Below are 124,282 nucleotides of genomic sequence, written 5' to 3'. Positions count from 1 at the left end.
TTTGGTTGGGGTTTGGCAAGTAATGATAGGTAGCAATGTCTAACTGAAGCATGCGTAAGAGTGACCTCCAGATTAGCCTTTCAACTCTATTTGAACTCTCTCTGCCACTAATAGCTTATTTGTTACACTTCTTTTCCCCCTTTTGGTCAGGATGGCATTGTTGATCCCACAGTGCCAGGGCCAGACTCATCCCTGGGAGTCATCTCCCACGCCTCCAGGGAGACTTTCATCCCTGGATGTCATGTCCCACAGAGGAGGGAGGGTAATGGTTTCATTTACAGACTTGGGCTTAGAGAGAGTGTGCTGGTTTGAAAGGAAGTATGCTCCCTAAGAAAAGCCATGTTTTAATATAAATCCCATTTCATAAAGGTAGAATAATCCCTATTCAATACTGTATGTTTGAACTGTAATGAGATCATCTCCCCGATGATGTGATTTAGTCAAGAGTGGTTGTTAAACTGGATTAGGGGATGACATGTCTCCACCCATTTGAGTGGTCTTGATTGGTTTATTGGAGTCCTATAAAAGAGGAAATATTTTGGAGATTCAGAGAGAGCAACACTACAAAGCAGAGAGTCCACCAGCTAGTGACCTTTGGAGATGAAGAAGGAAGACACCTCCCAGGGAGCTTCATGAAATAGGAAGCCAGGAGAGAGAGCTAGCAGATGACACCGTGTTCGCCATGTGCCCTTCCAGCTGAGAGAGAAGCCCTGACTGTGTTCGCCATGTGCCTTCTTACTTGAAAGAGAAACCCTGAACTTCATCGGCCTTCTTGAACCAAGGTATCTTTCCCTAGATGCCTTTGATTGGACATTTCTTTAGACTTGTTTTAATTGGGACATTTTCTCGGCCTTAGAACTGTAAACTAGCAGCTCATTAAATTCCCCTTTTTAAAAGCCATTCCGTTTCTAGTATATTGCATTCCAGCAGCTAGCAAACCAGAGCAGAGAGTGAAGCCACATCTGAGCAACAAAAGAGGTCCTCCAGAAGTAAGTCTTAGCCATAACTATAAGTAGGCTAAGCTTTTCTATACCTACATAAATTTCACAAGAGTAAGCCTCAAGCTCAAAGGCTTGGCGTATTGATTTGCGTGTCCTAATGTTTGGCATAGTACCTGAGGTTTCCCCGGTGGTAAAGTTTAATAGTTCCATAATATTTTCTTCCATCCTGAACATGTACTACTTTTATAAAGAGAAAAAATAATAATAAACAATCAGTTTCTAAGGTTTATAGAGCTCCTATTGTTTGTGCAGCTCCATAAAAAACAACAGTAAAGATCTCTGACATTGGGACAGCACCTGACAGCTACAGCCTACCTTCCATGCCTCATCTTCCTTGGTTCTCACTGAAACCCCGGGAGGCAAGGAGGGTAGGCCTGAGCATCCCCATTTTACAGGCGAGACAATCAAGGCTCCAATGGGTAAATCACTCAAATCATGGAGGAAGTAAATGGTGGAGACAGGATTTGAACCGGTCCTCTTGGTCCCAAAGCCATGCTCTTTTTTTTTTTTATTTATTTATTATTTTTTTTTTATTAATTAAAAAAAATTAACTAACACAACATTAGAAATCAATCCATTCTACATATGCAATCAGTAATTCTTAATATCATCACATAGGTGTATGGTCATCATTTCTCAGTACATATGCATCGATTTAGAGAAAGAAATAGCACGACAACAGAAAAAGAAATAAAGTGATAACACAGAGAAAACACAAATAAAAATAAAAAGTACAAAAATATATAAGAGAAAGAAAAAAAAAACAAAAAAAAACTATAGATCAGATGCAGCTTCATTCAGCGTTCCAACATAATTACATTACAGTTAGGCAGTATTGTGCTGACCATTTTTTTTTTTTTTTTTTTTTTTTAGACATCATACCATTCTACATATGCAATCAGTAATTCTTAACATCATCACATAGATGCATGATCATCGTTTCTTAGTACATTTGCATCGGTTTAGAAGAACTAGCAGTATAACAGAAAAAAATATAGAATGTTAATATAGAGAAAAAAAATAAAAGTAATAATAATAAGAACAAAACAAACAAAACAAAACAAAACAAGAACCTATCGCTCGGATGCAGCTTCGTTCAGTATTTTAACATGATTACTTTACAATTAGGTATTATTTTGCTGTCCATTTTTGAGTTTTTGTATCTAGTCCTATTGCACAGTCTGTATTCCATCAGCTCCAATTACCCATTATCTTACCCTGTTTCTAACTCCTGCTGAACTCTGTTACCAATGACATATTCCAAGTTTATTCTCGAGTGTCGATTCACATCATTGGGACCATACAGTATTTGTCTTTTAGTTTTTGGCTAGACTCACTCAGCATAATGTTCTCTAGGTCCATCCATGTTATTACATGCTTCATAAGTTTATCCTGACTTAAAGCTGCATAATATTCCATCGTATGTATATACCACAGTTTGTTTAGCCACTCGTCTGTTGATGGACATTTTGGCTGTTTCCATCTCTTTGCAACTGTAAATAACGCTGCTATAAACATTGGTGTGCAAATGTCTGTTTGAGTTTTTGCCCTTAATTCCTTTGAGTAGATTCCCAGCAATGGTATTGCTGGGTCGTATGGCAATTCTATATTCAGCTTTTTGAGGAACCGCCAAACTGTTTTCCACAGTGGTTGCACCATTTGGCATTCCCACCAACAGTGGATAAGTGTGCCTCTTTCACCGCATCCTCTCCAGCACTTGTCATTTTCTGTTTTGTTGATAATGGCCATTCTGGTGGGTGTGAGATGATATCTCATTGTGGTTTTGATTTGCATTTCTCTAATGGCCAGGGACATTGAGCATCTCTTCATGTGTCTTTTGGCCATTTGTATTTCCTCCTCTGAGAGGTGTCTATTCAAGTCTTTTTCCCATTTTGTAATTAGGTTGGCTATCTTTTTGTTGTTGAGTTGAACGATCTCATTATAAATTCTGGATACTAGACCTTTATCTGATATGTCGTTTCCAAATATTGATTCCCATTGTGTAGGCTGTCTTTCTACTTTCTTTTTTTTTTTTTTTTTTTTTTTTTTTTTCTTTCTACTTTCTTGATGAAGTTCTTTGATGCACAAAAGTGTTTAATTTTGAGGAGTTCCCATTTATTTATTTCCTTCTTCAGTGCTCTTGCTTTAGGTGTAAGGTCCATAAAACCGCCTCCAATTGTAAGATTCATAAGATATCTCCTGACATTTTCCTCTAACTGTTCTATGGTCTTAGACCTAATGTTTAGATCTTTGATCCATTTTGAGTTAACTTTTGTGTAGGGTGTGAGATATGGGTCTTCTTTCATTCTTTTGCATATGGATATCCAGTTCTCTAGGCACCATTTATTGAAGAGACTGTTCTGTCCCAGGTGAGTTGGCTTGATTGCCTTATCAAAGATCAAATGTCCATAGATGAGAGGGTCTATATCTGAGCACTCTATTCGATTCCATTGGTCGATATATCTATCTTTATGCCAATACCATGCTGTTTTGACCACTGTGGCTTCATAATATGCCTTAAAGTCAGGCAGTGCAAGACCTCCAGCTTCGTTTTTTTTCCTCAAGATGTTTTTAGCAATTCGGGGCACCCTGCCCTTCCAGATAAATTTGCTTATTGGTTTTTCTATTTCTGAAAAATACGTTGTTGGGATTTTGATTGGTATTGCATTGAATCTGTAAATCAATTTAGGTAGGATTGACATCTTAACTATATCTAGTCTTCCAATCCATGAACACGGTATGCCCTTCCATCTGTTTAGGTCTTCTGTGACTTCTTTTAGCAGTTTTTTGTAGTTTTCTTTATATAGGTTTTTTGTCTCTTTAGTTAAATTTATTCCTAGGTATTTTATTCTTTTAGTTGCAATTGTAAATGGGATTCGTTTCTTGATTTCCCCCTCCGCTTGTTCATTGCTAGTGTATAGAAATGCTACAGATTTTTGAATGTTGATCTTGTAACCTGCTACTTTGCTGTACTCATTTATTAGCTCTAGTAGTTTTGTTGTGGATTTTTCCGGGTTTTCGACGTATAGTATCATATCATCTGCAAACAGTGATAGTTTTACTTCTTCCTTTCCAATTTTGATGCCTTGTATTTCTTTTTCTTGCCTAATTGCTCTGGCTAGAACCTCCAACACAATGTTGAATAATAGTGGTGATAGTGGACATCCTTGTCTTGTTCCTGATCTTAGGGGGAACGTTTTCAATTTTTCCCCATTAAGGATGATATTAGCTGTGGGGTTTTCATATATTCCCTCTATCATTTTAAGGAAGTTCCCTTGTATTCCTATCCTTTGAAGTGTTTTCAACAGGAAAGGATGTTGAATCTTGTCAAATGCCTTCTCTGCATCAATTGAGATGATCATGTGATTTTTCTGCTTTGATTTGTTGATATGGTGTATTACATTAATTGATTTTCTTATGTTGAACCATCCTTGCATACCTGGGATGAATCCTACTTGGTCATGATGAATAATTCTTTTAATGTGTTGTTGGATACGATTTGCTAGAATTTTATTGAGGATTTTTGCATCTATATTCATTAGAGAGATTGGCCTGTAGTTTTCTTTTCTTGTAATATCTTTGCCTGGTTTTGGTATGAGGGTAATGTTGGCGTCATAGAATGAATTAGGTAGTTTTCCCTCCACTTCGATTTTTTTGAAGAGTTTGAGGAGAGTTGGTACTAATTCTTTCTGGAATGTTTGATAGAATTCACATGTGAAGCCGTCTGGTCCTGGACTTTTCTTTTTAGGAAGCTTTTGAATGACTGCTTCAATTTCTTTACTTGTGATTGGTTTGTTGAGGTCATCTATGTCTTCTTGAGTCAAAGTTGGTTGTTCATGTCTTTCCAGGAACCCGTCCATTTCCTCTAAATTGTTGTATTTATTAGCGTAAAGTTGTTCATAGTATCCTGTTATTACCTCCTTTATTTCTGTGAGGTCAGTAGTTATGTCTCCTCTTCCATTTCTGATCTTATTTATTTGCATCCTCTCTCTTCTTCTTTTTGTCAATCTTGCTAAGGGCCCATCAATCTTATTGATTTTCTCATAGAACCAACGTCTGGCCTTATTGATTTTCTCTATTGTTTTCATGTTTTCAATTTCATTTATTTGTGCTCTAATCTTTGTTATTTCTTTCCTTTTGCTTGCTTTGGGGTTAGCTTGCTGTTCTTTCTCCAGTTCTTCCAAATGGATAGTTAATTCCTGAATTTTTGCCTTTTCTTCTTTTCTGATATAGGCATTTAGAGCAATAAATTTCCCTCTTAGCACTGCCTTTGCTGCGTCCCATAAGTTTTGATATGTTGTGTTTTCATTTTCATTCGCCTCGAGGTATTTGCTAATTTCTCTAGCAATTTCTTCTTTGACCCAGTCGTTGTTTAGGAGTGTGTTGTTGAGCCTCCACGTATTTGTGAATTTTCTGGCACTCTGCCTATTATTGATTTCCAACATCATTCCTTTATGGTCCGAGAAAGTGTTGTGTAAGATTTCAATCTTTTTAAATTTGTTAAGACTTGCTTTGTGACCCAGCATATGGTCTATCTTTGAGAATGATCCATGAGCACTTGAGAAAAAGGTGTATCCTGCTGTTGTGGGATGTAATGCCCTATAAATGTCTATTAAGTCTTGTTCATTTATAGTAATATTCAGATTCTCTATTTCTTTGTTGATCCTCTGTCTAGATGTTCTGTCCATTGATGAGAGTGGTGAGTTGAAGTCTCCAACTATTATGGTATATGAGTCTATTTCCCTTTTCAGTGTTTGCAGTATATTCCTCACGTATTTTGGGGCATTCTGATTCGGTGCGTAAATATTTATGATTGTTATGTCTTCTTGTTTAATTGTTCCTTTTATTAGTATATAGTGTCCTTCTTTGTCTCTTTTAACTGTTTTACATTTGAAGTCTAATTTGTTGGATATTAGTATAGCCACTCCTGCTCTTTTCTGGTTGTTATTTGCATGAAATATCTTTTCCCAACCTTTCACTTTCAACCTATGTTTATCTTTGGGTCTAAGATGTGTTTCCTGTAGACAGCATATAGAAGGATCCTGTTTTTTAATCCATTCTGCCAATCTATGTCTTTTGATTGGGGAATTCAGTCCATTGACATTTAGTGTTATTACTGTTTGGATAATATTTTCCTCTAACATTTTGCCTTTTGTATTATATATATCATATCTGATTTTCCTTCTTTCTACACTCTTTTCCATATCTCTCTCTTCTGTCTTTTTGTATCTGACTCTAGTGCTCCCTTTAGTATTTCTTGCAGAGCTGGTCTCTTGGTCACAAATTCTTTCAGTGACTTTTTGTCTGAGAATGTTTTAATTTCTCCCTCATTTTTGAAGGATAATTTTGCTGGATATAGGAGTCTTGGTTGGCAGTTTTTCTCTTTTAGTAATTTAAATATATCATCCCACTGTCTTCTAGCTTCCATGGTTTCTGCTGAGAAATCTACACAAAGTCTTATTGGGTTTCCCTTGTATGTAATGGATTGTTTTTCTCTTGCTGCTTTCAAGATCTTCTCTTTCTCTTTGACCTCTGACATTCTAACTAGTAAGTGTCTTGGAGAACGCCTATTTGGGTCTAATCTCTTTGGGGTGCGCTGCACTTCTTGGATCTGTAATTTTAGGTCTTTCATAAGAGTTGGGAAATTTTCAGTGATAATTTCTTCCATTAGTTTTTCTCCTCCTTTTCCCTTCTCTTCTCCTTCTGGGACACCCACAACACGTATATTTGTGCGGTTCATATTGTCCTTGATTTCCCTGATACCCTGTTCAAATTTTTCCATTCTTTTCCCTATAGTTTCTGTTTCTTTTTGGAATTCAGATGTTCCATCCTCCAATTCACTAATTCTATCTTCTGTCTCTTTAAATCTATCATTGTAGCTATCCATTATTTTTTCTATGTTTGCTACTTTATCCTTCACTTCCATAAGTTCTGCGATTTGTTTTTTCAGTTTTTCTATTTCTTCTTTATGTTCAGCCCATGTCCTCTTCATGTCCTCCCTCAATTTATCGATTTCATTTTTGAAGAGGTTTTCCATTTCTGTTCGTATATTCAGCATTAGTTGTCTCAGCTCTTGTGTCTCATTTGAGCTATTGGTTTGTTCCTTTGACTGAGCCATATTCTCAATCTTTTGAGCGTGGACAGTTATCTTCTGCTGCTGGCGTCTGGGCATTTATTCAGATTTCTCTTGGTGTTGGACCCAGCAAGGTTGTATTATTTTTCTGTGAAATCTCTGGGATCTGTTTTTCTTATCTTGCCCAGTATGTGGCGCACGTGGCACACGTTTGTCTCAAGTGTTTGGAATGGGTCTCCCCCAGTCACCGATCTCCGTGGCCTGGGGATTTCGGATCCAATTCTCTCCGTTGGTTCAGGGGCCGCGCGTGGTGGGGGCGTCAGCTGCCGCGGCTTGAGGGGACCCTGTGGCTGGTTGCGGGCCGCAGCAGGCCTGGGGGATTCCCCACCGGACCAGGAAGCCTCCCGTGGGGGGGGGCTACCGCTGCTTGGATAGCCCTCCTATCCGAGACTCGTATCCGCGGACTCGAAGCAGAGACTCGAAGCTGCCCGCAAAAGAGGGGTGCCGCCTGCCTTGGCTTGGGAAACTTGCTTCTCCAATACTCTCAGCCGGCCCGGAAAGGAGGGAGGGAGTAGCTCGGACCACCGCAGCTGCCGCTGATCGGGAAATCACGCGCCGCTCGGGGGTCTCACCGCAGCCGAGTCTCACAGTCAGTCTAGCCAGCCCAGACTTTGGATAGCCCTCTGATCTGAGATTCGTAGCCGCGGACTCAAAGCCGAGACTCGAAGCCGCCCGCAGAAGAAGGGCGCCGCCTCCCTCGGCTTGGGAAACTTGCTTCTCCGATACTCTCAGCCGGCCGCAGCCGAGTTTCGCAGTCAGACTAACCAGCCCAGACTGGGTTACGCTGTGTGTCCATTCCCTGCTGTAGCCCCGGGAGCTGTTCTGTACTGTTTCTGTTCACCTATTAGTTGATTTGGAGTCGGAGGAACTAAGACGCATGTACCTTACTAAGACGCCATCTTGGATCCCCCCATGCTCTTTTTTTTATTTGGAGTGGGTGGTAGTGGTGCATGGACCGGGAATCGAACCCAAGTCTACCGCATGGCAGGCAAGCAAAAGCCCACGATCTTAATTGTGTTCTTGAGCTCCAAAGGAGCCCGTCTTCTGCTGGTTTCTAGGGACCCCAAGCCCCGGCCTCAAGGAGTATACAGTCAGGCAAGTGGGAAGAGGCACACACCCCAAGAGCTATGCATGCAAAGCAGTATTTCCTACATGCCCTAATGCATCCTGGGCTCTCCTGGGTCAGTCCTTTTCCAAGAACAGCCCATACTCATCCTTACTTCTGAGCCTTTGCTTGGCTATCTCCCCTGCCTGGAAGGAGTTCGTAGCCCTCCCCAACCCACGCTGTTTTCACCAGCACTCCAGGCTCCTCCTTTGGGAAGCCTGCCATGATTTAAGGCCAAGAGCACTGAGGAAGGAACTTCTTGGTCCTAGGGCTGGGTCTGTGAAGGGTGGGTTCAGGAGGGATTCCCACAGGTCTGGAGGTCCCAGTCAGGGGGCTTTTATTGGGCCTTACATGTGGGGCGCTAAACTGGACTATTTTCTAATTATTTCTGTAATAAAGTTTTTTTATAAATGTATATGCCTATTTTATTACATTCACTTTTTTTTTTTTTTTTTGCACGGGCAGGCACTGGGAACCAAACCCGGGTCTCCGGCATGGCAGGCAAGAACTCTGCCACTGAGCCACCATCACACCACCCTATATTTACTTTTTTAAAAACAATTTTTATCGTGAAATATATCATATATGCAGGAAGGTGGTAAATTTCAAAGTATATTTTAACAAGTATAATACAGAACAAATTTCAAAGTATGGTTTGGGTTATGTTCCACAATTTCAGCTACCTGAAGATACTGGAAAATAAAAAGAAATATCAGTGTAATGATTCAATAGTCATACTCATTTGTTAAATCCTGCCTTCTCTGCTACAGCTCTTCCTTCTCCTTTGATCCTTCTTTTAATCTTTAGGGACATTTGGGCAATGACCAATCTAACTTCTTTTTTTTTTTTTTTTAACATGGGCAGGCATCGGGAATCGAACCCGGGTCCTCTGGCATGGCAGACAAGTATCCTTGCCTGCTGAGCCAACGTGGCCCGCCCTCAATCTAACTTCTTCATGTTGAAAAGGGGTGTCAATAATATGGGATAGGGGAATGCACCTGGTTGATGCTCTTGGGAGAGATGCAAAAAAAAAAAAAAGTGAATGTAATAAAACAGGCAATTTGGGGTTTCAGGGCTTATTTGGCCGAGGAACCATCTGGAAGTTTTAGGTTTCCAAAAAATAAGCTGAATGAAACTATTATAGAGTCTCAGATAGAGCCCTGGGTATTCTTAACAGTTTTCGGGACTACCACTTGTTGGGGCTTGGCATACCATGGTGTGCTGGTTTGAAACAATGTATGTCCCCTAGAAAAGCCATGTTTTAATCTAAATCCCATTTCATAAAGGCAGAATAATCTCTATTCAATAGTGTATGTTTGAAACTGTAATCAGGTCACTTGATTAAATGTGATTTAATCAAGACTTGTTGTTAAACTGGATTAGGTGACAACATATCTCCACCCATCTGGGTGGGTCTTGATAAATTTCTGGAGTCCTATAAAAAAGGAAACATTTTGGAGAAAGAGAGATTCAGAGAGAGCAGAGCAGAACGACATAGCCACGAGAAGCAGAGTCCACCAGCCAGTGACCTTTGGAGATGAAGAAGGAAAATGCCTCCCAGGGAGCTTCATGAAACAGGAAGCCAGGAGAGAAAGCTAGCAGATGCCATGTGCCTTTCCAGATGAGAGAGGAACCCTGACTGTGTTCTCCATGTGCCTTCTCACTTGACAGAGAAACCCTGAACTTCATCGGCCTTCTTGAACCGAGGTATCTTTCCCTGGATGCCTTTGATTGGACATTTCTATAGACTTGTTTTAATTGGGACATTTTCTCGGCCTTAGAACTGTTTAAAAAGCCATTCTGTTTCCAGTATATTGCATTCTGGCAGTGAGCAAACTAGAACACATGGCAATTAGCAATATCCACCTGAAGCTTGTGTAAGAGTAGGCACCAAAAGGGTGAACAATGGTGGCTCAGTGGTAGAGTTCTTTTATTTATTTATTTATTTTAATTTATAAAAAAATACCAAAAAAACCCAAACGCAAATATTTGTAACTTTTGATCATTCCGTTCTACATATATAATCTACATATGTAATTCACAAAATCATCACATAGTTGCATATTCATCATCATGATCATTTTTTGGAACATTTGCATCTATTCAGAAAAAGAAATAATAAGAAAACAGGAAAAATTTCATACAAAACATACTCCCTCCCCCTCCCCCTCACCGATCACCAGCATTTCAAACTAAATATATTTTAACATTTGTCCCCCATTATTCATCTTTATTCCATATGTTTTACTCGTCTGTTGACAAGGTAGATAAAAGGAGCATCAGACACAAGGGTTTCACAATCACACAGTCACATTGTGACAGCTATATCATTATACAATCATCTTCAAGAAACATGGCTACTGGAACACAGCTCTACATTTTCAGGCACTTCCCTCCAGCCTCTCCACCACATCTTTTCTTTTTTTTTTTTAATTTATTTTATTTTTATTTTTTTAAATACCAAAAAAACACAAAGCAAATGCAAACATTCCTATTTTGATCATTCCGTTCTACATATATAATCAGTAATTCACAATATCATCACATAATTGCATATTCATCATCATAATCATTTCTTGGAACATTTGCATCTGTTCAGAAAAAGTAATAAAATGAAAACAGAAAAAAAAATTTATACATACCATACCCCTTACCCCTCCCTTTCATTGATCACTAGCATTTCAAACTAAATTTATTTTAACATCTGTTCCCCCTATTATTTATTTTTATTCCATACATTCTACTCGTTTGTTGAAAAGGTAGATAAAAGGAGCATCAGACACAAGGTTTTCACAATCACACAGTCACACTGTGAAAGCTTTATCATTATACAATCATTTTCAAGAAACATGGCTACTGGAACACAGCTCTACATTTTCAGGCAGTTTCCTCCAGCCTCTCCATTACAACTTGAATAATAAGGTGATATCTACTTAATGCATAAAAAAAAGTCCAGGATAACCTCTGGACTGTTTGGAATCTCTCAGTCATTGACACTTTGTCTCATTTCACTCTTCCCCCTTTTAGACTAGAAGGTTTTCTCAATCCCTTGATGCTGAGTCTCAGTTTATTCTAGGATTTTTCTCAATCCCTTGATGCTGAGTCTCAGCTCATTCTAAGATTTCTGTCTCACGTTGCCAGGAAGGTTCACACCCCTGGGAGTCATGTCCTACGCAGACAGAGGGAGGGTGGTGAGTCTGCTTGCTGTGTTGGCTGGAGAGAGAGGCCACATCTGAGCAACAAAAGAGGTTCTCTTGGGGGTGACCCTTAGTCTAATTTTAAGTAGGCTTGACCTATCCTTTGTGGGGTCAAGTTTCATATGAACAAACCCCAAAATTGGGGGCTCAGCCTATAGCTTTGGTTGTTTGCACTGCTTGGAAGAATATCAAGAATTCAACTTGGAGAAGTTGAATTTTCCCCCCTTTCTCACCATTACCCAAAAGGGACTTTGCAAATGCTTTTTATTCACTGTTCAAATCACTCTGGGATTTATCAGGGCATCACTCTGGACAAACCAACAAAATCTTATGTCCTACTCAAGGTTCCATGTACTTATGGTGTTCAATTAAGCTGTCTATATAAGTTATATTAGGAAATGCACTAGTCATATTATAAATTTTGTAAGTGGTAGAGTTCTTGCCTGCCATGCTGGAGAACCAGGTTCGATTCCTGGTCCCTGCCTAGGAGAAAAAAAGAAAAAAGAGTAACCTTCAGAATAGCCTCTCAGACTCTATCTAAAGTTTCTTAGCCACTGCAACCTTATTTTGTTGCATTTCAATAATAAGAATTTTTAAAAGAAGTTCCCCTTAATTACAAAAGTATCATATGCCTGGGTTACAAAAAAAAAAAAAAAACAATATTTTTTTTTTAAAAAAAGAAAAGATAAGAGAAGTTCAAATGGACCATGAGCTCCTTCGGCCTCACCTGGTGCAGGTCGGTCCTGGGCAGGGCGGGAACCCCGTCCCCGGGAGGGCAGAGGAAAGGGCCCCCACCCAGTTGAGGATGGGGCTCAGGAATTGGAGATACCAAGCTCTAAATCCACATGGAGCCCCTTGCTGACCCCACTGGCTTTGGGCCGGTTTCCAGCTGTAAACTGGGGAGAATAACTGGAATTTCCGGCGGGCTGTTGGGAGGATGAAAGCACCCGGGTAGGCGACCAGCTCAGTGCCGCTGGCGTTATTAGACCTTCCCAGGGCAACTGGAAGCCTCCTGGGCGGCCCAAACTCCATAAGGCGTTTGGTAACTTCAAGGCTAATGGTAAGTCTCATAACAAAAGCCGCGCGGGTCTTTGCCGAGTGCCCATCCCCGCCCCCCCCCCGCCCAGGGTCTGCATCCTGCCAGGAGCAGCGCTGAGATCCTGGACGCAGCAGTGCAGTGTCCTCTGGCCCTTGCCCCTCCGAGGCCTTAAGGGAGAGGCCTTGGGGGTGCTGGGTGCTAGGGTGCTGGGAGGAGGCCAGACCCGAGCACAAATTCTCCCGCTGCAGACGCTGCATGCCGCGTCCTCCCGCAGCCAGCGCCGCACCAGGCTTCTCCATAACCTTCTTAGCTCCGCGGTGGCAGTAGATCTTCCCCGACAGGGACTGCAGAGGCTCTGCGGGCCGCAACTCCGCTCCCGAGGCCAGGGCAGGGGGCTCAGGGCCAAGCGACTGCCGTATCCTCGGACGCCCCCATCCTGGGGGAGCTGGGCTCCCCTTCATTTCACCTGGGGCCCTTCCCCACCTGCAGAATAAGGGGGCTTCGGTCTGGATCTTTTCTTCTCATTATTTTAATCTCGTAATTACTTTTTTAATTATTGGATTATTTTTTTAGTGCAGTTTTAGGTTTACAGAAGAATTGAACAGAAAGCACAGAGTTCCCACATACCTTTTATCCCCTGCACATCCTGCCTCCACTCCACAGAGTTTTCCCGTTTATGGACATCTTGCATTAGTGTGGTATACTGGTTACAACTGATGAACAAATATTTATATAATATTATTAGTGCAAGTCCACAGTTTCCATTAGGGTTTACTCTTTATGTTGTGCGGTTCTGTGCGTTTTGATAAATGCATAATATCATGCACTTACCTCTGGGTCTTTTCTAAGATTCTGGTGAGTGTCATGATCCCTAAAAAATGCTCATGCAAACACACGATTTTGCGTGAAACCTTTCCAGATGCTTCCCCCACCAGGTCCGCCAGGTAAAAAAGCTGTCTTTCAAGAGCTACTGCTATCTGCCAAAAACAATCTGCAAAACAGAATGCAGAGTGTTATCTTGAAAAAAAATTCACTTACACTAGTACATGCATAGAAAAATCTGGAGGAATACATATATAATAAATGGTCACACAGCTCATTTCCAGAGGGTCACATTTCAGGGGTTTTCACTGCATACTTCAGACCCTGTCTTAGCTGCCTTTTTTTTTTTTTTAACAAGCATGCTATTTTAGGGATTTTTTTTTCCTCCTTTAAAATAGAATCCATTAATATTATTACCAGCAATCTCAAATTCACCAGACCATTTATCCAACAGTTGAGCAAATTGAGTTGACCAGTAACTCAGAAAGGCAGTAAAGATTTCTGAAGTCTGATTGATGACAATCTTTCCATGGGATTTCACCACGACTCCACACTTAGCACTGGGCTCCTACTGGCAAGGTAATTAAGCTAGCTGAGCCTCAGTTTACCCTCCAAAGTGGGGTTACTAGTAGTTTCTGCATCTCAAAAGATTTCCTACTTTGATAAGAAGAAAAAAAAATAATAAAGTTTTTAATCTTTTGTTTGTTTGTTTTTTGGAAAGAAAAGACTTTTGAGTGAGGCAGGTTCCCAGATCTCCAGGGGAGGTGCCCAGTCTTGGAACTGCTTCCATTTGCCCCAACCAACATCTCCCCAGCTGGTGGGTCTCAGAAGAGGAAGACCCCCAGGAGGTCCCCACAGGGCTAGGACACCGGAGGACAAATGCGGGTAATGGCATCCAGCCTGGGCTCTTGTGTCTGGTACTGGTTCAGCAACTGGGACATAAAAAAACCCAGACATCACCTCATCGCTGTCTCATCACAAAAGGAGACCTTCTCCCTGCAGATCCCTGCAGAGGACAAATTCCTGCTGGATGTATTGCCTGGGAGGGAGTAGGAAGAACAGAGCAGAGGACTAGGGGTTCTCCCCCGCCCCCTGAGGGCCAGAGGGCAGCCCAGGTCATCACAGCAGCCCTGGGACCAACATCCCCAGTAACCATGGCAACCTTAGCTCCCAGGCACTGCATAGGCCCCTGACAAATATAACTCCTTCCATTCTTTCCCCAACACAGCATCTCCTTCAACAAATACATCCTGGCTTGGGGCCCCCCTGGCTTTCCCTCTTCGGACCCCTGCCCTGGAAGGTTTTGGGGCCCCTCGCCTGGCTGGGTGCTGGTCAGAACACACTGATGATACCACAGGCTTCTTGGGACTCCTCTGTGTGACCCCCCCAGCCACGATTAGGCAGACCACACTCCTCCAAACCCTTCCTTCCTTCTTTCTTTCTTTCTTTACTGTGTCTGTGTGTGTGTGTGTCTGTGTGTGTGTGTGTGTGTGTGTGTGTGTGTGTGCGGCTGTCTTTCAGGTAACTGCTCCCTGAGGGATGGCAGGCCTATAGAAGCCAGAGTGCCTGGTGTTTCAGGAGAAGCCACGACTTCAGATCTTTAGATGGGTGGCAGTGGAGAGAGGCTGACAGATGGAACGAGACCATGCTATTTTCCCTCGTCTGTGCATCGGCAGGGTCTCCTCCCAAGTTCCAATTCCCATCAGACAGCCCATCCTTCCAAGTGCCAGGCCATGGGTTCTGCTAACATCCTCTCCTCCCCAGTTTCTGCCTGGCTTTTAGACCAAACTTCTGGAAGTCTCTCCTGAACCCCCAGAGTGGACTCTGTCTCTCCAACTGATAGGGCTACTAGTATAAATCCTTTTAAAACCCTGCAGAGGGCTGAACAAGCTGGTCTGCAGGCCCCATCGGCCTGCTTGAGACTTGCCCTGCCTGACCCTCCTAAATCTCATGAGGTAGGTGGGAGAGGGAGAATCACCCCCATTTCAAAAAGAAAGAAACTGAGGCTCTCTGGCAAACCCAAGGCCACCGAGTAAGCAAGTGGCCGGTCAAGATCCCTGACTCCCAGCCCAGTGCTCTGTCTTGTTTCCCACGCAGGTTCCTAATAGACCCCTCCTGGCTTCTGTTACCCACACCCACTAATTCCCTTGCCCCCACCGGAGGGTAAGCTCCTGCCTCTGGGCTCCCCCCAAGAGTGTCACCTGGGAGAGGGAGGGGTGTCCTGGATCTCTATTATCTATGCACCCAAGGTGTCCCCATCTCCGGGCCTGCAACCAAATAAGAGTAACACATAATAGCAACAACGGCAAGGGGTAGAGCTAGGATTCCACCCTGAATCTGTCTGGCCCCAAAGACTGTGCAGGCGTCACTGCCCTGCCCTGTGCCCACATGCCCCCTGCTCTCCAGGCCCGTCCAGGCATGCTCACTGGGACCCCTTTGTCTCCCCATGCTGGGCCACCACCACGAGGGAAGACAGAGCGAGGCTCAGACCCGGCTGATTGGGGACCCTCCCCAAACTGCTGCATCCTTCCCTGGCGTCTGGCAGGGGCTCTGGACGGGAGCCAAGGCTCTGTGGCAGCAGCCCAAGAAGCAGAGCCAGGCGGGCGGCTCAGCTAACAACGGCGGAGGGAGGGGGCCCAGGTGGGGAGGATGGAGGCCTTTGGAGGCCCTGCTTCCCTGCCAGGGTATGGCAGGCACTCTGACAGCCCTGGGTGACGGGTGGCTCTGAATGACACACACTGGATTTGTCTGTGAACACACAAACCTCCTCTGAAGGACAGGTGAGCGTCTGATCATCCCACTTGCCTCTGGAGAGCACCCAGGTGGCTGGGGACAGGAGGGAGGGAAGGAGACTTTTCACTGCCAATCCTTTGGGCCTTTGGACTTTTTATTTTATTTTATTTTTTCTTGTGAAAAAATGACATATATACAAAAAAAACCCCAATAAATTCCAAAGCATACCACAATAATTAGTTGTAGAACAGATTTCACAGTTTGGTATGGGTTACAGTTCCATGATTTGAGGTTTTCCTTCCAGCTGCTCCAAGACACTGGAGACTAAATCTCAATATAATGATTTAGCAATCATATTCATTTGTTCCATCCTATCTTCTCTGTTATAACTCCACCTTCTCCTTTGGTCTTTCTGCCACTCTTTAGGGATATCTGGGCTATGCCCATTCTCTTTTTCAGGTTGGAAGAAGCTGTCAATAATAAAAGGTAGGGAGATGGAACTAGCTGATGTTCTGGAGAGGCTGGTCCCTCTGGGTTTCAGGACTTATTTGGCCTAGGAACCCATCTGGAGGTTGTAGGTTTGTGGAAAGTAGTCCTCGTACATGGAACCTTTGTAGAATATCAGATAAAGTCCTAGGTATTCTTTAGAGTTGGTGGGAATGGTTTTGGTTGAGGTTAGGCAAGCCATGGTAAATAACAATATCTAGCTGAAGCTTGCTTAAGAGTAGCCTCCAGAATAGCCTCACCACTCAATTTGAACTCTCTCAGGCACTGATACCTTATTTCTTACACTTCTTTTACCCCTTTTGGTCAAGAAGGACTTGTCCGTCCCTCAGCGCCAGGGCCAGGCTCATCCCTGGGAATCACATCCCATGTTGCCAGGGAGACTTTCCATTCCTGGGTGTCATGTCCCACCTGCGGGGAGAGGAGGGTAATGACTTCACTTGCAGAGTAGGGTTTAGAAAGGCAGACTGAGTCTTTGGACTTTTGAACCACTCATAAATAAACAAGACATTTAAAACTCTGGTTCTGCAAATCATTGCTGTGTGACCTTCAACAAGTCACTTAACCTCTCCGAGCCCCTATTTCTTTAACTATAAAATAGGGTTAATCATAGTACTTACTTCATAGGGTAAAGGTGAGACATAAATGAAAAGTATGTGTGTAAAGTGCTTAGTGTGGCAGCAGACACAGTAAGAGCCATCAAAATGGGACGGCTTTCATTATTATTATCATCAGGCACCATTCACCCGACATACCCCGGGCAAGGGAGACCACCACAGTCCTCTGCCTCCTTAGGGACCCCGTCGTTGAAATGGAAGCCAGTCCAGCAAACATCAGTTCTGTCATCACTAGCTCAGTGTGGTGGCTCGGAGCTATGTACCCCAGAAAACACATGTTCTTAAACTTAATCCATTTCTATGGGTGTGGACCCATTATAAATAAGACCTCTTCAAGATCCCACTTCAATTAAGGACCAAGGGTCGTTGGCAGTCAGCTCCAGAACACCAAAGTTTTTTTTTGGAGAAAGCATCACCTTGATGACACCATTTGCCAATAAAATTCCATTACTTAAGCCAACCCATTGCATGGCATTTTGCTTTAAAAGTCAGGAAACTACAACACTTGGTGTCCCGGGCAGATCATGTCACCTTTCTGTGCCTCAGTTTCGACTCTGTGAAATAGATATATTAGAACTTTCCTTCTCTTTCCAAGGTTATGACAACCAAACTGTAGTCTTAGATATTCCCCAGTGATCTCTGCACCAGGCATGGGTGCCAAGGGGTGCCAAGGTCAGGATGAGGGATTCACAGTTCTGTTGGGGGAACTGATAGATGCTTGCAACAAGAAGAATGAGTGCTGGATGGGGGCAAGGGGCTGGGAGGGGGCAAGGGACTGTGAGAGGCCAGTCTGAGGAGCCTAACTCAGTCTGGGGCAGGGAAGGCATCCAGGAAGGCTTCCTGGAAGAGGTATTGTCATAACTGAGCCTTGAAGGTGGAGCAGGAGTTGATCAGTCAGAGGAGAAAGTGGGTCAGGAAAGAGCACTGCAGGTAGGGGAAGTAGTAAGAACAAAGGCCAGAGGTGTGAGACCCAGAAGTTGTTCCAGAATGGGCAGGAAGAAGGCTCAGTTCTGAGGGCAGCAGGAAGCTGGGAAAGGTATTGTCCTGGACTTTAGAGGGCTGTGTGGTTTCAAACCCAAGCTCTACCACTCACAGGCTGTGTGACCTTGGGCAAATTACTTACCCTCTCTGTGCCAAATGAGGCTACAGTGCTTACCCAATAGTGTTGTGAGGATGAAAGCAAGTTAATACATGTAAGATGCTTAGAGCAGGGGATGGCACATAGTAAGCTCTTATTCTGTCTGTCCCACACAGGTCCAGGCATTTAGTAGCCGTCAAGGAGAAGCTGGTCGAGTAAATATTTGTTGGGTGGATGAACAAACGGGCAAATAGGCCATCAAGCTCTTAAACAGTCCCATGTGTTGTTGGTCTCCCAGGGTTGGGTCTGCTCTGGCCTCCTTGAGTCCTGCTCACTACTGAGCTGGGATCAAACATATCACCTGGAGGCACAGCAATGTCCCCATCCCATCTGGGAACAATCTCTGCCAGGGAAGGCCCTCTGCTAGCCCACTCCCCACTTTTGAGCTCAGGGAGGCAGGATGAGCCTCGAAGGGGAAGGAGACCCCTATTCATTCTCACCTGCTAAGGCCATGCTCAGCAGAAGAATTCATCATGCATAACACAGATCTGACTCTCCCTATTTTATGGAGACTGAAGGTCGGGGAGGAGAGGGGCTGGGCCAGGAGGCAGGGGGGAGTCAAAGCAAAGCTGTGGGGCTCTAAAGCTGGGCTTCTCCCATCCCCATTGCCCGCCCCATCCTAGCTCTCCCCTGCTTGCTTGGCCTGGTTACCAAGGTTCCCATTCAGATGCACACACAAGGCTCAACCCCAAGATTTCCCTCAGCCGGGGAAGGGGCTGGGGGGAGGACAGAAGGAGACAGGAAACATTCACACGGTGCCACTGGGAAAACTGAGCCCCACAGACGTTCCATGAGCCATTCAGGGACCCTCCATCCATTCGTGGCAAGCTGGCATGGGGTTTGTTTCTTCCTCTCATGTGCACCTGCCCTGCTGTCTACGGGGCCCAGGGGATGGGGGCAGGGGCAGAGGCCTCGGCCTGAGAACCTGACTCTCTGCAAACGTGGACCCAGAAAGGACGGGCCAAGAGGAGTGGTTTACCGGCACTTTTGCAGACGCTGGTCGGGCGGGAGCTGTAAATCTGACGCAGCCGCTGCCGGTCCTGGGCGGGGACTAGAACCCAGTGGGGGAAGCAGTGCCCCGTCCCTACCCCCTGCTGGCCACAGAGATGGGGATGCTGCGGGGACACTGCGGAGGCCCCTGCGTGCAGCTCTGCGGAAGGAGGATGGAGGTGGGGGGGAAGTGCTCTGCCGCCCCGCCCCTCCATCCGCAGTGAGAGCAGGATGCCCAGAAAGGCCCCATGGGGGCGGGGGGCGGGCCCGGTGACCTAAGCCTGCAGCTGGGCGGTGGGAGTGTGGGGGGGAGGGAGGCTGCAGTTTCCCTGCCTGGTCAGGCCTGCAGGCCAGGGGATGGGGGTGGCGGTGGGGTGGGGGCTGGGAGCCCTTCAGCAGCTCGGTGGGGGGATGGGGGGTGAAGGAGGCAGGGAGGAGCTGGGCCAGGCCCCCAGGGCTGTGTCTGAGGAGGCCCCAAGCCCTGCCCCAGGGGAGTCGATGGCCTGGGTGGGGACAGGGGAGACACGGCGCCGCCACAATTCACTGTGTGATGAGGTGGCTGAGGGCAGCGGGGGTGATGAAGGGCAGCAGATGGCTGATGATCACGATGATGTTAAGTATTCCCTGTGCCAGTCGCCAAGAACTTCAGCACAAGCCCTCGAGGCAGGCACTATTTAATCCCATTTTACAGACAAGGGCTCTGACGCCTGGAATGACGCCTGGCCAGGATGCTCCATCCCGGCCCCTAGCTGAGTAGCTTCTCCCTGGACATGGGCTCCAGGCTGCGGGGGCAGCTCTGTCCCCTGGGCAGTGTCCCACACCCCACAGTCAGGACACCCAATGGGCGAATAGGAGAAGCCAGTGCCAAGGGAGTCGGACAGAAACGTACATTCAACCCTCCCACCGTGCTCCAGGTAGAGGGACATCAGACCTCCTACCTGGCAAAGTCCATGATCTGAGCTGAGCCTCACAGGGCTCCCCGAGAGGGGTCCAAGACCTGGTCACCTCACCCTCATTTCACAGAGGAGAGAATTGAGGCTCGGGAACTGAGGCTTTGTGACTTGCTCGGGGATCCCAGCCAGCCAGCCCCTTCCCCCTCCTGACGCCATCAGCATTCTCCAGGGGAGGACTGGACTTGCTGCCAGAAACAAATAAAATCAGGGATGGCTACCAGGTGCCAGGCAGGTGGCATTTCTCTCTCTCTCTCTCTCTTATTTGCAACAGCTTTATTGAGATATAATTCACAAACCCTACAAATCACTTATTTAAACTGCATAATTCAATGATTTTTTAGTATATCCACAAAGTTATGCCTCCATCACCACAATCAATTTTAGAATATTTTCATCACCCCAAAAGAAACACCATACTCCCAAGCAGTAACTCCCCATTTCTGTCCCAACTCCCCCAGCCCTTAGGTAACCATTAATCTACTTTCTGTCTCTATAGATTTGTCTATTCTGGAAATTTCATATAAATGGAACCATATAACATGAAAGCCTTTTGAATAAGGTGCTTTTAAAAAATTTTTATAAGCTTTTAATTTTGGAATAATTTTAGATGTATAGAAAAGTTGCAAACACAAAGTTACAGTAAATCCTGCACCCAGTTTCTTTTTTTTAACTTTTTAAATTGTATAATATAACATATATACAACGCAAAGAAAGAAAAAAGCAATAGCTTTCAAAGCACTCTTCAAAAAGTAGTTACAGGATAGATCCCAGAGTTTGTCATGGGCTACCATACTGTCATCTCTGAGTTTTCCTTCTAGCTGCTCCAGAACATGGGAGGCTAGAAGGAATAAATGTATTTTTTTTTATCATCACAAGCGACTTTTTTGTGTGTGAAAAATGAAGTATATAAAAAAAGCAATAAATTTCAAAGCACATTGCAACAATTAGCTGCAGAACAGATTGCAGAGTTTGGTATGGGTTACAATTCCACAATTTTAGATTTTTACTTCTAACTGCTCTAAGATACCAGAGACTAAAAGAAATGCGAGTATAACGATTCAGCATTCATACTCATTTGTTAAACCCTACCTTCTCTGTATAACTCCACCATCACCTTTGATCTTTCTCCCACTCTTCAGGGGTATTTGGGCTATGCCCATTCTAACCTTTCAGTTGGAAGGGGCTGTCTATAACATGGGGTAGGGAGATGGGTCTAGCTGATGTTCTGAATAGACCTCCCCTCTAGGTTTCAGGACTTATCTTGTCTAGGGACCCATGTGGAGATTGTAGGTTTCTGGAAAGTTACTCTAGTGCATGGAACTAAACAAGGTGCTTTTGATACACCCATTTCCCAGATGGAAGTAGCTGAGGCTTGGAGAAATGAAATCCCGATTGAGGGCCCTCAATGAAGCAATGGTGGTATGATTCAAACCCTGGCCTGTCTAACTCCAGAGGCCCTGCCCTTAATCACCAACTCTACCAGCAGACTCTTAAAGCAACATCGCAGCCCTCCTTACCCTATCCTCCACTTTTCTGCAAATCCCAGGACCCATCCCCAACTTCCTTCATAGCACCCAGAGGTTCTGCCAGGAAAACCCCAGCCCCAGGGATACTACCCAGTCCCCTTGTGAATCCTGTTCCCAGTCATCTAGATCTCATCTCATGCCACCTTCTCTGGAAAGTACTCCCTGGTTGTCCAGCTTTCTCAGCACTCCCACTGCATTTACCCACAGAAGACCAGGCATCCTGGGCCCTTCTCTGTGTGGGTGGGAAACTAAGGCCCCAGCACGGTGTCTGGGGTTGGCTGGTGAGGCCAGGTGGAGCTCAGCCCAGGGCCAGATTTTGACTTCTACACCAGCGTTCTTTCCCCTGGCCCACTCCAAGTGGGAAGCCCCTGTGGCCCAAGGAAGAAGATGGAGCACTCTGCTGAGAGTCTGGGTACCTGGGTTTGAGTTCCCATTCCTGGGCAGCTGGCACCCACACAGCACATCCTCAAGCTGAGCTGCACCAGGCCTTCATCTCCTCCACCTTAACCCTACCCTGATAGGTGGGGGCATCAGGCCCATGGAAAAGGAGGGGAGAGCAAACAGGCTCAGCAAGGCTAGTATCTGCACAAGGTCACAGGCTGACTGCTGACTCCCCAACTTACCCCTGACCACACACTGGATTAGGGAACTCAACTTGGGGCTCCCACACCACCAGATTTGCCCCTCTAGTAGCACTTATAAGTTGACCCTTTGTTGATGTTCCTGATAAGGGGAGCCGGGACCCCACCATCTTCACCACTGTATTCCCAGTGCAGGGCGGGGTCCAGACAGGTCTCAGGAAATGTTTGTTGAATGAATGAAGGAAGGAGGGAAGAAAGGGAGGGATGGGGTATGTGGGAAGAGAGAAGGTTCAACCGCCTGCTCAGAATCACATGCTGTCATTTACTACCATCACATGGTTTTTTTTTTTCAATTGACAAAACAACATACAAACATATTCTTAACATACAAACATTCCATACATGGTGTATAATCAATAGCTCACAATATCATCACACAGTAAGTCGTATATTCATCACCATGATTTTTTAAAGAACATTTACATCACTCCAGAGTGAGAAATAAAAAGAAAAAAAACTCATACATACTACCCCTTAACCCAACGCTTTCATTGACCACTAATATTTCCATCTACCCAATATATTTTAACCTTTGTTCCCTCTATTATTTGTTTATTTTTTAAAATTCATATTTTTTACTCATCTGTCCATAACCTAGATAAAGGGAACATCAGGCACAAAGTTTTTACAATCACACAGTCACACTGTAAACACTGTATCATCATACAATCATCTTCAAGAAACAAGGCTACTGGAGAACAGCTCTACAGTTTCAGGTACTTCCCTTTAGCCACTCAAATACACCATAAACTGAAAAAGGATATCTATATAATGCCTAAGAATAACCTCCAGGATAACCTCTCAACTCTGAAATCTTCCAGCCACTGACACTTGATTTTATCTCATTGCTCTTTCCCCTTTCAGTTGAGAAGGTTTTCTCAATTCCTTGATGCTGAGTCCCAGCTCATTCGAGGATTTCTGTCCCATGTTGCCAGGTAGGATCACATGGTCTTTACCAGTTTTTCTGACTTCTATATCTTCTATATATTCTTGACTTTCTGGGGTCCTATGCCTCTTAGAGAATCACCCACACAATCCTGCACACAGTGTGGGGGCTCTTGGACCCCTGCAGCTTCCACACGGGTCCCCAGGAGTCAGTGCCTGGACTCCAGGTTGAGAACCCTGTACCATACCACAGTGCCCCATCCTGGGGACACTAGAGACTTGTATACACTGAGGTTCAGAGAAGTGTGGGGTCTTCCTAAAGGTGACTATCAAATTAGGCAGAGTGCATCATTAATGAACCCCCAAACTCCAATTTTTTAATAGCACTGGGTCCTAAGGCATATGAGGTGACCTTGCCGAGCCTCACTTGCACGAAGGAAACAAAATCTGCAGTATAGGGTCGCTGCCAGGAGTATAATGATGCATGGAATCCCCTTAGGCCAGTACCTAGCACATGGTGAGTGCTCAGTTCATAGAATATATGACTAATACTTTCAGGATTTGTTATTCCAGCTCAGCCTTTCTGGCTTCCAGCTCAAAACTTTTCTCAGTACAGAATAGTGGGTAAGACTGGGGACCACTGGGGATAATAATAACAGTACCTGTCAGGGCTGTGCTGAGTTTGAAATAATACACGTGATGGATTCAGCACAGAGCCAGGATCCTAGTAAGTGCTCAATAACTTTGAGCTACTACTGTTCCTTATTACTCCATGACTATGTCTTACAGGGCACCTTGTCCACCAAGGGGTTGGTCCCTAACCTCCAGGACCCTCCAGTTAGCTGAGGGCTAACTCAGCAAGGGAATGGACTAACAGTGCCTGAATGTCTCCATCAGCTCCAATGACCCAGCTCTTAATTCCCAAGCATTGGGAAATGCTGGATAAAACTCCGATTTTTGCAATCGCGAAGGCAAGTCCTGGAAGAGCCCCTGCAGAAACTGAGGTCTGAGGAAGGGAGGTTGCTGCCCAAGGACAGAAAGGCCAGGACACAGGCCCAGCCCTTGATGTACCGGGGTACTCGAATAGGTACCCTTCCCCAGAGCAGATCCCCTTGCCCAGCAGCCCCGCCTCCAGCCCGGGAACCCCGCCCCCACCCCCCCTTCCACGCGGCTGCGCGTAATGTCCACCCGCCATAACCCGCGACGCTTCACGCCAGCCCCTTGAGGGCCGCCGCCGTCGGGCCGGTACTCACAACGAAGAAGCGGTTGCGACTGAGGACGCCCCCACTTTTCCGCGGTCGCCGGGATCGCTTCTGATACGACGTCACGGCGACCAGGACCGCCGGAAAGTTCAAGTCCCGGGCCGAGGGTGGCGCGTCTCGCTTCTTCGAGCTCAGGCCTTCGGAGGAGCGCTCGGAAATCTTCGGAGGCTGGAGAGCGCGTTCGGGTGTTTCCGGCGCTGAGGGGCACGCCAGCCGTGACCCGCAGGGGGCGCTGTTCCCGGCGTGGCTCCTGTCCCGCAGAGTTTCCGAGGTGTAGAACCGAATTTTGTGTTCCTGAGCCCGGTTCCTCCTTTGGAAAATGGGCGTGGTTACAAATATCCGCCTCTCTTTCTTGTGAGGCTGTAGTGGCACCTCAGATAAGTTTGTGAAAGGTACCAGGAGACTCAGATTGATGGATAAGCAAGTTATTTAAACTCTCTAGCCTTAGTTTGTACCTTCCTTTCCTGAATTTGTAAGGATTGCGCACATGCAGATAAAATACTCGTAAAGGGCTTGGCATAGAATCTGTGAGGATTGCACGCATGCAGATAAAATACACGTAAGGGGCTTAGCACAGAATCTGGCACGGAAATAACTGTGCTAATGGGCAAAGCCAGAACATAATATCCAAATCTTGGTTCCTAATTAACCTCAAAGACCTCCAGACCCAGAAGGGAGGCACCTGCGAGCTGCAGCAGAAGCACTGGCTGGCAATCAGGGAGCTGCCACTGATGAATCTACCTCAGTTTCCTTATCTGTGCAATGATGGCCTCTAAGGCCCTCTGAATTTGGCTTTCATGAACTCCAGCTTGTGAAGTGCAGCCCACCAGGCTTCTACTTAGTTACAGAATATGGAGTAGGCTCTGTGGGAAGTCGTCACAGTTTGGCATTTATTCAAGCGACTCTCTGGTACCAGGCCCTGAGGCTCCAACGTTGAATAAGAGACGGTTTTTGCCCTTGTGAAATTCACGAAACCGTTTGGAATAATAAATGACCATTTAGAATACAGTGTTAGGGCTAAAATGAGGGAAAGACAGGAATCTGTGGGAGCCCAAAGGAAGCAGCTATTTAAACTTTGGGTTAGGGCAAGCTCCCTGAAGGAAGAGGTAACAGGAGGATACAAATGAGATAAAGAGGAGTTAGGTGAAGGGCAGGGGGAGTAAATGTTGGGGTGGGGGAAAGGATTCCAGAGAGGAAACTCAAGCATGCAAGAGAGAATCAGAAATTTCCTGGAGATGAGCCTGGGAGTTAGGAGGGATTTGGACAGAGAGAGGTATGGGCAGGAGAGGGCACACCATGCCTCTGTCCATCCCATTCAGCCGTCTCCCCTCCTAAGCTACCACAAGGAAACACTTGTGTCTCTTTGTGTCTTCAAGTGTTTATCTCTTCACTTTGTGCTCACCCACTGCACACGTTCTGAGCTTCCAGTGCAATGACTGCTTCCGGCTGCCACAAGCTTATGGTCTAAGAGGGGTCGGAAGGCACAGGCAGTAGTTATTTGTGCACCTGCCAGCCTAGGTCCTAGGATGTGCGCTATGAGCAGGGCACACACACAGAGGGAGGATGAGGAAGGCTTGAACTGGGAGGTGGGGTTTGAGGAAGGCATCCCAGAATCATGGCCAGTCTTGTGCAAAGACAGAGCACAAGGATAGGGTGCTGTTCCAGAGCTGAGGTTTGGAATCATGGTTCTGCGCTTGGCAGGTGATTGAACCTCCCCAACCTTCAGTTTGCTCACTTGTAAAGCTGCTGCTGCTTTTTAAAAAATGTGTTTCCCTGGCTGAGAGATTCTAAACAGAGTCGAGAGGTTATCCTGGAGGTTATTCTTATGCATTAAATAGATGTCACCTTGTTAGTCAAGATGTAATGGAGAGGGTGGAGGGAACTGCCTGAAAATGTAGAGCTGTGTTCCAGTAGCCATGTTTCTTGAAGATGATTGTATAATGATATAGCTTTCACAGTGTGACTGTGTGATTGTGAAAACCTTGGGACTGATGCTCCTTTTATCTACCTTAGCAACAGATGAGTAAAACATATGGAATAAAAATAAATAATAGGGGGAACAAATGTTATAATAAATTTAGATTGAAATGCTAGTGATCAATGAAAGGGAGGGGTAAGGGGTATAAAATGTATGATTTTTTTTCCGTTGTCTTTTTATTTCTTCTGAATTGATGCAAATGTTCTAAGAAATGATCATGATGATGAAGATGCAACTATTAGGTGACATTGTGAATTACTGATCATCTATGTAGAACAGAATGATCATAAGTTAAGAATGTTTGTTTGTTATATATTTTTTAATTTAAAAATTAATAAAAAAAGAAAAAATATGTCTCCCTACGTATATATATTTCTATATCTATACACACACACACAGAGGCAGTTATATGACATGTACATCATAGGGAATTTTGTTCTCACAAGGTAGGTGAGAATTCTACCACTGAACTACCTATTCACTATGTAAAGCTTCTTAAGAGTTGATATGCTGAAATGAGATGAAAAATAATATGTAAAAGACTTAGCAGAAGCTCAAACAGTGAGCTTGGAAGGTTGGCTGTGGCCAGATCTAGCAGCAGCTCTCCAGCTCTGGGGGACACTGGTTCAGAATGCATATGCCCAGACCCCGCCACTAGAGAGTCAACCTTGGAGGCTTTGGTGAACCTAGGAATCTGCATCAGTGACCAGCACCTAGGAGCTTATGATGCAGAATTTTAAAAAAAAATTGTTTTTAAAGAACACATTCAGTGTGTCTGAGATATACTCCCTATATCAGACCTCAAAGTCAGCTCTGCCTCCTTCTACCACCACCAACCGCAGAACCCAGAAGGGGGTCCAGGCACCTAGTGGAGTCTTAACTGGTATGTGTGATGGCTCCCCGTTCCAGAGCTGCTCTGGGCTGCTGCAGTCTCCATCTACTGCAGGGCCCCGGCTCGAGGCCAAGGCCAAGGTTTCAGAAACATTCCTGGCCCAGCTCCCTGATGCCGGCATCTGCTGCCTTTGGGTGGTGCTGGGCTGCCGCTGGTCCCTGCACATCCTCACGCAGCCTGACTGCAGAGGGGCAGGGCACGCTTCATGTCTACCATGCCCGAGGCTTGCAGAGCCTCTTTTACAGCCCAGTAGTGCCTTATTTATTGGCCAACACTGACCATCAGGAATGAACTTTTCTCCAGCTGGTAGTTCTCCTCTCAAGCCCCAATGCCCCAATTTAAACTCTTTGGCATGGATTATTTCCAAAATGTACTATGGACCTCCTTCTCCCCTAGCATAAAAAGTTGGGGTGGGTGGGCCATGGTGGCTCAGCAAGCAGAGTTCCTGCCTGCCATGCTGGTGACCCGGGTTCGATTCCCGGTGCCTCCCTGCGCAAAAAAAAAAAAAAAAAAAAAAAAAAAAAAAAATTGAGGCATCACCCAAACTTTTTTTTTCCCCTGAGACACAATGTAGAGATTGAAAAGCTCAGGGTTCCTGGATCCCCCAAGACTTAGGTATGAGCTATGGCTCATCCCTTCCTTGCTTTGTAACTTGGCTAGGCACTTCCTCTCTGACCTCTCTGTCTTACTCTGTGAACAGGATGGCCTTGCACACCTGGCAGAGTGGCTGCAGACTCTATGTAAATGGCCAGCCCGAAGCAGGCTGGTGCTGACCACACGGAGGTTTCAAAATTGTTTTCCTGATGACTCAAGATCTACACTGTGAATATCAACCATCGTCCTATGACTGCTTTCTATTTACCCATCTCCTCAGGCTGGGTCGTTTGGAAAGTTGAGTTGGCTGTCACTTTTAATTCCTGGGAAGACCACTCCCCACCTGCAACCCTGAGAAATACAAGAACCTGGAGAAAAAAAACACAGAGCCAGTTCTGGACTCTCCTTTGTTCCACCAAAGTGCCAGAAGGAACCCCCAAAGCAAAACCCCCAGTCAGTCATGATGGAACCGGTTTCCCACCCTCTCTGAGCCTCCATTTTGCAAATCATTAAGTGTGGATAGTAACAGTATCTACCTCATAGGGCTGCAGTGGTGAAAAAGACCAGGCATGAAAGCAGAGGCATCTCCTTCTCTCCCCACCCCCCACTCATTCCTAATTTCCTAATGCTACTTAGCTCCTTGCTCTGTGTAACAGCCGTGACAGCCTGAGAACACCTGCAACCCAGTCACCTGATGAAGGTCACTTAGGAACAACCAATGAGCCGCCTCACTTCCACTGTCTCGGGAACCATAGCCTAAGGATCATTCATCCATAATTGCCTACAACCACCGGAACCGGAGCCAGGAGATGACAAACCCGTGAAGCCACCCACCAGCTCCTGACCTTTGCAGCGGAACTCAGCCTCCCACTTGGTGCAGTCCCAGGGTGGCAGAAGGGTGGGCGGCAGGCCTTCCGCAGGCTTTCATCAGCTGTGGGCTGCTCCCCTGGTGGCTAAAACTGTGGGCGGACACTGGGAGGAGATGCTTACACAAAGCCACACGCAGCTCAGTTGTTGCTGTTTGCTTCAGAAAGGGAGTAGGAGTAGGGAGGCTGCCTCCCCTTTACTCTATGTCAGATTCAAGTCCTGTGAAAAATAGGGTACCTTTAATTAAAGGGAGGAGAAAGGAATAAGGAGGACAGAAGTCATTGGGGGAAAAGGAGGAGGGGCAAGATGGAGAAGAAAAGGTGAGGGGCAAGGGAAAGAAGTGGGGAAAGGAGAAGGCAAGGGAAGAAGAGATGGAGGCTGTGGGGACAATAAGCACTAGAGGGAAAGAGAAGAGGAGAGGGAGACACACTCAGCACTTTACAGACACATAAAATAATTGCTGAACTGAAAAAGGAGTGAGGTGAGCTTGCAGGCAGTGCAGTAGGCAGGGCTGGGGTCTCAGCTGGGTCTGGGAGGCTCCAGGCCTGAAGGGGAGGGGCCACAGGTTCAAGCCCATCTACTGCCCTCCTCCTCTCCACGCCCCCCCTCCCCACACCCTCCCCCTCCCCATGCCCTGCCCCCATTGTGCAGGCAGCCTTCCTCTGAGGGCTCCGCAGGCCCAGGAACTGTCCAAATATCTGGTGCTGAAATGAATGATCTGTCTCAGACAGAGCATGCAGCCATTCAAAACTACTATTAAGCATCTACCATATGCCAGCCACTGTTGCAAGCACTGATGAAGTCAGAAGTGAATAAAACAGATTTTAAAAAATCCCTTCCCTTATAAAGCTTACATTCCAGTGGGAGGAGACAAGGTAAGTAAGATACACAGTGGTATGTCAGAAAAGGTCAAGTCCTATGGAGAAAAATAAAGCAGGAGAAGGGAATGAGGAATTAAGCAAATACACCCCAAACCAGTTAAATGATGTTCCCTGCAGAGATGACACAGTGGTGCAGGAGGCCCTGGCCAGGAAGTGGGCTCCCACAGAAAGGATACTGATGCTAGGTCATGGGTCACAGGAACCCCCAACTACCCCCAGCCCAGAAAGCTGTCCATTCCCTTTCCAAGGGCCTCTCATTTCCCCACCCTTGGACCATCTGGGCCTCTATTGTTCAAGAGAAACAGAATTTCCACTCCACTGTCCAGCACCTGCTTAGGCCTGGACTAACGGGCTCACCCCTGAGTTAACCCAGGCAACCTACTTCCTCTCTTTGGCCTCAGTTTACTCACCTGTTAAATAGGGACAACTATCCTTGTCTAGTGAACAAGGTTTGAGGGTGTACTAAGGAGAAAGTGGTAGCTCTGCTGCACACATGGGAGGGATTTTCCTGTATTAGAGTCTCATTCTGCTGAGACCCCAGAGTCTAAGCCTTGGTGACTGAATGAAGTGAGTATTTACAGGGAGCTGTCTGCTTTATCCTTCCCCCTGCAGTCTCAGTCCTGGAAAGAGCCAGACTTGGGGCCCACAAGAGCCCAAAAAGCAGCCTAGGGAGAGAGCCAGAAGTCCAACTCTGAGCAGTCTGGCCTGCCCAGGGCTGTGGGTCCTCCAATAAGGGGCACTCATATTTTTTCTGGGAGATAATCAGGGGCAAGAAGGGCAAAAGTTCAAGTAAGTTTGGGAAACTCAGCACTCTACTTACATCCCCGAAATTCCCAATGGTCATTCCAATCAAGTCCAGATTCTGGGAAAAATCTGCTCAAAGAACCTGGTTTAACTCCTTTGGCCATGAAATAATTCCCTTTTCTTCTCCTGTTTTTGAAGGAATACCTATTATCCTCCTGAAGAATGTGCCTCAGGAAAATGTTGGATTTGGATTTGGAAAGGACTTAAGAATCCTGGGGAGACAATTTTGAGGATTTAGAGAGTTCTGTAACCTGCGTGTCTATCACATAGTATGTGCTCAGTAAATATTTGATAGATGAATGAATGAATGAACATGTTGTTCTATTCATTTTCCAAATGGCAAGAATCATGGAGAGGAAGGTAAAAGAGATTTGAGGCCAAGGACTCAGGGAAGACTCATTCTTAATCCCCTTGAGACTACAATTTTGGAAAACTGGTAAAATTCATTCATTCATTCATTCACTCAACTATAACATAGTGATAAGTGTAATGGTGGAAATTATCACTGGAGAACACCCAGGAAGGGATGAGTAAGGAAATGGGGTGGGTGAAGGAGAAAGTAAGCCTGAAGGTTAACGAGGGTCCTTTGGGGGAGGGGTCAAACTTTGATGCCATTTTTCTTGGTATCCACAAGTAGTGGAGAGCCACTGACTGTGGCCTCCTAGCTTCAACAGAAACTATCTTGGCCCCCTCCCCTCATTTATCCGAGCCCTTCCCACTTGTCTCCCTGTTGTCAGCCTTCTCACACCCAAAGGAAGTATCTGCATTGTGCAGACAACTGAAAAGACCCAAAGGAACAAGGCTCTAATGGCAACCTTCCAAGCAGAATGACAAGTATATGTGGGGCAATGTGAAAGCAAGGGGGCCCTGTTCAAGCCCCCCCAAATACCATTCTCAGTAGGCTCGGACAAGCCACTCACTTTCATTTTCCTACTACCACCTGAAAACCACAGCCCCTTTGCCCCCTGCAAATTGGAGCATGACTGGATCTTTACATGGGGAAAAATGCTACATCATGTTCTGCTTCTCCATGCAAAACCAGAAACTCCCTTCCCCCTCTATCCTCCTCTCCAGTGCACTCTCTTTCCAGTAAAACGTGGTTAAAGAGACAGCACCACATTGTCCTCAGCTCTGAGGGTCTGCTTAGAACCAGGGGACTGGGAATGAAGCAGAGGGCAAAAAAAACCGATGAGATCCCTGGGGGATCTTTCTGCCCCCCTCCTGTGGGCCCATCCAAAGGGAATTCAGGGTAAAATGAAAGTGTAGTGGGGATTGAGATAACTGCGTGGGGTAAGCTGATACATGGGAGAGGGGTCTACAGTGGTTCTCTAGGGGATCTCAGGGGTCCCAGCATCCCCAGGGTCCTTTCAGCCCTGGTGTGTGTGTGTGTGTGTGTGTGTGTGTGTGTGTGTGTGTGTAAACTTCACAAGGGAAGGGGGCCTTGGACCCTTAGCAGAAAGTTGAAGAGCTGGGCCCCTAGCTCCCTGTGAGACGCTGCTGGATCTTTTACCCACCCTTCCTCAGTTTCCCCCAGCTGCACAGCACAAGGGTCAGGCAAGAAGGGGTTGGCCTGTGGCACAGATCCCCAAGGTACAGGCAGAAGTTAACTCCTTTCTCCCCAACAAAGCGGCAGGCACTGTCCCCGGTGCTGAAGCTCCAGCTGCAGCGCCGCCCTCACCCCAAGGCATTCGACTCGAGCCCAAACCAAGAAAGCCAAGTTAACACCACCAGTTGTGCACCCACCCCACTCCCCACCACACAAATTCCGGGGAACCATTTTCCTACCTGCAGACCCAGTAGACTGATGGGGGTGAGGGACTTTGGAACCCCAAAGGGCATCCCACCACTTCCCTAGGGGTGAGAAGGGATGCCTAACAAGGTACACAAGGGGTGTCTGTTGTGGAGGTGGAGTTGAGATGACAGGTTGAAGCTGAGGCAAGGCAGCAGTGAGATGGAGGAAGAAGGACTTTCCAGTTGTGGAAAAGTGGCTGCCGATCCCCAGGGTTGTATGTGGGTTCCTCCCTCACTTCAGCCAGAGACGACCCCCCACCCCAAAGCAAAAGCGGCTAGCGGAGTTGAGGGTTCAGAGTTGCAGCCTGTCCCGAGGTTAAAACCCCTTGTCGTACAGACAGGAAAACTGAGGGAGATGACATAACTTGTCCAAGGTGACTTTGTCCGCAAACTGACCCTGTTGTGCAGACCCCTGGCCTGGGTGACTTCTAGTTACAATCGTCACCCCTCTCTCCCCCACTCCTGCACAGGGGGCCAGCAGGTCTTCCAACCTCATGACTAGACCCCGTAGTATCCTCTCTCTGGATCCTCTCCCCTGACACTCAACCAGTCCTACTAGTCCATGCGTACTGGGGGAACCCTCTGCCCCCTTCACTTTTGGTCGTCCTTTCTGGGGCTGGCTGCAGGTTCTCCCCACTCCCTACCCTGGGGGCCACCCTGGGCCGTTTGGAGAATGCTGTGCTCCTCATACGGGGCTCCCTCTCTCCCTTCTCTGCGGGGTCTCCTATAGTCCCATTCAGGGTCACCCTGCCATCCTCCCCAACTCCAGTTCTCTCACGGTCCCTACCCCCATCCAGAACAGATGGCAGTTTCTGATCCCTCTCCTGGAGACCCCTCTAGCTATTAGGGGGGCTCTCTACCTCCACCCAGGGGTCTCCATCCACCATTCCGGGTTCACGATGCCTTGCTCCCTCCCTGATTCCGGGGCCAGCTACACAATCTCTGAACCCCCTATCCAGGGGACTCCTCCAACTACTGGGGGATTCTTGTGCTCCCTTCATGCAGGAGTCCCCTCATCTCACTGACTTCTTTCACTACATCCAAGGACACCATACCCCTATTCTCACTCAGATTGCCTTGCTCGTCCCTCCCGCCCCCCCTCCCCTCCCCGGGTCCCCTTTCCTACTCTGGTTACAGCTGCAAGGTCTCTGGACCCTCACTCAGGGGTCCGTGCCCATACACTCTGGGAATCCTCTGCCCCTTGACCCGACATCCGGGGTCTCCAATGACGCCCCCATCGTTCCCTTTCATTCCGGGGTCCCCCGTGCCCCGCCCCTCTCACTGCGGCGGAGCCGGCCGGTCCCGGGCCGTGAGGGAGGAGGCGGAGAGGGCGGGGCCCTCCACCCCCTCCTCCCCGCCCCCCCCATTGCCAGGGGGCCGGGCCCAGGCGGGCCGCGGCGGCTATAAAAGGGCCGGCCTCCGGATACTGCCGCAGTGCCGCTCGCCCCGTCCCGGCCCCGCGCTCCCTCTCGCTCGCGGCCCGCACCTGCTCCGGCCATGATGAGTTTCGGCGGCGCGGACGCGCTGCTGGGCTCGCCGTTCGCGCCGCTGCATGGAGGCGGCGGCCTGCACTACGCGCTGGGCCGCAAGGCCGGCTCCGGCGGGGCGCGCTCGGCGACCGGCTCATCCAGCGGCTTCCACTCGTGGGCGCGGACGTCCGTGAGCTCCGTGTCGGCCTCGCCCAGCCGCTTCCGCGGCGCTCTCCCCGCCTCGAGCACCGACTCTCTGGACACGCTGAGCAACGGGCCGGAGGGCTGCGTGGTGGCGGCGGCGGTGGCGCGCAGTGAGAAGGAGCAGCTGCAGGCGCTGAACGACCGCTTCGCGGGCTACATCGACAAGGTGCGGCAGCTCGAGGCCCACAACCGCAGCCTGGAGGGCGAGGCGGCGGCGCTGCGGCAGCAGCAGGCGGGCCGCGCCGCCATGGGCGAGCTGTACGAGCGCGAGGTGCGCGAGATGCGCGGCGCCGTGCTGCGCCTGGGGGCGGCGCGCGGCCAGCTGCGCCTGGAGCAGGAGCACCTGCTGGAGGACATCGCACACGTGCGCCAGCGCCTAGACGACGAGGCGCGACAGCGCGAGGAGGCCGAGGCAGCGGCGCGCGCACTCGCTCGTTTCGCGCAGGAGGCCGAGGCGGCGCGCGCGGAGCTGCAGAAGAAGGCTCAGGCGCTGCAGGAGGAGTGCGGCTACCTGCGGCGCCACCACCAGGAGGAGGTGGGCGAGCTGCTCGGCCAGATCCAGGGCTGCGGCCCCGCGCAGGCGCAGGTCGAGACCCGCGACGCCCTCAAGTGCGACGTGACGTCGGCGCTGCGGGAGATCCGCGCGCAGCTCGAAGGCCACGCGGTGCAGAGCACGTTGCAGTCCGAGGAGTGGTTCCGAGGTGCGCGGGCCCGCGGGGGCGGGGGATGGAGCTTCCGCTACTAGGCGAGACAGAGAGGGGCGGAGCCACGTGGCAACAGGGCGCTCCTGGACTCCCCCGGGAGGCGGCTGGGTGGATAGATGGGTAGGTGGGGGGGGGGGGGGGGGGGGCGCGGTTCAGCTTCACAAATAGCCAGTTTCACTGTGGGTCTCTGCGGACCTCCCAACTCTGGGTTCTCCCAACTCTGGGTTCTCCCAACTCTGGGTTCTCCTTTGGCTACCCTCCTCCAGTGTCTTTGTATCTGTCCTTCAACTGTGGGGTCCCCTTGCCCTGCACTCAGTTTCAGCGACTTCCCTCTGAGGCCCCTCTCCCATCAGGAACAGGACAGATTCCCGCTGCAGCTCCAAAGCTGCTGCCAGCTTTTGGTCTCCAGGCGCTGAGACTCCTGGCCCTTCAAAATCGCATGTCTTCCCAGCCCAACCCCTGACTGCACATTCCACTGACCAGGCTTCTCCCCCTGAGATTACCTGCCCTAATTGCCCTGTCCCCTGACTCCTCCCCAAATCTAGGTTGTGAGATGCAGGGGGCAGGGCATTCAGGCTTCCTTTCTCTACAGGGGGACCGTCAGTCCAACCAGTAGCTGCCAGCTGCTGGTGGGCCCTCTAATGTCTCCTCTCCCCTTTCGAAAAGCTGAGAGCCTCCCAAGTCTGACCCCCTCCCCCAACTTAGCGCAGCCCTGAGTCAGCTGTGCTGCAGACTTAGCTGTACCTGCTGTGTGACCTTGACCAGTACTTACCCTCTCTGGCCTTCATTTATTTTGGGGTTAAAAGAGTAGGGTAGACCAACTAGGCTTCTTAATCTGGGGAGGTCAGCGATTCCCTCCTGAAATTGTAAATCTTTGCACATTTTTCTTGGGGGAGAATGCCAAGGCTTCAAGGATTTTCAAACAGGTCCGTGATCCAAAATGTTAAGAATCTTCACACACTTGGATGGTTTCTAAGACTTTGCTAGAAACAGCTGGGGAATCCAGGGAAGCTGGGATTGGGGTGCATGGCTTTTCCCCTTCCTTTTCCACTCCTCTACAATGACAGAACTGTCTCTTCTTTGCAGCAAGGCTCCACCCAGTGCAAACCTCTGCTCCCCTGGGCTCTGCCCTTCAGGCAGGCACATCATTGCAGCATCCCAACATCCCATATGGCTCTACTTTCCCCGATCTCCTGCAGACTCAGGCTCTGGATGCTGCTCTCTGGGCATTCAGGAGTTATAGCCTAGTCTCAAGACTTTCACTTGCCTCCAACAATCTGCTGGCAGGGGCCAGGGTGTGGCCTTGATTGGCTTAGGGGCTCCTGTGCTAGAGAATGTGCAACCAGGTGGAGGAAGAGACAGGTTGGGCATGTAGGCCCTCAGCTCTGCAGTGACCTTGAGCCCTGTATTTAAACCTACAGGGCGGGGCAAAGGCTACATGGTGACCTGATTGCTCACAGCACATCTTTGTACCTTCAGAAGGCAAAGGCTGGTTGATTTCTTCAACCACAAGCTTCAAGCTCAGAATTAAGCCCCACAAGGTGGCTTTCATAGCTGAATCCAGGCACTCCTTAGCAGGAGCTGGACCAGGCATCAGGACAAGAAATGTTATGCTCTGTTCTGCAGGGTCTATGGATCCTGAGTTGAGATAGAGAGAGTCTGATCTGTGAATCCCAGCTCTGCCACAATCTACCTGGGTGGCCTTAGGCAGTAGTCACCTGCCTGTCACATAGGGTGTGATGAGTAAACATCCAGGACGGTGTCTCGCACACAGTAGGTCCTCAACCCATGTGTGTTGCCTTCTGGATTTGGGCGCTGGAACCCAAATCCAGGTATGTCTGACCCTGTGCCCTTGTCTCTCTTTCCCCAGTGAGGCTGGACCGACTCTCCGAGGCAGCCAAGGTGAACACAGACGCAATGCGCTCAGCGCAGGAGGAGATAACTGAGTACCGGCGTCAGCTGCAGACCAGGACCACAGAGCTGGAGGCACTCAAAGGCACCAAGGACTCTCTGGAGAGGCAGCGCTCTGAGCTGGAGGACCGTCACCAGGCTGACATCGCATCCTACCAGGTGGGCAGGCACGGGGCAGAGAGCCAGACTGCTTGGCCTGGTTGGTGACCCTGGACCAGTCACTGCCCCTCTCTGAGGGGGATGTAGTAGTTAAGAGCATGGACCTTAGAGTGAGGCATACCAAGGTCCTAGTACTTTCGAGCTGTGTGTCCCCGGGCAAGTTATTTGCCTCTCTGAATTGGCTTCCTTCTCTACAATTAAAACACAAGGTACCCAGTGTGCAGAACTGTAAACAGTAAATGAGATATGCAAAATATAAATAAAATGAAGATTATGAATGTGCTTGGCAGGGTCTGGTCACAGCAGGGATTCAGGAAGCGGTCACCATAGCAACGCAAGTCTGATAACCTGAGGAGGCTTTGGCACATTTCCCCTCCCCCACCACACACACGTACACTAAAGACAACTGGTAACAGAAAAAGAAAATGTCACTTTCAAAGAACTTATTGTGCAAGTAATATCTGGTGATTGTAGAAAAATTAGAAAATGGAGAAAACCAAAAGGAGAGAATCAGAATCAGCCATAAATGTCCATTTTAAGCAGTGGCTACGGTGGGACTGGGATACGGGGAGAAGTTTTTTTTTTTTAATTTTTTAGTTATGAAATATAACTTACATACAAAAAAAAAGCAATAGTTTTCAAAGTACATTTTAACAAGCAGTTACAGAACAGATTTCGAAGTTTGGTATGGGTTACCGTTCCGCATGTCCAGGTTTTTCCTTCTAGCTGCTCCAAAACACTGGAAGCTGAAAGAAATATCAATATAGATTCAGCAGTCACACTCTTTAAATCCTATCTTCTTTGTTATAACTCCTCTTTCTCCTTTGATCCTGCTTCCAATCTATAGAGGTTTTGGGGCCATGCCTATTTTTAACTTTCTCATGTTGAAAATGGGTGTCAACAATATAGAATAGGGAATGGAATTAGTTGACATTCCTGGAGAGGCTGGCCCCTCTGTGTTTCAGGACTTATCTGGCCCAGGAACCCTTCAGAGGTTATAGGTTTTAAGAAAGTATACTAAGTACATGAAACTTGTAGATATTCTTTAGGGTTAATAGGAATGATGCCAGTTGGGGGTTGGCAAACCAAGGCAATTAGCACTGTCTAGCTGAAGCTTGCGTAAAAGTAGCCTCTAAAAGAGCCTCTCAACTCCCTTTTAAACTCTCTTAGCCGCTGATACCTTACCTTGTCACATCTCTTCCTTCCCTTTTGGTCAGGAAGGCATTGCTAATCCTAGGGTGCCAGGGCCAGGCTCAACCCCGGGAGTCATGTCTCCCATTGTCAGGGAGACTTTCACCCCTGAATGTCATGTCCCATGTAGGGGGTGAGAGTAATAATTTTCCTTGCAGCGTTGGGCTTAGAGAGAGAGAGAGGCCTCATCGGAGCAACTAAAGAGAGGGGAAAAGTTTTAACTTGGGTTTAACATGCTTCCATGTTCATCAACACTGGATGCTTACTGAGCCCTTATTATGTGGCCAGCACTTTGCAGCATTGGGGACACAATGATGAGCAAAAGCAGACAAGGCCCTGCTCCCACAGGGGTTTGAATTTGTTACTGAGCATTTGCTAAGTTTTCAAGTTCTACAAGTCTCATCATCCCACCGACCAGCGATGACCACTCTTGATGTCTGGTGTATTTCGTTCCAGGCCTTTCCCCAGGCTGAGATGATATATACGTAAGGATTTTTGCTGCAGGTGGTTTTCCTGTCCACAGATGAGAATCCCACGGCTTTGACAGGGGTGGGGGTTGGCTCCAACAAGTCTGGACTGGGCAGGGCTGCTCTGGATTTCCCCAGCTGGCTTCAGCTTCATTGGTGCCAAGGGCCAGGCACTGGCCAGTGTGTGACGTGTTTGACCTTTCCACCCCAGGAAGCCATTCAGCAACTGGACAATGAACTGAGGAACACCAAGTGGGAGATGGCAGCCCAGCTCCGAGAATACCAGGACCTGCTCAATGTCAAGATGGCTTTGGATATCGAGATTGCCGCTTACAGGTAACGTGGGCTGGGGGGCCTTGAGGGTCATGGGGACCAGCCCCTGAGCTCTTAGGAGGAGCTGAATCTTGGGTTTCAAGCCCCTCACCCCCACCCAGCTAGGCAGCCTGTCTGCTTTGGAGACAAAAATCTTGACAGTGACTCATTTTCATTCTGACTGTGACTTTAAGGGTTAAATCTGCCCCCGACCCCCTTCCCAAATCCAGCCAATCAGAGAACTGCTTTGGAGGGAAGAGAGGTACCAAACCTTAGAGTTTTTAGCTCTTGGAGCATTTGTTTCCCAGGGAGACAAAATGGAACTGATAATAACAGTACCTGGTGGAGTTGTTGGCAGGATTTCATGAGCTAATCCAGGAAAGCAGGTACAGATGGGCTGCCACAGAGGAAGCCTTCGGTGAATGATAGCCATGAGAAAGCCCATCTCTGCAGATGAGACCTCCCAGCTTAGCATCTTCCTGCCAAGGAGCAAGGCCCATGCCATGGGGACCTGTCCACATCAGCATGGTGACACTTCCCATTCCTTCGCTCTAGTCTTGCTACTTAATCATGAACCAGCAGCATCAGCAGCATCTGAGAGCTTATTAGAAAGGCAGAATCTCAGACCCTGACTTCAGACATATTGAATCAGAATCTGCATTTTAATGAGATCCTACTGAATCCGGATCTGCAAATCCCCAGCTGATTTTGTATGCTGTTAAATTTGGGAAGAATTGGGTGTTTTTGTTTCCCAGCTGCTAAAATGTATAGTAGATTGGCTTAATTATGAGAATTGATTGGCTCTCTGGTTCAGAGGCTGGAAGGTTTGTTTCCTTCTAGGTTAAGATTGGTATCTTCTAGCAGGCCTGCGATCTGAGGATTTCCTTGGTTTTTCCATCACAAGGCAATGCACAAGGCAACCCAGACTTTCTCTTCTGGGTTCTCGGTTTTGTTGACTTGAGGCTTCTGGCCACTCCCCATGGCTTCTATTTCCATGTTCAACTTCCTTTGCTTATAATAAGGACTTCAGCCATGTTGGATTAGGGTCCACTTCATTCAACTTGGGCACACCTCAACTAATAACATCTTCAAAGGTCCTGCTTACAAATGGGTTCACATATTCAGGACCAGGGGTTGTGACCTGAACATCCCTTTTATGGGGGACATGATTCAGTCCCCAACAAGGAGTAACCACTACACTTACTCTGAGGCAGCCACTCTGCTAAGTCCCTTTTATTCATTATTTCACTTAAATAATACTTTAAAGACTCTTAGGACCCTCTTTTTACCAACAGGAAACTGAGACTTAAAAGAGTGGCTTGGCCAAGGTCATGTAGCTCATGAGTAGCAGACAAGAATAGAATCTGCTATCACCACCCTATTCCTAAAACCCAGATGATGAGGATATAAGGTGATAGGAGAGCCTTGAACTTCAAATGTGAACCTTCTGAGACCTCTTAAAAGTTTGTTGAGCTCACAGCTTACTCTTAAATAGCATTTTAGTTGAGGGGCAATAAAGATAAGCCTTGCTAATGTAGCTCTCTCTTAAGGGTCATTTTTTAGGGAAAAAAAATCTTTTATTTCATGAGTTGCAGCCTTAAACAAGAGCAACCCCCTTGGGGTATAGTTTCTGGGGGTTACTGGGATTATTTGCCAAGTGGCTTTCTCTAATCTCACAGTACCCATCATTCCATCACATTCATCCCTTTGTCAGAGTTATTATGATTGGATGCCAATCATAATTTCCTAACCTAGGAAGACTCCAAACTGACAAATATGCTAGGAGTCAGTAGTAATGTTTTCCGTTATCCATTCTGCAGAAAACTGCTGGAGGGAGAAGAATGTCGGATTGGCTTTGGTCCAAGTCCTTTCTTCCTTCCTGAAGGACTCCCCAAACTCCCCTCCACAACCACCCACGTAAAGGTCAAAAGTGAAGAGAAGATCAAAGTGGTAGAAAAGTCAGAAAAGGAAACTGTCATTGTAGAAGAACAGACAGAGGAGATCCAAGTAACTGAAGAAGTAACTGAAGAAGAAGAGAAAGAGGCGAAAGAGAAGGAGGGCAAGGAGGAAGAAGGAAGAGAAGAGGAGGAAGCAGGAGGGGGAGAAGAAGGAGTAAAGTCTCCCCCAGCAGAAAAGGCTGAATCCCCTGAGAAGGAAGCCAAGTCACCAGCCGAAATCAAGTCACCAGAGAAGGCCAAGTCCCCAGTGAAGGAAGAAGCGAAGTCACCAACCGAGGCTAAGTCCCCCGTAAAGGAAGAAGCAAAATCTCCAGCTGAGGTCAAGTCCCCAGAGAAGGAAGAAACAAAATCACCAGCTGAGGTCAAGTCCCCTGAGAAACCCAAGTCCCCTGTGAAGGAAGAGGCCAAGTCTCCAGCCGAGGTCAAGTCCCCTGAAAAAGCCAAGTCCCCTGTGAAGGAAGAGGCCAAGTCTCCAGCCGAGGTCAAGTCCCCTGAAAAAGCCAAGTCCCCTGTGAAGGAAGAGGCCAAGTCTCCAGCCGAGGTCAAGTCCCCTGAAAAAGCCAAGTCCCCTGTGAAGGAAGAGGCCAAGTCTCCAGCCGAGGTCAAGTCCCCTGAAAAAGCCAAGTCCCCTGTGAAGGAAGAGGCCAAGTCTCCAGCCGAGGTCAAGTCCCCTGAAAAAGCCAAGTCCCCTGTGAAGGAAGAGGCCAAGTCTCCAGCTGAGGTCAAGTCCCCTGTGAAGGAAGGGGCCAAGTCCCCAGCTGAGGCCAAGTCCCCAGAAAAAGCCAAGTCTCCTGTGAAGGAAGAGGCCAAGTCTCCAGTTGAAGTCAAATCCCCAGAGAAACCAAAGTCACCACTGAAGGAAGAAGTCAAGTCCCCAGAAACGGCCAAGTCCCCAGTGAAGGAAATGAAATCCCCTGTGGAGGTCAAGTCCCCAGAGAAGGCCAAGTCCCCAGTGAAGGAAGAAGCAAAATCCCCTGAGAAGGCTAAGACTCTTGATGTGAAATCTCCAGAAACTAAGACCCCAGTGAAAGAGGAAGTAAGGTCCCCTGCAGAGACCAAGTCTCCTGAAAAGGCCAAAACTCCTGTCAAAGATGAGGTCAAATCCCCAGAAAAGGTCAAATCTCCAATGAAGGAGGATGCCAAGGCTTCTGAGAAGGAGATCCCAAAGAAGGTTGAAATGAAGTCTCCCGTGAAAGAGGAGGAGAAACCTCAGGAAGTTAAAGTCAAAGAGCCCCCAAAGAAGGCGGAGGAAGGGAAAACTCCAGCCACACTGAAAACAGAGGAGAAGGACAGCAAGAAAGATGAGGCACCCAAGAAGGAGACCCCAAAGCCCGAGGTTGAGCAGAAGAAGGAACCTGCCGTGGAGAAGCCCAAAGAGTCCAAAGTTGAAGCCAAGAAGGAAGAGGCTGAAGATAAGAAAAAAGCAGCAACCCCAGAGAAGGAGGCTCCTGCCAAGGTGGAGGCAAAGGAAGAGGCTAAACCCAAAGGGAAGACTGAGGTGGCCAAGAAGGAGGCAGATGATGCCAAGGCCAAAGAACCCAGCAAACCAGTGGAGAAGGAGCTGGAAAAGCCAAAAAAGGAAGAGAAGCCAGCAGCACCAGAGAAGAAAGACACCAAGGAGGAGAAAGCCACAGAGGCCAAGAAGCCTGAGGAGAAACCCAAGACAGAGGTCAAAGCCAAGGAGGAGGACAAGGCCCTCCCCAAAGAACCAAGCAAGGAGGCCCCCAAGCCCAGCAAGCCCAAGACAGAAATGGCTGAAAAATCCTCTAGCACAGACCAGAAAGACAGCAGGCCTCCAGAGAAGGCCACGGAGGACAAGGCCGCCAAGGGGGAGAAGTAAGTCAGGGAGAAAAGAACATCCAGAGCAGCCAAAGAAACTCAGGAGGATTGGGAGCTCCAGGGTCAGTGTAATGAATTTTCATTTTTTTCTCTGTTTCCTTTCTATAAGAAGACCCTCTGCTTTGAGGACGGGGCCCTCCTTCACCAAACAGGAATTTTTTAGCAATATGTTAGCGAGAGAGGGGAGTCGAAGCCCCCTGCCCACTCCCTACCCCCAAACTCTCCCCAGGCGATGGACAGTTATGTTATGATAGCTTCTGTAGTCGAATGTGATATATGCCGAATGCCACACATAAACACTTGACTATAAAAACTGCCCCCTTTTCCCAATAAGTGCATTTATTTCCTGTATGTGCAACTGACAGATGACCGCAATAATGAATGAGCAGTTAGAAACACATTATGCTTGAGATGTCTTAACCTATTCCTGAATGCCTTCTGTTTTCCAAAGGATTGGCCAAGCCCTCGCCCAAGAGTGCTCTCTCCTGGCCGAGCTGGAGCAGGTGGGGCTGGGCACTGGCCACCAAATCACGCCAGGGCGCACTTTTCCACTGGAGTCCAATTTCAATTGCTTCCGTGCAATAAAACCAAGTGCTTATAAAAATAAAATGCCACTGCTGTCTTTTGTTCTGTTCCCCTGGGAAGCTGGGATGGGGGATGGGGGGTAAGGGACAAGGGGAGGGCTAGACGTCATGCCCAAGACTGGACAAGACTGAATGAGCATCTTAGTTCTTTGCCACCAGATACTTGTTGGCCTGGCATCAAGTTGCATGACCTTTCTGGTGCCATTCTCCTGGGCAAACCATGTGCCAGGCAGTATGCTAGATGCTGTGTTTTTATCTTGTAGAAGGTAGCATGGGGCATGGATTCTCATTATGATCTGTGGGCCACCTACATCAGCATCACATCACTTGGGGGCCTCATAAAAATGCACACTCCCTGGTTCCACCTCAGAATCTGTAAGGTAGGTGCATGCTTCACTGACTCCCAGTTGATTCTAATTCCTACTGATGTTTCAGGAACAGGTGAGGTTCTGGGGCATGCCGAACAGTCTGTTTGGGGCTTGTATATGTCCCTTTTTGAGTGGAGGGATGAGCCCTCTCAATGCGATACCACATGCAGCTAATAAACTTGTAGTGATGACCAGAGTTACCATATTAATGAGATCGACTTGTCAATAGTCACTTAATTGGCCTCCAGTGTGCTTTTCCAAGCGTTGGTTTTGAAAGGGATGCTGTTGTAGATTTATGGGCAGGCTTTACTATAACATTCTTGGGCAGTTTCTAACTTTGGGACATTTGTGGCCTCTAGTTCTGTTTGCTTGGCACCTCCTCTCTAAGGGATTGCTTCTACGCCCACTAGGGCTCAGAGAGCCACGTGTTTTTTCATTGGTCTGCACTAGTCTAGTGGTCCCTGGTGATTGGTCCGTGGATGGCTGCCTGACATGAGCTGAACCAATCAGAGCCCTTTCCTGGGATTTTAAACTTGAGGGAAGTGAGCGTGGCTGGCAGTTGTCTGATTGCAGAAGGTGGGGGGATGTGAGGATTAGAATGTGAGTGGCCATGTTTCCAGCCTTCAGTAAAAGCTAGTCTCCAGTGAGAGAGATGTACTGGGGGAAATAAAAATAGGGGGTTTGAGTTACCTGATTCTGTTGTGCCTGGACTCTTTTCCATAACTTGTTAAGCCATTCTTTGAGCCAGCAACTCCCCCTCTTTGCCAAAACTGCTTGAGTAATGACTCTGTCATTTGCAACCAGAAGAGTTCTGAATAATATCATGACTGAGCGAGGGGGTGGTTCTGCTAGAAACTAATTGATGATCTGAGAATGAGCCGGTACCTCCTCAAAGTACTGTGCAAAGTCAACTGCTTGGGCCAAGATCTCATCTTAGGCAACCATTTTCTACCTGTCACAGGCTCTGAATTTTTACCAGGAAGTGTACCAAGGCAGGGTAGTATGATCACATTTAAACAAAGGCGTCTTTAAATGTCATTTTAGAAATTGTTTGGAGTGTGTGCTGGTTTGAAAGGATGTATGTCCCCTAGAAAAGCCAGGTTTTAATCTAAATCCTTTTTCATAGAGGCAGAATAATCCCTATTCAATACTGTATGTTTGAAACTAATCAGATCATCTCCCTGGAGATGTGATTTAATCAAGAGTGGTTGTTAAACTGGATTAGGTGATGACATGTCCCCACCCATTTGGATGGGTCTTGATAAGTTTTGGAGTCCTATAAAAGAGGAAACATTTTGGAGAATTAAAGAGATTCAGAGACAGCAGAACAGAATGACATAGCCATGAGAAACAGAGTCTGTCAGCTAGCGACCTTTGGAGATGAAGAAGGAAAATGCCTCCTGGGGAACTTCATGAAACAGGAAGCCAGGAGAAGAAGCTAGCAGATGACGCCATGTTCACCGTGTGCCTTTCTAGATGAGAGAGAAGCCCTGACTGTGTTTGCCATGCGCCCTTCCACTTGAGAGAGAAACCCTGAACTTCATCGGCCTTCTTGACCCAAGGTATCTTTCCCTGGATGCCTTAGATAGGACATTTTTCTATAGACTTGCTTTAATATTAGACATTTTCAAGGCCTTAGGATTGTAAACTAGCAACTTAGTAAATTCCCCTTTTTAAAGCCGTTCTGTTTCTGGTATGTTGCATTCCTGCAGCTAGCAAACTAGAACAGTTCCTAAAAGATTCTGAATTCCATCTTACTTTGCTTCTGCTTGCTCTTTCACTTGCTTGCTCTGATGAAAACCAGTTGACATGTTAAGGCTCACATGGCCAGACACTGAAGGAGGCTTTTGGTCAACAGCCGGTAAAGAACCGAGGCCTGCAGTCCAACTAGGAACTGAATCCTAGCAATGACTCACTCATGAGTGAGTATGGAAGCACCTTCTTCCCTGTTGAGCTTAAGATGAGAGTGCAGCCCTAAATGATGCTCTGATTACAGCCTTGTAAGAGACCTTAAGGAAGAGGCACCTGACTGAGCTGCACTTGGATAATAAGTGTTCACTGTTTTAAGACAATACATTTTGGGGTGATTTGTTACTCAGTGTTCTAGTTTGCTAGCTGCTGGAATGTGATATACCAAAAACAGAATGGCTTTTGAAAGCAGGAATTTACTAAGTTGCAAGCTTACAGTTCCAAGGCCATGAAAATGTCCAAATTAAAGCAAGTCTATAAAAATGTCCAAATTAAGGCTCCAATAAGGGGTCACCTTCACTCAAGAAAGGCCCATGAAGTTCAGGGTTTCTCTCTCAACTGGAAAGGTATATGGGAAATATGGTGACGACTTCTAGCTTTCTCTCCAGGCTTCTTGTTTCATGAAGCTCCCCTGGGGGCATTTTCCTTCATCTCCAAAGGTGTCTAAGGCTGCAAGGGCGCTTGTGCTTCTCGTGGCTGTAAAGCTTTTCCCAAAATGTTTCGTTTTTTAAAGGATTCCAGTAAACGGACCAAGACCCACCTGGAATGTATCGAGTCATATCTCCCTCTAATCAAAGGTTAATACCCATAATTGGGTGAGTCACATCTCCGTGGAGATAATCTGATCAAGCTTCCAACCTACAGTACTGAATAGGGATTAAAAGAAACAGTGGCCTCCCCAAGATGGATCAGGATTAATGCATGGCTTTTCTAGGGTACACAATCCTTTCAGACCAGCACACGCAGCAATAAATAACTAATGCAGTTTCCCTCTCAAGAAGGCCTTCACTTCATGGAGGTCCCTGGTAACTCTGGGCTGGTACCCTTCAGGGTTCAAGTCAGAGCTAGGGAGAAATTTTGTCCCCCTACTTCACACCAAAGTCAGAACTGAGTCTCTTGTTTAACTGAGTTATGAGCCTATCCCAAATTTAATCGCCATGGCCAGGGCGGATAGAATATGCTGATTGGACCTGCTGGGTCACATGCCCATCTCTAGATCCAGAGGTGGGATCAGGTCACCTAAATCACAAAAACTGGGCCTGGCATTTCAGAATTCAGGGATAGAGAGAACCCTAAAAGCTTTCAGAGAAGAAAAACAGGATCAGGAGACGGAATGGCCCTGAACTACTTGACAGTAACAATGGAAACTCTCTAGAAGTCTATTCTGAAAACTCAAGTGTAAAGGTAGAAAGTGAGTGATTTCAGACTCCTTTCTCTGAAAGTTATGGAAAGACATGCCCCAACAAAAGGATGTAAACCAAGAAATAGAAAATCTAGGAATACAGAAGACAGAGACACCAAAAGAGAGAAGGGAATCACCCAGATGATGACAAGAGGAGTTGAAGGAGTTTTGTAGCCCCTATCTATATTGGCCTGAGGTCAGGGGATGAGATGGGAGTTCCAAAATAAAAACTGAACTAATAAATTATTTGACATGATTGACCATCTGCAAAATTGAATTGAACGTCTTTTAAAAAAAATATCTTTATCGATAAAACTTAACATATAAACATTCTTGAACATACAAACATTTCATACATGGTGTATAGTCAATGGCTCACAATATCATAGTTGTGTATTCATTACCACGATCATTTTTTCAAACATTTGCATCACTCCAGGAAAAGGAAAAAAAAACAAAACTCATACATACCATATCCCTTACCTCTTCCTCTCATTGACTACTAGTATTTCCATCTACCCAATTTATTCTAACCTTTGTCCCCCCAGTATTTATTTTTTATCCATATTTTTTACTCATCTGTCCAAATCCTAAATAAAAGGAGCATCAGATCCAAGGTTTTCACAATCACACAGTCACAGTGTAAAAGCTATATCATTATACAATCATCTTCAATAAACAAAGCTACCGGAACACAGCTCTACAGTTTCAGGTACTCCCTCCAGCTACTCCATATACCATAAACTAAAAGGGATGTCTATATAATGCATAAGAATAACCTCCAGGATAACCTCTCTACTGTGTTTGAAATCCCTCAGCCACTGACACTTTATTTTGTCTCATTTCTCTCTTCCCCCTTTTGGTCGAGAAGGTTTTCTCAATCCCTTGATGCCGAGTCCTGGCTCATCCTGGGATTCTGTCCCACATTGTCAGGGAGATTTACACCCCTGGAAGACATGTCCCACGTAGTGGGGGAGGGCAGTGAATTCACTTGCTGTGTTGATTTCGAGAGAGAGGCCACATTTGAGCAACGAAAGAGGTTCTCTGGGGGTGACTCTTAGGCCTAATTTTAAGTAAACTTAGCCTATCCTTTGCAGGAATAAGTTTCATGGGGCAAATCCCAAGATTGAGGGCTTGGCCTATTAATTGATTGTCCCCACTGCTTGTGAGAATATCAGAAATTCTCCAAATGTAGAAGTTGAATATTTCCCCCTTTCTTACCATTTTCCCAAGGTGACTTTGCAAATATTTCTTTATTCACTGTCCAAATCACTCTGGCATTTATCGGGGCATCACACTAACCTGGACAAACCAACAAAACTGAACTATTGGGGAGCGTGGAAAGACAGTCAATTTCAAAGAAAATGAAGCAACATTGTTTTAAAAAGGAGGGATGGGGAAGCAATTATTAACTCCAGGACAAACAAAAACTTACATATAAAAAGAAATGTAATTATAGTACACTATTCAATTCTGCAGGGAACGATATTTATATAATAAAGATAGCAATGAATACGAATTACACCAAAAATTAAGAAAAATACATGGGTGGGATGGAGAAAAGGAAATGGGAGTGTGTAACTAATCAAAAATGCTCATTGCTCATACTAGAAAGTCTGGAGATATTGTTTAAAGTCGATATATCAAAAGAAAGACTGAAAAATTGTCACAGATCAGAGGAGACCAAGGAAACATGGCAACTGAATGCTATATAGTATACTGGATTGGATCCTGGAACAGAAAAAGAACACTAGTGAAAATACCAGTGAACTCCAAATAAAATCTGTAATTTAGTTCATTGTAATGTCTCAATGTACCAGTATTAATTTCTTAGTTTTATCAATACACCATGATTGTGTAAGATGTTAACTTTAGAGAAGCTGCATGAAGGGTATTTTCTGTACTATCATTGCAACTTTTCTTGTAAATAAAAAATCATTCAGGGTGGGCCACAATGGCTCAGCAGGCAGAACTCTTGCCTGCCATGCTGGAAACCCAGGTTCAATTCCTGGTGCCTGCCCATGCAAAAAAAAAAAAAAAAAAAAAAGAATAAAAAAATTATTGCTATGTCAAAGAATTGCATACAACTTAAAATGCCAGAAGAAAAATCTGGGTTGATGATAGGAGTGGATGGGGCATGGGGGGGAAAGAGGCAACATCCCTGAGCATTATTATAAGTGGATCATGGCCAGTCAAAGCACACAGGGACCAAAACAATGTCTAGTCCCAAGTCTTTATTATACAGATGAGGAAACTAAGGCCAGACAGGCAGGATCCTGCTGAAGTACTGTTCTAGTTTGCTAGCTGCTGGAATGCAACATACCAGAAACGGAATGGCTTTTAAAAAGGGGAATTTAATGAGTTGCTAGTTTACAGTTCTAAGGCTGAGAAAATGTCCCAATTACAAGTTTATAGAAACAGGCATCCAGGGAAAGATACCTTGGTTCAAGAAGGCCGATGAAGTTCAGGGTTTCGCTCTCAAGTGAGAAGGCATGTGGCGAACACAGTCAGGGCTTCTCTCTCAGCTGGAAGGACACATGGCGAACATGGAGTCATCTGCTAGTTTTCTCTCATGGCTTCTGGTTTCATGAAGCTCCCCAGGAGGCATTTTCCTTCTTCATCTCCAAAGGTTGCTGGCTCGTGGACTCTGCATCGTGGTGCTGCAGCATTCTCTGCTCTCTCTGAATCTCTCATTCTCCAGAATATTTCCTCTTTTATAGGACTCCAATAAACCAATCAAGACCCGCCCAAATGGGTGGAGACATGTCATCCCCTAATCCAGTTTAACAACCATTCTTGACTAAATCACATCATCCAGGGAGATGATCTCATTACAGTTCCAAACATACAGTATTGAATAGAGATTATTCTACCTTTATGAAATGGGATTTATATTAAAACATGGCTTTTCTTAGGGGGCATACTTCCTTTCAAACAAGTACAAGTATAAACAACAAGTTAATGGCAGAGCTACGCTTTCCAATATGTTCTAGAGAGAAATAATAGACAACAGGGTTTTGTTGTTTTTTCAGTAACATGATATTTTCTTAAAACATTGCTTTGAGAGACCTTTTCTTAGGAAACCTACATTATTCAGTTTTGTATCATAGTGAAGACATGATAGGTGTCAGAGCTATAAAGGATCTTACAAACTATTGAACCACCTGTGGTCCACAGAAGATGAGAAGGGACTTGACCAGACCAGAAACCAGGTCATCAGCCATGACCTCTCCATGGACACCACTTACAGAGCACTTTTGCCAAGGACTGGGTCCTCACTAAGCATTTTATAGCTAAGTCTAATGGAAACCTTACCACCCACCCAGTGAGGTGCTTTCAAATGTGCATTTCTCAGTTGAGGCAACCGAGACATGGATGAGTCACCCTAGGTCCTAGTACCCAGCAAGTGGAGGAGCCTGGATATAAAATCTGTCCTGACTTCAGGGCCCATGCTCTTCCTTTGGGACATATTATATGGCCACCCTTAAACCAAATGCTGAAGTTGTTTGGAAAACCCCAGCACCCCAAGCCCAGCCCAGTACCTCTTGATGATATCATTCTAATGGTGGGCCCAAGAGGCACAGGCCGGGAAGAAGGTGGGTCTGAGCTGGTTTCCCCTCCTTTTTGGCCCTAAGTGGACATGCTCCCAATGCTGAAGGTAGGATAAGCTGGCCAGTACCACCCAGGACTGACTTTCACCACCTGCCAAATAAAATCAGCTTCCCTCTGGGAGAAAAGCAAACCATCAGGAATATCCAATAGGGTCAATTTGCTAAGGAAGTGCTTGCCAGATGTCAAAGGCCTAGGGACAGTATATTGAAAGAAGCCGACTGCTTTAGCAATGTGCCCTTCCTGCTGGCTAACTGCTGACTCAGATGATAGAGCTGGTTGATGACAAACATCTATCATTTTTCCCCAGGTGAACTGTTTCAGAAAGGATGGGCTAGGTTATGTCTGCAATAACAGACATTTATTTATTTATTTTACATGGGCAGTCACCGGGAATCGAACCCGGGTCCTCTGGCATGGCAGGCAAGCATTCTTGCCTGCTGAGCCACCGTGGCCCACCCTAAACATTTAAATTTCAGTGGCTTAACATAAAGAAAACATCTTTCTCAATCTTGTCACACATCCAGCGTGGGTTGGTATGTGATACATGTAGCATTGCCCACCTGACTGAGGAATGCCCTTGCCCCTGCCTTCCTTGCCAGGTTTCCCTCTCCTAATTCACTGGAAGCACGCCAAACCTTGGCTTCTATAACCTTGAACACTGCCCACCCTGGATGCGTCTTGCTTTGAGAAAAGAGCACACTACCTGATGTTTTCCCAAAACGTATACACAAGCTTCTGGCATTCAGCCACCGTATATAATCTAAAGAGTGGTGGCTGTAAGTGTGGGCATACTCAGTGAACTCCCTGCCGACCTTGCTGTCTGTTGTGAGGTAGCTGCAGCTCTCTGTAAGTCCCCTAATAAATGCTTAAAACTGATCACCCTATTGTTTAGTGCCTCTTTCTTCAGAATCTCAACAGGCTCCATTGTGGGCAATTTGGGGCAGCCCTAGTTGGGCCGCCCCTCTTTCTACCTTCAGGGTGAGTCATGCAGCTGGTTCAGTAGGATGCAACAGTCAGCAGGGGGTGCTCTCCTCATTGTGGACACTCAAGGACCAAGCTAACAGGGGAGCCTTCTTGACCCAGGTTTCCAAGTTCACTGAGGCAGGGGATGGGGAATGTGGCAAACTGCACACAGGTTTTTAAAACTTTCATTTGGAAGTGATACAGGTCTCTTCTGCCAACATTTCATTGGCCAAAGCAAATCATACAACTATGCCTAAAATGGAGGGTGGGGGGCAGAGAATACTGAGTGCCTGGAGGGAAGAGAGTGACAATTTTTGGGGGGACAATACTGACAACTCCACAGCAATGTTCCAGAGGATTCTGACCCAGGGACACACTTGAGAGGCTAGTTTGGAGGTTTCCATATTCATCACCAAACTAGTTTATGAAAAATAAGCACAATAATAACAACTATATTGGTTTACATAAGCAAGGAGCTTGTTCTAGTTTGAAACCTGCCACAATGCAATATACCAGAAACTGAATGGCTGTTAAAAAGGGGAATTTATTAAGTTGCAAGTTTACAGTCCTAAGGGTGTGAAAATGTCCAAATTAAAGCAAAGTTATAGAAATGTCCTATCTAAGGCATCCAGGGAAAAATACCTTAGTTCAAGAAAGTCAATAACTTTCAGGATTAGTCTCTCAACTGGAAAAGTACATGGTGAACATGGCGACATCTGCTAGCTTTCTCTCCAGGCTTCTTGTTTCACGAAGTTCCCCTGGGGGCATTTTCCTACTTCATCGCTAAAGGTCTCTGGCTGCCTGGACTTTCGTGGTTCTTGAGTTTTTCAACCTTCTTCCAAAATGTTTCCTCTTCTACACGATTCCAGTAAATGACTCAAGACCCACCTGGAATGGGTTGAGTCACATCTCCCTCTAATCAAAGGTTAATACCCAAAATTGTGCATGCTCTATCTCTGTGGAAATAATCTAATCAAGTTTCCAACCTACAGTACTAAATAGGGATTAAAAGAAACAGCTGCCTCCACAAGATGGGTCAGGATTAAAACATGGCTTTTCTAGGATACATGATTCTTTCAAACTGGCACAGAACTCAAGAAGGTTGAATTGGTTTCAGTTATGGCTGGATCCAGGGGAACTCTCAAATAATGTTCCAGGATCCTCTCTCAGCTCTCCATATCTCAGCTGATTTCTTCTATGGGGGCTTTACTCTCAGGCAGGGCCACTCCATGTGATGATTTCCAGAAGTTTCAGGCTTACAGCCTACTAGTTTAGCAAACCCAGGTGGAAAAAAAGAACTCATGTTCAGTATTCCAAGAAAAGTCCAGGGGATGGTTCTCATTAGGCTGGTAGGATCACATTTACTCCTTGAGTCAATCCTGTGGCTGGGTTATGTATGCAATACTGGTGGGCTCGGCAGGGGCCACTGGCCCACTCCTGGCGTTGCGGGAATGTGTCGGGTCCCTCAAAATGAACTGGAGTTTGAGAGGGGTGGTTTGCAAAGGAAAAAAGAGGTACTGTTAAGAGAAGGAAAAAAAGAACGGATATTGGGCAGCAACAATAACAAAACATCCACAACAGCTTGAATGCATATAGCAGAAGATCCAAAAGAACGATATTATCCAGTCTCAGTTGATGTGCAGAGAAACTTGAACTTTCTGGAACTAATGGGTGGGAGTGAAAATTGACAAAATCTTTTTGGGAGGCAATTTGGCGAGATATATCAAAAGCCTTAACAGATTGACAGTTCTTAAACCAGGCATGCAACTCTAAAGAATTTATACTAAAGAAACAATCAGGTGTGTGCAAAAATATTTACAAAATTTGCTTGCTCCAGCTTTGTTTATATTTTGGATATATAGAAAATATCCTGAATATACAACAATTAAAGAGATTGTTTAAATAATTGAAATTATATCTATATCAGTAAGTACATTGCCGCAAAAAAGAAAGTTTTTTTTGAATTTTAAAAAGTAATTTATAACAATTAGACCTAACAGTCATCTGCATAGTGCTCTACCTAACAGCAGAATACATGTTCTTCTCAAGTACACATGGAACATTCACTAGAATAGACCATATGCTAGGCCATAAAACAAGTCAATACATTTAAGAGGAATGAATTGTACAAAGTATATTATCCAATCACAGTGGAGTGACATTAGAAACTGGTAACAGAAAAAATTTGTGAAATTCACAAATACGTGGAAATTAAACAATGCACTCCTATATAACCAATGAGTCAAAAAAGAAATCCAAGGGAGAATTGGTAATACTTTGAGATGAATGAAAAAGAAGACACAGCACAGGAAAACTTATGGGGATGCAGCTGAAGTAATGCTTAGAGGCAAGTTTATAGCTGTAAATGCATACATTAAAGAAGAAAAATGATTTGAGAATCAATAACTTTTACCTTAAGATACTGAAAAAAACCTAGATTGTAAGCTCTCATGGCAGTCGTATCTATCCCGGAGTTGTAACTATTCTTTCTAAATTCTGAGCTGCTACATAACCTGGTTGTTCCCTGGAACTTTGGGTACTTGTGTGACTCCTAAGACTTAGAGCTAGAGGTCTGCAGCTGTGAAAGTCAGCATTACCCCATACAGCAACAGTTAAGGACACTGAAAAAGTGATCAGACTTCAATTAGAGATATGAATGAAGCTGATCTGGGTAGGACTAATGTAAATCAGATTAAACAGTGAGGGATGATATTGACCATATTTAAAACTTCAACTTTGGTGTGAGACCAAAGGAAGAGGTGTTTATTTGGTATGAAATTTATATTTTTGGTAGCAAACTATCTAATTTAACCTTTAGGGTCAGCTTATTCAAACACCATAACACAGAACCTTGACTAGGGAAACTTGACTAGGGAGTAAAATCTTGTTGGTTTGTACAGGCTGGTGTGATGTCCCAATATATCCCAAAGTAATCTGGGCAGAAGATTAAAAAGTATTTGCAAAGTCCCCTTGAGGGACTAGGGGAAAATGTTGGAAACATTAAAATTCCCCACCTGGGTAAGACATGATATTCTCAGTCATTGGGAACTGCCAATTTGATCGGCTGGAGCTTCGATCTTGGGCTTTCCCTTATGAAACTTTTTCCTGCAAAGAAGCAGCTAAGCCTACTTATGAGTATGGCTGAGTCGCCCCCAGAGAACCTCTTTTTTTGCTTAGATATGACCTCTTTCTCTAAGCCAACTCTGTTGGTGAACTCACTGCCCTGCCCCCTAAGTGGGACACAACTCCCAGGGGTGTAAATCTCACTAGCAAGATGGGATATGACTCCTGGGGATGAACCTGACCCTGGAATCATGGGATTGAGAAAGCCTTCTTGACCAAAAGGGGAAAGAAATGAAATAAAATAGTTTCAGTGGCTGAGAGATTTCAAATAGAGTTGAGACTTCACTCTAGAGGTCATTCTTATGTGGTATATAGATATCCTTTTTCAATTTTTGGTGTATTGAAGTAGCTGGAGGGGAATACCTGAAACTGTTGAAATGTAATCCAATAACCTTGATTCTTGAAAATGACTGAATAACTGTAGAGTTTTTAAGGTGTGACCATGTAATCATGAAAAACCTTGTGACTGACACTCCCTTTATCCAGTATACAGACAGATGAGTAAGAAAAAAAAAGACATAAAAATAAATAAATAAGGGAATATGTGATGTTTTGGGTATTCTTTTTTTACTTTTATTTATTTATTTATTTTTGAGTAATGAAAATGTCCAAAAATCAATTGTGATGATGAAAGCACAGCTATATGATTATACCGAAATCACCAATTGCAGACTTTGTATTTGGATGATTATATGGTATGCGAATATGTATCTTGATAAAATTCCATTAAAAAAGACACTGGAAAAAGAAAACCAAACTCAAAGCAGGATTAAATCAGAAATTAATGAAATAGATTCTTTTTCTGGAGTGATGCAAATGTCCTAAAAATGATCATGGTGATGAACACCAACTATGTGATGATATTGTGAGCCACTAATTGTATACTTTGGATAGAATGTATGGTGCATGAAGATATCTCAATAAAAATATTAAAAAAAGAAATTAATGAAATTGAGAATAGATAACCAACAGAGGAAATCAACAAAACTAAAAATTATTTGAAAGATCAATGTGGCCCCATGCAAAAGTATGAGATTGGACTCCTACCTCATGCCACATATAAAAACTAATTCAAAATGGACCAATGATCTAAACGTAGGAGCTAAAACTCTTAGAAGAAAACATAGGCACAAATCTTTGTGACCTTGGGTTAGACAATGGTTTCTTACATATGACATCACAAGAATAAGCAAAAACAGAAAAAAAATAGATATGGAGTGTCTTCAAAATTAAAACCTTTTGTAATTCAGAGGATATATTCAAGAACATAAAAAGACAACCCACAGACTGGAAAAAAGTTTTGAATTCATGTATCTAATAAGAGACTTATATCTAGAAAATATAAAGAATGCTAACAACTTAGTAATAAAAAGATAAATAACCCATTTAAAAGTGGGCAAAGGAAAGTCCCTTTGGGGGAATGGTGAGAAAAGGGGAAAATTCAACTTCCCCAAGTGGAGAATTCTTGATATTCTCACAAGCAGTGGGGACAACCAAAGCAAAGTGACTGTGTGGTTGTGAAAACCTTGTGTCTGATGCTCCTTTCATCTACCTTTTCGACAGACAAATAAAACATATGGATAATAAATGATAAATAAATAATAGGGGGAACAAATGTTAAAGTAAATTTAGTAGATTGAAATGCTTGTGATCAATGAAAGAGAGGGGTAAGGGGTATGGTATGTATGAATTTTTTTCTTTTTTGTTTTTATTTCTTTTTTTGAATTGATGCAAATGTTCTAAGAAATGATCCTGATGATGAATAAACAACTATGTGATGAAAAAAAAAAAGTCATAGGTTGTATGATTAAAAAAAAAAAAATGGGCAAAGGATTTGAATGAACATTGCTCCAAGGAAGATAAACAAATGACCAATAAGCATGTGAAAAGATGCTCAACATCATTATTCACAGAGGAAATGCAAATCAAAACCACAATGAGATACTACTTCATACCCACCACAATAATCACAGAGACAGGTAACAAGTGTTGGAGAGGATATGGAAAAATTGGAACCCTCCTACATTTGTAGAAATGTAAAATGTGGCAGCTGCTAGGGAAAACAATTTGGCAGTTCCTCAGAAAGTTACCCTCTTTGTCAGCAAATCAAATCCTAGGTATATACCCACAAGAAATGAAAACATACATTCATACAAAAACTTATATACAAATGTCCAAATCAGCATTAGTCATAATAACCCAAAAGTGGAAACAACTAAATGTTCATCAACTGATCAATAGATAAACAAAATGTGATATATTCACACACGTGTATATTATTCAGCAGTTCTAAGAAATTAAGTACATCCTACAACAAAGATGGACCTCAGAAGTATTATGCTAAGTGAAAGAAGTCCATCACAAAGGTTCATGAATTCTATGATTCCATTTATATGAAATTGTCAGAATAGACAAATAGAAAGTAGATCAGTGGTTGCCAGGGGTTGGTGGAGGTGAAGTGTGGGGATTCATTGCTAATAGGCATGGGGTTTCTTTTGGAATGATAAAAATGTTCTGGAATCAGTAGTTGCATAACATTGTAAATACACTAAAGAAAAACAACAACAAACCTCAGTTGCACAATTTAGAAGGGTGAACTTTAGGGTATGTGAACTGTATCCCAATAAAGCTATTAAAAAGAAAAACAATTATGCTGAGAGGCCGGCCTAGATGGGGTGAGCCCCTTGCAGCCTCCCTCTCTAGCCAAGTGAGAGGTAAGTTACACAGGTCAGGATGTGGCAAGAGCCTAGGAAGTCAAGATGGTTTTTATGGACTCCTGAGCAGTTGTAAGAAAGAATGAAGTTGTGAGGCATGTGTTCTAGTTTGCTAGCTGCCGGAATGCAATATACCAGAAACAGAATGGCTTTAAAAAGGGGAATTTAGTCAGTTGCTAGTTTACAGTTCTAAGGCTGAGAAAATGCCCCAATTAAAACAAGTCTATAGAAATATCCAATCTAAGGCATCCAGGGAAAGATACCTCGGTTCAAGAAGGCCGATGAAGTTCAGGGTTTCTCTCTCAAGTGGAAGGGCACGTGGAACACGGTCAGGGTTCCTCTCTCATCTGGAAGGGCACATGGCGAACACAGCGTCATCTGTTGGCTTCTTCTCCTGGCTTCCCATTTCATGACGCTCCCTGGGAAGCACTTTCCTTCTTCATCTCCAAAGGTCACTGGCTGGTGGACTCTACTTCTCATGGCTATATCGCTCTGCTCTGTTCTTTCTGAATCTCCTCTTCTCCAAAATGGTTCCTCTTTTATAGAACTCCAGTAAACTAATCAAGACCCACCTGAATGGGTGGAGACACGCTTCCACCTAATCCAGCTTAACAACCACTCTTGATTAAATCACATCTCCAAGGGGATGATCTAATTACAGTTTCAAACATACAATACTGAATAGGGATTACAAGAACCGGCTGCCTTTACAAAATGGGATTAGGATTAAAACATGGCTTTTCTAGGGTACATACATCCTTTCAAACCAGCACAGCATGCAACTAGGTATATGAACCTTAAGGACTGAATATTGAATGAAATGTTAGGAACAAAAAGACAAATATTATCATGTCTCAATCATATGGACTAATATGAAAATTTGGTAAACTGAAGTTGAGAACATGGGTTATCAGGTTGGCGCCTTTTGTAAAGGGTCCTAGATTGTAAACTTTTACAGCAGTCACATGTATTCAGGAGATAAAACTGTTATTTCTAAATTCTGAGATACTGAGCTATTTGTTTATAATCTGGCGATTCCCAGAAATTTCGGGTATTTATGTGACACCTGAGACTCAGAGTTAGAGCTTATGAACTCTAAAAGCTATGAAAGTTAGCAGTACCTCATACAGAAACTGTTTGAAAAGGTGAAAAAGTGACTAGGCTTCGAGTAAAGATATGAGTGAAGCTGATCTGGATACGAGTAAGGTATATCAGAGTACAGGGTAAAGGATGATATGGTCCATATTTTAAAACTTCAACTTCTGTATGAGACTAAAGGGAAAGATGTTTATTTTGTGCAAAATCTATATTTTGGGTAGTTCATTTCCTAATTTAACTTGTATGGTCAGTTTAGTTAAACACCGTTAAGTACATGGAATCTTGAATATGGTGTAAGCTTTTGTTGGTTTGTCCAAGTTAATATGATGCCCTGATATGTCCCAGAGTAATTTGGACAGAGAATACAGAAGTATTTACAAAGCCCCCTTGGGGAACTGGGGAGAAAGGAGGAAATATTCAACTTCCCCATTTGGAGAATTTCTGATATTCTTGCAAGCCATAGGGACAACCAAATCACTAGGCCAAGCCCTTGATCTTGGGGTTTACTCCTATGAAACTTATTCCTACAAAGGACAGGTTAAGCCTACTTAAAATTAGGCCTAAGAGTCACCCCTAAAGAACTATCTTTTGTTGTTCAGATGTGGCCTCTTTCTAAGTCAACTGGGCAGGTGAACCGACTGCCTTTCCCTAGTACATGGGACATGACTCCCAGGGGTGTAAATCTCTCTTGCAACGTGGAACAGAACTGGGTTGAGCCAGAACACGGAATCAAGGGGTTGAGAAAGACTTCTGACAAAAGGGGGAAGAGAGAAATTAGATAAAATAAAGTTTCAGTGGCTGAGAGATCTCAAATGGAGTTGAGAGGTTACCCTGGAGGTTATTCTTACGCATTTATATAGATATCCCTTTTAAATTTATAGTGTAATGAAGATGTTGGAGGGAAGTACCTGAAACTATAGAGCTGTGCTCCAGTAACCTTGATTCTTGAAGATGACTTATAAAGATATAGCTTTTACAATGTGACTGTGTGATTGTGAAAACCTTGTGTGTGATGCTCCTTTTATCCAGATTATAGACCAATGAGGGAAAAAATAGGGTTAAAAATAAATAAATAAATAATAAGGGGGACAAAGGTAAAATAAATTGGGTAGATGGAAATACTAGTGGTCAATGAGAGGGAGGGAGGGGCGAGGGGTATGGTATATATGTTTTTTCTTTTTTATTTCTTTTTCTGGAGTGATGCAAATGTTTGAAAAAATGATCATAGTGATGAATACACAACATTGATTGTACACCACAAATGGAATGTATGTGTGTGAAGATTTCTTAATATTAAAAAAAAAAAAAAAAGATGGTGTTTTAGTGGTAACCAGGACAGAGGCCCACAGAGAGCAAGGAACAGCTGTGAGCTTGGCCCAGTGTGAACAAAGGACAATGAAAACCTGGCTCCTCCTGGGGGCACAGACCAGCTTAGTGACTGACTGATGTCCCACTGGCCAGGAGCAACCAGGTGGCAGAGAGCTGGACTTCCAGAACCAGAGTCTCAGAACCCTCCAGCAGGGGCTCAGGGGATCAGAAACAAAAAGGACCAAGAGGCTCCCTCTCCAGGCTGAAACCTGGAGGGCAGGCACCCAATACAAAAAATTAATCCCCTCTGTTTAGGAGTTCTGAGCAGTGGGCTAAGACTTAGTACTTAATCCCTAAACCACCCCATGAGGAAGTTCTTCTGTTGTCCCATTTTGCAGATGAGGACACTGAGGCTTTAGGAGACTCGATCAACCTTTCCAGGGAGTTGTTCAGCAGTGGAGCTGGGACCCAGGTGGGTCAGTCTCACACCACAGCTGTAACTCTTGACCACCTTGTTACTCTTGGTGTACTTGTGTTGTAGAAACGAATTAATGACCAGCAAGAATGCTGGCTTGAATGTAGTCTCGTGAAAAGTCAAAGCCTTAGGGGAAGATAGATCTGAGCCAGAGCCCTGGGTGGGCTGCTAAAGAAATGTAAGTGCTGTCAAGTCATTTCAGCCTCTAAGCTCAGTTTCCCCATCTGCAAAAATGAAGGGACTGTATACACCTGGGAATGGGAAAAATTGTGAATTGCATAGTACCTGGCTCAGAACAGATGTTTAATGGGTGGCGGTACCTGTTCTCATCCAAGGAGCTGCTGGATACCATCTTAAAGACAGAGTCCAGGCCACACACAGGGATCATGTTCCTTCAAGAGTTTGGCTCTGCTCCTTTCCATGGACAGGTTTCTCCTTAGTCTTGTTTCTCCAGAGTGATCAGCAGGAACATCCTTAAAATGAAAATCATCCTTTTGGTTTATTTGTAGGGAAAACAGCTAGGAAAGGGCAAGCTGGGGAGAAAATAAAGGAGAGGCTAAAAGATACCAAGGAATCAAGGATATGGATGGCAGCGTTTTCTGGGCTTTGTTTTGGTCTGGGTTTTAGGGAAAGAGGTAAGGTATGAGTGACAATGCTTCTAAAACTGCTTTTGGAACATTCTCGCAGTGTGTAGCATAAAGGAAAGAGCTTCTTCTGCCCTACTCTGCTCCAGATGATTACATCGCACTGCGGAAGCCCGTGTTGGCAGTCTGGTGCAGGGCCAGCCCAACGGGACTGGACTTGTCTGTATACACACGTGAGAACTCTCATGGGAAGTCCCAGAAATACCAAGCAGGGGAATTGGGAGGTGTTGGTAAGGGCTGGTGCTAGTGAAGTTTGAGTTATTACTCTTGTGGATGGCAGCTTTTAAAAGGCAGGGAAGTGGAGGGGTGAGTCCGAGGTCTGGGAGAACAGAAAGGACTGCAGTCTGGGATGGCGTCCTGACGTAGGGTAGAACCTTTGGGAGGGCCAAGACCAATTCTGGGGTTGAAGAGGAACATCAAGCCAGGCCCTTCCCCCTAACGAGCCCACTCTAGACACAGATGGCTCAGGTTAGTACCCCAGAAAGGCCGGGATTGTGCTGGGCTTCTCACTAATTTTAAAACCCTTCTCCTTAAGGCCAAAGAAATTCTGTTGTTCAAGGAAAATCTATTCTGGAAGACACAGGCTCTGCCATCCCCTCCTTAGGAAGCCCTTACAAACCCTCCCAAGCTCTCTTTGCAACCTTGTCCTGGCTTCCAGAGACGAGATTCAGTGCTGAGTCAGTTTGGCCACCTTCCAGCCAAGAACAGAAGTGGAAGCTGCAATGCAGGGCCATTAAGGGAGCTATTTTTAGGCTCATTTCAATCGTTTTCAGCACAGGCAGTGAGACGCTAGACCTGAAGGTGGCCAGACCATGGGGATGCCGCTGGGAACAAACACCCAGGCAAAGAGGTCAGAGAAGACAAGGAGCTCTCGTAAAGTGGAGAGATAGAAGGCTCACTCTGCTGCCCAAGGCACAGAAGACATGAGAGTGGAGGAGCTGCTGGCAGAGAATCCCATCCTCCTGCATCACTGAGAAGTTACCATGAAAAATGAGGGAAGGAGAGGGAGGACTGTGTCTTCCAAAAAGAGACTAGGACAAACAGCTCCTGGGGAACTTGTTAAAAATAACGCTTCCTTGGCCCATCCCAGATCAACTGAGTCTGAATATTTAGAAGTAGAGCTTGGGAAACAGCGTTTCTAATTAGCTCCCACGATGATGATTCACATAAATTTAAGTTCTGAGAGCCTCTGGGCTGGAGAGGATCTATCCCTGGAATTCAAAAGAAGGATGTAGGCTGAGGGGAAGGTAAGGCACAGGGAGTGGTGGTCATCTCACACGACCAGAGGTGTCATCTCCCCTATTTCTTCCCCCAGGAAACCCCTTTCCCCAGAGAGCTCAGAGGTCAGCTGAGGGGACAGGAGTTATCAGCTTTTATACCAGAAGTCCATGTTATCCAAGGATGAAAAGTTCATTTACTTACAATGGGGAACAAAATGTCAAAGGAGATTATGGGGAGCAACTGTGTGATTGGGGTTATCTTGAGAAATAAAATTTATTTCATCTGGTATTAAGCAAATTTTAGATAATTTACAACTATGTAATAATTTTTTTTTTTGGTAGAGCTGTATGGCGGGGTCACATTTCATTATTTTTCTGTGTTGAGTATCCTATTATACAACTATATAATAATTCTGAAGTATTTTTACATCTTTATTCTTAGGATATGTACTTCTATAACTCAATTACTAAACATTTTTGCATCTTTATTCTTAAGCTATCTATGATATATATTTTTATATGTTAATTCTGAAAATAAATAAAGAATGAACTGAATACTGATTTTTTCAGGGGGTGGGGTAGGATATAATTTTCCTGACAAAATTATCCAAGATCAATCTGTGCCATCCTTCACTTTGTTTGACCTTTGCAGGACAATCACAAAGCAGGTCATTTTGCAAACATTTTATTAGAGGGTGCCAACTATGTTTCTCCAGGGCTTCTTTTAAGCCTCTGAAGGGCAAACCATTGTTTTGTGAGGCACCTGTCACATCGCCATCATGAAGATTCTCCTCAAATGTCACTTGGACTCATTCTGCCAGAGCTTCACTGGCCCTTACTAGCCCACGGTTCTGCCTGTGATCATTCTCCCTGACTAGGAATTCCTGCAAGACCTAAAATTACTCCTTGTGATGTCCTTTATTTGCTTTGCACTGTCAGACATTTACAACATCCAAAGATTGGAAAGGAACTGGCTGTCAGGGACACTAAGACTAGTGGATTGAGGGGAAGGTGAGGTGGGGAGAATGAGATTGATAAATGAGAAGGGAAGGTTGACTGGGGATTAACCTAATAAATGGTGAGTTCATTAGTGAATATTTTAGTGCTATACTGACTCTGGTTTCCTCTGCTACCTCCTAACAGCAGGGACTTTGGATAATAAATACTGAGAAAATGAGGACCCACTAAGCAGAAACAAATAAGGTGTGTGCAGACAAGAGAGTAGTATCTCAGCAGAATCAAGATTCTTTAAAACTCTGCTTTTCTTGGCCACCTAGTGAAATGCCCTTGCACAATATGTGTGGCTCCACCTACCCATCCAGGCTGCAAAGCTGTCCCCTTTCCCTCCAAGGAGCCACAAGACACGGACCATTTGGGCAGGTGACATTTTACTAGGCTGGAAACACAAAACCTGTCTTTGGAGATTATCAACAGCCACATGTGGGCCAGCACAAAGAGTGGAGGCACAGAAATCAGGGTGGGACCTTGGGGGATATGCAGTCAACCAAGTGGGAAGTCAGCGATGGCTGAAGAATCCTTGAGGATGGTTATATTTAAACGGCTTCATCCTACTGGGACCCCTAGAGAAACAGGAGAAAGGAGAATAGTTAACACCATGCCCTTCTGACTGATAAAATAAATTACGGTTTATCCACACAAGGGAATATTCTGTAGCTGTTTAAAAAAAAAAAAGACAGCATTCCATGACATGGAACATTGTGAGAAAAACAGACCGCAGAAATACTATGCAAGGTGTGAGAACATTTTTGTAAAGGTGGTTTTATATACATTTGCAAATGCATTAACACAAATCAGGATGGGCCCTGGCTGACAGAGAATACTTCTGGGGATAGTTCGGGTCCCTTCACTTTGTTTTTTCACATTACTTGTATAAATGTTTAACAACGAGCGTGTTTTATTTCTGTAATTCAAAAAATAATTTTAAAATAACTACAAAAATGTGAAAAGAATGTGCCCTAGGGGTACAAGGGCAGTTCAGTGGTAGAATTCTTGCTTGCCATGAGGGAGACTGGGGTTCAATTCCTGGTCTGTGCATGTCCCCCCCCACCAAAAAATTCAACAAATGGTGCTGTAACAACAGGATAGTCGCATGGGAAAGGGATGAAATGTGAGCCCCACCATACAGCACACAAAAGAAGAAAAAAAAAAGATTCTGCCTGAGAGCTGTGTGCTTCACATTTACTACCTCTTTGGTGAGATCTGTATCATTTTACAGAGGAAGAAATAAGCTCAGAGAGGTAAACTGTTGGCCCAACATTATATAGCCAGGAAATGGCAGAGCCAAGATTCAAAAGCAGGTCTGATGCCAAAGCCTGTTCGCCCCGGGCAGGCTGAAAGTCCCAGGTGGGCAGACAGGCAAGATGTGCGTTTAGAGACGCAACTCCAGAAAGCACAGGTGCTTCAATTCGTATTAAGCTGTTCCAAGCTAAACTTCCTCTTACACATAATTCCACAATGAATGGGGGCACTAAAAAGAGACCCTTTCATCTGTCTCTGACTGACAATCAGTAATGAGAAGGTGATATCTGGATCTTGGTCTAGGGAAATGTGTGTGTAAGTGTGTAAGTGTGAGAGCATAAGTGTGGCAGCATGAGTATGTCAACAGGAGAGTGAAAGAAAGTTATTATTCTACTAACAGTCGTTGAGGGTTTCCTCTGACAGCACTGTGCTTGGTACTTTACATACACAATCCCGTTTAATTTCATCCACCCAAAAACTGAGGAAACTGAATCTCAGAAGGGTGGCAGAACTAGAATTTGAACCATGTCTTTCTGGCCCCAAAGCCCTTAAACATCATATGCCTCCCAACACCAGAAGGGTACAGAGTCTCCTGGGAAGTCCAGGCACACTGCGAAGAAGAACCCAAAGCCGGATGGTACCCAGCCAGGGGCAGAGCCAGGGCCAGCCTTCGGGTCCCCTGCAACCCAGACAGGACTTTGCACCCCAGAATCGCGGACTGATCCCAGCAATCAGCTGGATTCCAGGAGAAGAGCTTCACCTCAAACTTCATCAGATACAGAGATAATTGGATCTGAGTCACCAAAGGAGCACTTGCTCGCAGGCCCTGCCAGAGGTGTTTGACTGAGGCATAAAGTACTTCAGAGAACAGGAAATAGACACTGGCTGAGTGAGAGCTCCTGCCCAGGAAATGTGCTATAGCAGTCCAGGAGGGTGAGGAGAGCTGAGGTCTCACAAAGACCCACTAAGGAGAGTAAGTTCTAGAAGGCACCAGCAGCCAGGCACCAGCTCCACCTCCCAACTACCACATAGGGGCTGGAGCTGGTTATTATAAGACAACACTATAAACCAGGGCAGGGAGAAGTGCCAGACAGAGGTGTGAAGATGCTGGGATAGCTTCCAAAGGCTAAGCCTGGCTGTCTGAGAACAAGGGGAAAGTATGACACCTTCAAGCCTAGCAGGGAACAAAGGGGATATTGATTAGAAACAGATTAAAACCTTTCCCCTTTCATAAACACTGTCCCTTCAAATTCCTTGCCCAAAAGGGAAAGGAAGCCTAAGCAGTGGACTCTGGGATTTTGAAAGTGACTCTTTAAGCACAAGAACATGAGTTAGGGGATAAACAAGCAAGAAAGGACCTGACACCAAAAAGAAAAGGAAACTATAATTGCTCACTTAATCACTATAAGTGAGCCCAGACACACTAAATATCAAATTTTAAGGTTGCTGACAATTTCTTAGTACCTGTCTTGTGCCAGAAACTGTCCCAGGAGCTTTACATGAATGATCTCTAATTCCTCATAAGCTAAAAGGTATTACTTTCACTTGAGCTTTGGAGTAATGGGCTCAGGGCTAAGGTGAAGTGACTCTCCCAGGGTCACACAGCCAGTAAGCAGCAGAGTAGAGTTCTGTACTCAGGTCTGCCATACTTCAAAGCTGGGTTCCTTCTGGAACTCCTACTGCCTAATGCTGCGATTCTCACTTGATGTGTGAGCAACCTGGGAAGACTACAGAAGACTCTCTGGGGACCGGTAGGGATACACATGCTTGAAAAAGAATCTTTGGATGATAAAAAGCAAACAACATTCTATTGTTTTCCACAGGATAGAAAGTACAGTCATATCCTCTTGATTAGGGCCTACCTTTGGAAAGAGAAAAGAAATGCTGCTCTGAGCTCAGCATGTTCAAGAAGAACAGCTGGACCAGGCTGGTAGGAAGTGGGCTGTAGGGAAAGTTTCAAGAAGAAGGGAGCAAACCCTCCCCTGGAAATATGGCAGTAGGATTTTAATTTCCACTGTGAAAAGAGGCAAGAGTACCTGGAAAAGTCCTTAGCTCTGTAAAAAGAGACCTCGTCTTCTGTAGTACTCTAGTTTCTGCACAATTTCATGAGAGGCAAGGCTGAGAATCTCTATCAGAGCCCCTCCTGCCCCTCACCTAAAGAGCCGAAGACACATCTTCTCTTGGGGAAATTCCTTAGGCCCCTCCACGCTGTCATCGTGGCTCTCGGTCTCGAGGTAGACATCCAGCAGCACACATAGGCGCTGCAGCTGGTTGGTCAGGAGCTGGTGACTGGGCCGCGTGCCGCACAACTCCTTGTAGCACACGTTGACCTCGCTCTCCATGGCCTGTGTGGATGGGAAAGCCAACAGCTCAGACTCTTAGGATGGCCTGCCAGCATGTGGCTGACCTGTCGGCCAGGCTTCCATCCTGAGCTGGGCCTGAGGACTCCATGAGACCTGAATCTGGTGTCTCTGCAGGTACAGGCAGGTCAAGGTGGACAGGCTGATTGCAGGGGCCCCCTCTCCTCAATGTAACAGGGTTTTCCTGATTCTGACCCATACCTCTCCCAGCCATAAGCCAAAGCAAATCAACAATATGATGGATTTAACAGTTTAACAGCTGCAACCATCTTACCCATTCTCTCATTCCAGTGCCCTCCCAATGGTTTTGAGTTTATTCATGTTTTCACAGAAGTCCAAGACAACCACCTCTTGGCAGAGGTATTTATATTTATCCCTATTTTATAAATGGAGATATCTGTGAATCCCAAGTGGGTGAGACGGCATAGGCTTTTTCCACTTGTACATCATGTAGTTTCCAACAAATTCTAAAGATCCTGGTAAAAACCTCTGTCTGGAAATTAAACCAGTATCCCAGCCCTCAGCTGCAGCAGGTTCTGCCACACCTGCCAAAGAAGGTTCTCCTGCTCTTCTTATTACCCCTACCCAGGTCTTACCCGGATGTTGTCATCATTGCTATTGGTTTTCTCTCCTTTCCAGTTCAGACACAGTTGGAAAATGGGTGGGATGGAGGAGTAGCCAGGGTTCAGCACAACAGCAGCCTGCAGCTTGGCTGGGAAAGGCAAGGAGAGAAGATAAGCAAGGAGAAATGCTTGCTGGCCATGGCACCCTCCCCACTGGACTCCAGGCTAGCGCAAACATCTCATGTTAATCCAAGTGTTGAAGAGGGCATTTTAGTACTGACTGACTTATACTTTTGTTCTGGAATTCTTGAAGTGGAAGTGCTAGGTTGCAGAATATAAGGCCCAGTAACTGGCCCCTCTAAGGATCTTGATCTATTTCCTGTGCCAGGGAGGTATGTGGCTCCCCAAAGTCTAGTCCACATTGGTTTGTCCAAGGTTTCTACTTGCTACCCTGATGGGCGATCATTTTAACTGGAGCTCCATCATTTGCCAGAAAGTTAAGGCCCTCTCAACGTGAAGGTTTATGATCTGGTTTTTCTCTTCAGCAATACTGTGTATTAGCTGTTTCATCAGCCAAATATTTTTCCCTTGTCCTGTTCCTTTTATTTAAATGTATTTTATATAAAACTTTTTTTAATAGGTAGTGTTTATTAAGCACTTACTCTAGAGGCTGTGCACAGCTCTTTATGGATGCTTTCATCTTAACAACGACCCTAACAACAATCCCCCACAAAATGTGCTCAAGTCCTAACCCAGTCCTGGGGTTGTGAACTCAGTCCTGGGGTTGTGAACTCATCTGTAAACAGGATCCTTGAAGATCTATTAAGATGAGGCCAAATTGAATCAGGGTGGGCCTTAATCCTAGACTAGAGTCCTTACAAGCAAAGGAAATTTGGATGTAGAAGGAGAAACCACAGGAGGAGACTGAAGGAAACCACCAGGTGACAGAGGCTGAGATTGGTTGCTGGCAAGCCACCATGAGTATACTGCAGATTTTGGAGAAACCATGGCCTGCCAATTACTTGATGTTGGGCTTCTAGCCTCTAAAACTGTGAAACAATTAAATTTCTGTTGTTTAAGCCAACCTGTGTGTGACGTTTCTTACAGGAGCCCTGGCAAACTAAGACAGATCCTATGAGATGGGGACCATTGTTATTCCCACTTGGTATATAAAAAAACTGAGGCTCTGACAGAAACTTGCAAGATCTAACAACCTCCAAGCAGCCGCGCTGAGTTTAATCAGAAATGCCTGATGTCAAAGCCTGTGATCATTATCATTAAACTAAATGCTTGTATATGTGAATACATTCATTTTTTCTCTTTATCTTTTCCAACTGAAATGGCATTTATCTCCTCTCTAGCAATGGGCTAAGTATACCATTCCTTTTTAGTGATTTTTGAAAAAAAAGTTTGATCCACCAGTAATTCAAATAACACAGGACACGACAGTATAGGCTAAGATAATTCTTCCCCAAAGGACACAACATTTACTAAAAAAATAATTCCTTTCCCTACTACTGTGTGGTTTCTGTTATAACGGTATGTATACATTTCTGGGTTTACCTCTACACCAACTTTTTTTTAATCCATACTAGGTAAAGTTTTCAAACTGATCCTTTGAAAAATAATTTATACATAAGGCAGTCAACGGTGTTTCAGTGGCAGAGTTCACACCTGCTGTGCCGGAGACCCAGGCACCAATTCCCAGTGACTGCCCATGTTAAAATAGGTTGTTGCCTACCTATCCATCTAAATTTCACTTTTAATTTTTCAAATTCTAGAATGCATCCCACGAAAATTTTACTTCATATTACATTTGTCCTATGCATGAATCTAAAATACTTGGCATCTTTCCAAGCTTTCACTGGCTTAACCAGGAAGCAGGAACAATCTCTTCCAGTCAGTACCCAGGCTTGAGGTACTTAATTTCTTGGACTAAATGTTCTATGCCCTTTTAAAACAGTACTCTATGTTGTTCAGGAATGAGTTAAAGTATTTTTTAAAAAGGCAGAGGGGTGAGGCGGGGAAGCAAATGCCAAATTCTAAATAATCATTGTCTATTATATGGGAGGGGGCAAAATGGCATCAAGGGACTTCCATTGTATCTGAACTATTTACTTTCTTCAGGATATTATAAAAAGGACATGAAGGAAAAAACTGAATGTGGAAGAAAGTGGGTAGAAAGAGAGCTCTAATACCAAAGAGAGCTCTAATACCAAAGACTATGACCTTTCCTCCCACTTCTTGCCCTGGATTGGAACTACACTCCTTACTTGGCTTGGTGGCCACAGCACCAAGCCTCAGGGTGGCCATGTCCTGTGGGAAATGCCAGGCCCTGCTGAGACTGTGGTCAGACAACAGCACAGCAGTCCAAGGGCAGCAATTTGGGTCCTGACAGAATCAGATGCTAGGAGAGATGTGAGGAATCACAGCTTTTGATGCCTATAAAAAAAGGGCAGAAATTCTGGAGAAAAGGGAAGAAAGTTCAACTTCGTAGTCCCAGAGAGCAACACCTCTACCATTCTGTGAAGAGGGGGAAGAACAGGATGTCTGAGAGAGGAAGAGCGAAGGGACTAAGAGTTCAGGCTCAGAGGCCAAAGCTGGTCTGAATCCACCATTTCCTGGTTTTGTGACTAAGCTTTAATTTCCCTTCCTATGAAAATGGGAATTATATTACCACTCCCTGGTCTGCTAAGAGGATTAAATTAGATTAAGTATGTATGTGCCTGTGCCAAAGACTAAGTCCCCACTCGGTGGTGGCTATCACCATCACTGCTGGGTGTTAAGTTCCCTTGGCAGGATTCCCGATCTTTTGCTTGCTTTGGGCAACCCCTGGAAGGTTTTATTTTTAGTGGCGCCCCTTGCCTAGAACCAATGTGATCAGTACAGCAATTACCTGTGCCCCTTTCAATGAGGGCCATGTAGTAGAGATTGCTATCCTCAGCTAGTCCCGCCTCCACGATGTCTTTGGTGAAATGCAGCTCCTGAAAGTCACCAAAGGCAGGGAGTTAATCCTGGCTGTGCTAGTCAAATCCACTATTCTTCAGGTGAAGGGCAGGAGTTCACAAAGTAACATGGGCCTGCAGTCCCCAGGGCGGCAAAGAGGACCTGTCACTCCTCCACCTACCATGTAATCCTCATGGGCAATTGTCACCCACTTCACCAGGCGAGAGACAACTTTTGCAGGGAAGAGGTACTGGCAATCACTGGTAACTGGCACAATGCCATGTTCTAAAAGAGAGCAAGACAGGTGGGGTCACAGGTAGAAACCAGGTGCCACAGCTGGGTAACTATATACTCCTGGGGCTCTCTGAAGGGCTCAGATGGCCCTGCCAGCTGTCCGGTACACCTGGCTCACAGCAGGTAGCCAGGTCAACGTGTGCCAGGAAGGAAGTCACACCAACCTGACCTTCACCGAGAGTGATGTGCACATGGCTGGACCAGCATCCACCCACAGTGCTTCATCCTTAATGCAAATGATGGTCCGTGAAACAAAACTCCCTGCAGCCAGAGTGAGTGGCAGTGTCTTTGCAGCAGTGACTGTTAATTAGATCAAATAGCCGTGAGGTCTGTGTTTTCATTGCTGACCTTGACAAAGTAAACCAAAGTACTCTCTGTCAGTTCCTCTACCAAGGGAGAAGCGCTGGAGAACTGCTCCAGGGTATATGCCTGCTGGCGTTTCAATAGGCAAATAGCTAACACAGTAAATGCTGTCCAGGAAGACAACCATCTAACCTTGGAACAAAATACCCTCAGCGTGCTCAGGGAGCGTGGCATGTGAGAAAGCTGGGCTGGCCTGGAGAGATCAGTGACCACTGGCCCAGGCACTGGAGTCTCAGATGCATCCTGGAAACCCAATGCCTTTCCTAACAGGGACTCTTGTAGACCAGAAAGATCTTAACTCCAATCACCCTGCCAGTGCCTTGTACATGGTAAGTACTCGACAGCTATTCACTGAAGGAATACATTGAAAGTGGCCCCCCGTCCTTAGGGCAGTGGCTCATCAGAATCAGCTGGCAGATACACAAGAAAGCAGGGGCCCCTCATTCTGGAGAATTTCAGTTCAGTGGGTCTTGGGGTTAGGGTTGAAGGGGTGGATCCCTAGGCAGCTGTATTTCAAATAAGCTGAGTGTGCTCTCCACAAAGGCAGAGGCTCTGTTCCTTGTTCTTCCCCCAGCACCATTCAGAGAGCAAGAATTAGACCCCTATTACCCTCCTGTTGAAAACACATCAAAATCTGGGATGCAGTGACCTAGGTTGAGCCACCCATGACCATCCCCTAGCCCGGAAGGCTCTAGGTGTCCTCTCTGAGAGTGGGGCCAGCCCTGATGGCCCTAGGGAGAGTTGGACTTCTGCTTAGATGCAACTGTAGGTCTCTGGTGACCTTCCCCAACCCCTCTATTCTGTAAGGGCTGGGAATCAGCCTTCTCTGATTTGTCATCAGGCTTCAAGAGCTCTGAATGCCAGGCTAAGTTATTCATTTCTCTGTGTTCTCCCAGCGGCTCCTAAACCACAGCCCACACACGAGCTTACCCAGGGATGCAAACTGCTTATGGAGGGCCAGGCGGGACTGCAATCTGGTCTTCAGCAGTTTCATGGTGGTCTCCATGTGGCTAGCACTAAGCGAGTGGTCAGCGATCACTGTGTGCTGTGAACGACAGTGAGTGGCACACACTGGTGAGTGCAGCCTCTCCGCTCCTCCAGGCACTGCCTTGCTCCTAGGATTTGCTGGCCTGTGGCAGCCTAGTCCACTCATGCCCTGAGAGAAGCACTTTTTGGGACAGGCTGGATGCAGAGTCTCAGCAGAAACAATATAAGTCGTGTGTTCTCAAGAGGCTGTGGTCAGCTCCTGAGAAGAGGAAAGCTTCACCTAAGGGGCTGGATTCCCAGGGGTTCTATTTATCTATCATTTGTTTATTTATCTATCTATTATATGATAGATATCTATCATATAATATAGATTACCTATCACTTATCTATATAGATAAATAGAATCTATATAGATTCTATTTATCTATATACAATATAGATTTTATTTATCTATCTATAATGACAGATATCATTATCTATTATTCGTACAAGGATTTTTTGGCATTCTTGTACACAAGACTGAGGGCAGCAGAGCTCAAAGTCATGCTGTACTCAGAGCAAGCATCCATGTTAGTTTGATGTGGAGGGTTATAGGTTCAGGAAAAAGGCCCAATGCACCTAAATACTTGCAGGCCTCGGATGTTTTAGTGATGGGGTCTCCTGCAAACCCAAGTTCTCCCGAGCTGGTAGATGACAGGTCAGCCCAAGTAAAGCAGAATGCTAGTTCAAAGCCCCAGAAGGACGTTGCAGCCCTCTCTGAGTTATGTACACAAGGAGAAGAAGCAGAGCCCCTCAGCCAAGGAGACCTGACCAGTAAGTGAACATACCTGTGGCTGCTCTTTGGGAAAGTGGAGGCCACCTAGCTTCTGTACCCACAAATAGGGGTGACCCAGGTCAAGTACATAGTCTCTCAAAGTCAGGATGCTGCAGAAGTGGACACAGGATGACATGGTTTGTAAGTCATTTCTACTGTGGTTCCAGGATACAGCCTTTCTCCCATCCTCCCATCTCCCAGAACCAGGCTTGTCCCATAGGCTCAGCCATGCTCACAGCCCATGCCATCAAGGCTCTTGACTTCTTCGTTCCCTACTATGAATTTCATCATTCCCATTTTCTCTTTTTCCCTTTGCAGCACTTAACTCATACAAATCTCAAGTGAAAAGTTATTCATTGGTCTACCGATTTTTTAAATATTTAAAACAGGTTTTAATCACATGTTCTTATCATATTCACTGAATTCTGATCCTCCTGCAACATCATGATTTCCCTATTTTGCCTTGTAAATGGAAAAGAACACACGTTTCCTCCTCTCAGCAGGAAATGGCCTCCTCTGGGTCTCCAAGGTAGAGCCGCAAAAGAAACTCAGAAACAGAGCGGTTGGGAGAGGAAGAAACCCTGCTGACTCACCCAACTTTATCAAACTGATACTGATTGGCTGGATTCGGAGTCTTCTTTCCATGATCCCCAGGATACAAACAGTTTAGGACTGAGTCAGGAGAGAGCAAGTCACTGGAAAAGGGAGAAGAGAAAAGGTGGTGAGAATGCTGGTCAATCTCTGGCACCAAGGTAGGCCTTGGGCATTTGGGGAATGGTAATGCCACCCCATGGATGTTCAAATGCCACCCCTTACTGAATGCTTCTTGTGGACCAGACTCTATTTATGCTTAAGGCCATTGAATTCTCACCACCCTATGAGGTAGGGAATATCATCATCTCTATTTTACAGAGGAGGGTCTCAGGGCTCTTAAAGATGTGGCCTGCCTAAGATCACACTGCTAGGAAGTACTAGAGCTGGGATTTGCACTGTCTTGTTTAAATATTTTTTTTTTCCCCCACACCAAAACAGCATTTTATTCTGTAAATTGACCCATTATTACTCCCATGTTATGGTTGTATCATCTGTCAAGTATACAAGGTGAAGAAAAAATTTTCAGTTAAATGGGGGGTTGCAGCGGGAAAATAGATTTCTTAAACTCCATATACAGGGTTTAAATTCAAAACTGCTGGGTCCCAAGTTCTTCTTTGAACTCTAGGGCTGCCAATATCATGTGCAGCACACTACAGCTATACTATTTGATTAGCTTATTAATTCTGCATAAATCGGATCAATCATTGTGTCAACCTGTAACAGACTGTGCACTTTAACTGAACATGGCAAAATATTCACTTTTGAACTTTACATCATCATTTGATGTCAAACAATGAAGCAAACCCCAACAGTATATACAAAAACAGCTTTGCATTTACAAAAGATTGTTTCCCATACTGATTAATCCAGGCAGCTAACTCATTGGTTTATGCAACTTTATTGAAGAAAAATAAATCAATTACTAGCAGAGCTATTAGTTGATCACTCATCCATTGACAACTTGCATCATTTATTCAGTGCTATATTAAACAGTGTATTGGAAGATAGATTAACTAATAGCTCCAAGCTTCCTAACAATTTAAATGAAAATTACAAAATGTTTGAGACCCTATTTTGGAATACAAAGGGTGTTTGACTTCCAATTTCCATTCTCTGTAGAACAAGAACAGGTCATCCCTTTATTGACATGCATAAAATACATCACATTTTCTGTTCTGCTGATGCCATAAATTCAATACCAATTCTCCAGCCACATCAGTTATGAGCATAAAGTATATCATGTAACCTCAAATTTCTAACAGTGGAAGGTTTAAACAAGAATGGATGCTGCTATAGAGCAATGCTGTTTCCTTTGATGTGACAACTGAACATCCATCTCCCTCCCCCTCAGATGACTTCTTCAGCATGTTAGAGCAGTGAGGAATGGTTTTAGTCTCATAACCAAGTTAGAATGAAGACATTGGCCACATAATACACATGCTCCATGTTTTAAAAAATTCTGAATCTTGGGCAACTGTTCTCTTGTAACTACTTTCAGTTTCTAAAAGCAGTTATTGTCCAAAGCTGGAAGAACTTAAGTCTTCTCAGATGAGCATGTGAATGAATGGAGGGAGGTAAACAAAAAATAAAATTAAAAAAGATGAGTTCTGATAGGGGAGCAGCCGGATAAGAAAATCAAAAAAGGAACAGTAATTTAAAGTTTATTCCAGCTATAATGCAGGTTATTCTGACTTTAAGGTAGCATCACATGGCATACTTCTGAGTCCATTCCCGAGATATTCTGTTGTACTTATCTCTGTCTGTTTTATAGATCCGTGCAATCTCTGGCACTAGGGGGTCATCTGGGTTCGGATCACATAGCAGTGAACAAATGGATAAAAGAACTTTAGAAATAGTTAAAGCAGGAGACCACTGTGATCTTAGAATATCGAGACAAATGCTGCCATTACTGTTAATATTTGGATGATAAATTCTTGTTGTAAATGCAACCTTAGGTGGTTTGAAGGGGTAGTCTGTAGGAAAATGAATTGTCAAAAAGAATACACCGCCTTGATATGGGCTGTCATTAGGTCCCATAATTGTGGCTTGCCAATGAAACATATCATCCCCAACTGGACCTGCAGAACATTGTGCTGGGGGGTCACGGGCCAAATCACTAAGTTCCTTATTAATCCGTTTCAGCGCCATAGTCTGTGCTTTTCAACTGGCTCCGCACTATCTTGGTGTGCGCTCAAAGGTCCGGCCAAAACTCTTGATTATCAGGGTGGCAGGGAAGGAGTGTATCTTCGTCTCACACCGGTTCTGCCAGACACAGGCGCAGAGGGGCCGGGGTCTCCCTCAAGCTGCGGCCTCGGCCTCCTCCCCGCGAGGCAGCTGGTGCCTCCCCGGCCCTACGGGGCTCACGCGCACAACCTAAATATTTTTAAACCAATCCCTTCAAGAGTTATACAGTGGCCAGAGCTTTATCACAAGGAGTACAACCCAGTGACACAAGCAACAGAAATAATCATGATTCTCACAGAAGCAGAATATACTCCTTTCTACCTCAGAGAGAACAAGTGTGCTGCTTTATTTGCTGCGTCCAGCTTTCTTTGACCAAACTGCATGCTAATCACATAAAAATGTATACTCCACTTTATACTCCCTCCAAAAAGAGATTATCACATGTCCCTGAGACAAGGTGACCTAACAGAGGGAGACAGTGACACCACTGCCAGCTAGCTGGGATACTTAGGGCACAGTCTGTAATTAAACATGACAGGCAGAAATGAGATGGACCCGCTCTGGTGCAGAGGATAATGTATTAATTTTATCACAAAGGAAGACAAGGCCCATTCTTTCTCTGAACCAACAGGGGATACACTTTTTCATCTTTCCAAGGGTAGCAGCAGGAGCAGCTCAGGCCAGACATAGGGTGCCCTGACCCAAGCACGCATTCAGGAACTGCACACCAGGATGCTAGTGACTTCTGCCTCTTCCCTATTCTGTCTTACCCAGAGTCTCCCTCTGCCCTAAAGGTCTCTGCCCACTTCACTGCCTTACATAGAGATCTGGCTAGAAAACAAAAATTTCCAGACTTTTCGTGTTCAATAACTCTTTTAGGTAGAAAGAATTAACCAAAATAAAATTGCACATGATAAAGTTTTTTAATTGACAAAACCTCATAGAAGAATGAAATTGCCTTGACAAAATTTAGATCTGCAATATGCAGCTCAGGAAAAATTAATTTGGTAGAAGTAATGGCCATAAACGGGAAGACTTTACATAGTCATAAAAATATTATACAAACAGAAAACTGTTCAGTGCATTAATTTTTTGTTATAAAATTTTAATGGAAAAGAAGGGATTTTAAAAACTTGGTAAAATAAAATGATTAAAACAACTTAATGAAAAACTGATTGATGAATTAAACTGACTATGGAAATCATGCTAGAAAATAATTTCTCAAGGAAAATTTAGCAATGTTGGTATAATTATGTTCAAAATGTTTTATTAAAAGCGTTAGTCCCTCAGTGAATTAATAGATCTAGGCATCAGTCATCAACGGTTGCTAACATCACTAGAATAGAGCAGTCCTGTGCTTCCTGTTAGAAGTATCCAATAACAGCTATGACAGTCTTGCCTCTCACCTCCCCCACCTAAAATCAAAATAGAAACTGATTAAACTTTTAAATCTAACCAATTTACAGGTAATACAAGAGGAAAGAAGAGCGTATTAAATTGTACCCCAGGGATACAATCATCAAAATCCACATATGGGGAACTCTATGGAGCAGACAATCCCCTTTCTCAACAAATAAGTGGGAAGGACAAAAACAACGGTGAGAACATTGAGATGAAAGGAAACCTGGGAAAGGCTTCACCCAAGAGCAATGTATGGACCTTACAGAGATACAGATTCAAAACACAAACTGTAAAATCAAAGCAATAAAAAACATTGGTAAGAAAATCAAGAAAATTTGAACCCTGATAGGATATTAGATAATATTAAGGAATTGCTATATTGCAATTATATGGGGGGGGGAAGTATCCTTATGCTTAGAAGAGTGGTTATCAGGCTGGGGTCTCCACAGAGTCAAAGCAGCCTGTACTTGTACTTCAGACACCCCCTGAAGATCTAATCCTGGTTTCACAGGATGGTTCCTTTAATGTCTCTTCTCTCTTTGGGACCAGGGTCCACCTGGCGATGGCAAACAATATAATACACTGGTTACAGAGATCTAGCCAACTCTGAATAAACATTCTTCACTGGCTACCTATGACCTTGTGGGAACCCCCCCCCCCTTGCCCCCGCCCGAACTCCACAGAGCCTGAATTTCTTCATCTGTAAATTGGGGACAATTAAGATCTAACTTGTGGAGTTACTGCAAGAGGTAAACGAATTGATGATGATAAACACACCAGTCATTTACAGAGTGTTTCATCTGTGCTAAGCACTTGGCTGGACTCTTTACCAACCCCTGTGTGGGACACTACAATGAAAAGCCACAGAGAAACCACTCAGAGGCCAGGTGACTTCCTAAAGGTACACATACAGCAGTGAGGGGCAGAACTAGGATTTGGCTGAGCTTTAACTGTGAGCCCCAGCTAGTAAACAGCCTGCAGTACCTCCTCCATTGTTGCCCATAAGTTTAGTGAGGAGCTGGGGTTAAGAATGCAATCAAGGCCAGCCTGGAGGACTGTTATTAGTAGGTCAAGCAGATGAGAAGTGAGCAGACAGAATGCTCCTGAGAAGTTCTACCATGACCAGGGCTTCCAGGGACTTGGCAACTGCTCACCGGACGGAGAACCCTGGCTGAGCAAGGGCTCAGGAGCTCTCTGGGAGCTCTCAAGAAAGCCCTGGGCTCCCTCTGCTGGGGTCAGGTGGGAACAGGGTCAATTTCATCCAAGGTGCCCTTGGGAGGTCTAACAACACCCTGAAGGGACTCAGACTGTGGCTGAAGATGAGGCAGGTTCTAAGTGCAGGGTCTAAAACCTAGGGGGTGCCCCACCATCAGGCAGCCATGGGAAGAACCCTGCCCCACCAGTATTTCTGTAGTTGACATTAGAGCTCAGCAGGACAAGGTGGGTGTGGTGTCAGGGGTGGTGCTCATATAAGCAGACGCTATTTCATCCCCAGACCCTCTCAGCCCTCCCTGCTTTCCACCCCTGGCTGCAACAAGACTGTCATGGTCAGGGGTCTCTGGGGATGCTCAACCCATAGCTGTCATCACTATACCTCTGTCCTCTCCTCAAATCCTAGACAGCAACCCATCACTGTCCCTCCTTCCACCTCCGGGTAAGGACAGCCTGGGATTGAACTGCATGTTAACTAAAAATCCCAGCACCCTGGGATAGAAAGAGAAATGAAAAGAGCAGACTAAATTTGTCAACCTGATAAGGTCTGCCAAATCTCTCTGGCACTCTTTTCACTGGTTATGAAAAGCTGGCACTCTGTTCCGCCTACTCAATTTGCAAATACTCCAGAGCCACTCTTGTCATCTGCTGTGTAGTAACTGGACTTCACAAATTAAAGTCAGCGAGTGTTTTCTGAACACCAATTGGTGGTGTGCCAGGACTTCTAGGCAAGGGACATGGCACAGAAGTCAGCATAGCCGTGAACCTCTGTGAAGCCAGGTGAATGAGGAAACGAGAGCAGCCCAACACCACGGCTCTCATCCCAGGCCCCGCTCCCATGCCCACCCCTAACCCCCACCCCAAATACCCTGCACTGATGGGTGTAATCAGCTCTGTGGCAGTTGTCACTTTGGCTTGTACTGTCATGATGTTGAGATTCATAAGGTAGTAGAAGGTCAGGTGAAGCACACTGTCATCTGGAGGGGGGAGGGGAAGAGATGGTAATGTATAAGTAAAACACTTAGAGCCGAGTCAAGGATACTGTAGAAAATAAATTCAGAGGCTTTGTAAAAACTGAATAGCAATATAATGTTGAGGAAAAAAAGCAAAGAGTGCCCACAAATTCTTTGATATATCTTCCTCCAAGAGGTACAGCTGAATTCTCCTCTCCTTGAGTATGGGCTGGACTTAGTGAGCTGCTTCTAGCAAATACAGAATGGAAAGGGAAAAGTGGCAGCTTTTTAGTAGAGGAATCTGGCAGCTACCATGTTAACCAAGTGATCAAGGTTAACGTGACTAGTAACAAGACATTCTGTTATCATGTGCTTGGTAGGACGCACAGAGGACAACTGTGGTCTTCCTTCCCCAGATCTATAACCTCAGTTTAATCATGAAAAAACAAGAGACAAGCACAAATTGAGACACAGTCTATAAGTGTCAAGAGCATGACAGATAAAGAAAGACTGAGGAGCTGTCACTGATAGGAAGAGACCAAGGAGCATGACAACTAAATGCAATGTGGGATCCTAAACTGGGTCCTGGTATCGAAAAAGGGCATTGCTGCAAAAACTGGGGAAATGTGAGTAACTTCTGTAGTTTCATTAACAGTACTGTATTAACGAAGTTAATAATGACTTTGATAACTGTACTCCAGCTAAGTAAGATATGAACATTAGGGGAAGGTAGGTGAAGAGTATATGGAAACGTTCTGTATCATCTCTGTAACTTTTCTGTAAGTCTAAAACCATCTCAAAATGAAAAGTAATTTTTAAAAACAGACCAAGAGATAACCAACCTGCAGAGGATGTTTCCACTTAGGTAAAAAGTAAAGTGGGAAGGGGCTAAACATCCACTTACTTAAAAGCTTCTAAATGTATAGACTATTCCTAGAAAAGACATAAGAAACCTGTAACAATGACTGTTGTTGGGGGTAAGACGGAAGACCGGGAGTCTTTACTCTGCGAGTTTGGGATGCGAGGGAAGACCAAATTAACTCTGTACTGCCCAAATGCTTTATCACATCTATTCTTTCTGTTAAACCCAGTTTCAAAGCATACATATATTCTCTGCAGACTACAAACCTCTACCTACATTTATTAACGGAAACATCTTAGTCATATGGCTCAAAATCTGCCTACTCTTGCAACTTGTTCTGTGTACTTCAAGTGTCAAATTCAGAAAGAGGTATTTTACTGAGCTTTCCCTATGTGCCTGGAGTTTTCTTGTTATTGGTACTGTCCAGAAAAACAAAAACAACAACCCTATGTAAAGCAATGAGGAGAACTAGAGAATATCTGAAACTGGAATCCTTTCCTGGACCAAGAGGCCTCTGGCTTGCCTGACCGTCTGCACTGGCAGCTGGCTGAGCTCTCAGGCGCCACGGGAATCCCCAGAGTAAAGTGAAGGCTGGGTTTGCTGCAGCCAGACCTTTGCACTTCAGGCTGAGCATGACAGACAGCGGGTGCCTCTTCAGCATCTCTTTGCGCTTGTCATCCAGCTGAACTCCCAGGGTGGGTCGCCGGCGTTTCTGGACAAAAGGAAAAGAGCTTAGCCAATGAGCATGGGTTATGTGAATCTCCCTTCCTCCTCCCAGCCACCAGGACCTGAGCCCTGCCCCCTAGGAATTCCTACTTCAGATATCCAGGTGCCAGGCTCCTAGAAACCTTTTCTTTCAAACCTCTTTGTTCGGCTTCCTAGAAAGGATGGCACCTGCCAACAAGCAGACCCCAGTACAACTGCTTGGCGCCCCCACAAGAGGAAATGATTCTCACCGTGGTCTGCTCCTCCTCAGCATCCGAGTCGCTCTCATCATCTGCAGCCACAGAGAGAAAGCATTTAAAGCCAAAGGCCTCCAAAGTGCCCACCTCAACCCAAGGGGCTTAAAAGGACTTAGATACTTAGCTTCCTGCAAAGGGTTTCTTTAGAATAAATAAGAAATTCATTCATTGCTTCCTATTCAATATAGAAAAAAGGATGATACAAAAGAAGAAAATAAGAATGACCTATAACCTAACCATCACCCCTGTTTCTTAAAGAACTTTTTTTTTTTTGGGTGCATGGAATGGGAATCACACCTGAGTCTCCTGCATGGCAGGCAACCATTCCGCCACTGGACCAGCTGGGCACCCTTCTTAAAGTTTTTTTTCTAAATATTTTTATTGAGAAATAGCCACACACATGTACAGTCTAACCACATCATACAATCAATGGCTCATGATATCATCACATAGTTGTGTATTCTTCAACATGAACATTCTGAGAACATTTGCATCACTTCAGAAAAAGAAATAAAAAGAAAAAAAAAAAAGAACTCATACATCCTATACCCCATACCCCTACCTCTCATTGACCCACAATATTTCAATCTACCCAATTTTTACCCTTTTTCTCCCCCTAATATTTATTTTTTATCCTTATTTTTATTATTATTATTTTACTCATCTGTCCCTACCTTGGATAAAAGGAGCATCAGATACAAGGTTTTCACAATCACAGTCCCTACCTTGGATAAAAGGAGCATCAGATACAAGGTTTTCACAATCACAGTCATATTGTAAAAGCTATGCAGTTATACAGTCTTCTTTAAGAACTAAGGCTGCTTACTGGAACACAGTTCAAGAGTTTCCAGTACTTTCCTCTAGTCACTCTAATACACCATAAACCAAAAAGGGGTATCTGTATATCTATATAATGCATAAGAATAACCTTCAGGATAACCTTACAACTGGTTGAAATCTTTCAGTCACTGAAACTTTATTTTTCTCATTTCTCTCTCCCTTGTTTTGGTCAAGAAGGCTTTCTCATTCCAGTGATGCCAGGTCCCAGCCCATCCCCAGGAGTCAGGTCCCACGTTGCCAGGGAAATTTACACCCCTGAGAGTCATGTTCCATGTAGGGGGAAGGGCAGTGAATTCACCTGGCGAGTTGGTTTATAGAGAGAGGCCACATCTGAGTGACAAAAGAGGTTCTTCAGGGGTGACTCTTATGCATAATTATCAGCAGGCTTAGCCTCTCCTTTTCAGGAATAAACTTCATAGGGGTGAGCCCCAATATTGAGGGCTCAGCCTATTGAACTAGGGTGCCAATGCCTGTGAGAATATCAGGAATTCCCGAAATGGGGAAGTTTAATATTTCCTCCCTTCTCCCTAGTCCCAAAAGGGACTTTGCAAATACTTTTTTTATTTTCTGCCCAAATTACTCTAGAATATATCAGGGCATCACACTAACCTGTACAAACCAGCAAGATCTCACACCCTCTTCAAGATTACGTATGATTATGGTGTTCAAGTAAACTGACCACATAAGTTAAATCAGATGAATATTTTTATATTTGTACATTTAATCATCATTCTTGTCTACTCTAGGCATTCCTAAATTATACCGTCTCAGTCTTTGTCTTCTATCTTTCCTTCTGGTTTCATACGTGCCCCCAGCCCTTCTCCCTCAACCATACCCACATTTGGCTACATTCACTGTACTTATATTATTGTGCTACCATAAGGTAGTTATTGTGCTATCCATTTCTGAATTTGTACAATCATTTCTGTTGCACAATCTGTATTCCTTCAGCACCAAACACCCAGTGTTGATCCTCTTTCTATCTCCTGATAGCCTGTGTTCTTAACTTTAACTCTCAGAGTTCACTCATTAATACTAGTTCATTTTAGTGTAGCCATACAGTATCGCCCTTTTGTTTCTGGTTAATTTCACTTAGCATAATGTCCTCAAGGTCCATCCACGTCGTTATATGCTTTATGACTTTATTCTATCTTAACGGCTGCATAGTATTACAGCGTATGTATATATCACAGCTTGTTATAGCCACTCATCTGTTGATGGACATACGGGCTGTTTCCATCTCTTGGCAATTGTAAATAATGCTGCTATAAACATAGGTGTGCAAATGTCTGCTTGTGTCTTAAAGGACTTTTTCAGGTTGTTTCCATAGTCTACAAGCCCCTCCAGTGGTGGTGGTAGCAGTAATAATAGGAATATAAATAACAATAGTGATAATATTAGCAGCTTACCTAATTTGAAGGGTTGCTATGTGCTGAGGGCTTCACATTCATGACCTCATTTAATCATCTTAATAAATCTACATGAGGCGGTACTATTCTTCTTTTACAGATGAGTAAAACTGAGGCTCAAAAATGTTAAATACTTTTCCCAGCATTACTGAGCTACTAAGTGGCAGGCTGCTATCCAATGGTGGTGTTTTGTGACTCCAGGAACAGATCTCTTCCATGTCCATACCAGAGCATTAAGACATTAAAGTCAAGCTTTCTGCTACAAAGAACCAGAATGGTGAATTTTTCAAAGGACTTTTGGGGGAGGTGACCCAACTACCACATTACCTTGGGAGTCTTCAGGAGGCTTGAACAGAGCCTTGGCTTCATCCACACTGCCGTCAATTGCCACATACAACGTCTTATCTGGGGGCAAGAAAACGCTTCGTAGGGAAGCTGCTGAAGGAAGGAGCTACATAAGCAGGCCAGCCAGCTCTGGAACTGGATTTCTACTGCTTCTGCCTCAGCTTTTCACTGACTAGCTATGGGAGGGCAAAAGCCCTTGCTCCAGATAAGGAGGGAAAAGGTGGGAAACCTGTCTCTCCAACAGATGCTGAGAACAAAAAACATAAAGTACATATTCCCGGACAGGCATCACCTGGGACTCGCTGTGAACATCTCTTTTCAGGTTTACACCAAGGTGCAGAAATTCAAGCCCAGGGCCTCAAGTCACAAGACCTCTTCTAATTTCTTAAAGGGTCTCATCCAGAAGCCCATGGTTCTGCTGACATCCCAGAAACAAGGCTGAAAATGTGCTTATTCTCTGCTCTGTACTCTGCCAAGCATATGGCCTGGCATCTTTACATACAGCTGGGAGGTAACAGGACAATGCGTGGGAACTTAGATCTGTGGGACAGTCCTACGTCTGAGTCCCTGTCCCACCACTTCCCCCACGGGACCTGGAAAAGTTATTTTTATTGTTCTCAGTCTTGTTTCCACAACTATAAAATGGGGTCTTGACAAGGGTATCTGCCCTTTTAGGTAGTAACGACCGAATGAGCTGATGTTTATCATTTTAATTATAAAATTGTAAGAAAAATTGATTTTTAATCTTCACAACCTTCTAGGGTTATTATTATAGTTATTTACAGATGAAAAAAATCAAGGCTCAGAGAAGTTAGGTACCCTAGCCAGGAAGCAGATAAGCTGGGATTCATGACCAGGTCTCTTCAATTGGGCCCATCTGCTCAAGCACTAAACTAACTGCCTGTCTCTGAGCCAGGACTGACACGTCAATGAGTGATGGCTTGGGCCTGTCTTTATGGAACTCTATAGCTACAGACTGGCCACCTCCTCTTCCTGCTCTAGCTGTAAAGACACATAGTCACAGGAGACCAAAATGGTTTGCTCAACCTCACTGAGGAGGGATGGCAAACTTCTCCCAAGAGGCAGCCGTTGAGATTATATCCCCAGGCAGCTGATCACTGCCCTATTTCTTATAACCCAATATAAATGCTCACACCCAACCCCAAACAAGCTAGCTGCTCCCATCAGACCCTGGCAAATGCCATGCTTCTCTTTAGCGTCTGAAATTCAACAATAAAATCAGAATGGAAACAGGATGGATTTTAGACTCAAATGAAAAGAAAATTACTCACCCTGCCTAGGGGGCTGGGAGGAGGATTTCATGTGAGCTGTGATGGAAACAGGAAGAGAACAAAGGGGAGGAAAAGGACCAGAGGGACCAAAAAAATACAGAAGAGAGATAGTAATGCGTTGGTGTGCACGGCTGGGAGGAAAGGCATGCACCGGAGCAATGTATGTCTGTCGTGGTGGGTGGAATGGGAGTGGGGAAGAAAAGTTTACATGCTTGGTGAAAGCTGCATTAGGGAAAAAGGCAGGTCTCCATACACTTCTCAAAACCCTAGTGGAATCACAGGGGCCCTTAAGCTTAATGAGGATATATCCTCTAAATTAGCAATCGACTTTAAAGACATGCAGTCTGACCTGGGAAGTGTCAACACCCTGGGTGAGCTGGCTAGGACCTGTGTCACCAAACTCGTCTCTGCAGCTGAGCATGGTGGCCAGTTGGAAACCAGAACCAGCTGCCTTGGCTATGTACCCAACAGCCATCCAGCCAGGCTCAGGAACGAGTCAAAGCCATCCACTACGAAATGCCCTTCGGGTTAGCTTAGCCTCAGGCCAGCTGGTCAAAGGAGCCGTGCTGGAGAGTGCAGTAAGGAGGCAATATCTGTCACCTGAGGGCTCTGAGCGTGGCAGGGAGCTTTGCCCAACGGGCTGGCCTTCCAAATGACTTAGATGGGCTCCTGTTGCTGCTCCCACAGCTCCTCTTCCTCGTCCAGCCCCTATACTCACCACAGGCCTGCCCATATGCAGTGGCCTGGACAAAAAGGACATAAAGCGGAGGTGGCAGGTGTCTGGCTGTCTCATACTGCTTGTGAGCCTGGTCGAATGGCATGAACAGATACTCTTGCACCGGGAGGGAAGCCTGCATGCAACAAAAGAAGGATTTTTGTTTTTCCTTTTTTAGGTAGTCTACAATATGTGACTGCTCAATTACTATATTCAGTTTTTTATTTATGGAAGTGATAGGAATTAATAGGTAGAGAAAAACCAGTACAAAAAAATCAGTTATCTTTCTTTATACTGGAACAGAGTTTAGAAAGTGAAATAACAAAAAGACACCATTTCCAGAAGCATCAGGAAAACATCAAATATTTACAAATAAAGAAACGAAAGGCATGTAAACCTCTACACAAAGACCTGAAAAATCAACGATCAAAATAAATAGAGATATAGGCCACATTAATGGCCTGGAAGATTCCATACTGTCAAGATGTCAATTTTCCCCAAATTTATCTATAAATTCAATGCACTTCAATCAAAATCCTAGCAGGTGGAAACAGATAAGCTGATTCTATAATTGGTATGTAAATGCAAAGGGGCTAGAGTAACCAAGACCACCCTGAAGAACAAAGCTGAAGGACTACACCACTGAGCATTGAGCCTTCTGATAAACCTACATAAATAAGATAGCATGGTACTGGCACAACGAGAGACAAGTAGATCACAAACAGATCCACACACGCCTGAGAGTGGCACTGCAGAACAATGGGGCAAAAGAATGGTCTTTTTAATTAAATGGGTCAGCTGACTACCAAATGAAAAAAAAAAAAGAATCTTGATCCTTACCTCACACCATATACAAAAATCACTTCCATGTAGACTATAGATCTAACTATGAAAGGTAAAAAAGTTTATTTAAGAAAAAAAAAAGGGAGACTATCTTCATGACCTTGGGACAGAGAAAGATTTCTTACATGGGGCACAGAAAGAACTAACTATAAGGGAAAAGACTGATAACTGGACCACAATAAAATTAAAGGTATCCAGTCACCAAAAGATACATTATAAAAGTGAAAAAAGTAAGTCACAGAATAGGAAAAGATACATGCAAAAGACTCATCTCAGAATAAAGAACTCAGGTGACCCAGCAAAAAAAAAAATGGGCAAGAGACTTGTAAAAGACCTTCACAGATGAGTTTATCCAAAAGGTAAATAAGCACACAAAAGGCGCTGGGTTTGACATCATCGGTCCCCAGAGAAATGAAAATTAAAACCATAATGTGATACTTTCCCAAATGGCTAAAATTGAGAATGATGATGACGTGTGTTGACAAGGTGATGGAACAAATGGAACTCTCATATACTGCTAGTGGGAGTGAAAATTAGTACAATCATTTTAGAAAACTGTGTGTGTATTTAACAAAGCTAAATATATGTATACTCTATGACCTAGCAATTTCATTCTCGGGTATGCACCCAACAGAAATGTGTATGATATGCACCAAAGGACACAAATAAGAATGTTGATAGTAGCATTATTAATAGCCCCAAAATAGGAACAATACAAATCAAACACTAAACCGCCACAAAACTAAACGAATTGATATTCTCAGCAATGTAAATGGATCTTACAAATATGATGTTGAGCAAAAGAAGCTGGACACAAAAGAGTTATGATACGATTGCATTTGTTAAAAAAAAGTTAAAAAATAGGTAAATATAACTTATGATGTCAGAAGTCAAGACAACAGTAAGTGGGGGAGAGGGTGGAGGGTTGGGAATGATGGTAACTGGGAGGGGGTAACTGGGAGAAGGGGGCTTCTGGAGGGTGGTAATGTTTTTTTCTTAATCTAGGTGTTGGCCACAAGGATGTGTTCACTTAGTGAATATTTATTGAGCTGTACGCTTTCCTATATACATTTTATTTCAATAAATTTTTTTTCAAATAATTTAATACACACATATTATTTCAAGATGTGGCCTTCAAGTTTATGAAGTAAAAATCCCAAGTCCCAGTCCCTAAAGGTAAACTGTTAATGGTTTGATATGAACACAGACTTTCCAAGCATATACACGACTCATACATATATATGTATATATATATATATCCATCCGCAAACTTTGTCAATGAAGGCACACGAATGACAACAGCAAGGTCTCTCTAGGTGGTGGAGGCAAACCAAAGAGTGCAGGGCCTCACCTGCATGATGCTGTTGAGCCGAGGCTGAAGGCTGCTCAGGTATTCCTTCTTCACCTCAATCTCTTTGAGGATCTTCTCCTTGTTGGACAAGCTCTCTCGGTACTTCTCTGCCAGCCTGTTGGGGAAGAAGAGAGCACTGCCATCCAATGCTTGCCAGGGATACTGTTTGCTGTCAGGCTCCCACCCAGTAAAAGCAGTTGCGATTAACTGCTAATGTTTATCAAGCACTTACTATGTACTGGGAACTCTGATGAGATCTTTACAAGCACTATCACATTTAATCCTGATAAAAACTGTGGAAGGTAGGGACTTTTATTATCTACAAAGGAGGAAACTAAGGTTCAGGGAGGTAAATTACTTGCCTGAAGTCATCAGCAATCAGTAAGCACAGAGCTGGGTTTTGCTCTGTATAAACTTCTATAGACCACTGTCATGGTTAGGGACAGGTGTCAACTTGGCCAAGTTGTGGTACCTGTTCATCTGATTGGGCAAGTGCTGGCCTGTCTGTTGCAATGAGGACATTTCATAGGATTAGGTCATGAGCACGTCAGCTACATCCACAGCTGATTCCATTTGTAATCAGCCAAAGGGGAGTGTCTTTTGCAATTAGTGATGCTAAATGCAATCATGGGAAGCCTTTTAAGGAGGACTCAGAGGAGACAGGTTCCATTCCTGCTTTGGCTGGTGAGCCTCTCCTGTGGAGTTCATCCAGGCCATCCATCGGAGTCATCGGCTTCGCAGCCTGCCCTGTGGATTTTGGACTCTGCGTTCCTATGGTTACGTGAGACACTTTCATAAATTTTATATTTGCAAGTGTTTCCTGTTGATTCTGTTTCTCTAGAGAACCCTAACTAATACATCTTGATACCGGGAGTGGTTCTTGAGGAACAGAATCTTAAAAATGGGTTTTTATGAATGGTTTTCTACTCTGACTGGACTCAGAGACACTAAGGACTCTGATTCCCGTAATCAGAATGACACTCCCAATCCATGGACTGAGTTGGCAAAGGAGATAGTCAAAATATCATCATTCGATTCTCCTAATGCTTCGCTTGTACGAAGCCAGACTCTAGGGGATAATGTTTTTGACACCTTTACAGAGTTTTGTAGAAATAAGAGTTATAGAGATGTTGGTTGGTTGTTGTTAGATACACTATCTACATTAAAGGGTGAAAGGGATGGGTTCAAGGCTTCAAACAAGAAGCTTAAGCGCCGTCTGAAAGATGTAGAGGTTTCTATGAGTATCCTGAAGGAAAATCTTATTTCCTGTAGCCGTAGACTTGAGATCTCTGAAAATCAGACTCAGAATCTTATTGTTAGAGTAGCAACTTTACAACGTAAACTGAAATCTCAGTCTTGCATGGTGTCTGCCGTTAAAGTGAGGGCACTGATTGGAAAGGAGTGGGACCCTGAAAAATGGGATGGTGACATATGGATTGATAATGATGTTGGGGGTGAGGTTGAAACCCTAGACCATGCTGAGTCTTCTTTAGATAACCCTGTAATAGTCTGCCCTGAGGACATAGCCGCCCCACCTCCAGCCTGCCTTGAGGAATTGGCCACCCAACCTCCTCCTGAAGGGATTAGCCCTAGAGTTATTAATCCTGTTTCACCAGATGAAACTGCAAATGAAAGCCCTGAAGCAAATGGCTTGGAAGATATTTCTAATTCTTTTCATGACCCACCCCCACCACCCCTCATTTCTTCCACACCTATAACTAGACTGAAGTCCCAACAGGCCCCTAAAGGTGAGGTACAAAGTATCACACATGAGGAGGTACATTATACTCCAAAAGAACTGTGTGAGTTTTCCAATTTATATAGACAGAAATCAGGGGAATATGTGTGGCAATGGATTTTAAGAGTGTGGGATAATGGTGGGAGGAATATAAGGCTGGATCAGGCTGAATTTATTGATATGGGCCCACTAAGCAGAGATTCTGCATTCAATGTTATAGCTAGAGCAGTTAGAAAAGGTGTTAACAGCTTGTTTGGGTGGTTGGTTGAAACATGGATCAAAAGGTGGCCAACATTACCTGAGGTTGAAATGCCAGAACTGCCCTGGTATAATGTAGATGAGGGGATCCAGAGGCTTAGAGAGGTTGGGATGTTAGAGTGGATTTATCATGCAAAGCCTGCTCTTACACCCCAGGAATGTCCAGAGGATGCACCTTTTACCAGAACAGTGAGAAATAAGTTTGTGAGACTAGCACCATCATCCCTCAAGGGCTCTGTGTTTGCACTTCTCTGTAGGTTAGATATTACTGTAGGAACTGCTGTCACTGAGCTGGAATCCTTAAACACAATGGGGATGACAGGATCCAGAGTTGGCAGAAGCCAGGTGGCAGCACTTAATCACCAAAGACAGGGTAGACGCAGCTATTATAATAGACAACAAACTCAAAGGAGGCATCAAAATTATATGACACGCAAAGATTTGTGGCATTGGCTAGTAAATCATGGGGTGCCTAGAAATACAATAGAAGGGCAGTCTTCTAAATTCTTGTTGGAGCTGTATAAACAAAAGAGTTCTAGGTCAAGGGAACAGAAGTCTAATCTGAATTACAAAAACACAGAGTCACGGCCCCTTAATCAATTTCCAGACTCGAAACAGTTTACAGACCCTGAGCCCCTTGAATGAAGGGGAGGCCAGGTCCCTTTGGGGGAGAAACCTGTTACACTGCCACAAATTTGTACTGTTAACCTTCCTCTAAGTCTTCCCCAAGGAGACCAACGGCCTTTTACCAGGGTAACTGTGCATTGGGGAAAAGGAAATGATCAGATATTTCGGGGATTATTAGACACTGGTTCAGAAGTGACATTAATTCCAGGGGACCCAAAATGTCACTCTGGACCACCAGTCAGAGTGGGGGCTTATGGAGACCAGGTGATCAATGTAGTTTTAGCTCAGGTCTGTCTCACAGTGGGTCCAGTGGGCCCCCGGACCCATCCTGTAGTTATCTGCCCAGTTCCAGAATGTATAATTGGCATAGACATACTGAGCAACTGGCCTAATCCCCATGTTGGCTCTCTAACTCATGCAGTGAGGGCTATTATGGTGGGAAAGGCCAAGTGGAAGCCACTAGAACTGCCCCTACCAAGCAAAATAGTAAATCAAAAGCAATACCGTATTCCTGGAGGGATTGCAGAGATTACTGCCACTCTTAAGGACTTAAAAGATGCAGGGTGGTGATTCCCACCACATCCCCATTCAACTCTCCTATTTGGCCTGTGCAGAAAACAGATGGGTCTTGGAGAAAGACAGTGGATTATCGTAAACTCAACCAGGTGGTAACTCCAATTGTAGCTGCTGTTCCAGATGTAGTATCATTGCTTGAGCAAATCAATACACCAGGTGGTAACTCAAATTGTAGCTGCTGTTCCAGATGTAGTATCATTGCTTGAGCAAATCAATACATCCCCTGGTACCTGGTATGCAGCTATTGATCTGGCAAATGCTTTTTTCTCAATAGCTATTAGTAAGGACCACCAGAAACAGTTTGCTTTCAGCTGGCAAGGTCAGCAATATACTTTACTGTCCTACCTCAGGGGTATATCAACTCTCCAACCCTATGTCATAATCTTGTTCGCAGAGACCTTGATCATTTCTCCCTCCCACAAGACATCACACTGGTCCATTATATTGATGATATCATGTTGATTGGACCTCGTGAGCAAGAAGTAGCAACTACTCTAGATTTACTGGTAAGGCATTTACATGTCAGAGGATGGGAGATAAATTGAACAAAAATACAGGGGCCTTCCACCTCAGTAAAATTTCTAGGTGTCCAGTGGTGTGGGGCATGTCGAGATATCCCTTCTAAGGTGAAGGATAAATTGCTGCATCTGGCCCCTCCCACAACAAAAAAGAGGCACAATGCCTAGTTGGTCTTTTTGGATTTTGGTGACAACATATTCCTCATTTGGGTGTGCTACTCCGGCCCATTTATCGAGTGACCAGAAAAGCTGCTAATTTTGAGTGGGGACCTGAACAAGAGGAGGCTCTGCGACAGGTCCAGGCTGCTGTGCAAGCTGCTCTGCCACTTGGGCCGTATGATCCAGCAGATCCAATGGTGCTGGAAGTGTCAGTGGCAAATAGAGATGCTGCCTGGAGCCTTTGGCAGGCCCCTATAGGAGAATCACAACGCAGACCCTTAGGATTTTGGAGCAAAGCCTTACCATCTGCTGCAGATAACTACTCTCCTTTTGAGAAACAGCTTTTGGCCTGCTACTGGGCCTTAGTAGAGACTGAACGCTTAACCATGGGCCACCAAGTTACCATGAGACTTGAGTTGCCTATCATGAGTTGGGTGTTGTCTAACCCACCAAGCCATAAAGTTGGGCGTGCACAGCAGCACTCTATTGTAAAGTGGAAATGGTATATACGAGATAGAGCCAGAGCAGGTCCTGAAGGCACAAGTAAGTTACATGAAGAAGTGGCACAAATGCCCATGGTTTCCACTCCTGCTGCCACATTACCTTCTCTTTCCCAGACCAGAGCTATGGCCTCTTGGGGTGTTCCTTACAGTGAATTGACTGAGGAAGAGAAAACTCGGGCCTGGTTTACAGATGGTTCAGCACGATATGCAGGTACCACCCGAAAGTGGACAGCTGCAGCATTACAACCCCTTTCTGGGGTGTCCTTGAAGGACAGTGGTGAGGGGAAATCCTCCCAGTGGGCAGAACTTCGAGCAGTGCACCTGGTTGTTCATTTTGCTTGGAAGGAAAACTGGCCAGAGGTGCGTTTGTATACTGACTCATGGGCTGTTGCTAATGGTTTGGCTGGATGGTCAGGGACTTGGAAAGACCATAATTGGAAAATTAGTGACAAAGAGGTCTGGGGAAGAAGTATATGGATAGACCTTTCTGAGTGGGCTAAAAACATGAAGATATTTGTGTCCCATGTGAATGCACACCAGAGGGTGACTTCAGCAGAGGAAGATTTTAATAATCAAGTGGATAAGATGACCCGTTCTATAGATACCAGCCAGCCTCTTTCCCCAGCAACTCCTGTTATTGCCCAATGGGCTCATGAACAAAGCGGTCATGGTGGTAGGGATGGAGGTTATGCATGGGCTCAGCAACATGGACTTCCACTCACCAAGGCTGACCTGGCTACAGCCACTGCTGAGTGCCCAATCTGCCAGCAGCAGAGACCCACACTCAGCCCCCGATATGGCACCATTCCCCGAGGTGACCAGCCAGCTACATGGTGGTCCATTACATTGGACCACTCCCTTCATGGAAGGGGCAGCGATTTGTTCTAACTGGAATAGACACATACTCTGGATATGGGTTTGCTTTCCCTGCACGCAATGCTTCTGCCAAAACTACTATCCATGGGCTTACAGAATGCCTTATCCATCGTCATGGCATTCCACATAGCATTGCTTCGGATCAAGGAACACACTTCACAGCAAATGAAGTGCGGGAATGGGCACATGCTCATGGAATTCTCTGGTCTTACCATGTTCCCCATCATCCAGAAGCAGCTGGATTGATAGAACAGTGGAATGGCCTTTTGAAAACTCAATTACGGTGCCAACTAGGTGGCAAAAACTTGAAAGGCTGGGGTAATGTTCTCCAGGAAGCTGTGTATGCTCTGAATCAGCGTCCGCTGTATGGTGCTGTTTCTCCCATAGCCAGGATCCATAGGTCCAGGAACCAAGGGGTGGAAATGGGTGTGGTGCCACTCACTATTACTCCTAGTGATCCACTAGGAAAATTTTTGCTTCCTGTCCCTGCTACCCTGAGTTCTGCTGGTCTTCAGGTTTTAGTTCCAAAACGGGGTGTGCTTTCTCCAGGAGAAACAACAGTGATACCACTGAACTGGAAGTTAAGATTGCCACCTGGTCACTTTGGCTACTTATGCCTCTGGATCAACACACCAAGAAGGGGATTACATTATTGTCTGGGGTAATTGACCCTGACTATCAGAAGGAAGTAGGACTGCAACTACATAATGGAGGTAAAGAAGAGTTTTCTTGGAATATAGGAGATCCCCTGGGGCGTCTATTAGTACTACCATGCCCTGTGATTAAAATCAATGGAAAACTGCAACAACACAATCCAGGCAGGACCACTAATGGCTCTGAGACTTCAGGAATGAAGGTTTGGGTCACCCCACCAGGCAAAGAACCACGGCCAACTGAAGTGCTTGCTGAGGGGGAAGGGAACATGGAATGGGTAGTGGAAAAAGGTAGTGATAAATATGAACTTCGATCACGTGATCAGTTACAGAAACGAGGACTGTAATGCTGTTTTTTCATGTTATACTATTTAAGTTGTAAGATATCAAGTTTAAGAATGAATGTTGCCCAAGGATTTGCACCCTATTCTGGAGAGATTTAATGTGCTTCCAGTTATATGCAGGACAGTTGAGTATTGTCAGGTAAAAGAAAAAATGTGTGCTTATTTGTTTTCATTTGGAAATTAAGTATGGTCTAAGGTGATATATATATATATATATATATATATATATATATATGTGCCAAGTTGACAAGGGGTGGACTGTCATGGTTAGGGACAGGTGTCAACTTGGCCAAGTTGTGGTACCTGTTCATCTGATTGGGCAAGTGCTGGCCTGTCTGTTGCAATGAGGACATTTCATAGGATTAGGTCATGATCACTTCAGCTACATCCACAGCTGATTCCATTTGTAATCAGCCAAAGGGGAGTGTCTTCTGCAATTAGTGATGCTAAATGCAATCATGGGAAGCCTTTTAAGGAGGACTCAGAGGAGGCAGGTTCCATTCCTGCTTTGGCTGGTGAGCCTTCTCCTGTGGAGTTCATCCAGGCCATCCATCGGAGTCATCGGCTTCGCAGCCTGCCCTGTGGATTTTGGACTCTGCGTTCCTACGGTCACGTGAGACACTTTCATAAATTTTATATTTGCAAGTGTTCCCTGTTGATTCTGTTTCTCTAGAGAACCCTGACTAATACAGCCACCCACATTATTCTTTATTAGACGTCTCACCTCAGATGCTTTCACTAACATGTAGACCCAGCAGCCTCACAACCCAAGCAAGACCCAGACTTGCCTGAATGGGGGAGGGTGGAAACAGATTCCAGACTCAAGGCCCAGGGGAAGTGGTGGCCTGGACAGGGGAGTAATGGACAGTCCCATCTGCTAAAAAGCTGACAACAATTTCCTAAGTACTGGGCTCATGCTCATTAATTTCATAACATGGACTCAATGCACAGAATACATTCCATAACACAGAAAAGCACAGGATAAAAACAATTACTTTTCCAATGCAAAATAGAGCATATGTGCCAACTAAAGGCCCTTAGAACTCTTGTACAAATGTCAAAGAGGAAAATGGCATGATGATGGAAGAGACGGAATCATTAAATCCAGTATGAAAGCAAAAAGTAAACTCTATTCCTAGAAAGGCCCAAATTAAATTACACAGTATAGTAGATAATGTATTTGCGATTAATCTCTTTTTTCCCTTTTTTTGGGGGGAGGTGCATGGTCCAGGAATCGAACCTGGGTCTCCCGCATAGAAGGTGAGCATTCTACCACTGAACCACCCATGCACCCGAGGATTAATCTTTATTAAAATGGAAATGTCTTATATGTACAGGTGTGCCTGAAGCATTATTTATGATACCAAAAAATGCAAACAACCTAAAAGTCCAATAAGGAAATTATTATGTGAATTACAAATTGTTCATACAATGGAACATTACACAACCTTCTGAGATGATGCTTACATCAGTCTCTGACAACACGGGGATATGTTTATAAAGGGGAAAAAGCAAAATACAAAATTAGATTCATGGTAGGAAAGATACATAGGTCTTAGGCATTAAAATGTTAAGGGAAAAAAGTTACTACAACTTCCTGTTAATGGTCTTAAGCAATTCCAATTCCATCCTTCATGAGGCTGGTCAAGTTTGAATGAGATCACAAAATGGGATTTGGTCTCAGAGACTACTCTGCTGGTTCCACAAAGTGCTTTGCTATTTGATCCTAGGACATGACAAAGCAGTGTCCTCTGTGGTTAAAAGTCTGTTGTCCACACAGGTTAACAAGGTCAGGGAAGAGGAAGTGCTACCTTTTCCGCTGCTCCAGCTCCCAATCCAGACGTGCCAGTGTTTGTTGGTGAGGGTCTCCTATTGTGACTTCAGCCTTGCTGATATCTGAAGGAGCCTCTTTATAAAATTCCTCTAAACTCACCAGATCAATTTCTTCATGCTTTGACCTGAAGGCAAAAATGAGATGTCACACCACTGCTCACAGGAACCCAAAATGTGGTCCACTAGCCCTGAGCTAAAACTACCCAGGAACCTGGAACACAGTTGCCTCAACAAATGCCCACTAGTGGCCATTTCATTATGAAGGGAGGTACCTAGAGATATCCCAGAAGATATTTATCCATGCTGCCCAACGTTTTTATCACTGAATTAGTTAAAGACCTGCTCATCAGACTTATAGATATCTCCAAGCTGAGAAAAAAGAGCTAATAGCTAAAAGAGTCAAATAAAAACACTATAGCCTAGGCCTGGACTGTCAGGCTGAAATCAAGAAATGCCACTGAACAGAAATAAGGTTTACACTTAAGTTCAAAAATATTATCTACATGCTCAAATTAGAGACAAAGATGTAGAAAAAGTCCAACAGAGAAATAGAGAACACCAAACAGCAAACATTTCAGTGTGATGGTTTTCACTAAATTGACCTCTGGATGAAGATTCATAAAAACAACCCTATGGAGACTAAAAAAGGACAGTGACAAGACAAGGTCTTTGGGATCTTTTCATATGGGAGATTTTATAGATAAATTATTTGTGGAGGCTTTGAGAATTACTGAGAATCTTTTACAGAGGACTTGAGTTTCTTAATAAAGTCTCACCAAAATTTTAGTAGGAAACTTATTAGATCTTAGAGGGGAGAAAAATCCCAAGTCGTATGGAACTCATCAAAGCTCTTAGAGCTGACTAATATTAGCAAATGTCAAAAATGAGCTAAAAAGTATTTACACAATCCTTTCAGTGGCAGACATTCTGGGGTGGCTGACCCCCTTCATTCTCAACCACCTTTTCTGTTCAGTACCTCTAATATAGCAACTATAAAAAGTAAAAATGCATATTTCCAGTTTCCCTAGTAGATTTGAGGGAGGGTGTGACACAGTTCTGGTCAATGACAGGTACATAGAAGGATTTTTTCCTCTTTTTTTTTTATTCCTCTTTCCTGCTGGGATGCAGATATGAGTCCTGAAAGCACAACAGCCACTGGGGACCATAAGGTCACAAACATGAGGATAAAAAGCCAAAACATTAATGATGATGGAGTAGATTGAGGGAAATATTCCTAGAAAATTGTATCTCTGAGCAGACATACCAGCTTTGGATTGCCAGAATGCAAAACAAAATTTTTTTTATTCATCATTGAACTTTATTATAAACTCTTGGTTAATCTTGTTTCATCTCTATCCCACTCCTTCCCTCCCTACCTCTCCCACTGAGTATTTTTTTTCATTTTTAACTTTTTAAATTAATTTTTTAAAAAATATAACAACACGAACATTCTTAACATATGATCATTGTGGTCTACATATATAATCAGTAATTCACAATAACATCACATAGTTGCATATTCATCATCATAATCATTTCTTGGAACATTTGCATCTGTTCAGAAAAAGCCATAAAACAAAAACAGAAAAAAAAATTTATACATACCATACCCCTTACCCCTCCCTTTCACTGATCACTAGCATTTCAAACTAAATTTATTTTAACATTTGTTCCCCCTATTATTTATTTTTATTCCATACATTCTACTCGTCTGTTGAAAAGGTAGATAAAAGGAGCATCAGACACAAGGTTTTCACAATCACACAGTCACATTGTGAAAGCTATATCTTTATACAATCATCTTCAAGAAACATGGTTACTGGAACATGGCTCTACATTTTCAGGCAATTTCCTCCAGCCTCTCCATTATATCTTGACTAACAAGTGATATCTATTTAATGCGTAAGAATAACCTCCAGGATAACCTCTCGACTCTGTTTGGAATCTCTCAGCCATTGACACTTTATTTTGTCTCATTTCGCTTGTCCCCCTTTCGGTCAAGAAGGTTTTCTCAATTCCTTGATGCTGAGTCCCAGCTCATTCTAGGATTTCTGTCCCATGTTGCCAGGAAGGTCCACACTCCTGGGAGTCATGTCCCATGTAGCCAGGGGGAGGGCGGTGAGTTTGCTTGTTGTGTTGGCTGGAGAGAGAGGCCACATCTGAGCAACAAAAGAGGTTCTCTTGGGGGTCACTCTTAGGCCTATGAATGCAGAAATTTTTTATTTGAGAAAAATAACTATCTGAATATCCTGAAGCCACTTCAGGAACAATGACGATTTCTGTTCCTTGCAGCCAAAGGGCTTCCTAACCAATAAGGAGCTTTAACTTACTGTCTGATATTAAAGTGATTTTACTTTTCCTAGACAAGAGCTATTAACTGGCTTTAATTAAGAAGAAATCTGTTTACTGAAAACAGACCTTTCTTCTTTTTCTCTTTTTCTTGTGGGTTAGCTTGAGTTTTATGAAGGAAACTCAAAAGAGCAAGGATCTTGCATCCGCTTTACAATAAACTGAATCCCAACCTTAAAGGCCAATATGGCAGGGAGACTCCTCACATGGTGGCAGAGATGAGAGGAAGGAAGATTCCTCAAGGACAAGGATTATCTTATGTGTGAGGTGTGCAGGGATCAGGTTTCGGTATCTAACGCATCATCCCTCTCTGAGTAGAGTTGCCCCCCCATTAAGAAATTTTGTGGAATGTAGAACAGAATTATATGTTAATGTTTTTGTTTGTTCTTAATTTTTTTAATAAATAAATAAATAAATATATATATATATAAAAGAAATTTTGTGGAAGCAGTTTTAAATTGACTAAGAGTATAGATGGACTTACACAAGTCTATAAGGATTTAAAAAAAAAACAAACAATCATAATCTGCATAAGTAAAAGATGGGGAAGATTCAGCATGGCAGAATTAGATGTGAAAAAAGATATGGAGCATGTTGAGTGAAATAAATCACCTACAAAAAGACAAATACTGGGGTGGGCCACAGTGGCTCAGCAGGTAAGAATGCTTGCCTGCCATGCCTGAGGACCCGGGTTCGATTCCCAGTGCCTGCCCATGTTAAAAAAAAAAAAAAAAAAGACAAATACTGTATGATATCACAGATATTAAATAGCTAGAATATGCAAATTCACAGATTACAAATTCACAAGATTAAAGTAGATTACAAATTACCAGGGGCTAGGGGTGGTGAATGGGGAATTATTATATAATGGGTGCAGGGTTTCTATTTGAGGTAATGGAAAACTTTTGGTAATAGATGGTGGTGAAGGTAGCATGTAATTATAACCACCGAAAATGGCTAAAGTGGAAAAATTTACATTGCACATATGTTACCCCAATAAAAACTTTGAAAATTATTCCTTTACTAATTTCAAAATAAAACATTTAAAGAAACAAAAAGATCTGGAGGCTTCAATTGTTACATGCATAGCAACACACGTGTAGAAGAGAAAAGAAATCCAATATTCTTGGCCGTGTCATGCCGAATGACAGTAATAGTAAGAGCAGCTACTGTATATTAAGTACCCACTATCTGCTGTGCTCCTCTCATTTACTTTCCACAACATAAAAACTCTGTGAGGTGGGGATTTCAATCTTCATTTCTCAAATGAGACAGAGGCTTCCAAAGGTTAAGCAGTTTGCCCAAGGTCACGCAGCTGCTGAATGGCAGAGGTGGAACCCAGGCTTTCCGTCTTCAGGACCCGGCCTCCTTCAATGCAGCCACCTCCCTTCCCATAGGCCCGAGTCCCACAGAATTCTGGATTTATCTTGTTTCATCTGAAGTAATGGGTACAGGGGGTATCACTTTTCTCTTTTTTAAAAAAATTTTATAGTTTTTAAATTGTGAAATTGCTTAAGACTCATAAGAAGTTACAAAAATATTACAGTTTCCTCCAGTTTCTCCCAATGAAAATATCTTATCCAACCATACTATGTTGTCAAAACCAGAAAACTGACAGGCAAAATACTATTAATTCAGGTACAGACCTTAATCAGATTTCATTTCTATTAGTGTTTAACCATCTATTTTGAGAAAAATTTGTGGGGCAGATAAAATGCTTCTCAAAAATCAATGTCATCATTAGGAAGAGATTAATGTGGTCCTCCTCATCCCAAATTTAATTCAAAGTAAAACCTGCCTTCTTTCAGTCTGACCAAGCAAGAACAATGTCCCTTCTCTTTGCTTGTCTACTCCCTCCTCCTTCTCATCTCTCTAGTTTCAGCTTTGTTTCCCCAACAGGCACCTCATTTTAAGAAGGACACTGACAAACGGTAGATTGTTCACCTGGAGGCAGCCATGCAGCAAGAAGTTCAGGTTCCAAAGAATAAAATGCATTTGCAGAAATGAATTGCTGGGGCTTGAGAGAGGAAAACTGGGCCACAAAGTTGAAAGAATGAGAACAGAAGTCAGTTGTTTCCATACAACATGGTCAGGAATCAAACTGGTAGCATAAAGGCCCTGGCTGGGGAGAAAGACTGCATTTGACCAGGTACAGAGCTCAAAGTTAAAAGGGGTCAGACAGGCTTCTGAGGTTCTTAGTGAAGCCTGAAACCCCTGCTTCTGAATCTGCAGTCTTCTAAGCTTATCAGGTTTGTTTTTGCTTTTGTGTTTGTTTTTTTTTAAAGAGGTCAGCACACACCAAGCTAGGTAGCAAAAAAAGGTTACCAACAGATCATCTCTGCCAAAGCCCTTTCCTTCCCGACTTACTTAAACTCCAAGCATTTGGTGATCTCCTTCTGCAGATGCATCACCTCATATAAAAGGTTCTGTAGCTGCAGGTGATAGGCGTCTACTTTCTGCTTAGCCTGAAAGGAGGACAAGGTCAGGGGTGAGCAGGGCAAGTCAGCAAACTCAGGGAAGAGGCAAAAGGAATAAAGAAGGGGTTGGGAAACAGGAAGGAGAAGGAGGGTAAAGCCTCTCAACTCCTACCTCGTGGGTCTGATCTCTTCCTTTCTTCAACCTGATGTGGGCTAATCGGTTAAGCTTCTTTAGAGTCATGAAATGCACACAGCTCTGGATTCTCCGTTCTTCTATCTCAAGTGCCTGCAGGCAAAGAAAACTGGTCAACAGTTCTGACAACAGGTGCTGGTTCCAGCTTCCTTCAGTCCCTCACTTATGACCCATCTTCAACTCAGGCCAAAAACAGACACTGGAGGGAGCTCAGAACCATGAGAACTGTCAAAGAGAAATGGAAAAATGACTGTATAAGGGAAGTACTTAAGGTTCTCAGGCAAAAAAGCAATTTTTGCTTGGACTGGATTAACAGGAATCGAAGATGGAACAAGTGCAGTCAATGTACTATCCCTTCAGATCCTGTACAGAGATGCTAATGATAGCAACATCTTGAGATTTTTGGCCAACCTCTTAAGTTTCTTTGCCTGCGAAGCCTTAATTATTCATTTAATGCTAACAATTTCATTTTTGGTTTCTATGGTTACATACCCATCCTTTTAACATCAAGGACATTTACATGTACTATCATTTCTCAATACCCAGCAAAATGCTGAGATGTAATAAGTACTAGTTGGATGAATCATCAAATTATATGGAAATGTGGGTATCAGAGTATACTGGAATTCTATGTATTGTTTTTATGTTATTTTTGCAACTTCCTTTAAGTTTGAAGTTATTTCGAAATAAAACATTCAAAAAGAATTACAGGCAGGGAAAATGTAATTATCATATATGTTCATTACTGTAACCGATGACTGGATGGTGATAAGGAGTCTCGATAAATTAAGTTAGTAAGCAGCTATCTGGAGCCCTCCGATTCCAACCATTTGTTCATGAAAACTATGGGAAGACTAGGATCAGGAAGGGCCCTAGAGGCTGCGTAAACTTCTGAAGCCAGGAAGATGTCAGTTCTAGTGCACAGACCCACCAGGCTCATGGCTGTGCAGTCCCACTCCTTACCACATCCTTGCCTCCTCTGCTCTTCAGGTCCTGGATCTCAGCCATGAGCTTCTGCAGCTCCTGACACGTGTACTTGTACAACTCGTAGTCTCTGCTGGGGTCCCTCAGGTCCACCTCAGCCTCCTCGCTGTAGTATTTACCTTCCTGCGGAGGCAAAGGTAGAGGCTGTAGGTGTGTGGTGGGGTGGTGGGGGTGAAAGTCTCCTGTTGGGACCAAGGACCCTTGGCTGGCGTCTCTCATTACATAAGAACAGTTAACAAGGAAACCCCACACCAGGGCTCCAAAGGATCTGGTTCTCCAATCAAAAGTTTTTCTTCTTTTCGAAATGGAAATCTTTTTTTCCCCTTTCTAAATACAAACATAATGGATGCTTGGTGTAAAAAAATTCAGAACATACAGATGCATACAGAAAAGAAAATGAAAAATTGCCTGTAATCTCACTGCTTAATCTTACACAACTCAGTTGTTAACACTCTATGGCAAATACAAATTTAATTTTAAGCACAATGGGATTATAATATCCATGCTGTATAGTGCAACTTCCCATCCCAATAAATTCAGATCTCCATCAAAATGGCTGCATGACAGTCCTCTATACAGATGAACCAGAATTCATTTAACCAAATTCCTACTGACAGGTGTTTAGGTGGTTAAGGCAAGTGTTAGAAGGGACTGAAATATAACAACTGGTCTCCCAGCCTTTGGAGCAAACAGAATACATGAGATTTAACAGAGTGCCAGAATCAATGTCCCTAAAAGGAAAAGATTCTTCATTTAAGTTTAAATTTCTTAAATTTGAGGAAAGCACCATTTTTCATTTAAATTCAAGCTGGAATATTTCCGTGTTCTAGTTTTTAAAAAAACAAAGAGACAAAAAACAAGCCAAGCAAAATCATAAATTGCTTGACAGATTTAAGACAGAAAAACACAGACAAAAGGTAGAGAAGAATTTGCTGACCACATGAGCTCTCGGGCTACAGAAGAGATTCTATGGGCATGTGGTTCTGGTATCTTGGGAGTAGACCCTGGCAGGCCACATCTCCAGGGCTCCAGCGGTGTGCAATAGACTGTCTTCAGACCAGGAAAGTTGAAGACACACACTGCACTGATGTGAACAGGCAAGAATCACGTCTACTACAGGCTTGTCAGTCAGTACTTAGGATGCCACAATTAAAGTGGGTAGGGATTCTCCAGGTTTTATAGAGCCAAGGGAATTCCAGTCACCTGGTCAAGCAGAGGCCACTGGGAGGTTGACACCTGGTAGGTGCGATCCTGGGCTGCTACAGACTCACAGCCAGGGGCCTGGCCATAAGCTGCAATTTCTCAGTCGCTGGGCAATACTGGTTGATCTTACCTGCTCTGCCTCAGATCGATTGCGCTTCCCCTCAGCTGGGGCTCCATCACTTCGGATTACTTTGGGCTTCCGTTTTTTGCTCGATTCTGATGACATGGTTGTTCAGTGGGTTCAGCAGTAAACAGTAGAGACCTCCTAAGAGGAAAAAGCTTTTGAGATTTCCTGCAGTCAGGATATTGAAGTCTAACTAGCAGTTCTGCCACGTATAGACTTGATAACTCAAAAAAAGCCACTTAAACCTCCTAAAGTCCTAAAACTCAGTTTATCTGAAAAAAGGAGAATCATCTTTTAGCCTGTCCAAAATGAACTCTTCTTCTCCACTTCCACCTCCTTTAAAGTCATCATAACACACTCTGCTGTCCAAACTATCCTCGGAATCATCTTTAGCTGCTTCCTTTGCTCCATACTCACATTCTGCTCACACTCTCCAAAGAAGCATCTCTCAACCAAGTGTTCACACTGAGATGGCAGGTACCATGTGTTTTCTCCAACTCAACACCCTAGGCCAGGCCCTTGAATTCCTCTGCAAGACCGCTGTAACAGCCTCCAGTCTTGCCCAACCACTGCTGTCTAAACTCCTTTAAAAAAAAAAAAACCCAATCTGATACCTGATCTCTGTTTCAAAACCTTTGCTGGCCCTTTATAATGCACCAGATGAAATCCACATTCCCTGGCCTGGCATAAAGACCCTTTATGATCTGTCTCCAACCCACCTTCCCAAACACATTTCTTTCATCCTATTTCTATACCTTTCCCCACCACCTTCCCCAATTTCTATTCCTGGCTGCAAGTGCATGTACCACTCCTGGCTCCCCAAACACTCCATATTATTTCCCCTGCTTGAAATCACCTTTTTTCTTTTCTTCCTCTCTCAAGACTAAGCAATGCTTCCTTGCTCTAGGAAATCATTCGAGTCTCCCCAAGGCGCTCCCTCCTTTAGGTACTGTGCACATGCTATTACTGAACACTTTACCTGCCCTCCCCACCTAGACTGTGAGCTCTGTCCAATCCTCCATGAGTCTGGCAATGTGTTCCACAGAAAGTAGCTGAATTGTATCCAGACTTCTCGACCTGGAAGCATACAAGCCCATTCCCATTCCCTATTGACTGATCACTGTGTGCTAAGCCTTGATTTAAGCTCTTTCTGGCTATGGTCTCATTTGAGCCTCACAACAAACTCTTCAAGATAAGAACTAGTATTATCCCCATTCTACAGATGAGAAAACTGGAGCTCAGAAAGGTGAGTGACTTGCTCAAGATCACACAGCTAGTAAATGATAAAGCGTGAGTTCATCAATGCCCTATCAGTGTTCTTGACAATCATATGGCTGTGCCTTCCAGTTCAACAACTCCCTGCTTGACGCTAAAATTGAAAAGAATTAAACCTGGTATTTCATGGGGCTGACAAAGCACCCTCACATCTGCCAGCTCTCCTGGTTGCCACCAGAGGTCCAAGGTGGGCAGCACTGTCCCTCTGACCCCAATCCATTTATCAACCAACATCTGCTGAAGGAGCCAATAGCACATCATGACAGAGTCAGAGAACCCTGAGTTGCAGTGTCTAATGTATTATTTTCTGGGTACAAATCCCAGGACAAGTCGCCTTTTTTCTGGGTCTATTTCCTCAGTAATCAAATGAGAATAGCAGTGCCTACCTCAGGGGATTTTTGCTGGCATTAACACAGAGATGCTGAAGATGATCTGGGACTGGGGATAAGATTTTAGAAGGTGCACGGGTGATCTTTAAAAATGACAACTATCTAAGGAGAAAGTTAACCAACCCCCTTTTCAATCCTTTTTTGAATCTTCTGATTGTTTTCAAGGAGAGCAGCTCAGTCCCCTGGTGTGTCTTTAACATCTACTAATGTTAACACTTCTTTGTAAAGGGTTCTGCCTCAGGGCCTTAAATAGACAATGAAATCTGGCCAGAATTTATTAACAAGGACCTGTTATCATCATATTAAGTATATTGTTTTTGTCATTTTCTCCTACATATGACAAACGAAAGCAGTTTTCCATTCAACATAAAGACTTAAAGTTTCCTTTAAAAGTAAACAAGTTTAAAAAGTGACTCAATTTAAAATCTTTAGTCAGTAGTCGTACAGACAGATGATATACTGATTTGACAGACCCCACAAAGATAGGATCCGAAAGGCCTAAGTGTGGGATACCTAACTTTGATGACACGTAAAGAGCGCCCAGCACACGAAAGCGCCCAATAAACGTGAGCGGTTACCGTTACCATCACCACCACCACCACCACCACCACCACCACCATCTCCATCGTCAACACAGTCATTTCGAGGTTACACCGGGGACCTTGGAGATGCCGCAGCGAACACCCTCCAGATGAGCAAAACTGAGCGCTGGACACGAGCTGCCGCGAACCCCGGACAGTGAAGGTGGAGATCCAAATCGGATCCGGTAAGGGGACGCCATTCGGGTGGTCTGCGCCTTAGTCCTGGAGCACTCTGTCCCGTGCTAGGCCCCTCGCCCGGCCTCACCACCCTGTCACCCGCCCTGGTCCCCTCCTCACCGCACAGCGATGCGAACGAGTCCCGATCTACCCACTTCCGGCGGCGCACCATAGAGAAGCGGAAGGAAGGAAGGAGCGGCGGGTCAGACGCGCGGCGCGGAGGCCGGAAGTGAGGAGTCGAGAGCAGGTGCCTGTGGGCGGTCTGGGATGGTCAGCCCTTCAACGACTCTCTAAGACCAGGAAACGGAGGCTCTAAGGGGGACTCCTATGCATATTGTTTATGCATCGTTCCCCGGCGCCTGAAGCAGTCCCCCAGCAACTAGTGGGCGCTCCACAATTGTCTGATTGACTTGTCACATGCTGAAAATCACACAAGGTGGAAGCGCCAAGATTTCGAGTTCAGTTATTTGCCTCCCAGACCTGGTTTTCTAACCACTGTCATCTTCAGTGCTCCAAAGCACAAGGCTCTGGAAACATCCCACATCAGAAAGAGCAGGGGGTCAGAAAGGGCCCGAACCCCGTTTTACACTCGTTTTTTTCCCAATACAAGTTTCCCTATTTTAGACCTGATTTGCCCAGGACGGTCATTTAGAGCGTTTCCTAGTTCTGGCATGCGTTATACAAAAAGGATGTAAGATTTTTCGTGTAATCCTACTTACCTGGAGCTAGGAACATTCTAGTCCTAATCCCTAGCTGTACAGGGTCAATTTCTTCTGCCCCCGGGGAAAGCAGAAAATGCCCTGCCTAGGAGTGGCTCAGGGAACACAAAACCCTCCAGGGGACATATCAGCTAGGAGGGAATGAGAAACGTGCCGAAGTTCCTTGCAGATGAAAAAAAGACACCAAGGTTTATAGTAAATATTTAATTGGTTCCACCAGAAACTGTAGCACAAGTTTTCTTCGAAGGGAGGCAGAATCAAGCTACCCAGGGGTTCATACCCACTTCACGCACCAGGTGGCCCAGCAGAATGAGAAGATGAAGGGAGGGAGAAGGAATTCAAATGGTGGAATTACAGGTTCTGCCTTATCCCTTTGCCTACACAGAAGGGCTGAAGTTACCCATTCAAGTTCTCAACTTTATTACTTAAAGAAAAACGAATGGGCCTCTCCCCACTCACCTCGTATTTGTAATCTCTCCCCAAGTGGTGTTCTGATACCTGTTTTCTTGTTCCAATTCTGGATTCCACATCCAAATTCCAAATTTTATGATGCAAACCTAAGTTCTGAATTCTAAGTTCTGCTTTTTGGGGGTCCCTGTTTCACATCTGTCTCCCACTCCCAAATCCTTCAGGCCCCAATCTCTTCTCCTAGCCTTCCTGGGTGTTAAGTCCTGACCTCTTCCTGATCTTGCGGATCTGAGGGTTTTCAGCAGCTCTAAGCTTGTCCCCAGACTTGACTCATACTGTCCAGCATGTGGGTGGCCCATTAAGGCCAAGGAATTGCTGAGTGACTGGTCTGGTTCTCAGCACCTTCCTTCCCAACTTACCTCTAACCCCCAGACACTAACTTTTGTATGACTAAAGCTAAACTGAAGATTCCTGTGCTGATGACCAGGGGCTGGGAGTCTTAAGATGAGGAATCTTGGGGGAAGAGGTGGGAAGACATGAAAGGCTGCTGCTCTTCCCTCAGGAAAATTGGAAACTGCTTCTAGCAGGAGGGGAAGGATGAGGGCAGATGGCAGGTGGAGTCTGTGCAGAGCTGCCAGTCCACAGGCCCCAATATCCTTCGGTTCCTCCTCGCCTGAGTTGAGCACCAGCCCCAGAGAGCCCCCCAGATCTGAGAAGAAACCAAAGTTCAGGACCAGAAGCTCCACTGTCCATGGTTGTCCAGAGGGAGAAGGGGAAGGAGGCAGAGGTTGTGGCAGCATCACTGAAGAGGCGAGATCTTCAGGGGGATCATGATCCGAGACTCCATGTGCCGCACCAGGGGGACTGCAGAGAGAGAGAGGCAGAGGTCTTGGAAGGGGACTGAGATGAGCCAACCCCCGCCCCTAACTGACCTCTGGCGGGGGGAGGGGAAGGCCCTGGAAGGGGCTAAGCTTCTCCTGGAAGAATCCATGGAGATAGCCAGATCTCCCAAATTGTGGGAAAGGAGAGACTCCGGTGGTGATGAGATGAACACTTTTCATAATTAAATATTTATTTTTCTGTGTATAGGAAACAAAATAACTAGCAGAGTAAAATGTGATTTTGCAGATATTACTGTTGAGGGCAAAGGTAGTCAAAGAATGAAGTAGGGGGGAAAATACCAAGAAAAAATTGTAGTGGTGGTAGTATGCCTATAGGGCAAAAGCTGTTGAGTGTCTGTGAGTGTCCTTGAGTGGTTGAAGTTTGAAAACACACAGATTTAATCCAAAGGCCTCATTTTCAGTTAGGGAGGCTATAGCCCTGAGGCTCAGGAATAGCCCAGGGTCACCCAGGGAGTCAGACTCTTTCCCCTTGCTCAGACCTTCTCAAATTTTAACGTGTAGGCAAATCACCCACAGTTCTTATGAAAGCGCTGATTTTGATTCAGTAAGTCTGGGGAGCCTGAGATGCCACATTTCTAACAAGCCCCTCCAGGAGATGTGATACTGTTAGTCGGGAATTGCACTTTCAGTAGCGAGGTTCCAGCTAATTCCTCCAGCAGACACATCTCCCCTACACCAGTTAGTATGTCCGTGAGCTTAAATGTAAGCTCCCCAAGGGTAGAGGCAGGGTCCTGTTCATTTCTATACACCCTGCTCACTCACTGCAGCCCCTGGCACAAAGTGAGGGCTCAATCAACACCTACTGACTCCAGGTAGTCCGAAGGGGTCCCCGCCAAAGTGGCACACACCTGGAGCCGAAAATGACAGGCCCCATTTGCTGTGTGCTTCCTGTGCCTGACCCTGAGAGAGGCACCATCACCATCTTACAGATGAAAACAGCCTTAGCGAAGTTAAAAACTGTACCCGAGGTCACAGTGGGTGCTCAGATACTCCATGTCGAGGGAAGGACTGCTGGTGGAATGGAACACTCACCTACAACTGCCTACATCACATGTGCCTCCAGGATAAAAACTTACTAGCTCATTGTCTTGAAAGTAAGCTCCCCATCACTGGAGGTAATCAAGCCAGGCTAGGCCTCCTTGGAAAGAGGATTTCATCTTCCTGGAAGATGACCTCCAAGAGCCTCGCAGACCCCCAGAAGCAGCCCTTACCTGTGTAGTAGACATTTTGATCCCAGCCTCTCTTCCTCCAGGCAGCGTTTCGAGTCTCCTCCCGAGACTGCAGGTCTTTATAGGCTGTGAGAAAGGCATGCACTCATTCACTGATCCCATACCTAGCCCAAGGCCCTCCTCCCACTGTCTCAAACCCTGCCTGCCATCGCTTCCACCCCACGCACCTCAGGTTGATAGCAAAACACTGTCACAATCTCATCCAGCCCATACATATGCTGACAACTACTAAATTTATATCTCCAACCCCGCTCTCTCCTGTGGGTTCCAGACCCATATATCCAATGCCCATTTGACATTTCCACTTGGATGTCCACCCAGCATCTCAAACGTAACACTCCTGAGGGTCAAAATTGTATTCCTTACCCTCCAACTCGCTCCTGCCTACACACCCAACCCACCCCAGTCTCCTACTGTCCTTATAACTGCTCAAGCAGGAGCCTAGGAAGGCTTCTGAAATCTTCTTCTATGACCCAAGACAATTCATCTCCATGTCCCACTGGTTCTACCTCTAGATGAATGAATCTGTGGACTTCTCATTATCCTCACTGCCTCTGTCTTGGGTCAGGCCACCATCCCCCCTTGCTTGGACTTATGTTCCTCTCTCTTGCTCCCCTATAAACCATTCTCCACACGGCAGCCCAAGGTATTATATCAGAACATAAATCAGGTCATGTTGCTGCCACTTAAAACACTTCAGCAGCCTCTGTTGCATTTAGAATAAATTCCAGTTCCTCCCCACGGCCTGCCAGGCCCAGAATGATCTGACCCCTTCCCCCCTCTCCTATTCCATCTCCCTCCACCCTGCCCCCCTCTGTCCATACTAGCCTTTCTTCTGCTCCTCAAAACCCTGAAGGCCTTTCCCTGCTGCGGGGCCTTTGCATGTGCTGGTTCCCTCCACTTGGAATGCCCTTCCCCAGCAATTCATGGCAGGCTCCTACTTGTCTCCTTTAGTCCTAGCCTTGTGTTTGACTCCCTCAGAGAGGCTCTCCTGGCTTACCCAAGTGTTGGGGATCAAAATGAGCCCCCCACAAAACGAAAATACAGATGCTGATGTCTTACAGTAGTAGAAAGATTATGGGATGGAAATTTAGTAACTGTTAATACAACCTAAGAATGCAAGTTGTTGATATTTAAATATTTATTATGTAGTTATCATTTAACCATAATGATAAAAGAGAATGCATTAAGATGCCTAACAGCTGTCGATCAAAAGACTATATGGCTTTAGATGTTCATTCCCTGAAAATCTTCAGGAAATGGTCATAACACTGAATTCACTAAATCCATCAAACTCAGGAGGAAATGGAGGGACATGACGTCTTAGATTCCCTCCATCTTATGTTTGACAGCTGATGAGGTTGAGAGCCCTATAATAAAGTTCTAGTCTCATATGACAATCACATCAGTGTCATATGGCTAGCAGAGAAGCTTCAAGTGGACTGGTAAAGACAGTGGGCTGCTGGGGGAGGCAGATCTGTACATAAGCGCCAATTCCTCCACTTAGTACTTGCATGACCAATCTATCTATTTAACCTCTCTGAACTTCAGTTTCTTGATCTATATAATGAGGCTAATAATATCTACTTCACCGAGATGCTGAGATTTCATGTAATAAAGCTGAAAAATTCAATAAAGGGTAGCCATGTAGGTCATATATATGTTTTCAAATTATTATTTAATAATTACAGTGTGATAGCCCCCAGAACTTTATCCCAAGAAATTCAATTTTTGGATACTTAACAAGCATCTTTTATGTTTAGATCTTATGTACCTTGACACCATATTCTTAGCTGGTGGTTTACATCTACCAATGCTCTTTAGTCCTTATGGCTTCCTCCATGCTCAATCTGGATTCACGTATTCCCTAATAGATGCATGGAGTTGTGGATAAAGAAATGACAAAGCATATTCCATTTGGCAGGAAGTGGAAAAGTATGAAAGGACGGAAGGAGGTAGAGGCAGAATCTAAGAGTCAGTTAATAGGACCAATCACGCAACAGTTCAATGTAGTTCAGAGAGGGTCGTGAGGGTGAATGCCTACCCGTGCTTGAATGTGCATATTATGTGGACACGCATGTGTGTGCATGGGCATGGGTAATTTTCATACTCAGAATATATATTTTTGGTTTTTATTTTAAAATAAGTTTTGCTGAGGTATGATTTGCAAAAATAATAAATACATCCATCTTCAGGAAAAAAAAAAATGAGCCCCCCACAAAGACATGTTCAAGTCCTAACCCCTGGTCCTATGGCTATGAACTCATTTGTAAACAGGATCTTTGAAGATGTTATTTTTGAAAGTGAGACCAAACTGAAGTAGGGTGGGCATTCATCTGTTGGCACTGGAGTCCTTATACACAGAGGGAAGTGGACACAGGAGACAGACCAGGAGAGAGGCAGCCAGGGGATGGAGGAAGAGACTGCATGTGGACTGCCTACCAGTCACCACCAGAATGCTGCATATTTCACAGAAAGCATAGTCCTACCCACTCCTTGATTTTGGATTTGTAGCCTCCAAAACTGTGAGACAATAAATTTCTATGGGTTTAGCCTATCAGACTGTGGCATCTATTATACCAGCCCTAGAAAACTTAGTCACCAAGCCAGATGTAGGTCCACCCAACTTTTCTCCATCACTTCTCCCTGCTTCTTTCCTGCAAAGCATTTGTAATAATCTGAAATTATCTTGTTAGTTTACGTCTGAGGTCAGCTCCACAGGGGCACCTGTGTCTCCCTACTGTCCAAATACAGTGTTGGTGGAAGAACAGGGATGAGCAGGGGGTTCCCAGAGAACCCCTAGCCTACCCCAGAGATGGTGCACCACGTAGAGTTCCCCGATCTGTGAGAAGAAGCCGCCCACTGCCTCCTGGTTCTCCTGCCGGTACTTGATGGCCCGAGCCCTGGAGAAAGCAGAAGGTATCCAACAGAGGCAGGCAAGGCTCTGGGGGATGCATAGGAATCTGGCTGGTGCAAAGGGCCCCCTGATGTTTATTCATAGAAGTAAAGTAGGGACCCTGGTTTTCAGGGACGATTCAGGGAAGAGATGCAGCAATTCAGGGAAGAGGTGCAGCCGCTGGCTGGGTGTTCTACTAGGGGAGCCTCACAAGCTTCTGGGAGAGCCTTACCTTCTGGTAAGGATGTCCTTCTCCAAGATCTAGGAGGGGCAGGGCCTGCTGGGCTCCCTATGAGCTCGCCTGGGGACCAGGGCAGTGAGCACAGACCCCCTTTTCCAACCCCAGCACTCGTGCTGCCACTCACCAGTTGTTCCCCCACTCGATCATGGTTCCTGGCTGAAAGAGAAGCAGGGGAGAGGATGAGAATGAGCCCGTCCTTGGAATCCCATAATCACAGCTGGATGGAGATGGGAAAATGTTGTGTCTCTCCAGCACTAGGGGGCTGCTCGGCCTCATTCAGGGGCCCCCACCGGCACTTGGGTATAATGTGTGCACACCTGCAGACACACCTGTTTTGAGCCAGTAGAGGGGTGAGGCCAGAATCCTGAGTCTAGGGGCTGGGGCACAGGGATCACCTGGGGCATCCACAAAGCCGTGCTGCAGCAGGGAAGGTGGGAAGACAGTAGGGATCTATCAGGTGGGAGGTACCTTGAGTTTGTACGTCCTCAGCTCATAGATGTTGGGGCCCGCTCTGGGCTGTGGCTCATTCCAGAAGCTGAACTCGAGGAGTAGCTGGTTTCTTCTGGATAGCAGCATTTGACTCCGCTCTTTCCGGAACTCCAGGTACTCCTGTGGGCATGGTGGTATGGGCACGGCAGCCAGGAAGGACCTCCCCAGCCCAGCAGTGTGCCCCATAGGGTGGTAGAGGAAGCTCCCACCCAGCACAGAGCTGAGTTGGAACCCACACCCAGAGAAGTTTGCTAGATGGTGGCCTCACCAGACATACCTTATTGTTTTTGAGCTTGTTCATGCAGTCCATGAGGGCTGGGTAGCCGCCAGAAAATCGCCAGAGGTGCACTGTTGGGGAGGTGAAAGACACAGGTCAGGAGGCCGCCGGGGCCCTGCCCCACTTACCGCAAAGCTGGCCCAGTGTATTTGTAAGGGGATCCCCGGCTTGGTTCCGTGATACACCACGGTGCTCTGAATTCTCTTTGCCCTGGTAGAGATGGCTCCAGGTAGAAGTCTAGCAGACCTGGGTTTGGGTTCCAATTCTGCCAGGGAAGTCTTTGACTTCTCTAGACCTCAATATCCTCATCTTGAAAATGGGGATATGGGTCCCACCCAAATTCTCTTAAACAACAAGGAAGAGGATCTGTGTGTCCTTGTTCTCCAGAAATAGTGAGCATAAGCTAAAACTAGGAGGCTGAGAAACAGGCTGGACAAAAGGAGAAGTAGGTCTGATGGGATGATATGGAACATTCTCCAAGACAAAGAATTTTTAAAACGAGAGAAAGAAATCAAAGTAACAAGACAGCATTTATAGTGCACTGCCACACATGTTAAAAAAGGGGTAGAGGGACATAGGAAATGGTCTCTCTTTTTTTGGGAGGGGGGTACATGGTCCGGGAATCGAACCTGGGTCTCCCGCATGGAAGGCGGGCATTCTAACCATTAAACTACCCATGTACCCAGGAAATGGTCTCTTGATGGAGACCCAAGAGATGCTGCTGGGGCAAGTACCTGAAAAATAGGGAGCCCAGGGTAGGAGGGAGGCTTGCTTTTCTCTGACAACTCTTTGTACTGTTTGAATTTGTTTTATCATAGTCTTCCAGTAATAAAGAAGCCTCGGTGGTTATGAAGACAGGAAAATGGTTTTGCCATTCTGTGAGCATGGCTAGGCTTGCAGGGAAAAGGTCAAGGCAGGCTGGGATTTAGGTGGCTGGTTGACTGGCAGTTTGGACGCTCAGATTCTGTTACTTCTAATCCCCAGCCTGCCCCTCACCTGCCTTTTTTTTTTTTTCCTTTGGGTGTATGGTCCAGGAATTGAACCCGGATCTCCTACATGAAAGGTGAGCATTCAACCACTAAACCACCCATGCACCACCCCCACCGCCTGCCTTTTTATTTTTTCCATGGGCAGGCACCAGGAATCGAACCCAGGTCTCCGGCATGGCAGGCAAGAACTCTGTCTGCTGACCACAGTGGCCCACCCTTGCCTGCCTTTTGACTCCATCTGTGCCTTGATTTTCCCAGCTGTAAAATGGACTGACACTATGGTTTACAGGCCTCTTTCTCAAGGGAAATAGCAAAAGTATCATATGGATAGGAGTTTACTGAAACCAGATATGCGAACACATGGAAGAAGAATTCACCTAATAGTGTGGGACTAACAGGTAAAAATGTTAATTTTTTTTTAGCTAGTTTTTAGTTAGTTAGTTTTTTTACCTAGCGAGGGTATCCTAGGCTATAAAGAGAATATTGTCTAAGAATTATAGTGGTCCCTATAGAGGATGGGTCAGAGATTCCCACAAATTCATTACAATGTCAATTCCTGGGCCCTAACCTTAGGACCTGGCTCAAAGGGTCTGCTCCGTCACTGATTCTGATGTAGATGCCCTGAAGCCTATACTTCAGGAGGTTCAACATATAGGATATGCTTTAAAAATGCAGGATTTTGGGTGGGCCACAGTGGCTCAGCAGGTAAAGTTCTCGCCTGCCATGCCGAAGACCTGGGTTCGACTCCCAGTGCCTGCCCATGCAAAAAAAAAAAACAAGATTCCATTCTTCACAGTTCATTTCACAACCAGCGAACTTAGGAAAAGCAACGAATACTGCCAGAGCTGATTAAGTAGTGGCTGGGACTAAAAATGGTCTGCTTTTCCCTTATTGATGTATCAATGTTTGTTACTGAAATAGAATAAATGATTAAGGGAATCCCTCTCTCTCTCTCTCTATAGGTCACCTTTTTTTTTTTTTCTTAAGCCACACAGCTATCAGAGCTGTCAAACAATGAGTTAGACCAGCTTACAAGGTAGTGAGTTCCCCATAGCTAGGAGAGTTCAAGGAAAGCTTAGAGGACCCTTTGTCAGGGCTGCTCCAGAGGAGGTCCCTATGCCATCCAGACAGCCTAAATCAGCACTAAAAGGACTTTCTGCAACAATGGAAATGTGCCACGGCAGTGCTGTCCAAGATGGCGGCTACAAACCATTTGTCTATCGGCGGACACTTGAAATGTGATTGGGGCCACTAAGGAACTGAAATTTTCATTTTATTTAATTTAACTAATTTACATTAAAATAGCTACATGAAGTTAGTAGCTACTGTCTTGGACAGGGCAGGTCTAAATGCCAAGGCCCCTTTGAGTAGCTGAGATCCTATAAGTCAACCAAATTCATGGGTGGGTTCTAGTGGCAGGTGCCAGCTAAGGTGGGTTTGTTGGGGTGGGGTGGGGCATGCTGGGGGTGTCTCCAGGAAGCCATAAGGAATCAGCTCAAGAGCCCCATTTATTCCATAAACATGTGTTGGGACCTGGTGATTCAGTGCTGAGAAAAGACAGGCATGGACTATCCTTCCCGGAGCTCACCCACAATCTACATGGGGAGACAGAGAAGTACATAAGAAGTTTGGAGATGCAGGATCAGAGCTGCAAAGATGCAAGTACTTGGTGCTGGGGAACCAGGGAGTCTCCTGAGCCAACCTGGGTGGAGGGGATCAAGGAAGGCTTCCAGGAGGAGGTGCTGTCTATACAGAAGCAAAAGATAAGAAGAGGTGTGAACCAGGTGAAATAGGCAAGGGAGAAAGGATGCTTCAGGCAGATGAAACAGCATAGACAACAGCCTGTAACCAGAGAGCAGAAGTACTAATCTGAGAAGCTGAAAGAAGTTCTGGGAAGGAAAAGCCCAGTGAGCAAAGAGGGAATGGCGAGATGGGGCTGGGGGCTGGGTAGGGGAGGACTCAAAGCCTCATGGGCCACCCGAGGGCAATGGCAAGCCATGAGTGAGATGAGGTTTGCATTTTGAAGAGACCCTTCTGCTGCCGATGTGTAAAGAAAGGGGATGGCAGCCAGGAGAGAGAGGTGTGGGAGGCCCGGGCTCAGTGGTGGCACTGGAGAGCTGGGTATCTCACCTGCCTGGTCCTGCTCCCCGTACCACGTGTTCCAGTTGCCCACAAGCGAGCAGGGGTAGTCCTCGTCCAGGTGCAGCTTGGGAAGCACAGCCTCTCTGGAGGACAGACACAGAGGGAGAGGCAGGATTCACACCAGTTCTTAGGGCCTCTGGGATAAGGGTCCGAATCCAGGCCCCCAGGACTGGGCTTTGGTCCCCCCTCTCTAAGATGCAAATGCTGGACGAGATGTGTTTAAGATTTACAGGTCCAAAATCTATATCCCCTGGAGTTGTAAGGAGTTTGTAAGGAGGATGGGCCAGAGGATTGTGAGGGAAAGGAGGAGCTTGAATTTCCCACCCCAGCAGGCTGGGAAGGGTGAAAGAAGGAGAATGCTCACGCCAGGCTGTTGTAGGCATCCAGACACTCAGGCTTCACGTTGTGAACTGCAACAGAGGACACAGAGAAGTAGGTGAAGCCGGGGATATGTGTGTCTGCAGGAAGACAGGTTTGGGTGGCCAGGGCTCCCAGGGCAGCTTGGGATGTCCCAGAGGCCCTGGGAGGCTGGGGTTGGCTGGCTCAGCAGCCACTTACACTGGATTTTGTAGAGACTGCTGGTCTCCTTCTTGGACAGCAGGGTTGAATGGGCATCCTTCCGGGGATCCACCTTGTGAACAAAGAGGGAGCGGAACCAGCTGCCTTCATTGTCTTTGGAATAGAAGCTGCGGGACAGAGGAGTTCAGGGGGACATTCAGGGGCAGGGGTCCTTCAGGAGGCCCCTCCGTCTGCTCAGTCACCCCATTTCCCGCCGGCCGGTGACCCACATTTCTGGGAACAGAGCCACGGAATCCCATGGCAGCTCCAGAGTGTGAAATGTCATCAGAGCTGGGTGGGCCAACCTGGTCCCTTCTACAGAGCTTTGAGCTGCCCAGTCCAATCTCAGAGCTCTACAGGGTCTCAGAAGGACAGGAGATGCAGCCCCACCTCTCACCTCTCTCTCTCTGGCCTCCCTGCCTCCACTTCACTCCCTTCCAAGGGGTCCTCTACTTGGGCCACACAACTCCAACCTCTTGTCAAGAGGATATCAGCCCCAAACCCATCGTACTTGATGCCCAAAGCCTTTGGTAGTCCAACTGATCATGTCAGTCTCCTCCTGCCCCACTGTGTACCCCACCCTCCAGGTACCAGCCTCCCTGAAAACACCAGGCTCTTCTACTCTTTACTTTTTTTGCAAGTTCTATTCTCTATGATGAGAAGGCTACATTCATCATCCTCCCCAGTGCTCACACTGCATTTGGCCTGTGCCCCCTCCCAGCCCCCACATACAGAGACCCAAAGACAAATAAGCTTTATCCTTGAGGAGGTCACAGTTCACTGACAGTAATGGGCCTAGGAACCCAATTACAGCAGGGGGACACTTGGGAGAGCCCAGATGAGCAAGGCCTTAACTCTGCTTCCAAGGATCTGGGCAGGTTCTGCAGAGAAGGAGGTGATCCAGCCAAGTCTCCAGGGCTTATTTTGCATCTTCCAGGCAGAGAAAAAGGGTGAAAGATCTTGCAGAGAACTTGAGAGAAGGAATGAATGAACGGCGAGCATATGCTTGGCCCTATACGTGCAACAGTTCAGAGCTGGAGACCTACCGCCAAGTCCTACTAATCCGGAACTTCTACCCCTGCCCCCAAGGGTAGGGATTATTTCAAGGCTGCCAAAGACTGCAAATCCTCTTGCTCAATAGCCATGGCACACTTTGCAGCAAGGTCTGAAGAGCAAATCTCCCGCTGGGGGAAAGGTTCTCAGCTAGGGAAACCTGGGGGCTGGCAAGCCCTCTCTCCTTTTTTGAGCCTCTTCTGTGGCTAGAAATAAATACCTTACAAACAAAAGCATGAGTGTTTTCCAAAATATGGCACTGGTGAAACAAAATCATTTTAAAGTGGTGATACATTTGGAATGAGCATAAAGAAACATGAGAAACGATTTGTCCCAAACCATTAATATTGCTTATCCAGGGAGAGGGGTGAGGGAGGTGATGGCATTTTTCTTTATTCATTATAACTTTCTGTAAAGCTAAAAAAAATACTTTTTGGTTTCTGAATTCGCAGGCTCTGTCATACACATATTTGCTTCATTAATAAAAAGCAAAAAGACAATTATCAGCAGGCAGGCTATCTGTGACATTTTTGGACCAGAATTAAGGAGGGTTTCCGTATAACATTCACCGAGCAGCTCTTCTGCACCAGGGACCTGGGATCAACATTTTTAATAGCATGATCTCACCGAATCTATGCAATGATCTTATAGTGACAGTATTATTAATGTGCCCATTTTCAAGATGGAAAAACCGAGGCTCAGGGAGTTTAATGAACTTGCTCAAAGTCACAGAGCATGTTAGGGGTATTATTGAGACACGAATCAACCCAGGGCTGTTTCATCTAAGGACAGGCCATATTTCAGGGAGGCTACTGACCTGGGGGCAGGTAGACACAGCAAACAACAACAAAGTTGGCATCAGCAGGGACCTGAACTTTGGCGTGAATATAGAAGGGCTGATTTCTCTGGAGAGGGTGGCAACAGAGAGAAGATCAGCTCTCACTAATTGCAACCAAGACCTTTGCTCCAGGACTGGGCTTCGAGTAATTTATTAACGTCCAGTACCGACAAAGATAAGCAGCCGAGTGGTGAGTCTGGAAAAAACTTAGGGACTGCAGTGATGGAGGTGGGATTCCCAGGAATTCCCATGGGTTCCCACCTCTTTCCATCATGCTCTAGAACTTCCTGTGGATGAGTCTCAGTTTCCCCACCTGTCAATGGGGACAGCTCTAAAGCTGTCTGCTATGGGCAAAATCCAAGAAGGGTCTTGTCCAAAATCCAAGGGCAGGGTCTGAGCTCAAAGCCAACACACCCTCAAAAGCACATTTTTAAGAGTTCAAATTTCACTTTCTCAGTGAAACTGCAATGTCCTTCTACCCCTGAACTCCCCAACCCCTCTGATACTGCTCTCTAATTTGTTTATACCACCTGCCACCTTACAACACACTATACCATTTCTCTGTTTATCATGGACCACGTTTACTGTCTGTCTCCCCACTAGAAATGGTCTCAGGAGGGCAGGGATCTTATCTGTCTGTTTCCTGCTATATCCCTACTCCCTGACACATGGCATGGGCTCAAACAGTGTTTGGGGAATGATGAAAAGGTGGTGGGGAAGCCAAGGCACAGTCATGTGAAAATGATAAAAGATGGAAGGTAAGAAAGGCAGAAAAAAAAAAGAAAAAAAGGATGGGCCTTGGCCCACAGTGTGGACTTGGGGACCCCTTCCATTCTGCCATCAGCAGCAGAATTAGTGTTAAAGAGCACAGGCTCTGGACAAACCTAAGTTCTAACCCAACTGCATTCCCTGTGGACAATTCACTTCATCTCTCTGAGCCTCATTGTCCTCATCTCCAAAACAGATGCGATAAGAGGGGCCTTTTAGGGAAAGGGCCTGAGGTGGCAGGGCTCAGACATGGGAACAATTATCACTCTTTTCTCCTAACTCATCTCCCAGCTCCCACTCTCTCCCTGTTTCTCCTAACCTGCCCACTCACCTTTGTAAAGCACCATTTTGGGGATGCCATACCTCTGCTCAAAGGCCTTCCATGGCTCCCTACTATTTACAAAACCAAGGCCCAATGCCTCCACTTGGGATTCTGAGTCCTTCCTCTTCTAACTCTATCTACTTTGCTGAACTTTCCAGAGTCGGCCACCTTGCCAGTCTGGTGATGAGAGAGCGAGGATCCCCTAGCCCAGTGGTTCTTCTCAGACCCAACAGTATCAGCATCACCTGGGAACTTGCTAGAAATCTCGGCCTCTGTCCACCCCCAGACCTATTGCATCAGAAACTTGGGGTGGGGGTTGGGGTTTTGAGATGGGGCAGCAACCTGGAGTCTTAATAAGCCCTCCAGAAGATTGTGATGTATAATCAAGTTTGAGAATCACTGCTCTATAGCTGTCCTCATTCCCCCCCCCCCCATGTAATCTTAGTAAGTCATCCCCAGAAATGCCAAAGATTCTGGTATCTAAACCGTATTAGGAATGCCTCTTCGGCCCAAAAAGATACAATATGGCTTTGTCTCCTCCCAATTTCCTGAAACTGTGGATGCTGTCCTGAAAACATGCCCACTGGAGCTATGGGAAGGGGGTGCCCCAGCCTGACGAGCTTAGCCCCTTCTCACAAAAATATTTCTCGATGTTTCCCTGTCAAGTTTTAATCAGTCTCAAATGATTTGTCTTGACCCCTGTCATGGTCAGGTTCATGTGTCAACTTGGCCAAGTGGTGGTACCTGTTTGTCTGGTTGGACAAGTGCTGGCCTGTCTGTTGTAATGAGGACATTTCATAGAATTAGATCATGATCATGTCAACTACATCCACAGCTGATTCCATTTGTAATCAGCCAAAGGGCAGTGTCTTCTGCAATGAGTGATGCTTAATCTAATCACTGGAAGCCTTTTAAGGAGGATTCTGAAGAAACACACTCCTCCTGTTTCGGCTGGTGAGCCTCTCCTGTGGAGTTCGTCCAGACCCTCCATCAGAATCATCGGCTTCACAGCCTGCCCTGCGGATTTTGGACTCTGCATTCCCACGGTCACATGAGACACCTTTATAAATTTTATATTTGCGAGTGTTCCCTGTTGATTCTGTTTCTCTAGAGAACCCTAACTAATACAACCCCCAAGCCACACCAGAAGCCACTAGCTAATGTCCTTCCAGGTCCCAGTGTGCCTACCAGAGTGTTTTTGGCAGGAGTGTTGCTCAATAAATATTTGTCCCAGAGGAGAACTTTTCAGTCTTTCTTCAGGAAAAGTTACAGATGACATATTTGTATTGCCATAGGGATTGAGAGTCTGAGACCTTCCCACATGGAAGTGCTCCAGTATATTCTAGATTTATGTGCAGGGAAGCTTAGTTCTAGGAAATTCAGCTCTAGTACATGCTGAAAGACTCTTTTAATGACTCAGAAGGGGGCTATGTTTCTGCTTATTATTCTAGAAGTGTGTCTCTAGCTGGAGGAACTAAAGTTCTGACAACAACAGGATGACTAACATAGCAAGCAGTTTACTGAGCACTTACTATGTGCTAAGAGCTAATCCTCAAAATACATTACTGAGAACAATGAAGCTCAGAGATGTTCCATGACTTAATCCATGGCCAAGAGGAATCCAACCCAGAGCTGTCTCTCTGTCCCCACCCCAGCAGCCTCACTGTCTCCAAACCCCAGAGGACAGAAGGGCTGCTGCTGACCCCCCTAGTGATTTCAGAGATAGGGCAAGTTGGGGGTTGGCAGGCGAGGATGTTTCCAGGTCTCCCAGTGGGACCAAGGAGTAAATAACCATGAAGCAGTCCTTGATAATTATGGTTCAAGTACTTTCATAGCAATCCTATGAAGAAGACCAATCCGGGATCACCATTCTAAGTTTACAGAGAAGGAAACTGAGGTTCAAAGACGTTCAGTGGCTCATCCAGGGTTACAGAGCGAGTCTCTTCTTTCCCGGCTGCCCCACATCCCCACTGCTATGGATCTAACAGATCATAGTAACGTCTAAGAAAACCCCAGAATTTCTCTCCTGGGCTGCTGGGTAAGAGGAACCCTTTCTTTTTCTTTCCTCAAGTAGGGAAACAAGTATCCTCACTTCTTTGGCACATGTTCTTTGAGCATATGCTGCCCTGAACCCTGGGTGTGATGGTTTGAAAGGATGTATGTACCCTTGAAAAGCCATGTTTTAATCCTAATCCCATTTTGTAAAGGCAGCCGTTTCTTGTGTGATTTAATCAAGAGTGGTTTAAACGATTAGCTGGAGGCATGTCTGGACCCATTCAGGTGGGTCTTGATTAGTTTACTGGAATCCTATAAAAAAGGAAACATTTTGGAGAATCAGAGAGAGCAGAGACTGCTACAGCACCACGAAGCAGAGAGTCCACCAGCCAGCGCTTCGGAGATGAAGAAGGAAAATGCCTCTCGGGGAGATTCATGAAACAGGAAGCCAGGAAAGAAAGCTAGCAGATGACACTGTGCTCACCATGTGCCATTCCCGGCAAGAGAGAAACCGTAACCGTGTTCACCATGTGCCTTCTCACTTGAGAGAGAAACCCTGAACTTCATCAGCCTTCTTGAACCAAGGTATCTTTCCGTGGATACCTTTGATTGGTCATTTCTACGGACTTGTTTTGATTGGGACACTTTCTCGGCCTTAGAACTGTAGACTAGCAACTTATTGATTTCCCCTTTTTGAAAGCCATTTTGTTTCTGGCATATTGCATTCCAGCAGCTAGCAAACTAGAACACTGGGCAAGGGGCTGAGAAACAGAGAAAAACAAGCTAACATCTACGTGGTGAGGAAGCCCGGCAAGCACCAGGGCCTATGTACTAGGGTAAGTACACAGGTGGGGGAGTTACAGGGTGCTGCAGACAAGGAGGGAGGAGCCCTGAGCAGGGCCCAAAGGCCCAGGCTGCACACATGGCTTAGCAGGCCTCCCTCTCCGCAGCCACCCAGTTCTGGTGCAAAAAAGGGCAAGGTGTGAGGAGACCAGATCTCCAGTCCCAGAACCCAAGCTGCCCTCAGACAGCAGATGGAGTGACCTTGGACTACTTCCACCCCCTCTCAGGCCTCACTTGCCCCTTTTTGCTCAGGGCAGGGCAGCAGAGTGCCTGTGCAACCCTGGTCCTTGGGGATTCCCACACTACCCTCATCTGTACCCCTAGAAAGACCTTTTCCAGGGAGGAGCTGGCCCTCCTAGAAGGCCCCAGTGGGTGCTAGGATGCTATCTCACTCGCGGCAAAGAGCTGGGGCGGGGATGGGGGGGTTCTCCTTCACCAAGGGCCACCCGTTCTGCCCTCTGCTCCTTCCCCATGTCCGGGTCCCCAGGGTCTGCCCCTCCCACCCACCCTATCTTTCATTCTCCGCCCAGACCCTGGTCCCCTCTCGGACAAAGACTCTGCCCCTCCCTCTCCCACCTCCTCCATTCTTCGCCCAGACCCTTCCCCAGGTACAGATCTGGCCCCAGTCTCTAACCCCTGATCCCCAGCCAAGGAATGCCTGCCTTTCCCCCAGGCCTGCACCCGGCGCCCACTCCTTCACCCCCGCTCGCGGCCATCCCCACCCCGCCCCGCCCCGTCCTGCCCGGCCAGGCCCGGCTCTCACCGCACCGCAGCCGCAGCGTTCCCCGCGCAGGGTCCCGGGCCCTGCAGCAGCCGCCACGCCGCCGCAGAGAGAGTGCACAGCCGCGGAGCCATGTTGGAAAACGTAGGTTGGAGCGCTCAGGTTGCGGGAAGGTCCCGCCCGGAGCCCCGCAGCGGAGGCGGGGCGTGGCCGAACCTCGGCCCCGCCCACACGCCGGCCTTTCTCAGCGCCCGGGCAGGTGGGCGTCTCCCCCCTACATCCCCGGACGCGGCAGCGCGGGGCGGAAGTGGGGTTCTCAGGTTCTGAGCCCTTCGGTTGGTGCAGGCCACTCGTTCTGTGACCATGAGCGGTCCCTCAGCCCTCTCTGGGCCTCAGCGTCCACGTGGTAACAAGGGAGCTTTGAACAGGGATTCATGGATGAGCGTCCGAGGGGTGGTAAACCCTCTGAATTTGCATACAAAGGTTATGTGCTCCTAGTTTCCGGGGAAGGGAATCAACAAGCAGCGTTTATGCATTATAAAAGGCACACATCCTCTAACAATTTAAGAAAGGCTGGGCAATGCTCTGGGCCACAGGGATGCTTTCTCTCCACCCTCTCCTTTTCACTTTCCAGCTCCCTGACCATCTGGTCTTGGCCTCCCAGGGTCCGCAGCCCTCCGCCCCTGCCCAGCCCTTTTGTCTACCGGCCAAGCTAACTCTCCAGATCTCTGCAGGGGATGGAGAAACTGGAGATCTCACACCGGGGTGGGGGTGGGGGAGCCAGGGCCTCATGACTTTCGGGGGTTGGGGGCAGAACATAGAGTCCTGTGTCCTGCAGTCTGTCCACCCACTGATCTAATGAGCTTGGAGTGGACGGTGGGGTTGGGTGAGGTTAAAAGTCTGCTTAGCCAGGTCCTGCACTGGGCCTGAGAAACTAAAAGTGGGGGAACAAGTAGCCCCCACCCAACCCCAACCCCCACCGCGCCCTCTTGAGGCTTTAGGCTTGGTGGAGGAGACATGCCTTCACCCCCTGCCTGTGGCTGGCCCATTAAATGTTTACTAGATAAATGAAAAATACGCATAACAATATGCTTGCCAATTGTGATAGAGACTGAAGAAATAGGGGGAACTGTGAAGGCTTATTATAATGTGGGGAGGAAGGGAGAAGGGAGATCCTATATAGACTGGAAGCATCAATGATGACCTTGTAAAGAAGTGCTATCTGAAATTCTTTTGCTTGTGTGTGTTTCCTAAAATGGCTACAATTAACATGTGTTATTGGTGTGATTTATTTTGGGGGAGGGAGGTATGTGATTTATTTTAAAAGGAAGCCATATATCAACATGAAAACTGGAAAAACTGAATCAATTGTTATAAAGGGGCAGAACCATCCAAGTAAATGCAATGAAAACAGCCAGGTCGCTGCTGCATCAACGCCGAAGGCTCTGAGCCCCGAGCCATGCTCTCCTTGTTCACACAGCTGAGCACCCAGAGGGAGTTGAGATGCTGCTCGGTCCACTCTGAACTAGCTCTTCAGGGTTATTAGAAGGACCTCATACTGGAAGTTGGTGTGCTCTCCGCAGGGTCACCAGGGGCACAGCTGTGCAAGAAAAGCCCAGATGGGCAGCCGGAGAAGTGGGAGATGGAGCTGTCATCGGTGTCATGTGGCAGAGTTGCCCTTCCCCTAGTTCGGGAGAATGTCAGGTGTGGAGAGGCACCAAGCCTTGCAGAAAGTGCAA

The 124,282-nt window shown here is 45.3% G+C and overlaps 4 protein-coding genes, 1 long non-coding RNA gene and 1 other non-coding gene across 10 annotated transcripts; 1 reads left to right on the top strand and 5 right to left on the bottom strand.

Annotated features, from left to right (window-relative positions):
• Positions 1 to 10,163: 10,163 nt before the first annotated feature.
• On the bottom strand, positions 10,164 to 24,703 carry LOC143684006 (uncharacterized). The gene is made up of 4 exons (XR_013175789.1): positions 24,538 to 24,703; positions 13,307 to 13,466; positions 13,103 to 13,188; positions 10,164 to 12,958 (listed from the first exon to the last, which is right to left on the bottom strand). It is a non-coding gene; the product is annotated as an uncharacterized LOC143684006 (long non-coding RNA).
• Positions 24,704 to 33,850: 9,147 nt separating this feature from the next.
• Positions 33,851 to 43,158, top strand: NEFH (neurofilament heavy chain). Its single transcript, XM_077160625.1, has 4 exons — positions 33,851 to 34,727; positions 36,601 to 36,800; positions 38,670 to 38,794; positions 40,591 to 43,158. Exons 1-4 carry the CDS (start codon positions 33,851 to 33,853, stop codon positions 42,566 to 42,568), a joined length of 3,180 nt encoding a protein of 1,059 aa, XP_077016740.1. The 3' UTR covers positions 42,569 to 43,158.
• A 20,040-nt stretch (positions 43,159 to 63,198) lies between these two features.
• On the bottom strand, positions 63,199 to 105,377 carry THOC5 (THO complex subunit 5). Of its 5 annotated transcripts, none has more exons than XM_077160626.1 (20): positions 105,274 to 105,377; positions 102,738 to 102,872; positions 101,384 to 101,527; positions 100,400 to 100,513; positions 100,178 to 100,275; positions 95,440 to 95,586; positions 87,377 to 87,491; positions 85,186 to 85,318; positions 83,158 to 83,265; positions 80,576 to 80,616; positions 80,123 to 80,331; positions 78,673 to 78,786; positions 73,007 to 73,108; positions 72,427 to 72,523; positions 71,543 to 71,657; positions 70,137 to 70,240; positions 69,906 to 69,993; positions 67,043 to 67,158; positions 66,241 to 66,431; positions 63,199 to 63,407 (listed from the first exon to the last, which is right to left on the bottom strand). In XM_077160626.1, exons 2-20 carry the CDS (start codon positions 102,831 to 102,833, stop codon positions 63,344 to 63,346), a joined length of 2,196 nt encoding a protein of 731 aa, XP_077016741.1. In that variant the 5' UTR covers positions 102,834 to 102,872; positions 105,274 to 105,377; the 3' UTR covers positions 63,199 to 63,343. The 5 variants fall into 5 exon arrangements, with proteins under 5 accessions (XP_077016741.1, XP_077016744.1, XP_077016743.1 ...); XM_077160629.1 differs by having other exon boundaries at positions 78,673 to 78,781; positions 80,232 to 80,331; XM_077160628.1 differs by having other exon boundaries at positions 83,158 to 83,235.
• On the bottom strand, positions 74,653 to 75,400 carry LOC143684005 (ubiquitin-conjugating enzyme E2 D3). Its single transcript, XM_077160632.1, has one exon. It carries the CDS (start codon positions 75,153 to 75,155, stop codon positions 74,712 to 74,714), a length of 444 nt encoding a protein of 147 aa, XP_077016747.1. The 5' UTR covers positions 75,156 to 75,400; the 3' UTR covers positions 74,653 to 74,711.
• Positions 94,848 to 94,918, bottom strand: TRNAR-UCU (transfer RNA arginine (anticodon UCU)). The gene has a single exon. It is a non-coding gene; the product is annotated as a tRNA-Arg (tRNA).
• On the bottom strand, positions 105,331 to 122,796 carry NIPSNAP1 (nipsnap homolog 1). The gene is made up of 11 exons (XM_077160631.1): positions 122,586 to 122,796; positions 116,004 to 116,131; positions 115,810 to 115,855; positions 115,434 to 115,528; positions 112,315 to 112,385; positions 112,017 to 112,157; positions 111,673 to 111,704; positions 111,220 to 111,314; positions 108,394 to 108,477; positions 106,332 to 107,144; positions 105,331 to 105,443 (listed from the first exon to the last, which is right to left on the bottom strand). Exons 1-10 carry the CDS (start codon positions 122,675 to 122,677, stop codon positions 107,080 to 107,082), a joined length of 849 nt encoding a protein of 282 aa, XP_077016746.1. The 5' UTR covers positions 122,678 to 122,796; the 3' UTR covers positions 105,331 to 105,443; positions 106,332 to 107,079.
• Positions 122,797 to 124,282: the final 1,486 nt, after the last annotated feature.

Source organism: Tamandua tetradactyla, chromosome 5 (genome assembly GCF_023851605.1).
Source record: "Tamandua tetradactyla isolate mTamTet1 chromosome 5, mTamTet1.pri, whole genome shotgun sequence".
In the NCBI taxonomy this organism is placed as follows: Eukaryota; Metazoa; Chordata; class Mammalia; order Pilosa; family Myrmecophagidae; genus Tamandua; species Tamandua tetradactyla.
This window is presented reverse-complemented; position numbering and strand designations above follow the sequence as displayed.

Excerpts from the sequence above, each read along its gene's own strand:
- NIPSNAP1 (XM_077160631.1), bottom strand. The coding sequence starts at position 122,677 with ATGGCTCCGCGGCTGTGCACTCTCTCTGCGGCGGCGTGGCGGCTGCTG. Across the intron at positions 115,856-116,003 it reads CAGTCTCTACAAAATCCAGT|TTCACAACGTGAAGCCTGAG; the intron begins GTAAGTGGCTGC and ends CCTCTGTTGCAG. Across the intron at positions 111,705-112,016 it reads TGAGGACGTACAAACTCAAG|CCAGGAACCATGATCGAGTG; the intron begins GTACCTCCCACC and ends CTTCTCTTTCAG.
- NEFH (XM_077160625.1), top strand. The coding sequence starts at position 33,851 with ATGATGAGTTTCGGCGGCGCGGACGCGCTGCTGGGCTCGCCGTTCGCG. Across the intron at positions 36,801-38,669 it reads CTGACATCGCATCCTACCAG|GAAGCCATTCAGCAACTGGA; the intron begins GTGGGCAGGCAC and ends TTTCCACCCCAG. Across the intron at positions 38,795-40,590 it reads ATCGAGATTGCCGCTTACAG|AAAACTGCTGGAGGGAGAAG; the intron begins GTAACGTGGGCT and ends TCCATTCTGCAG.
- LOC143684005 (XM_077160632.1), bottom strand. The coding sequence starts at position 75,155 with ATGGCGCTGAAACGGATTAATAAGGAACTTAGTGATTTGGCCCGTGAC.
- THOC5 (XM_077160626.1), bottom strand. The coding sequence starts at position 102,833 with ATGTCATCAGAATCGAGCAAAAAACGGAAGCCCAAAGTAATCCGAAGT. Across the intron at positions 73,109-78,672 it reads ATTACACCCATCAGTGCAGG|TGACTTGCTCTCTCCTGACT; the intron begins GTATTTGGGGTG and ends TCCCTTTTCCAG. Across the intron at positions 66,432-67,042 it reads GCAATGATGACAACATCCGG|GCCATGGAGAGCGAGGTCAA; the intron begins GTAAGACCTGGG and ends CCATCCACACAG.